Here is a 139,169-nt window from a genome sequence, read left to right as displayed (position 1 = left end):
GGGTGCTGACTGCCATTCATCAGCAATAGAGATGTCAGGGGTGAGCTTTCAAAACAGGTGTTCTGTCTGATATAGGATGTGCGTGCACATGTGCACACACACATTTCTTTCTCCCCCTAATCCCTTTTCCCAATGCACAATCGAATAGAGGTCCAATCTATACCAGTCATAAAAAAGTAAGGGAGGACTGGTGAGATGGCGCAGCAGGTAAGAGCACTGACTGTTCTCCAAAGGTCCTGAGTTCAAATCCTAGCAGCCATATGGTGGCTCACAACCACCCGTAATGAGATCTGATGCCCTCTTCTGGTGTGTCTGAAGACAGCTACAGTGTACTTATATATAATAATAAATAAAAGAAATTAAAAAAGAAGGAGGAGGAGGAGGAGGAAGAGGAGAAGAAGAAGAAGAAGAAGAAGAAGAAGAAGAAGAAGAAGAAGAAGAAGAAGAAGAAGAAGAAGAAGAAGAAGAAGAAGAAGAAGAAGAAGAAGAAGAAGAAGAAGAAGAAAGAAAGGGAGTCAGGTGTTTCAGTCCATCTAGCTGTCTCCAGATTCAACAGCAAGTCTCTTTTCCAGTATGAACCAATGGGTTCACTTTTGTAAAGGAACAATACTTTTGTATACACTATTATTTATCACATGACATAAAGGTGTCTGTGTTGAAAAAGCTAATGGGTTGCTTATCCATGGAGAAGATAGAGGGACCCTATGTGTAAAAATCTCTCCCTAGAAACTGGAGCATCATGGTTTGAATGGGGGATTCCTCGTGAACCTTGCTGGATGCTGTAACCATCTGCTTGGTGATATTTTGCGGTGTTATTTGTTATATACACTCATTCACAACCAAGAACACAGCTCTGGCAGGGACCCCGTGTACTGTATATACACTGTCTTGTGCTTTCTGTAAAGTTTACCTGGGAAAGCCTCGCAGTTTAACATTATGTCCCAAGTAGTATTAGTTTATTGTATTATCTTATGTATGAAGTTTCTATTCGTCTTTATTAAACTGGTGTCACACATCATTACCCTGAGACAAACAGCAGCCATGTTCATAGTAAGGTCAGCTGTTCCTGCCTACAACAGATGCCACTGCTGGGTTTGAGATATATATATATACACACACATATATGTATATGTGTATATATGTATATATATGTATATATGTGTATATATGAATATATGTGTATGTATGTATATATATATACATACATATACATATATATTGCCTTAGATGTGACTCTGTATAACATGCCATTTAGATAACTATATCTCACCAATTGCTCATTGAAAAAAAAATGTTGCCCATATAAAAGACTTCAGACTTGGCAGACTTGGTTCATTGTAACAACCCTGGACCCAGAAGCAAATCCACTATATTCTAACCTCAAGGTTAGATGGTTGCTAAATACTCTTCTTCTGTACCTAGAAGCTGTTGGGAAGGACATCATGCTGATTTCTAACTGATGTGATAGCTATCATAGGGCATGAAAGCAGGTTGGGGTGCACCACCCTGGGACCAACCCTAGAGTCCAAAGAAAAACAAGGAGCCCAATAGATGGGGGTCTTGGGGTCTTGTAAACCCACAAGGGCTCTGATGAACTCCACTGGGATTTTTTCCCCTTTAACTTTGTCTGGCAGGGTTCCTCTACGTATCCCTGGCATAGACCAGGCTAGCCTCAAATTCAACAGAGCTTCTGCCACTAAGTGCTGGGACTAAAGGCATACACTGCACGCCTGCCTGATTAGGGTGTTATAGAATTGTCTGTGCTTTAGTTTCGCCTGGTTCTCTGCCTAAGATCTGTGGTGCTAATAACTATTGTCTTTGTTTCTCTTCAGGTCCCTTTCCAGACACCAAACATCTCCTTTTCTGCCTACATCTGATAATTGGGGCCTTTTAGATAGGCCCCCCAAACTGACACACCTGATGCCCCAAATGCAGCTGGAAGAAAGCCAGACCATTCATTACTCCAATCCTTTAATGACCTTTAGGGTTACCTCATCAGGGGAAGGAGGGGTAATGAGAATAGGAGGTAGAAACTGGCCTGGAAGTTGAGAGTATAAAGACTGCAAAGAAAAGCAAGCCATTTCTTTCTCTGACTAAAAGCCAGGGAAGTCCTTGGGACTCTTGGCAGCTTCATCCTTGCTAGAGGCCAAAGATGCCAAAGTGTTTGGGGAGCTCTGCACTCTGGTCTAGTTCCTAAATGATTCTAGGGAACTAGAATGTTAAAGTTCCAGTTAACGCCTGTTAGGGAGAAACTGGCTAAGCACCTCTGCCTGGGTCATGAGAATAAAATCTCTGGCCTGGGTGCAGACTTAACATTCCAATGGAACCAGGCCAAGGAGCCACCCCCCAGGAAGGCAGGCTCAGCTTAACCCATGTTAACAAAATACCAAAATACAGGGAATAATTAATTTCTTGTACTAGGTGCCTACCATAAATGTAGACAAAACATTCATGCGTGCCTGCACACACACACACACACACACACACACACGAGAGAGAGAGAGAGAGAGAGAGAGAGAGAGAGAGAGAGAGAGAGAGAGAGAGAGAGAGAGGAGACACGGGTAAAGTCATGTATGCCTGTCATCCTAGCACAAGGCAGGCAAGGAAAGGACAGCCTACACCACATTGTGAGGCTCTGTCTTTAAAAACTAAGAATGACAGAGAGACAGACAGAGCTCACAGCATCAGAAATGGCAGGAGGGGGACTGTCAAGATGGCTCAATGGAAAAGAACACTGACTGCTCTTCCAAAGGTTCTGAGTTCAAATCCCAGCAACCACCCATAGTGAGATCTGAAACCCTCTCAGCCTTCTTCTGGTGTGTCTGAAGACAGGCAGCTACAGTGTACTTATGTATAATAATAAATAAATCTTAGGGAATGAGTGAGTGGGGTTGACCTCAGCAAGCAGAGGTCCTAAAACTCAATTCCCAACAACCATATGAAGGCTCACAACCATTTGTACAGATATAGTGTACTCATATACTTAAAATAAATAAATTAAAAAAGAAAGAAAGAAAGAAAGAAGGAAAGAAAGAAAGAAAGAAAGAAAGAAAGAAAGAAAGAAAGAAAGAAAGAAAGAAAGAAAGAAAGAAAGAAAGGTCAGGAGGATTAAGTAGGACGGTGTGGTTGGAGGCCTTAGTGACAGGTGAGGCCTCCACCAACCGCTGAGGGAGGAGGTGAGAAGGGATGTGGGTGTCTCAGGGAGAAGCGTTGCATGAAGGAACAACCCTGCAAGCGTCCTGGGGTAGAGGTGGGAGGTGCAGCCTTGAAGGCCACTGAAGCTCCAAGCTGTGGTTTCTCTGCTAACACTAAGAAGGTAAACATTGTCCCTCTTAAAGCCTGGACAGAATAGAACACCTCTGGTACTATTCTGGGTACTTTGTGACATTGTGACCACCGAAGATTAGAATTTAGCAAGACAGTCTCAAGAGTGCCACCTTTAATCCCGCCCCCCCCCCCCAGCCCCCAGGCAGAAGCTGGCAGAACTCTAAGTTCTCTTCGAGCTGGGTACTGTGGCTATGGTCTGCCTTGTGTGGATGCTGGGAACTGAACTGAGGTCTTCTGTAAGAGCAGTTTAACTACTGGGCCATTTCCCCAGCCTGCTGTGTTCAAGACAGTCATGCTGTGTAATCTTGGCTAGCCTGGAACTCCTTTTGTAGACCAGGCTGGCCTCCAAGAGAACCTGCACCACGTGTAAGCATACATGTAATTAAAAATGAAAATAAGCCAAGGAAGGGGCTCACACCTTTAGTCCCAGCACTCCAAGGGCAGAGATAGGTGGATCTCTGTGAATTTGAGGCTAGCCTAATCTACAGAGCGAGTACCAAAACAGCCAGGGCTACACAGAGAAACCTTGTCTCAACCCCTCCCCCAATATCTATCTATCTGTCTGTCTATCCCTGTATCTACATATTTATAGACATATAGGGAAATGTATTCTATAAGTTATGATCCTCTAGAGAGCCCGGACCAACACAGTGGGAGAGCTTAAGGCATAGCAAGAGCGAGAAGAATGAGCATAGAGGGTCATAAAAAGGTAGTTGGTAAGCCGGGCATGGTGGCGCACGCCTTTAATCCCAGCACTCGGGAGGCAGAGGCAGGTGGATTTCTGAGTTCGAGGCCAGCCTGGTCTACAGAGTGAGTTCCAGGACAGCCAGGGATATAGAGAAACCCTGTCTCGAAAAACCAAAAAAAAAAAAGGTAGATGGGCTGTAGGTAGGGGAGAAGGTGCAAAGGGCAGGGTGTGATACTGAAGGAGCCTGGGGGTCAGTATGTGCTTTGATATGCTGACAGGTACCACAGGTAAGGAAAGGGACAGATGAGAATCAATAGATGAAAACTGGTTTTACAGGTTCCAGAGGAATGCTGGCTTTTATCTAACCACCAGAAATCCTCCTACATCCAGGTAGATCTCGTTCCCAGATATTTGGACTGCCTGAGAGACTTAACTGTTATCTCCTCCCTGTGACAAATCCTGTGTGCATGTGCTTTCTATCAAGGTACTTACCCCACCCCCTACCCGCCACTCCTACTCACCCCACCCCACCCCCCACCTCTCCCACCCCTGTGACTCAGATTCTCCCGAGTCTGCTGCTTCTCCTTTTCACTGATAAAGTCCCGCTCCAACCAATAGGATGAGCCACCACACATGGGGAGTAAAAGACAGTCTTGACTAAGTGTTCTTGTGGGCCTGCCCTGGATTTTGTTGAGCACTTTTTTTCCAAATCAGGGTTAGGGTTAGGGTTAGGGTTAGGGTTAGGGTTAGGGTTAGGGTTAGGGTTAGGGTTAGGGTTAGGGTTAGGGTTAGGGTTTGGGTTAGGGTTAGGGTTAGGGTTAGGGTTAGGGTTTGGGTTAGGGTTAGGGTTAGGGTTAGGGTTAGGGTTAGAGTTAGGGTTAGGGTTAGGGTTTGGGTTAGGGTTAGGGTTAGGGTTAGGGTTAGGGTTTGGGTTTGGGTTTGGGTTTGGGTTTGGGTTTGAGTTTAGGGTTTAGGGTTTAGGGTTGGGGTTGGAGTTGGGGTTGAGGTTGGGGTCGTGGTCGGAGTTGGGGTCAGGGTTAGGTGTGCCTTGCCAAGCTATTTTGGCTTTGTTTGCGTGTCCCTTTGTGGACACCAAGATTATTCTTTATTTCTAGTATTCCTTAATAATTATCCAAAGGGACCTGGGTTCAATTCCCAGCACCCACAGGGCAGTTTACAAATAGCTAACTCTAATTCCAGGGGATGGTGCCCTCTTCTGGCTACTGTAAGTACTGCATGCACATGTTACACAGTCATACACAGGCAAAACACCCAGACACATACAATAATTTAAAAATAAATAAAGAAAAAGAAAAAGACTGAATGAAAAGGTGGGGAAAGCACTGTGGGTCTTCCAAGCCTGGCGCCCACTTCTGGCCTCAAAGGGCACCCGCACATACATGCACAGGCACAAACATAAAATATTAAAATCTTTAAAAAGAGTTGATTCAGTTGGGTCTGTCAGTGACCTCAGGAAGGGGAATTCATGCAAGCCAAGTTAAGAGATTGGAGAAATAGTTATCCCCTTAATCAGATAAAGCTCTTTTCCTTCCCAGAATCCCCTGCTCGAAGCTGTCCGTTCCAGAGCTACTCCCATGGAGTTCTGCTAAATGTGTCCACTTCTTTCTCTCTCATACACGCACAACATAACTTTTCCTTTTCCTTTTTTCTGTCTCTTTTTCCAAAATCCAGACACGCTTTTCCTGACCCTCCAGGCTTCCCACCTTATGCCTCGAGGCTGTTTGATGACTGTGTTGGACCCTCACTCAGAAAGTACAACCTCACCTCCTCCAGGCAGCTGCCGAGATTTGCAACTCTCCTGCTCTGTGGTTTTTCTCATAAATTCTAATTAAATTGTCCCCAGGCTTCCTTCTGAGTCCATTTCTAAGTCCTATTAATGAGACTAATAAACCAGTAAGTGTTCTTAGCTTCCCTGGTAACATAGGGAGTGTGTAAGAGCCTGGAGAGAGGGGTGCAGCCTAGGGACTGAGGCCACACAGAGGGTTTGGGATTTTGCTTGAGGAAGGTGGGAATCACAGAGGGTTTTGAGCTCCAAGGTATCACATGACCAAGGTGGGGAGAGTCTGGATTTTTTTTTTCCATTTTTGAGACATGGTCTCACTATGCCTCTCTCAGACTGGCTTGGAACTCACAGAGACCACCTAGTGCTGGGATTAAAGTTGTGTAATACCCTTCCCAGTTTATTACATTTTTATTAGTATGTGTGTGTGTGTTGCTTTGGGAAGTTGGTTCTCTCCCTCCACTGTATGACCTGGGGATTGAACTCAGGTAGTTAACCTTTATCTGTTGAGCCATCTTTCTGGCTCAGAGCATCTGGGTTCTTGAATTTACCTAAAAGTCACACTCCTACCTCAGGGTAAAAGAAAATGTCATTGACCCCTGCACTGTCCCCGTCTATGACCCTGAGCAATTTCTACTCCAGCCTCAATTTCCCCAGCTGTAAAAGTGACACACAGCCCCTTCCTGCTTGGACTTCTGAAGCCAGAAGCTGCTCAACTTGGAGGGGCTAGGCGTGTGTCTTTCCTGCACCTATGCCCACCCCTGTGCAGGCTGTCAGCAGCCTCCCTCATAGCTGAGAGTCTTTTTTTTTAAAGATTTATTTATTATTATATGTAAGTACACTGTAGCTGTCTTCAGACACACCAGAAGAGTGAGTCAGATTTTCTTACGGATGGTTGTGAGCCACCATGTGGTTGCTGGGATTTGATCTCTGGACCTTCGGAAGAGCAGTCGGGTGCTCTTACCCACTGAGCCATCTCACCAGCCCAGCTGAGAGTCTTGTTACTCTGTTTCCTTTGTTTGTTGCAGCACCAGGGATCCCTATTCCTGACTGGGGCTTTCTAAGCAAGGGCTCTTTACTGGGTGACGCACTGGGTGACGCCTGGCCGCAGCACAGGATATACATCTCTCATGGACCCCTTGCTCTCCCGCATGTTCCCTGGTTCTAATCTAGGAAACTTCTTGCTCCAGGCACGCTGCAGCCTCAAAGCCTCTGCATGAGCCTCTCTCCAAGCCTGGCACATTCTTCCTAAGCTATCCTCCGGCTCTGTCCTCACCCATCTCTCTTCTCTTCTCTTTCTCTCCTCTCCTCTCCTCTCCTCTCCTCTCCTCCCTCCTCTCCCCTCCCCTCCCCTACCGTCCTCTCCCCTCTCCTTTCCTTTCCTCTCCTCTCTTTTCTTTTTTTTTATTAGATATTTCCTTCATTTACATTTCAAATACTATCCCCTTATTGCTTTTATGTGAAAGGATTTTTGTGTGCATGATTCTGTGCACAGGGAGGCCAGAAGAGTGTGTTACATCCCTGGAACAGACAGTTGTGAGCCCCCTTGTGGTTGCTGGGAATTGAACTCGGGACCTCTGGAAGAGCAGCTGGTGTTCTTAACCGCTGAGCCATCTCTCCAGCTCCCACTGACACTTTTTTCTTTTTCTTTTTTTTCAAATATTATCCTTCCCTTCACCTTTATTTTATTTGCACTCCCTGGTCTCCCTGTTTCTCTATTCCAACATTCACTTATTTTAGCATCTTTTTATCCGCATGACCTTGCTTTCTGCCTGTCTGCAATGTCTGCCCTACAGGCCAGGGTTTTGGTGGGGTGGGCTCACACGTACTCGCTTCCTAGAACGTGGGTGATGTGTGCATCGGTCACTGGCCCACTGACTGCTCAATGGACAAACGTGTAAGAAGAAAATGAATACCTTGTGTTAGGACTGTGTAGCCTAGGATGACCTTAACTCGTGATTCTCCTGCCTCTGGAAGTGGGCCTGACATGGACCTTTCTGAAAGCCCCCCGACAACCTGCAGGCTCAAGCTTTGAAAGTGGACAGCATACAGCAGACAGCTGTCAGGACAGCAGTACAGGATGCCAAAGAAACAAAAACTCGACTGAGTGCCTAACATGGTGGCACACACCTTTAGTCCCAGCACTCCGGAGGCAGCGGCAGGCCAATCTCTGAGTTTGAATCTGGAGTGGTCTACAGAGTGAGTTCCAGGACCACCAGGGCTACACAGAGAAAGGATCTTGAAAAACCAAAAGCAAGCAAACAAACAAAATTCATCTGAGAGACAAAGCAAAATCATGGGGCTGGGTGAGGGAGGGAGGGGAACTATTATTTTCAACAAGTATCTACAGAGGCAGACTGCTTTTTTTCTTTCTTCTTTTTTGTTTGTTTGTTTGTTTTTGTTTTTTGTTTTTTGGTACAGGGTTTCTCTGTTTAGCTCTGGCTGTCCTGGAACTCACTCTGTAGACCAGGCTGGCCTTGAACTCAGAAATCCACCTGCCTCTGCTGAGATTAAAGGTGGGCGCCACCACTACCCGGGCCAGAGGCAGACTCCTATAGACTTGGCTATATACTTTTAAAAATAGATTTTATTTATGCTTTAAAATTATCTGTGTATGTGTACATCTGTGTGTAGGTAGGTGCCCGTGGAGGCCAGAAGTGGACATCCTATCCCCTGGTGGTTATGAGCCTGGCAGTGCTGCTAACTAAACCAGAGTCCTCTGCACTGCAGCAAGCTTTCTTGAGAGCTTGTTTGGAGGGTCTAGCAGGGAAGCGAGCACAACTACTCCCTTGCTCGAAGACCGGCCGATCCTCCTCTATTGGGGAAGGTGGTCCTCTTCCACTGAGTGTGCAGCCTCTGGCTAGATGCACATGGAGCAGTGAGGGAGGAAGGGGACAGCCACCTAGCCAGCCAGAGCAGCCCAATCAACCCTGGTGATGAGTGGGGTGACAGCTGTTGAAGTCAGATCGACTTCACATCCCAGCAGCAAGCACTTTTCTCTGAGCCATCTCTCCATGTCAGACCAGGAACTTTTGGTGGGCTCAGGGTTCTTGGCCTTCCCACCAGGCCTGAGCAGTCTTTCTTACTTTTTCGGCCCTATTTGTACACCCACATTGATCCAGTCCTTCACCCTGGCTCCAGCTCACAGGATGCTGTAGAACTCTCCAGAGGAGGAAGGGAAGCCTGTCTTTAAACTTGCTGAGAAGGCACTGGCTGCAGGTGGAGCTGTGCCTGACTGAGACGTCTCAAGCTCAGCTTCGGGACCCAGTGGGACTTATTCCGTAGCCTCAGAGACACCATGCTTCATCTAAGGGTGGGAACTCCTCTGAATTTACCATCCTGTAGATGTGGAGACCCACACCCTAGAGACCTGTTGCTCAGGGAGCCTTAGAGGGCTCTCAGGCTCCAGGACTTCAAATCGTCTTCTTTCAAAACCAGCATGGCAGTCGGTTCTGAGTGGGTTTAATCCCTTTTTCAAGTTGTTAATCCAGAACTGACAATAAAGTACCCCTTGTTTGCACTCTGCCCATCTGCCCACTCCATTCTGGGAGAAAAGGTGGAACAAGAGCCCAGTTGGGGACAGGAGATGGTCCCCACTGACCCCTTCACCCCCACATATTGAGTGCTGGGATTATCGACATGCTGCAGGAGGCCTGGCTCTTTATTCCTTCTAATGACTGAATAATATTCAGCTACAGAATGGCCCATTGTGTTTATCCATTAAAATCTGATGATTGACACTTAAATTGTTTTGGCTGTGGGCTACTGTGAACTGTGCACCTGTGAGTAAACAGATTTGGGGGTCCCTGCTGTCAATTATTTTATTTGGAATTTTTTTTTCCAAAATTTGTCTTGTTTCCACTTGTTTATTGCATGTTTGTGACTGCATGGGCCTTAGTGTCCATGTCCAAGGAGGTCCAAAGGTAGCTTCAGGAAGTTGGGTCTCTCCTTCCAGCATGTGGCCTCTAGGGACTGGGGATCTGAGGACCTCAGACTTGGAAGCAACTCACAGAGTCATCTCGCCAGCCTAATTATTTTGAGATTCCGTTTTCATCTCCATCCTCGACTGGAGTACTCTAGGAAACTACTCAATGCTGAGCCACGCCTCTACCCCTTTCTTCTTTCGTTTGTGTTGCGCATGTGCCGCATGAAATGGCAATCGGTTTGTGTGTATGAGGGTTTATAATGGCAGGGTCTTACTATCAAAGTTATGGTCCTCCTGCCTTGGCCTTTGATTGCTGGGTCTGCTGGTGTGTTTGCCGGCTGGCATCTTCCTTTTTAGGATTTGACACACGGTCCCCAAGGCTGTATGCACACACCCCAACTTTCTTTCTGGGTTGGTTGTGACTATCCATACCTTCCCCATTCCTGGTGCTCTCAAACCCACACAGAGGTGTCTCAGAGGGGGGAAGCTGAAACTCTGGGAGAGATTGACCCTGGAGCTCTCTGTAAACCCCTTCCTCCCTAGCATCTTGCAGGCAGGTGTAAGGGCCAGGACACCCCCAAAGAGGCCTGACCTTCACCCTGACTTTGCCACGGGCTCCCAGAAAGCTCCTGTAGAACGAGGAGGAGGCAGGGATCTGCAAGTCACAGAGACACCAAGTGTCCCTGGTATCCAGCAGGGCTGCAAGAGCTTCCAGTTGCCTGTGCGCAGACCCACTCCCATCCTTGTCCACTGTCCCTCCTGCAGCCATCTGGCCCAGCCCCTCCCTCCCTCTAGTTCTTCTCTTAACAGCTTTATTGGCTCCTCCTCTTTCTTTTGTTTTATTTCAAAACAGGATTTCACTTAGTAACAGCCCCGCCCCACCCCCACCACCCCTCCCACCTCCCCCATCATTGTGTAGCTCAGGCTAGCCTTAAACTCACAGTGGTCCTCCTGTATCCTACGCAGCCTTTTCCGAGTGCTGTGATCGGGATATTACCCCCCCCCCTCAGCGCTCCATCCTTCTTAAAAAAGCAGAGAAAAGAACGAAAAATTGAGGCAAGTAAGATGGATCATGGGTAAAGGCGCTGGCTGCCAAGCCTAGTGACCAAAACTAAAGGCTTAAATTGGAGCCCACGTTTTGAAAAGAGAAAACAAATCCCACACAGGTAGAGTAAGTTGTCCTCTAACTTCCATACATGGGCCAAGATGTGTGCACCCCTCCCACACACACCACATACCCACAGAAAAGAATTGTTTTCTCACGACTGACTTGGTCTTGAAAGTAAGGTTAGCCTTGACCTCAGAGGTCGGCCTGCCTCTGTCTCCCAGCACTGGGAGTAAAGGCGTCTGTCACTACACCTGATGCAAAACAAAATCTTAATGTAAGTAAAGTAAGATGAGTCAAAAAAAAAAATTGTGCCAGGCACAAATTTTAGTCTTAGCACTTGGGAGGCAGAGAAAAGTAGAGCTCTGAGTTCAAGGCCAGCCTGGTCTACATAGAGAGTTCCAGGACAGCCAGGAATAATAACTATCTCAAGAAAAAGAAGTGTGTATATATATATATATATATATATATATATATATATATATTCACCTGTATGCACAAATGTATGTGTGCCAGAGTCCTGTGTCTTCTCCATATTCACGAGTGTGCATGAATGTATGTAAGCGTGAAGAAGCCCGAGGACTATGTCTTCATCAATCTTTCTCCTCTCCTACTATTCTTTTGTTGGAGCTGAGGACCAACCCCCAAACTCTGTAACCTGAGTTTTTGAGACAGTCACTCTCTGAGAACCTAGAGCTTGTCTCTTAGGCCAGACCAGCCAGGTATTGAGTCCCCTGCCTCCCCAGTGCTGAGATTACAGGCATGTGTAATCCCAGCACTGGGGAGGCAGGAGGCTCGCTACCTGGGGGCTATGCCTGGATTTCTACATGAGTTTGGGGGATTGAATTTGGGTCCTCAGGATTGTGTGACAAGCACTTTATTGACAGAGCCACGTTCCCACCCCAACCTTTGCTTCTGCTTCTCCCTAAAGCTTCCTTCCTTTATTTATTTATTTATTTATTTATTTATTTATTTATTTATTTATTTATTTATTTATTTATTTATAGGTTTTGTTTCTGGTTTTCACCATGTAACCCAAGCTGACCTCAAGTTTGTTTTTTTTTTTAAGGTTCTATATTTTATTACTGGACAAACACCCTGATTTAAGACCTGAGCAAGTCTCCAGGTTAAAAATGTTGAACTCCATCTGGTAGGACTGGTTGATGACCACTACTCGGTATAAGCCCTCAGTCTTGCTGTTGTGTGAAGCCTTACAGACCCAGCTTCGTTCTCCTCCAGGGTCTTCTCTTAGAGTTGAACCTGACTTTGTTACCAGTTTTCATCCGGATCCACCAAGGAACAGGATGCTTTGGCTTTTGTTCTTTGGCCAGGAATCGCTTGATTCTGAAAGTCTTGTGAGAAGACGTGGCGAGAAGCCAAATCAGGCGTAATGCGTGCACATGATGGCGGAGGAAAAGAGAAGAGAAAAATGACCTCAAGTTTTTAATCCTGCCTTAAGCTCCCCTAGAAAGGGGATTTTAGGTGCACTTCACTCCTCCTGGTTCTTGTTCCCTGTCTGCGGTGATGTAGATACAACCCACAGCCTCTGGAATTAGCCCCTCAGCTTTTAAAGTACATAAAAGGAATACATCATGGAGACCCAGCCATCTTGCCGTCTTCCCTTTTCCACAACTATATAACATTCCAAAGTACTTTACACAGTACTGCTGAGGCAGGGTTAAAGTCACAATCACAACTGTGCTCACAGTGATCAACAGTCACTCACAGAGCCAAGGCTGCTACCTACACTTAGCCACTCAGCCCAAGTGAGGCTCCGGGTTCCATGTGAGCCCAGAACAGAAGGAAGAGGGGAAGGAAGCCCTCAGCCTTGAATTCTCCCACCCTGCCCCAAATCTTGGTGATCAATGGTCTCTGGATGGGGTGCAGCTGGCTGTGAAGAGCCTTCTCTGCAGGGCTTCCTGTGGAACTGTGTGGCAGCAGCTGCTTATATTTGGTCTATTTATAACCCCAACCCCCACTCCTGCCCGGGTCCCCAGCTGTTGCCACCAGTGAGCTAAGAGGCCCATGAGAAAGGGGAAGTGTGTTGCTAGGTGCTAGGCTTGTTTGGGGTTCGGGGATGCCCCTGCAGCTTCATTTCTTAGAAGAAGAGAACATTTAAGTCATGTCCCTTTTCCCATGTTGGTGGAAGGAGGTGGGTATGAGACCCAGAGTCCTAAAGGGGGCACTCCCCCAAAACTAGATTGTCTCTCCCAGCGTTATCACCCCAAGTGCCTTTCCATATATGTGGAAGTGACTTTGACTGCAGCTTACCCCTTTCCTGCCCCTCCTATGCCCTCCCCTTCATTCCTCCCTCCTCTGCCCCCCTTCCCCCCTCCCCCATAGACTCTCCTTACATAGCCTGGCTATCCTTGAACTCAGGATCTTCCTACCTGAGCCTCCCAAGTTCTGAGTGGGAAACAGGCCTCCCCCACCACCCCGGCTTTTTACTCTGCTGCTACACACATCCCTCGCCAACCTCTCCTACTTCCCCAGGGATGAGTCCCCAGGGCTCCAGCCCCAGGGGACTGTCAGGCCGGGTGACCTTAGGGACAATGATAACTCAGGTGGCAGGTGTGTTTCCCTTCACTCTACTAAAGGCCCGGGGCTCCAAATAGCCTAACTTCTATATTTAGGCATTGTCGCAGCACTGTCAATGACTATAAATACAGTTGCTGCGTTGACTGCCGACACACGCAGGCAGACTGGGATTCATTAGACAGGGTGAGGAGGAGACTGCTGCGGCTAGGAGGAGTCTGCAGCTGTGAGGCGCCAGACTTGGGGGAACCCCGGGTGCTGGGGACTGTAGGAGGAAGAGCATGCTTCCCGCCCTCTTCCCTCTCCTGTGGGGCTTCCTGGCTCTGTGACAGCTGTCCATGCTCACAATTGCGCGGCCGCCCTGCTGGAGCCCAGGGCTCGCTCATCCGCGCGGAGCTGCCCGGCCCCTTCCTCTGCCATTGTCTCCAGTCGGTGGCATCCTGTTATGGTCCCTCCGCCCGGGATCCTATCGACCCCTGCCCTGCCCAGGCTTGTACATGTGCTGTTTTGTTGGACCTGCTCTGGTGAGGTATCAAGGTCCCAGCCTGCTCGCCATACCTCAAAGGCAGCTGCTGGTCTTTGCGGTCACAGCGATGCCGGTGCAACAGGGTCACTCCCTCACGTTCCCAATGAGCTCCACTCACAGATGGCGACATTAAGGCCCAAAGAAATATCACTTCCCCCAAAAGGGCAGAACTTTGCCTAGTCCCTCATATCGGGTAGATCGGAGTGCTTTGTGCCACCAAACTAGTCATTAAACTCTTGCGTGCCTCAGTTCCCCTATCTGTCAAGTGGAAAGAATACCGCCTGCCTCCTGGAGCTACTGGGAGGATGAATATGTTCCAGAGTTGAATCGCTATGAAAGCCTACAAAGAAATAGCAATGTCTGTCGGTCTAGTCAGAAAACAACAACAACAACAACAAAACAAAACAAAAAAACCTGGATTTTGGGTTCCGTCTCCAACAGTTCAGGAAAAAGTGAGATGTACAGTAGCTATCAGGAACTATAACAGTTGTAATAATTATAATATGAAAAGGAGACTGTATGGCTCAGCACTGGCTGCTGGAGCTTACGACTTTAATTCCAACACGCAGGAGGCAGAGGTGGCAGATCTCTGAATTGAGGCCAGTATGGTTTACAGAATAAGTTCTAGGACAGCCAATCTTTTTTTGTTTTTGTTTTTGTTTTCCTCGAGACAGGGTTTCTCTGTATAGCCCTGGCTGTCCTGGAACTCACTTTGTAGATCAGGCTGGCCTCGAACTCAGAAATCTGCCTGCCTCTGCCTCCCGAGTGCTGGGACTAAAGGCGTGCGCCACCACGCCCAGCTTTAGGACAGCCATTCTTACACAGAACCCTGTTTCCAAAAATAAAACAAGCAAACTATAGTTCTCTTGGTTGCTCTTGCAGAGGACATGAGTTCAAACCCCAGCATTCACCAGGGACCCAGCACTCTCTTCTGGTCCCCTTGGGCACCTGCATAGACATGCATATGCTCACACAGGGACACACACAAGTAAACACAAAAGAAATTAATTAAAATAAGATTTTATTAGGAGTTAAGAAAAAGATAGGAGCTGGCGAGATGGCTCGGCTACTCTTCTGGCTTCCATTCCCAGCACCTTTGTGGGGGTGGCTCACAATCTTCTGTAACTCCAGTTCCAAGTGGCCTCTGTGGCCATCAGACACACAGTGGTGCATATACATATATGCAAACACCCATACACATAACACTTAAAAAAATGTATGAGGTCCCGAGTTCAATTCCCAGCAACCACTTGGGGACTCATAACCATCCATACTGGGATTTGATGCCCTCTTCTGGCATGCAGGTGCACACGTAGATAGAGCACTCATATACATAAAATAAAATAAATACATTTTTAAAAAAGAATGTGCCAAATATGGTAGAATATCTGTAATCCTGCACTCTAGAGGCTGACACAAATTATCACGGGTTCAAGACCAGCTTGGGCTACAAGGCCAGATTCCAACTTTAAAGAAAGAGATGACAAAAATCCTGCCTGAGGACTGACAGCTGAGAGGGGTCAGACATAAGAACAACATAACCCGATAGACTTTATGGTGGACAGATGATAGTACTGTGGAGAAAAGAGAAGATGCCCGGTTCTGGGAGAGAAGCAGAGTTCGGCAGATCTCAGGGCTTGATGTCTAACCCAGTGGGTGAGTTTCAGAACCAGGGAGAGACCCTGTCTCAGAAAATAATATAAAAAGTGTTTGAGGCAGCCACAAGGCATCCACACCAGCATGAACAGGCAGGCTCGCACACATGCACAAGTGTGAGCGCACGCATACATGCATGCTGCATAGGAAAAAGAAAATGAAAAAAGCAAGTAGCCAGGGAGAACTGCTGGTTCAAGCCAGGGAGACCTGGGTAGACAGTCCTAACTAAGGCGTGGAAGCTTCATTGATATTCAAGCCTAAACCAAAGAGCAGAGGGCCTTTGGAGTTATTCACCTGTGTAACACCCTGAGAGCAGACCCTCCCAGGGGCTAGGGACCGGGGTCAGTGGTGAGCATTTGCAGGCATGCTTCAGAGCCTGAAAGTCTTCCCTAGTGCCGAGAAAACGCACACCACCAACAGAACACAAGCCAGGTACCCAGTAAGTGCCAGATAACCTCTGTAAGACCTGTGACAACATCAGTAATGTGATTAAAGACTCACCAAGCAGGGTGACGCACAACTTTAATTTCAGCAGGCAGGAGAAAGACAAATCTCAGTGAGTTTAAGGCCAGCCCGATCTACGCAGTGAGTTCCAGGCCAGTCAGGTCGTGTGGTGCCTCAGGTGTGCATAGTCAGCTGCTGTGGACAGTCAGAAGCAGCCCTGCATCTCACCCCTGGGATTAAAACAAAAGTATACTCTTACAATATTCCTGTGTTTTTAAAGAAACCAAATTCCAGAATTCTCACTACAGAAATCAGATTTTTTTTCCTGTTTTGTTTTTAAAGTTTTATCTTTATTTTATGTATATGTGTGTTGGCCTGTGTATATGTCTGTGCACCACATGCCTGCCTGGTGCCTAGGGAGGTCAGAAGAAGGTATTGGGTCCCCTGGAACAGGAGTCACAGATATTTGTGAGCCACCATGTGGGTGCTGGGAAGCAAACCCAGGTCTTCTGGAAGAGCAGCAAGTGCTCTTAACCGCGGTGCCATCTCTCCAGCCTATTTATTTTGTATGAAACCCACTCCGTCTATAACCCTGGTTGGCCTGGAATTCCCAGCAATCCTCTTGCCTTTGCTCCTGAGTGCCGGGATGACTCTGGTGGGCCACCACACTTGGCTTTTGTTTGTTTGTTTGTTTTGTTTTTGAGACAGTATCTCATGTAGCTCTGGCTAACCTTGAATTTGATGTGTGCAATAGTCAGAGTTCTCTAGAATAACAAAGGTGATAGCATGAGTATTTCATGGGCTTTATTAGAGTGGCTTACAGGTGGTGGTTCAGGTAAGCCAACAATGGCTGTGTGCTGACAGTCCAAGAATCTAATAGTTGCTCAGTCTATGAAGCCGGATGCCTCTGCTGGTCTTCAGTATGTCTCAGAATCCCAAAGGCTCTAATGTCAGTGAAGGAACAAACTTCCCAGTGACAATGAGGACAGGCAGACCTAGGAGAAGAGCTTCCTTCTTCCATGCCCTTTATATAGGCTGCTGTCGGAAGGTGTGGCCAGATTTAAGATGGGTCTTCCGAGTTCAGACGATCTAATCAGCTAAAAATATCTCTCACAGGTGTGCTGTTGTCTTGGGCTTTTCATTTATTTCAGAGGTAGTCAAGGTGACAACAAGGACAGCCATCACACCTTGTGAACTAGTCTCTTGTCTTGAACTCATAATGCCCCTGGCTCTACCTTCCTAGTGCTGGGATAACAGACATGAGCTGCCATGCTTGGTTTAATCTTCATTCAACAGACAGGACGAATCAAGTCCCAGGGAGGCTCTGCCTGCCAGGGCGTCTGTGGGGACATTGAGCCCTGAGGTTATACCATTTTTTGGAGGAAAAAAAAAAGGTCCAAATTCCACTTAAGACTAGGAATGGCCATTCCCCTCCCAACCTCCTCTCTGCTGGCTCTTGCGCAAACCCCAAGGGATTAAACCTTGAACTAAGTAAGGCACAGTCATCTATCAGCAACTCATTCCTAATGTGGCCGCTGGTCACTTTTCACCTATGAATTACTATGTATCACACATTTTCTTTCTTTCTTTTTTTAATCCACACACCAAGGTTTAAAGAGAAACTTAGGTCATGCTTAGAATTCTTGGCCCTGGTCTTCATCCCACAAACCTGAAGCTTCCTGGCCTTTTCATTGACTTGAAAATGGGAAGAAGGGGGCTGGTGAGATGGCTCAGTGGGTAAGAGCACCTGACTGCTCTTCCGAAGGTCCAGAGTTCAAATCCCAGCAACCATATGGTGGCTCACAACCATCTGTAATGAGATCTGACTCCCTCTTCTGGTGTGTCTGAAGACAGCTACAGTGTACTTACATATAATAAATAAATAAATCTTAAAAAAAAAAAAAAGAAAATGGGAAGAAATGGTTTAGTGTAAGGCCAGGAAGGGAGATACACCAGGATGCAATTGTCAATATTTTTTAACCCTTCTAAATAGAGAAAGAAAGATACATACATGTGACAGTCAATGAATTGAATTATAATACCATTATAATTAACACGGTAAAAATAAAGATTTAAAGTTATTTAAAATTTAAAAGCTATGTAAGAAACTGACTTTTTTCCAAATAAAATATTTATTTTATTTTTACAAAATGTTTCTTCTTAGTAGGGCAGTGGTGGTGCACGTCTTTAATCCCAGCACTTGGGAGGCAGAGACAGGCGGATTTCTGAGTTCGAAGCCAGCCTGGTCTACAGAGTGAGTTCCAGGACAGCCAGGGCTACACAGAGAAACCCTGTCTCGGAAAAAAAAAAAAAAAGTTGTTTTTTCTATGTGTTCATTTGACAGGAATACTGTGTCTTTATTTTTGTTATTAATTTTCAGTTTGTCCTTTATCAGTTTTGCCTGCTTGTTTTATCTGTGTACCAAGTGTATGCGGTGCCTGGGGAGACCAGAAGATAGCATCGGCTCCCCTGGGACTGGAGTTACAGAATTCTGGGAATCTAACCCTGTTTCCGAAGAGCAGCCAGTGTTCTCATCTACCAGTGATCCATCTCTCCAGCCCCAGTAGCACACATGGTCTGCAACTTCCTTTTATCTTTTCTCTCACACTGTGGATCAGGAGAGCCACAGACTCCCAGCAACCCTCTTGCCTCAACCTCGTGAGCTCTGCCATTACAGGTTGTGCGCCATCATAGTTCGCTACAGTCATCTCTCAGAACTTGGAGTTTATTTTTATTTTTATTCTTTGTTGTTTTGTTTTTGAGACAGAGTTTCTCAGTGTAACAGCCCTGGCTGCCCTGATTCACTCTGTAGACCAGGCTAGCCTCCAAATCACAGAGATCCACCTGCCTCTGCCTCTCAAGTGCTGGGACGAAAGGTGTGCGCCACCATGGCCCAACTTGAACCCAGAATTTACTAAGGTAAAAGGAAGGCCTGACACCCCTGGTAGTTTATGCCTGTGATCCCAGCAGGCTTAGGCTTTGGAGACAGGAAGTCAGGAGTTCAGTGCCATCCTAGGCTACATAGAGTTGAAAGACAGCCTGGGCTGTTTGAGACCAGACCGTGTTTCAGAGAAAAAAAGAAAAAGAAAATCAATATTTTGAAAAATCACTAGATGTGTCTGAGAATGTAGTTCCCTTGGTAGAGTGCTTGTCCAGCATACACAAAGCCTTGGGTTTGGCATTCTTCCCGCCCCCAACACACACACATGAAAAGAAACCATAGTTACACAAGTAACTCAAACAGGAAGCCAGTGTACATCACATGACTCTCTATAGACTGTGGCAAGGTCAGTGCGTGTAACCAAAAAGCCCTGCCGTGGTAAGCCATGTCCCGTGGTCAAAGCTCTCTCTTCCTCTATTTTAAGTCCTTATTACGTTTTTTGTTTGTTTATTTGTTTTGGCTTTTTGAGACAGGGTTTCTCTGTGCAGTCCTGGCTGTCCTGGAACTCACTCTCTAGACCAGGCTGGCCTCGAACTCAGTAATCCGCCTGCCTCTGCCTCTCAAGTGCTGGGATTACAGGCATGCGCCACCACTGCCCGGCCCCTTATTACGTTTTATTTATTGACTTGTTTATTTAGTGTTTGGGTTTGTGTGTGGCACCGTGTGCCCGTGAAGGTCAGAGGACAACTTCCAGGAGTTGGCTCTCTCCTTCCATCATGGAGGTCCTGGGTATCAGAAATCAGGTCGTTAGGTTTTGGGGCAAGTGCCTTTACCCGCTGAACCATCTTGGTAGCACTTCCCTCCCCCACTTTATTATTTTTTATTTTTGCGATAGACTCATGCTTCGTAGGCCTGGCTGGCCTGCAACTCTTAAGTGGCCAAAAACGGCCTCCGGTTTAGCCTCTGCTTTCCAGAGAACGGTATTAGTATAGGCCAACGCAGCCATGCCATGACCCCTTGTCTTTTTGGGCAAGGTCTTTTGTAGCGCGGGCAGGCTTCAAAAGCGACAAAACGGAGGATGAGTTGAACTCCTGATTAGTGCTGGGATTACAGGCTAGCGGTCCTCTGCCGGCTTATGTGGCTTTGAGGCTAGACAGGGCCTCGGGCAGGTTAAGCAAGCACTGCGCACACTGAGCCGCATCTCCAAACCTTGATGTCTCTCGTTCCTGGACAGTCAGCCCGGCAGGACCCTCAGTCCTCTTCTGGTTCTTATTTGGCCCCTGGCTTCTCTGAACTTCAGTTTCTCTCTTGGAAAAGAAGCCGACAAGTCCTGCTGATGGGAAAGGCGAGGGTCGCCCAGGACATCGTTCGGGTGGGAGCTCCACCCAGCTCTGTCCGATGTGCCTGGTCCCCGTCCCAGGACGCCTGAACCACACCACCCAGCTCCCCGCGGGGGCGGGTGTCGGAGCCGCGCGCGGGGGGGGGGGGGGAGGAATGTTGCGTTTGTTCCAGACGCGGGCGCGCGGCGCGCCCTGGGTCTGTTTCCCCGGCACTTTCCTGTTACTTTCCAGCGGGGAGGACAGTTCCGGGGAGGGCCCTGCTCACGCCCGCTGCATAAAAGCCCAGCCCAGCCGGCCGCCACAGCCCTCTATCAACCCCAGACGCTGTCCGTTCCGTGCCGCGCCACCATGAGGGGCGTCAGATGCCCCGGCCTGCTTGGTGAGACCTCGGGGTTGCGCGGAGCCGGGAGGGAACTCGCGGGACGTGGCCAGGAGGGGCAGGGACAGTCGAAGCCGGCGCACCTGTGCGCCCCAGAGGGCTCTCCAGGGGGTGTCAGATCCTAATGGGCTTGAGTGTTGCCAGTTTGGAGACTAAGAGGGAGAAACTGAGGCACGGGGGCAGTTAAAGAGGGTAACAAAGCAGGCATGGTGTCACAGGGCATTAGGGAGGCTGAGGCAGCAGGGTCACCAATTTCAGGTCAGCTTGTGCTACACAGCAAGACCCTGTCTCAAAAGAACAAAAGAAAAAGAAATGCAGGCTAGAGGCTGGGGTGGTGCCGAGGTCAAGAGCATTAAGAGAGGACCTGGCTGGGTCCCAGCACCTATATGGTGGCTCACAAGTGTCTGTAACTCCAGTTCCTGGGGATTCACACTGTCTTCTGCATCCACGGGCAACAGACATGCAGTGCACAGACATACATGCAGTGTACAATAATACATGCAGTGCACAAACATACATGCAGGCAAAACACATACAGTTTAAAAAAAAAAAAAGCTAAAAAGAACTGTAGGTTAAAGTACACTTTGCAAACTGTTGCCCAAACAGACGCTCTCAATGTGAAGAGAAACCCACGTGAGGGTGCCCATTTCTTCGAGGGTGGGAACTCCCCCTGCCCCAGTCTGTCCCCTGCTGTCTCCGTGCCAGGAACAGGCAGAGAATCTCCTTGGGACTTGTCTGGGACGGAGCTGCTGGCTGAAAGGAACTTACCAGGCTGTGGTTTGAACTTGGCTTTCATCATGACTTTCCCGCCCCACCCTGGGTGCCTCAACCGTTGTTTGATGGCTAAGTCACCTAAGTAACTTGACAACAAACAGTGAAAAAATGGAACGGGGCACCAGCTGGAGTTACCCCAAGATATGGAACTTGGGGCACAAACTGGGGTCACCCTAACCACAATGACTGGCCTGAGTGCTAGTGACAGGTGGCAGGCAGCTCAGTAGCCATGGACCTAGAACCAGGAAATAGAGTCCCAGGGTGTCACAGTTGGTGGCAAACAGCTGCAGGGGCCTGCCTGGCTGTCACTAAGCTGGGTCACAGTGACTTTGGGCTGCACTTTCCTCCTCTGTAAAATGGAACAAGACCAGCTGTATTTTACCATATTGTTTCAAGGGCCAAGAGTTTGTGTACAAACTTTCTGGTTTACAGTTTGAATTAACTGAACATGTGGGTGTGGTGTCTGTGTCTGCTATCAGAGTACCTAGCGAGTAGAGGCAGGAGGGTCAAAAGTTCAAGGTCATTCTCTGCTGTATACTGAGTTTGAGACCACATGATACCTTGTCTTCAAAACCAACCAAGCAGCCTCGCTAGTTGGATTCTCAGGTTTTGAATCCCAGTATTAGAGAGGCGGAGGCAGGAGGCTTCCATGATCCTGGGAGTTGGAGGCCAACCTGGTCTACATAGTAAGTTCCAGGCCAGCCGGAACTACACAATGAAATACTGCAGGAAGCACAAAGGCTGCCCTACCCCCACTTCTGGATTCTCTAAGCAGGAGTCCCTTGGCTCCAGTCTGAGCTTGGGAAGTTGAACCAGATGTGTCTGGGAGCAGAAGGGAACGGCTCTGCTCCCGTTTGATTAATTTCCAAGTCTCCAGATGTAGGCGGTCTGGCTGATGCCTTTAGCATGGTGGGGTAGAGCCCAGCCCAGCCCAGGGGACAAGGAACCCCCCTGACTTGGGTAACTATTACTTGAGTCTACTGTCCTTTCTCTGGCCTGGTTTGATCACTCATCTTTTTTCCAAGCTCCAAGCCCTAGCTTCTCTTTGTGTAGATTGGACATAGCCCCGCCCCTACCTCCTGATCTTCCTGATGGCTGATGTTACTCTGAGTCTGTTTGTTTGGTTTTTTGTTTTTTGCTTTGTTTTTGTAAACAAGCTTTCAAAGTGGCTAAAATGACCTTAAACTTCTGGTCCTCCTGCCTCTACCTCTGAGTGCTGAGATTACAGATTTGCGCAAAAGGGTCTGGCTTCATTTTGAGTCTGCTTTGGTTTTAGTTTTGAGACAGGCTTTGGCGCTCGCTGTAGCAGCTCTGTAGCCGTAACTGGTTTTGAATGTGTACTAATCCCCCTACTTCTGTCTTGTTAAAATAGGGTCTTCCTACATAGCCTTGGCTCCCTAGGTAGACCAGGCTGGCTTCCAGCGGAGTTCTCCCACAGTGCTTTACCAGTGCTGGCTCTGAAAGTGTGCATCAACATGCACGGCTGTGGTTCCAAGTCTTAAAGAAATTACCTAAGGGGCTGGAGAGATGGCTCAGTGGTTAAGAGCACTTGCTGTTCTTTCAGAGGACAGAAATCGATTCTCAGGAACCACACAGTGGCTCACAACCATCTGTGACTCCAGTTCCAGGACATTCAGTGTCCTCTTCTTACCTATCTATGCCCCGGGCAATATGCATGCAGGCAGAACATCCATACACCTAAAAATAAATCAATATTATTTTTTCAAAAGTGACTTGAGGGCTGGAGGGAGGCCTCTGTCGGTTAATGATTTGTGTGAAGGAAGCTGGATGCGGTGACACACACTTGCGATCATAGTGTCTGTCCCTGGGGCTTGCTGGCTAGCTAGCCAAGCCTGCTTGATGAGCCGAGGTTCAAGGTAGAAGGCACCTCTGCTGTTCACATACAGACACACATACTGGTACTGGATGTTAGGAACTGTGCATTGCCCCAGGGCTCAGGGTGAAGGGAAGGTCATTTTGTGGTCTGTCCCACAAAGAGGAACTGAGTTCTGATGGGTGTGGGAGAATTCCAGCTCAGTGGCCCAAGAGGAGGAAGAAAGAATTCTGACTTGAGGGGACAACTGCCTGGCTGGGGTGCCCCACCTCAGAACACTCCAGTGTTGAGGGAGTGTTTCATCCAAAGCCTCTCCATTGGCTTGAGGGAAATCCAGTCAGACAAAGGTTGAGCTTTCAGGGGACCCTCTGAGCCCACTGTCCCTGCCCCAGCAACCCTGCTCACTGTGGCTGATCCCAGGAGTCCCCTGGGAACCTGGCATGCAGCCAGCCCAGAGATGGCTGAATCATTAAGGAAGTGACTCACCCACCCCCCACCAGCCCTTCTCCTGAGGGCTCCCTCTGGGATTCCTTTCTTGGGATTAGTTTCTTGCTGCTGTAGTCCCCATATTGGGATCAGCTAACCACTCCCCAGGCCTCCTGCTCCTGGGACAACCCCCACACACACCCACACACTCCGCCAAAACACACACACTCTTTTCTTCTGTACCGAGAGGGAAAACAGGGATTCACAGCTGCCAGGCCAGCACCTTCACACATACAACACACCAGTTTTTTTCTTGGTTTTTATTCTGAGACAAGCATCTATGCTCTGTAGCCCAGGTTGGGAACTTCCAGTGTCCTCCTGTGTTAGCACCCCAAGTAGTTGGCATTGCATGGCAGCCCCACTGCCTGGTTTTCTGTTCTCTCTCCCTCTCCCCCAGCCTCTTTTTAGATATATTTAGTTTGTGTTTATGAGTGCTTTGATTGCATGTATGTATATGCACCACATGCATGCCTGTGCCCTCAGTGACCAGAAGAGGGCGCCTAAGTCCCTGGAACTGGAGTTACAGGCTGTTATGAACTACTGTGTAGGTGCTGGGAATCAAACCCTGGGTCTACCGGAAGAGCAGCGAGGGGCTCTTAACTGCCGAGCCACCTATCTCTCCAGCTGCCAGTTTGGTTTTGGTTTTGTTTGTTTGTTGTTTTAGTCTGTGTATATGCGAGTGGTGTGTGTATGTGTGTGTGTGTGTGTGTGTGTGTGCACATGCCGTGCTCACATGCCGTGACACTGATGTAGACACTGGTGCTCTTCTTCCATCTTGTGGGCTCCCTTTGCCCCCTTTCATGTTTAGGTCCTAGGGATGGAACCCAGGGCCTTGTTTCAGTCAGGTTCCCGCTAAGCTACCAAGGTGGCCCTTGAGCTTTGTGTAGCTTTTAAGTGAAGAGCCTCCTGCCCCAGCAGCCTCCTGCCTCAACCTCAAGCTACAGGGTTACCCCACTTGCCTTCACACCCTGCTTCTCATCTCCCTCCCTGTCATCCACCTCTGCTTTCTTGGATGCCTGTCTCCAGTGGCTGCTCTGTTGCCCACCCTTGCCTTGGGTGGGATGCCTGCCAACAACATGAGGCATGGGCTGTGTTCAGCATTCACCCACCCTCCACCGCAGCCACTTCCTGTGTGTGAGGAGCCCTCTCTGACATGTGGGCACTGGGTCATGAGGTTGACAGTGGGTACGCATGTGATGTTGGGAGTGTCAGAGCTCGGATGGGACCTGGGGGACGTAGCCCAAGCTTTCATTCTTCCCTAAAAAATGACACAGGTCAGGCCTGGTAGCATAGGCCTGTACCAGCTCCTCAGAACACTGAAGCAGGAAGATTTCAAGTGAAAACCCAGTCTGAACTTAGGAATAAAGTGAAAAGAAGTGTTGAGGATGAGGCTCAACGGCAGAGCACTGGACTAACATGGAAGTGCTGGGTTCTGGCCCAGCATTTTGACACAAAATGATAGAAAACAAACTAAAACAGAGAGGAGGTGTAAAAAGACAGTATCACACTGGGCTGTGGTGGTGCATACCTCTAATCCCAGCACTTCGGAGGCAGGGGCATCTGGATCTCTGGGAGTCCCAGGTCAGCCAGAGCCGATGTTAATTGTGGGGGATTGGCCTGGTGCTACTGTATGTTCAAATGCTGTGTACTGGCCCCAAGGCCGGGTTGCCCCGTGAGGAGATTCTCAGGTACACCAGTTTTGTTGTGTAAACCTTGACACACACACCCTTCCCGAGTTATCCCTGATTGGTTAATAAAGATGCCTACAGCCTGGGCTGGACAGAAGAGACAGGGGAGAGGTTCTCAGGCTTGGGGTCTCAGGCAGGAACCATGAGGAGAATGGGGAAGAAAAAGGAAATCACCATGCCCTAGTGTGGAGCGTGAACACATGGCCTTGAGGGCCGGCCTGATGGAGTAGGAGCGGCCCAGGCAGAGCATGGCCAATGATATCTTGGGGTTACTGACAGGGAAGCAGACAAAATGGCAGAGAGGGCTTGTCTCTGCTCAGCTCTCGTGCCTTTAAGCTTTATTACAAATCTAAAGGTTTTGTGCCTTTGACTTGGGAACCATCTGATCTAAGTGGGGTAGAAACCCCTAATAAAGTCAAAAGGAGATGTAGCAAACCCCCATAATAATAACTACAACAGATTGGCACCTCACATTGGGCGACAAATGTAAAATAATATGTATTAAACTTAACCTGATCTAGCTTCAAATGAATAAGACTCAAACTACGATATTTATTTATTAGGCTCTGAGCAATTACTGGAGGATTACGCCTAATCTAAATCTCTAACTGTAGTCTGGCTACGACTCCAACTGTGCTCTGCAAATACTTGTTTGAAACTCATTTCTGCTCTAGCAGTCTGGAGTCCTGGGGAGGCGTTTCACTCTGGCACGTGCTGCTGGTCCATCATGTCTTATGGAGACCACCTGTTCTCTGCTGTCTTCTTCTCTGAGACCCTTCTCTTTCTCTTCTCTCTCCTTCTCTGTGCTCTCTGCCTGTGACCCCCAGGCCTGAAACTCAAACTTCACCTCCCCAGTAGTTGGGGAGCAAGATTTACATAACAAATGCTGGTAGATGTGAGGACCTTGGAGCAACCAGATCTTGGGGCACAGAATTTGGCACTGAGTACAAGCAGCATCCCCTATAGTTAATTGCTTAGCCATGTAGGGTTTGTCCCCACAAAGCCAAGCCATCATCTTCTCCTTCCCCACAGAGAGGGAGACTGAGTGAGGAACATCCAACTGTGACCCCATAGGCCTGGAGAGCCAAGCCTAGCTTCCTGTGTCTAGACCTCTCTGGTCTCCAGGTCCTGGGCTGGCCTACAGGCTACCATGGGTACTGGTCCTCTGGCTGTGGGAGTTCTGAGCCATAGGAGAAAACACCTGAGTTGTATATTTTTTCCCTCTGTTTTATTTTTAAGGCAGAACTGTGTAACTTAGGCTAGTCTCAAACTCACATCTGGCTTTCCTCTTGACCGCTGAGCCATCTCTCCAGCCCCCTATTTATCTATTTATTTATAGATAGAATTCATGTAGCCTAGCTTGGACTTAACCTCCATGTGTAGCCAAGGATGATTTCAAACTTCTGATCTTCCTGCAACCCCCCCCCCCCATACATTGGAGTGTCAGGCATAAACCCCATTCTTAACTGTGCAGTTTGTTGTCCTTGCTATTATTACTATCTGCTTATTTAGGTGTTTTAAAGATCTATTTATTTATGTATATGGGTGTTTTGTCTGCATGTATGTCTGCTCACCAGGAGAGGGGAATCCCATTACGGATGGTTGTGAGCTGCCATGCTGGTGCTGGGAATTGAACTCAGGACTTCTGGAAGAGCAGCCAGTGCTCTTAACTACTGAACTCTCTCCAGACCTGGCTGGTCATTTGTTTATTTGTTTGTTTTGTTTTTGCTTTTGAGACAGGGTCTCAGTATGTGGCCCAGGGTCGGCTTTGAGCTCCTAATCCCCCTGCCTCAGCATCCTGAGTGATTGAATTATAAGCAAGTGTCATTAGGCCACCCCCTGGGTCTGTCTCTTTGTATGAGTTACAGAACCTCAGCCTGGGCAGGGTCGTCACTGGATGCCCGATGTCCACAGGCACACAGCTTGGGCCTCCTGTTCCTGCTCTGGCTGACCGTCTTTTACTTCCTTGCAGTGGTGTGCATTTTACTGAGTCTCTCAGGAGCTGGAACCCAGAAGGCAGAGAGTAAGAGTAAGAGACACGAGGGCTGCCCAGTCGGAGCTGGGGAGGGAATCCCGCTGCCAACCACAGAACCTTGGGAGGGCATGAGCACTGCTGGGGAACTTTAGGACCTGCTCACACCTTCCTAAGATTCTGTTCTTGGTGGCACTTCCCCTCTACTGAGTATCTGTCCCCCACAGACTGTGCCAAGTGGTGCCCTATCAACTCAAAATGTGTCAGTAACAGAAGCTGTGTCTGCAAGCCCGGCTTCAGCTCGGAGAAGGAATTGATCACTAACCCTGCAGAGAGCTGTGAAGGTACGAAGCCTCAGGGATGGGCATGAAAAGAGATGACAAGGTTTGGACTCAGGGCAGGGGTCTTTAGCTTTCATCAAAGACAGAGAAAGAAAGCAAGGTAGGGAGGCAAGAAGTGAAAGGGGGCTTCCTGAGAGGAGTTCCAGGGGTCTGTGCCTGAACTTGGCTTTAGGAACCAGAAGGAGAAGGCTGACCTTCCATTCCACTCCCACACTGGTATTGTTCAAGTCCCGGGTCCCATCCAGAGGACTGAGAGGAGCAGAGCAGACCAGTCAGCTCCAGGAATAGCTTGTTAGACCTGCAGCTCAGCCTTATGAGTAGAGCTCATCATTTTTCTCAGAAGGCTAACTCATCAGCAGATCCCAGACTGGTAGTCAGGTAGGCGTGGGAGTCTCCTCCTTGGGAGAACTTACAGGTCTGGGAGGTGACCCCTGTTTTGTTGTAGACATCAACGAGTGTTTACTACCTGGATTTTCCTGTGGAGACTTTGCCATGTGTAAGAACTCAGAGGGGAGTTACACCTGCGTCTGTAACCTGGGATATAAGCTCCTTTCTGGTGCAGAATCTTTTGTTAACGAGAGTGAGAATACATGTCAAGGTAAGAGCCCCCCCTGCCTCAAGGTCACCAATGTCAGCTTCAAGGTCACCAGCATCTGTATTCTGTCTGTCTGTAACAAAGAGATTTGTTCTGTATTTATTAAACAGCACAGAAACACACAGCATGCAAAGGAATGAGGGCTTCTCGACAGAAGTCTTTAACAGCATTTTATAAGGGAAAAATAACTTACTCAGAACAGCAAACGATGGCAGGCAGACATCATTCTATATCCACGTGCTATTTCTAGCATCTGGGGGAGATTTGTTGTGTAACATTGTTCTCAGCCTATTGGTTGTTCTCAGGAAATGATTGCCACAGCACATCCTCACACACACAAAGGCATGCATGTACATTATTCTGGGTCAGGAGCACGGAAGGGTCCATAACTTACGATTGAAGCTATGCATTCCGCTTAGATTGTAAACCTTGATTAAATCTAAAGAACAGTAAGGCTGGTAACATTGTTCTCTTAAGGCAGGCTAAACTTTACCAAGCTGAGCACACAGTAGATTAAGTACGTAGTCTTTTTTTTTGGGGGGTGGGGGTTCGAGACAGGGTTTCTCTGTATATCCCTGGGGGTTTCTCTGTGTATCCCTGGCTGTCCTGGAACTCACTTTGTAGACCAGGCTGGCCTCGAACTCAGAAATCCGCCTGCCTCTGCCTCCTGAGTGCTGGGATTAAAGACGTGCGCCACTACGCCCAGCAAGTACGTAGTCTTAAGTGATCTCAAGGCAGATTTTTAACTTGTTGGCAAGATCTAAGAAAAAAATTTGTTGAATGCAAGAGACATTTTCAAAGCCAGGTGTGAGGCACAAGTCCTTTAAACTCAACACAGTAAGACCGGCAGATCTTGTGAGTTTGAAGCCATCCTGGTCTCCATAGTAAGTTCCAGGACAGCAGAGCTACATAATGAGACCATGTCCTAAAGAGAGAGACAGAGAGAAAGAGAATGGTTTTCAGAAAAATGTTATCCGTACATGAGGTGACATCTCCATGGATCCCAAGGAAGGTGACAGAAACCATCCAGCTTAGAGCAGAGCTCATCCAGTGCCTGAGGTGCTGACCCATCACGGAGCACTCCCGACTCCATCCTGCGTCGCTTGGAAGACATGCTCCCGGGAATCGCACTCAAAAGATGTCAGGATTCCTTGGGCCATATCTTCTTCTTCTCTACTTCTTTGTTCTGGAAGTTCAGAACTTCTTATGTCCATCTGCATCTCATTTGCATAAGCCACTATCCTTCTGTCATCTCATTTGCATAAGCCACCATCCCTCTGCCCATCTGCATCTCATTTGCATAAACCAAAGGCAAGGCATTCAGAATGCTCTGCATCTACCACAAGCACGGCCCACTGCAGTGTCTGTCCTCTTCCCAGCATCAGTGAACACTGGGATGACACCTGTGCCCTCCAGGATCCACACAGTTACTACTGCGCCTGGAAATCTCCCCGAGCAGACAACTACAGTGCACCAGACACAGATGGGAGACTCAGAAGAGAGGACACCCAAGGGTAGGCCACATTCCCTGTCATTACTTCTGCTGGAAGACAACGCCTGATGCCCGGATTCCCTTTTTTGGTCAGAGCCTTGTCCATTGCTCTACCCAGTCACCGGTTCTGACTATCCCCAGCAATTCTGGTTCCTTGAATACAGCATAGAATGGCATGGCCGGATTGGGCAGGGTGACGTCTACCCCCACCCCTCCACCACACACCCAAGAGAGTTGAAGGCTAGCACAATGCAAGAGAAGGTGTCATGGAGGATCGTTGCTTCATAACCCTTACCTGATGATGTCAATCACCCACAGCTGCCAGGCCAGACAATTCAGTGTAAGAAAGCTGGGCTACACTCAGCACATTGCCGGGTCTGTGGCCATGACAGAAAAAGAGAGAACAGAAATATCTCACTCCTGCCCCAGCAGCACGGCTCCCTCTCTGGGCACTGCGATCTTGAAGGGCTGGCTTCAGTGGAATAGATGTTCTTACCCTCTGTAACTTGAGCCAGGTGATGCCTGGCAGCCCATCACAGCTAGCTCCCACTGTGAGGCATCATGGCTATCTAGTGTTATCCCTCTTGCCCTGCCTCTCCTGTTGAGTTTCTTCCTAGAGGGAGCGTGGCTTGTGGGCAACACTCAGTTCTCCACTGACAGAGCAGAGATCTGGGGACCTAGTGTGACTGAGGTTAGCATAGTCCTGAAGGTTCCTGGAAGTCTATGTAGAACTCTGCAAGGGAGCAGTACCTTGTAGGAGTGGGGACAGAGGCTATCACGGGGAATACAGAGTTTCCCACCTTCTTGCACTGGCTCCTAAGGGTCATATGTAGTTTTCACCCCAAATCTTCAGGCTGGGATATTGATAGCTGCCGCTGTTCTATTGCTGGCAGTTAGGGAACCCTTGACTGCTTCCCCTATATCTAGACAATAGAGTTAGAGCTACCATGGACCCTATTTGATGCCTTTATATGAATTAGAAGTTGGTCTTCCTACAAGGAGGAGATTAAAATGTTGCAGATGCTTCTGTGTCACGTGGCCAACCTTGAGCCTGAGGCTTCAACTTCAAGCACATAATCCCCTCTGCTTCTTCTCATGAGCAGATGAGGGTCTGAACCCTAGAGTTTGTAGGGACACAGCATTTGCACCAACCCAGGGCAGCTCCTCATACACAGCTGTGCACCCTGAAGGTGTACACAGGTGGAAGTCCACCAGAAGACACCGTAAGACTGGACAGGACCTGGGAGGAGGCACAGTCTGTTAGCCTGAAGAGGGAGATCTGCAGGGTCCCAGAAGCTCCAAGAATTATGAAGACTCCCCTGAGGACTCAGCTCCCAGCAACATGTTACTACAGGGTAGGGAGGCCCCAGGAACTCCATGGAGCTCCCAGACCTCAGGTCCTCCACAGTTCTGAGAGCAGCGTCACATCCTGTCCTGAGAAAGATTAAAAAATAACAAGAGGCCTCGGTCAAGAAGTGCAGTGCGGTGGCCCAGTCTCCGTCCTGGTTTTACCTCTATTAATTGGGACCCCTGATCCTTGCTGGGCCTGACCTGCAGAAACCACCATGAGGTGGTCACTACATTTGTGGCAGTGAGAAGACGGGCAAGTGACACAGTGTATGGAGGAGTGAGTGGGGACAGGGATGACCCTTTCGTTTTGTTCCCAGATGTGAATGAGTGCATCTCCGGGCAAAACCATTGCCACCAATCCACCCACTGCATCAACAAATTGGGTGGCTATTCTTGCATCTGTCGTCAAGGCTGGAAACCTGTTCCTGGATCCCCCAATGGCCCTGTCAGCACAGTGTGCGAAGGTCTGCATGCAACCTTTCTAAGGACTCACAATCACAATAGCTAATCTCACCTTCAAGATTTGTTTATTTTAGCCAAGTGTGCTGATCCCACCACTTGGAGGGCAGCAGAGGCAGGCAGATAGATCTCTGTGAGTTTCAGGGCCATTTCATATGTATGTATGGGTGTGGATCTGTACACCATGTGGGTGCAGGTGCCCAAGGAAGCCAGAGAAGGCTGTCAGATCCTCTGGAACTGAATCCACAGGTTGAGCCATCTCTTCAGCTCCTGTGTTTTATCAAAGGAATGAAAGGGGGCTCTGTTAGGCCAGGACTTATTCTCCTGAGGCTAAATCTGAAAAGCTGTGGGGTTCAGGAAAGGATCCAGGTTACAAAGGCGAGGCCCCGGGGGACCCCAGATGCCTTCAATTACTAAAAGTCCACAGTTTCTCACATACATCTATATGCCTTAGCCTCTGCACATTCCCTACCATCCTGTACCACTGAATGAGGCCACCAGGGGTCAGTACCTCAGGCCAGAGACTGTAGCAGTACTAAAGAGACTGGGGCCAGACAGGAAAGGCTCTAACCCCTTCCTTATGTCTGCAGATGTGGATGAGTGCAGCTCTGGGCAGCATCAATGTCACAATTCCACCGTCTGCAAAAACACCGTAGGCTCCTACAAGTGCCACTGCCGTCCAGGTTGGAAGCCAACTTCTGGGTCCCTCCGTGGTCCAGACACCATATGCCAAGGTACCTGACCCAGCCACCCAGATTCCATGCCCCACAAGTGCTCTCTGAGATTACTGAACTATAGTCCTGTCTCCACAGAGCCACCGTTCCCTACTTGGACACTGCTGCCCACAGCCCACAGTCAGGTGAGTAGCCAGTGAATACCAGGAGGTTGGACTTTTTCATACAGCCTGTCCATGCCCGTCAGCTGTGCAGCTGCCCACCCATGACTCACCACCCACCCATGACCATCCTTCTCCCTTCCCAGACTCTCTTGAGATTCTCTGTTGAAGTCCAGAATCTGCTCCGTGACTTCAATCCAGCCACGGTCAACTACACCATCCAGGTGAGGGAGACACTTGGGACCCTGGTGCATCGTGGAACATGTCACAGGCTTCAGGGCAGACTGACAGCATTCTATCCGTCCGAGCAGTATTTCTGGTTTGGGGCACATGGATCTGACATGTGCAGCCATGTGTGTGGCTACTACACAAGGGTTATAATGGCAGTGACTGGGGCAGTTAAGATTGGAATTAAGCAGAGCATGATGGCCCACTCTGCTTGGGGCCTTAAGAAGGATCTCAAGTTCCTGAGTTAGACATCGATGACATGCCTGTGACTCCAGCAGGTAGAGGCAGGAAGAGCAGAAGCCCAAGGTCATAATGGAAGAGCACCAGTCTAGAATCCCCAGTGAGGGCTGGGGGGGGGCATGGCTCAGCAGAGCCTTGGCAGTCCCTGTGCCTACTGTTGTTTACGTGCTGTTGTGACATGCAGATGCACAGGGTCATAAACTTCACCTCCTTGTTTTCTGGCTACTGTGTAAGTCTTACTGCATCCCGCCAGCTGACTCCCCAGGGAGCCCGCGTGGCTCTCCAGTGTCTGCTGGTAGGCAGAGTGGTCAGGGTCCTTCATTTAGTTTCTGTGGTTCAAAACCTTAGCAACTCTGTCACTCATTACCCCAGAAACTCATCGAGGCTGTGGACAAGCTGCTGGAAGACCCCATGGAGACTGAAACCCAACAAGTAGCTGCCCAGTTGCTCTCGAACCTGGAACAAAGCCTTCGGACCTTGGCTCAGTTTTTACCCAAAGGCCCCTTCACCTACACGTCCCCTTCAAATACTGGTAAGCCTTCTTCCTGCCCCACCCCAGGAACCATCCTTGGTTCCCCCAATCATGTCCCTGTCTCTTCAGAACTGTCCCTGATGGTGAAGGAGCAAGACAACAAAGATGTTACCACAGTGCACCACGGCCAAACTTGGATGGAGCTGGACTGGGCTGTGACAGCTGGAGCCAAAATCTCAGAAAATGGTAGGGGTCCAGAGAGGGCGCCTGCCAGGGAAACCAGGGTGAGGTCTGGAGAGGACAGGGAGACACCAGCCCACTGGGAGGAGTACAGAGAGGGGACAGGAGTTGAGCCTTCATGTCTGCCCCCAGGCTCCTCGGTGGCAGGCATCCTGTCCAGCCCAAACATGGAAAAGCTGCTGGGCAACACCCCGCTGAACTTGGAGCAGAGAAGGGCCTCCTTGGAGGACTTCTATGGAAGCCCGATTCCGAGTGTCTCACTTAAGCTTCTCTCAAACATCAATTCTGTCTTCCTGACCAACACGAACACTGAAAAGCTCGCCTCGAATGTCACGTTCAAGTTCGACTTTACTTCTGTGAGTCCTCCAACTGGAGAGAGGGGAGGGGTGGGGATGCTCTGTGGCTCACCCCCTAACCAAAGTCAAAAGTCAGGGCAGCGCCTCTTGACCTACATGGTACGAGAGAACTAACTCCCAAAGTTATTCTGACTCCTTCCTCCAACACACACACAAAATAAATGTAATAAAAAACACTAAAAATACATAAAAAATTTAAAATCACAGCTGTGGGGTGTGTGTGGTGACACATGCTTTTAATTCTAGTACTTGGGAGGCTCTCTGAGTTTGAGGCCAGCATGGTCTACAGAAATTCAGGATAAAGCTCATAAAGACTCTGTCCCAAAAAATAAAACAGCAAAAAACAAAACTAAATAGATAAAAAAAGAAATAAAATCTGAGCTGGGTGTTGTGGCACAGACATTTTCCTCTCAATTGCTGGGAGGCAGGAAATTCAAGGTTCAAAGCCTGCCTGGAGTGAAGTTAAGGCCCACCTGAGCAACTTGGCAAGACCTTGTTTTCAAACTCAGTGCTACAGTTGGTTGGCATTCAGAAAGTCCCTGGGTTCAGCCCCTAGTACTGCTGAATTGAATGAATGAATGAGCAAACAGATAAGTAACTGTGAGGCAAGGCCAGTAGTTGACTCAATGGTGGAATGCTTACCTGGCATGGTAAGGTTTGGTCTTCAGTATCATAAAATGTTTTAAAAGGGGTGGGGAGATGGCTCAGTGGTTAAGAGCACTGATTGCTCTTCCAGAGGTCGTGAGTTCAATTCCCAGCTCCCACGGTTTCACCAAACCTTAATTTAATTCCCAGCCTGAGTTGGGACCTACATGGTAGTAGAAACCAGTTTTTTTTTCCATATTTTTTATTGGGTATTTATTTCAATTACATTTCCAATGCTATCCCAAAAGTCCCCCACACACTCCCCCACCCATTCCCCTACCCACCCACTCCCACTTCTTGGCCCTGGTGTTCCCCTGTACTGAGGCATATAAAGTTTTCACGACCAATGGGCCTCTCTTTCCACTGATAGCCGACTAGGCCATCTTCTGATTCATATGCAGCTAGAGACACGAGCTCCAGGGGTTATTGGATAGTTCATATTGTTGTTCCTCCTATAGGATTGCAGATCCCTTCAGCAGCTTGAGTACTTTCCCTAGCTCCTTCATTGGGGGCCCGTGATCCATCCAATAGCTGACTATGAGCATCCACTTCTGTGTTTGCCAGGCCCTGGCATAGTCTCACAAGAGACAGCCATATCTGGGTCCTTCTAACAAAATCTTGCTAGTGTATGCAATGGTGTCAGCGTGTGGAAGCTGATTATGGGATGGATCCCTGGATATGGCAGTTTCTAGATGGTCCATCTTTTCGTCTCAGCTCCAAACTTTGTCTCTGTAACTCTTTGCTGTTTGAGGCAGCCTGGAGTGTATGAGATAGTATACATAGACTGAGGACATCCAATAAACCTAGTTTTTGTTTTTAAATTACAATCTGTAGGCAACCATTCCCGCTGGCTCTTTTAATTTCCTTGGCATTTATTACCTGCTACTGCTTGTGATGTTTCAGCTCAGGGCAAGGGCTGGTGTCCTGTTGTTCAGTTGCTGGCTCCTCATGCTCTCTGAGCACAAAGTAGATACTTATGTAGCCAAAAGCAAGGTTCTCAGCTCCCCCAGACTGGCCCTAAGTGTGCTCAAAGTGTGCTTCCGACACCCTCACCACCTATCTGCCCACAGGTGGAGTCAATTGAGCCACGTCATGAGCTGATATGTGCCTTCTGGAAAGCCCACAACGGGAATGGGTACTGGGACACCGACGGCTGCTCAATGAATGGCACTGGCTTCTGCCACTGCAACCACCTGACCAGCTTTGCCATCCTAATGGCTCAGTACCATGTGCAGGTAAGCGGTAAGCTCTAGACCCACAGGTAGCCAGGTGTGCTAGGCAGGAGCATGGTCTCCACTCAAGGGTGTTGTTCAAGCAGGCTCCTTTGGATGGCCCCATGCCTTGCTTTTTAGCTCCTCCCCTGGAATCCTCTTTATGACCCAGTAGCTGATGGATGCAGGCCTCTTGTCTGAGTCACTGCACAACTGTCAAGAACTGCTAAAAGCACACCAGTCTGGGCAGATGAGATGGGTCAGTGAGTAAAGGTGCCTGCAGGTAGCCAACCTAATAACCCGAGTTCCATCTCCAGAAAGCACAGTGACAACAGATACTTCACCCGGCAACCCTCCTCCCCTGCAAATAAAAGGCCCTGTGTAGATTGTTCCAGGTAGTGTAGCTTCCTGAACATGGCTATTACCTGGGCCACATGGTCAGCTTGAATTAGCCAGTTGGCCCTGTAGTCCAAGACAGGATGCAGGATCATAGGTAGGAGGGGTGTGAGGGCACACCACTCATCCTGGTTGCCTGCTCCTAGGACCCAAGGCTGGAATTGATCACCAAGGTGGGGCTGTTGTTGTCCCTGATCTGCCTGCTGCTGTGCATCCTGACCTTCCTGCTGGTGAAGCCCATCCAGAGCTCTCGAACCATGGTGCACCTGCACCTGTGCATCTGCCTCTTCCTGGGCTCAATCATATTCCTGGTCGGCGTGGAGAATGAAGGGGGTGAGGTAAGTTCCAGAGCATGGAGTTAAGTCCTAGGAGTAAGGCCCAGCTGGGGCTCAGTGTGGAGCCAGAACCTGATGGAGCCCCGCTGCTGGGGCATGAGGCTTTGAAGCCCAGTGGTCCTACCGGGCACTGATTCTTCCTAACTCTCCATCCCACAGGTGGGCCTGCGCTGCCGCCTGGTGGCCGTGATGCTGCATTTCTGCTTCCTGGCCGCCTTCTGCTGGATGGCACTGGAGGGCGTGGAGCTCTACTTCCTGGTGGTGCGTGTGTTCCAGGGCCAAGGCCTGAGTACATGGCAACGCTGCCTGATTGGCTACGGGGTGCCCCTCCTCATCGTGGCCATCTCAATGGCAGTTGTCAAAATGGATGGCTATGGGCATGCAACATAGTGAGTGTACTGAAGTGAGGCCCAGGCTGGGCGGGGCCAGGGCTGGGGCACTGACTGATGGGGCACCTTCTCCTCCCCAAGCTGCTGGCTGGACTTTAGGAAGCAGGGCTTTCTCTGGAGCTTTTCGGGACCCGTGGCCTTCATCATTTTCGTAAGTACTCTCTGGGCACTGGAGGCCTGAGCAGCCAGACTGCTAACTCCTTGCAGCCCTATAACCCGAGACCATGATCCCCACTCAGTGCAATGCTGCCATTTTCGTGATCACTGTCTGGAAGCTCACAAAGAAGTTTTCTGAAATCAACCCAAACATGAAGAAGTTAAGGAAGGCGAGGTGAGAGGGGCAGGGAAGGAGGCTTTGGGGCAAGGGCTGGAGACCGGGCTGTTTGCTACAGTTGTCCACCCCCACAGGGTGCTGACCATCACCTCCATCGCCCAGCTCCTTGTGCTGGGCTGCACCTGGGGCTTCGGCCTGTTCCTCTTCAACCCCCATAGCACATGGCTATCCTACATCTTTACCCTGCTCAACTGCCTGCAGGGCCTATTCCTCTATGTGATGCTCTGCCTGCTCAACAAAAAGGTAGGCTGACCAGAGCTGGCTATGGAAGAGCCCAGGGTGGGAGGAGGCAGGGCCAGGCCTGAGTCCCTAGCCCAGCTCCTTTTTTCCCCATAACCTGGTGCCTTGTGTTCACAGGTGAGGGAAGAGTACTGGAAATGGGCCTGCATGGTCACTGGGAGCAAGTACACAGAGTTCAACTCTTCCACAACAGGCACTGGCACCAGCCAAACACGGGTAAGGGGCTGGCCTGCAGTGGGGCTGGGAGGGCAGGCCTAGGTGAGCTCAGCCTCAAAGGCCTCCTTCTCTGCAGGCTCTCAGGTCCTCAGAATCAGGGATGTGAAGGCGAGTTCCATGAAGGACAGCAGCACATACTCACGGCTGTCATTCTGCCTTCTGTTCCTGCCACCTTTCGGCCTTTGACCCCACTTCATATAAAGAAGGGATGCAAACCCAGCAATGAGCCCTGCCACGGGGCAAGGGGTCGCTGGTCCTGCTTCTGGTTGTCTCTGCCTCACCACAGCTACTGCCTACCAGAGAAACAGAATGCAGCCAGCCCAGACCTGCAGCCCACTGCCTGGTACACGAGGCAGGCAGTCCTAGGACAAAGGGAAGAGCCCTTGAGACCTGGGCTCTTTGCCAGGGTGCTGGGTTCAGTTTCCTTAAGCTAAGACTGTGGATGCCACGTCAGCCACTGAAGCCCGCCTGCTGCTGAGGCTCACGGTACAGAGGCCTCGCTGCTCCACATCCAGGGCAGAAGGTCTCACAGCTAAAGACTAGGTTTTGTAATTTTTTTAACCTGTAAACCTTTCAATGTTGACACACAAAATTAAATATCATATTGATAAAAAAGATGGCACGTTTGCTGGTGAGAAGTTTGCTGGCTTGACCCAACCCCATGAGATGTTGACCGAAAGGGATGGGGCTGGAGCCATGCATTCACAATAAAAGTTTATTCTTACATCACTAAAGCTTTGGAACAATAAAAAGAGACATCGATTTGTCACCTAGAAAGAGGTTCTGAAGCAGCAGGTGGGAAAGAGAGTGGCCATGTTGCCCTGGCTACACATACGGTTACCGGCTCTGCTCAACTGTAAAGACAAGAAAGACACAGTGAGTGAGGATAGAGGGCCTTTGCTCCTGAAGCCCCGCTCCTGCCCTGAGTGGCTCCAGGTACTCACTGTATGTGGAGATATCTATTTCCTCTGGAAGCTCAGCTACATTCACTTCAAACCGGTCCTGAACATCATTAAGGATTTTGGCATCATTTTCATCCGATACAAAAGTGACTGCCAGGCCCTTGGTACCAAAGCGACCAGCACGAGCCACCTGCAGAGAGATGGTCAGGAGACAGTCACTCCTGAGGATCTGAGAAGGGTGGGGGAGGTCCTGAGCCCGCCCACACTGGGAGGAGGCGCTCACTCGGTGAAGGTAGGTGTCTGAGTCCTCTGGCATGTCATAGTTGAAGACAATGTTGACTCGCTCAATGTCCATACCTCTGCCAAACAGATTAGTAGCCACCAGGATTCGTCGCTGGAAGTCCTTGAACTGCTGGTATCGGGACAGGCTAGAGCGGGAGACAAGCAGAGGCATTAAACCCGAGTCCCAGGTGTGAGCAGCCTTGGCCCTGGTGGACATCACTCACTCATGCACTCACCGCTCCTCCTGGGCCATGCCTCGGTGAATAGCGATAGCTGGGAAATTCTGCTCCACTAGGAGCTGGGCCAGGGCCATGCAGCGTTGCACAGACTTGACAAAGATCACCACCTGAAGAAGAAGGGTGTTTAGGCGCATAGATAATCACCCCACAGGCCCATATCTTGGTGTGGAAGGAAGGAAGGAAGGAAGCATCACCTGGTTAAACTCTAGCACGTCGAGGAGGTCGAAGAGCTTACGGTTCTTCTCACTGTCCTTGAGCTTGACGTAATACTGCTGCAGCCCATGCAGTGTGAGCTTGGTCTCGTCGTCCACAAACACCTCCATAGGCTGTGTGGGGAGGGAAGCAGGAAGGGGCGAGTAGGGCTCACTTCTGGGCGTCTCATGTGCCCGGAACCTTCCAGAGAGCAGCTCCTCTGTATTGATGATTCCCAGAGGGCCTGTTGCACCCAACCTCAGTAAACAATTCTCTCCCAAAAGCCGGATGTAAGCTCTGCCTCTGGCTCAGGTGTGGACCACTCAGCTCCCAGTTTGACAAACCAGGGGAAGGAAGGAGGCCGGCGAAGCCTCCTAGCATCCTCCAGGCCATGAGAGCAGTGTGCTTGTCGCAGAGTGGCCCAGCCCATCAGAGAGGGCCAAAGCTGCTGCGCTGAGGTGTTGGCCACGGTGGGCAGGCAGCCAGCCAGCTGGGGCGTCACCCTACTCACATCCTGCATGAACTTCCTGCAGACTGGCCGGATCTCCTTGCTCAGGGTGGCGCTGAACATCATACACTGCTTCTCGTGGGGTGTCAGACGAAAGATCTCCTGTACATCCCGGCGCATGTCTGGATGGGATGCCAACAAATCGCAAGCCTGAGTGTCTTGTCTGACTGAGCAGACCCACAGCAGAGAGGAACCAGCCCTTCCCAACCTGGACCGGACAACACTGGCACCATAGCCGTGGTGGAGTGGGCCCAGGGGTGTCCCCGCTGCCTGAGGGGCTGGGCTCGGATGGGCGGGAGCGCAAGCATGGGAGGAGCTGCGGTCCACTTACTCGCTGCCAGCATGGAGCGGCTGCCAGTGCGCCTTGAGCCACGCTTCAGGAAAGGGAGCCTGAGGCAGAGACAGCCACTGGCGTGAGAGCTGCAGCTGCTTCCCAGGACACATGCCCATCTCTCCCAGCCCCTGATGGTGGCTGAGGCCACTCTACTCCTCTAGATTCCCTAAAGGGCTGGCAGCTCATGGGGCCTAGGGTCCAGAAGCAGCACATACTCTGTAACCTCAGAATTCCCCTTAGGCTTCTCCTAGAAACCCTGAGTTCTGGCCACCCATGTGACCCACTATAAGAGCCACCTCTGCCTGCCCTATCAGGCCCCCTAGAAAACGGCTGTGACTCTATGAGTGGGAAACCAGCTGGACAGGACAGTAGGATGCTCACCCAGCTGTTCCAGCATCTTGTCACATTCATCTAGCACAAAGTGCTTCACATTCCTCAGGTTGAGGCTCCTGCTCCGCACAAGTGCCAGGATCCGGCCTGGTGTCCCCACCACAACATGAGGACAGTTCTTCTTCAACACATCTTCATCCTTCTTAATGGAGAGGCCTCCAAAGAACACAGAAACCTATGGGGACAGAAAGAAAGCTGTTTCCACCATCTGGGGGCAGTGATCCTTACAGCATAGGTCCCACCCATCCTGAGGGGACCTGACACTCCAGCCCCACTCCCTCAGAACCCAGGCGGGGCCGAAAAAACAGGGCAAGGCTGAGGTATGTGGGACCAGCACAAGCCTTGTGGGTTGGGCATAATTCATCAGGCTCATAAGGAACATAAGTTAGCATAAACCTCAAGATTGAGAAATGCTGCTTGAGCTGACACTGAGGCCAGCAGGGCTCCAGAAGGCCCCGTGGTACCCAGCACAGCACCTGAGGAGGCTTACCTTAACACTGGGCATGTACTTAGAGAAGCGCTCATACTCCTTGCTGATCTGGAAGGCCAGCTCCCTCGTGTGGCACATGACCAGGACTGATACCTAGAGAGCAACAAACAGGCCTTCTTTCCCAGAATCTACACCATCCTACCCCAAACCTACTGCTGTAGCCCAGTAGTTTGAAGCCCAAACATCTCCACTTCTCCTCACCCTGACCTATCCTCCTCATGGCTACAGTAGGCAAGGAACAGAATGGAGCACTGACCCTAAATAAAAGGGTTACCTCAGGCTGCCATGTCTTTTTGACCACCCACAGGATAGCCCTTCCCTAAATCCTCACACTCTTGTCAGACCCTGAAAAGACAAGCAGACACCCACCCAAGAAAGAACAAGCCAAAGCCTCACCAGGCCACCCAAGAGCTCGACCTTAGAGCCACACTCCAGACCACCACAACAGGATTCCTCCCAACCCCCACCCCAGCTCCCCATTCTGGACTCCAGTGTAAATCTTAAGATCCTACAATGTATCTATAGTGGTAGTGTTAAGAACACCTGCAAAACAAGTCAGCAGTCACTGTGGTGACTGCAGTCAGTAAAATTTCACTTCCCAGATACATTCAAAAGCCCACAGAGAAAATGGAAGTAGTTTTATGAGGCCCAAGACTGTACTGTCATGTGGTAACTCTAGCCCAGAAAAGAGCCCACACCTACCTGGCCATTGACAGGCTCAATCTGCTGCAGGGTGGCCAGCACAAACACAGCTGTCTTGCCCATCCCAGACTTGGCCTGGCACAGGACATCCATACCCAGAATGGCCTGGGGAATACACTCATGCTGGACTAAGAAAGAAAAAAGCGTGTGAGTTAAGACACTGGCTGCTGCCTCTCTGCACACTCTTCTGCCAGACCCCAACCATCTGCTTGCATAGAGGCTGCTGATATAACTGACTCACGGGGAGGACATATCCCCTATCCAAGGCACAGGAGAAGCTCAGGATGGGTAGGATTTACTCTGGGAAGAGGGCATAACAGGGTGGCACCAGTGTAGCATACCCTCTGAAGGATGCTCAAAGCCACAGTCAACTATAGCTCTCAGGAGCTCTGGCTTCAGTAGAAAGTCCCGGAAGCCAGAACTGTGGATGGAGACATAAGATCCTTTGACATCTTTCTTCGGGGGAGCTGGAGTGCTCTCCTGGGGTGCCTGGGGCTCTTCATCTTCATCATAATCCAAAAGTTCATTTTCCACATCCTGTTCTGCCATGGCACTGAGAACAGAAAAGAGGGTAAGGTAGAAACACATCTGAGAACCACGTAGGAAAACCCACTTGGCAGAGAAGGAGGATAAGGAAAGGGTGGCAGGGGCAAGCCCTGGACAGGCAGAGCTCAGTGGTGTACAGGACTTCCCACTTCAGCCTACTGTCCTGTCACCATCCTCTCAGCAACCTCCCATCTGCTACACACCACTCTCCCATCCAATGCCACCCAGCCCAAGCATTCTAAGGTCTACCATACTACAAATGGGGACCTGGCCCAGTGATCTACCAGGTTCTATCCCCAACACCACAAATCAAATAAGTGATAGTTATCACACAGATTCGTCACTATAGCCCTCATGGCCGTTTTCAAGTCTGTATATACAAGATTTTTTTTAGACAGCCCTAATAGTCCTGGCTGTTCCAGAACGGACAGTTACAGGTTGACATCATTTCACCTGGCTAATGTGTCCTCACTGACATTCAAGTTTTGGCACTAATAAGGTTTCTCAGACCACCCTCCCAAGGAGCTCCTGGAACCCACAGCTTGGACCTGAAGTTGTACCTGCCTTGGTGTTGAGAAAGGAGTTGTTGTGGTCAAGAAGCAAGCAGCATTTCCCCTACCAGCCCAGCCCAGCCCAGCCCAGCCTAGCCTAGCCTCCCCTACCTTTTGTGGTCTACACAGGGGAATCATTAAGAGCTTTTATGAAGAGGATTCCCATTGGGCCAGGCCAGCAAGCCAGCCAGTTAAGATGCTAAATGGAATTCTCAGGAGACGAGCTCACCCCCCCCCCCACACACACTTTATTAATCCCTTATACACCAAGTACAAGGCACACACCAGCCAGGCCTGTCTCTCATCTTCCCTAGCCTGCAAAAATAGTTCCATCTTCCTGAGGTAGGATGCTAACATACTAGGACCCACTTCTAGCCCTCTTGTTCATTCTCCATGACTTTATCCAATGATATTCAGCCATTTCTATGTTGACTCTCCCCAACTTTGTCTACAGCCATATACCTTTTCCACTCCACAGCCGTTACCAGCTGCTTTCCCATATCCTTACAAGTTTAATTCAGGCGGTCTACAGCAAAGCTTTGTGATTCACCCCAAGGGCTACCTACATTCCCCCATCTCAAAAATATTTATGCCATTCTCAGGGGCAGTCTTGACTGACCAAGAAATCTTATCCAGTAAATTCCACTTACCAAATCCAGTTAGGCCCACCTAGCCACTTCTCACAAAGGTTGGTCCCAAGGTGAAGTGACCTTTTGTTTGTTTCTTTAAAATTGGAACAGCTTTACTGAAACAATCATATGATATACAATTCACCAACCAAAGCACACAATTCAGGAGCCACAAACATGCTCACACAATCAGCTCTAACACCAGGCAGTGGTAGTGCACTCCTTTAAATCCCAGGACTTGGGAGGCAGAGGCTGGCAGATTTCTAGGTTCGAGGCCAGCCTGGTCTACAGAGAGAAACCCTGTCTTGAAAAACCAAAACCAAAACCAAAAAAAAAAAAAAAAAAAAAAAAACCAAAAACCAAAAACCAAAAAAACCCAACCTTCTGGATGAACTAGAGAAATGGCTAATTGATTAAAAGTACATGATCACATGATCTTTCTTTCAGAGCACAGGTTCAATTCCCAACATCCACATGAAGGTCGACAACTGTCTATAACCCCGGTTCCAAAGAGACCCAATGTCCTCTTCTGACCTTCCGACCAAACATGCACTCTGAATATAAATGCATTCAGACAAAACACTTCTATAAAACAAAATCAGTAAATTTAAAAAACCCCTGGGCCTGGGGTGTGGCTCACCAATAAATGCCTAGCATGTGAGAAAACCCTGAACTCCATCCCCCAAACCACAAAGTAGCCTGCTGCCCACAACCATCGCCTGCCTAACTCCCAGACAGTTACTCTGCCAAGAAGCGTCTGCAGACTAGCCTTTTCTGGGCATTTTCTATAAATAGGTTCAGACAGCATCACCTGGCCTTTTACTTTGATTCCTTCACTCTACCATTCTCAACACCCACCCAGAATGGGAATAAATGCTGAATTCCTTTTTATAGCCAAATATAAGATCATGTGAATTGAACCCCAGTGCTCTGAAAGAATGAAAGAACATGTGCTCTTAATCAATCAGCCATCTCTCTAACCCATCCAGAGGTTTTCTTTTTGAAAGGTGGTGAAGCATATTCAAGTTGATTGTGCTGATGCCACAGCATGTAAGAATATCACGGGTGTCATTTTTGGGTTACATTGTTTTGTCTGGATCACACCAACAGCCTCCTCAGTGTCCACTGATCCCTATGCTACACAACTCCCACAGCAGGCAGAGGGAGCCTACTCCAGCTACATCACACCTGGCTGTCACTGTGCTGTACGAGTCCCCCACATCCACACACCCCTACACATACACAAGTGAAAATGCTTAGGTATCAGTCCTTAAAGCACTAGACCCCAGCAAAGGTTTAAAGCAGAGACAGCTAGGAGAGGAGAGCTGAGCAGGCCCAGGGCCTGTGTTGTGTACTTCAGTTGCTAACTAGGCTTGGAGTTGAGTGATTCAGTAAGAATTTGCTCAAGATGGAGTGGAAGATAAGAGCAACAGCAGGGAGAAACTAATTCACTGAAAGGGAATTAGCTGGGTGGGGTACTGAAGTCGAGAAGATGAGTCACCAAAGAGCTCAAAGCCAGTCCTGGGGAGAAAAGAATCACACATCTCTGGGTTCAAACACCTGAATGACCAAGATGTACCTATTTCTATTTGAAACTGAGTCTCATGCAGGCCCTCAAACTTGTGTGTAGCCCAGACTAGCCTCGAATTCCAGATCCTCCTGCCTCCACTTCCCAAATGCTAGAATATATTAAAAATGAATTCTAAAAAATGCCTGAGACAGGGACAGACAGATCTCTAGTTCCAGGCTAGCCTGGGCTACACAGTGAGATCTTGTTTCAACAACAACCAAAAAACTTTTAAGTTCTAAGACTGGCTAGGCAAGGTGGCCAATGTGGCTTAAGAATTAATGATGCTTTCACACGACCTGAGTTAGGTTTCTCAGTTTACATCCTTCTAACTCCAGGGTCAGTACTTCCGGCCTCCTAGAGCACCTGCACACAGGTAGTCATTCAAATATTTACACCTAAATAAAAAACTTCAAGAACAACCTCGATTTCAGGAGAACCTATCTTCTGGCCTCTCATATGTGTACTCTGTCTTTAGGCAGTACTGCTTTAAAAACATTTATTGTGCTGGTGAAAGGATAAATGTGAAGCCGGGCTTAGTGGGACACGCCTTTAATACCAGACCTCCGGGGACTGAGCCAAGTGGACCTCAGTGAGTTCGAGCCCGACCTGGTCTTCAGAGAGAGAGTTCAAGGACGACCAGGATTATGTAAAGAGATCCTGTCTCAAGAATCTAGGCACACAAAAGGTTCCGGGAACTAGTTGAGGCGCAACTCGGAGCGTATGGCCCCCCACCCCCAATACGTCAGGCCTTGCTTCAACCAGGAAAATGAAACAAGTGAACCCAGACTGTCACAGACCTAAAGTTTCAACTATAGGTCCAGGCAGACCAGAGGCAACGGGCTGAACCGGCCTCACACCGGGAAAGCGACGCCGAGTGAATGGCCACGTTCCTAAGAGGCGCGACACTGGCCTTCCGCATCAGAGTCTGGAGAAGAATCTCCTGGGCGAGCGGCGGAACAAGACGGGAAGCCGGTGACTGCAGACTCGGGACGTCTGCCCAGATAGCCTGAGTCCTCTCGCCGTGACCGAAAACGCAGTGTGGATCCGCCCGGTCCCTCAATCCCACCACGGTACACATGGGGCCTCCGAGAGCCGCCATTCCCATCACCGTCCCCGGAAGCCGACCTACTAACGGCTGGCCCGCCCCTGGCGCATGCTCAATGGAGCCCAACGGCCGCCGGCTCGAGGTGCCTAACCGTCCCGCTGCTGTGCGCCCACTCCTCCCGCTGCACCGCGCCCCGCAGCTTCCCTTTCGGCGAACCCACAGCCCCGCACCGCGGCCCCGGCCTCGGGACCCGCCACTTACCTGCCGCCCGGTTCGCCTCCGCGAGCTGCAAAGAGAGCCACCCGTCCGGTTCTACGCCGCGACCCTGGACGCGCGCTACAGTGCTTCCTGCCTGGAGCCCAACTCGAGTCTCGCTCACTGGATAGCTGGCTTATCACTCAACAGAGGAAAGGATGATGGTTGGTTTATAAGGACGCTGTCGACCGGCTATTGGGCGTACCTAGACTCAGGTTCATTGGGCAGTCGTAAAGTAGGCGTGTCCAAAGGGGGAGTGGGCTAAGCGGCGGTTCCCGCCCAGTCACGTGAGATGAGTTAAGGGCCACAGTGGATACTGCCACTTTTAGCTGGCATCCGCACGTTAATTGCGCGTGTATGTGCCCCAGCTTTTTAAAGTGTCCTTGCCTGCCTAGCTTAGAAGCCCTGACTCTTTTGTTTGGTTGTATCATTTCGAGACAGGGTTTCTCTGGGTAGCCCTGCTGTCATGGAACAACTCCATCTGTGACCAGGCTGTCCTCAAGAGATCTGCCTGCCTCTTCCTCCATGTGATTGAAGGTGTGAGTGCTGTGATTAAAAGCGTCCACCACCACGCCCAGCCCCCCTTTTTAAAAAGATTTATTTATTTTTGGTTTTCGAGACAGGGTTTCTCTGTGAAGCCCTAGCTGTCCTGGAACTCACTCTGTAGACCAGGCTGGCCTCGAACTCAGAAATCCGTCTGCCTCTGCCTCCCAAGTGCTGGGATTAAAGGCGTACACCACCAGGCCTGGCAAGATTTATTTATTATTACATCTTAGTACACTGTAGCTGTTCAGACAGCACCAGAAGAGGGCGTCAGATCTCATTACAGATGGTTGAGTCATGATGTGGTTGCTGGGATTTGAACTCAGGACCTGTGAAAGAACAGTCAGCGTTCTTAACCGCTGAGCCATCTCTCCAGCCCTTGTTTTTCTTACCCCTACATTGTACCACCACCAAAACAAAAATCCCAGGCCGTAAACTGAGCTCATAGTTCCAGAAAGCCAGCTCTTTGGGGATTGCAGAAGAAAAGCAGCTGCCTGACCCCAGATATCTGGTGATAGAAAAAGACCTTGTCTAAGGAAAACAGCTAACCCCCATTCTGCCCCTATGAAACCTTCTTCTCCCTTCCCCATCCTTAGCTATAAAATCCCCAGCCTGAAACACAATCTACATTGTCTAGATCATGGTACTGAGAGGCTACCTGCCAGATAAATAAACTCTAGATGTTAATGCTGTCTACACTCATCCTTTCTTTCCACAAACATAATTCTTTCTCTCTCTCTCTCTCTCTCTCTCTCTCTCTCTCTCTCTCTCTCTCTCAAAACAAAACAAAACAAAACAAACAAACAAACAAACAAACAAACAAAAACCAGTCAGAGTGGCACAGAACTTTAGTCCCAGTTCTCTAGAAGCAGAGAACTCTGCTTTCAACTAGCCTGGTCTACATAGGATAGTTAGAGGCAGGCAGAATTCTTTGAGTCCAAGGCCAGCCTTGTCTATACAGTAAAGTCCAGGATAGCCAGGGCTACAAAGAGAGACTCTGTTTCAAAACACAAACACAAAATGAACAAACAAACTGCCCACACATCTAGATTCCATCCCTGCAGAGCTGAAACCACTCTTAGTTATGACCATGGCAACTCATAAAAGAAAGCATCTAGTTGGGGGCTTGCTCACATTTCCAGAGACTCAGTCCCTTATCATCATGTGGGGAGCATGGTGGGACGAGTGGGAATGTCTTACTTTGTACACTGCTCTGTTGGCGTGTTTGTATCTGTGCAATGGAGATCAGCGAGCCCTGAAGAGCACACGCATGTCATTAAGGCTGGGCAGCAGCACCATCTCACTAGCCCTTTATTTTTATCTTTTGTTTATTGAGACAAGGTCTCACCACATAGCTCTGTCTGGCTTGGAAATCATGTAGATCAGGCTGACCTTAAACTCATATATACACCTGCCCCTGCCTTCCAAGTGCTGAAGTTAAAGGTATGTGCTACCTTACCCAACATACTTTATTTTATATCACTCAATTGCCAAGGCTACGCTGAAGTCACCATCTTCCTACCTCAGTCCTTCAGGTGCTGGGATGACAAGTGTCCCTTGCCCAGCTAGCTAGCTTTGTAATTAGCAGGGTCTCAGTGTTTCTAGTTTCCTTATTTGGTGTACTGAGGGTGGACTCAGGGCTGCCTGTGTGCCAGGCAAGCCCTCTGCCACTATCTACAGCTCCAGGCTTTGTTTTGGTATCATTTGTTTTAGGAGTTTGCTTTTTAGCCTTTTAAAAATATTATATATACGATCCTTTTGCCTGCAAGTATGCACGTGTACCACGTGTGTGCCTAGTAGCCCCAGAGGTCAGAAGATGCCATTGGATCCCCTGGAACTGGGGTTACAGACAATTGTGAGTTGTCATATGGGTACTGTAGTGGCTATTCCTGGTTGTCAACTTGACTATATTTGGAATGAACTACAATCCAGAATTGGAAGGCTCACCAGTGACCCTTATCTGGAGGCTTGGAGATAGAAGTTTCTGATCTGGATCTTGGTATGGAGATCTTGAGGCATAGTAGCTATGGACTCCAGAAGATTCAATCTCCGAGTTCAAGGTCATCTGGGATTAAAGGTGTGGTGGAACACACCTTTAATCTGGGCTACACCTTCTGCTGGAGACAATATAAGGACATTGGAAGAAAGGAGTCTTGCTCCTTTGCCTGCTTGCTGTGTGAGACTGAGTAACTGCTAGATCCTTGAACTTCCATTCACAGCTACTACTGAACCATTGTTGGGAATTGGGCTGCAGACTGTAAGTCATCAATAAATTCCTTTACTATATAGAGACTATCCATAAGTTCTGTGACTCTAGAGAACCCTGACTAATACAGGTACCAAACACAACAAAGCCTATAACCATTGAGCCAACTCCCCAGCCCTGGTTTTGCTTTCCTCCATCCCATCCCACCCCCAATCCCCACCCCCCAAGACAAGGTTTCTCTGTGTAGCCCTAGCTGTACGGGAACTCAGAAATCTGCTTAACTGCCTCTGCTTACCCAGCGAGATGGGATTAAAGGCATGAGCCACCACCACTGGCTATGGTTTTGGTTTTTTGAGATAGGGTTTCGTGTATCCCAGTCTGGTCTGAAACCTGTAATTCTCTGAAAAACTACATAAATGTAGGTATGGGTCCCATGACTGCTCCTCCACGGGGCTCGGCCGCTCTGGGAGGCAGGACACAGGAAGTGACTGTGCTTACCACACGATGTCACTGGGCAGGTGTTGGGCCATAGGGAAGCCCTGGAACACTGATATGGAGATGGGAAAACACAGTATGAGGTGCGGGACAGTTGGAGGTGGCTTGGGGGTCCCCAGGCCTGCAAGGGTGCCTGGGCCGTCTAGTTCTCAGGTTGTGGAAGAGCTGAGAATGGAGTACCCCACCCCCACCCCCAAGGCTGGATCTAGCCTGGGGCTGGGATGTGTGTGGGAGTGAGGGAATGGGAACTCTGGCTGGAGCTTGTCTTTGGCATGATAGTGGAGGCAGCCTTGAGCTTGGCTTGGTCGTGGTTGGGAGCACAGAGAGGCCTTTTACAGGAGAATAGAAAGCCCTATAGGTGAAGGCCTTCTCCATGACTCCCCACGGTGGATCCTGATGAAAAGAGGTAGTCCATGGTTTTAAAGTGTTTATTGTCATGGCAGAAAATGGATGAGTAAAACCGTACCCCACTTCTCCGGGTGGGCCTGAGGTTAGTACCTTTTGCAGGGAGGAGTGCCTGAGAAGGAGAGTTTATTGACTAAGCCTCCAGGCCTTTAGTACCTCATTAAAATGGAGACCTGTCTTGAGCTTACAGGACTACAGGTCACTTCCTCTACACTGTGGAGGGGCTTGGGGCATTGACCTTATTAGACTAATAGTCACAAATCTATGAGGGGCGAGGAGCTGCAGCTAGTGCCACAGGCCTGGTGCCAGGGAACAGGTGAAGTGCCTACCATCCCTTCAGGGTCTCCGGGGCTTCTAGCTTTAGCTCCACCTGGAACCAGGCTACCTTTCATGAGAATGGAGCCCTGGTAGTCATCTTCTGACTTCTACAGGTATGCTGTAGAATAGGTATGTCTGTGTTCATATATACACATAAATATACATATGCACATGCACATACATGCACAGATACACAGACACGCACACACATATTTATTGAGAGTTTTGATTTCTTTAAAAACCAAGTTATGGGGCTGGTGTGATGGCTCAGTGGGTAAGAGTACCTGACTGCTCTTCCAAAGGTCCAGTGTTCAAGTCCCAGCAACCACATGGTGGCTCACAACCATCCGTAACGAGATCTGACGCCCTCTTCTGGTGTGTCTGAAGACAGCTACAGTGTACTTACATATAATAAATAAATAAATCTTTAAAAAAAAAAACCAAGTTATGATATGTGAATATGTTTTTGTTTTAGTCCCGGTGTGGAAGGGACTGGAGTGCTCTGAGGCCACTGCTGTACACACAGTCCCTTCCTGCTGTTGTGTTTGCTGAGTTGCCAGTTTGTTAGATATTTTGAAGATAATGAATTGACTTGCCCCTAGGACCTGATGCCCCTAATCTGCAGGAAGTAGTCTAAAAGAGTTCTACATCTGCTCTCCCCTCTAACCTTTCTCTCCTACCTAGTGTTATGAGATTAGAAGGATAATAGATATGAGAACCCAATAAAAGGGGCCGGAGAGATGGCTTAGTGGTTAAGAGCACTGACTATTCTTACAGAGGACCTGGGTTCAATTCTCAGCATCCACATGGCAGCTCATACCTGTCTGTAAGTTTAGTTTCAGAGCTTCTGACACCCACATGCTGATAAAAGACCAATCACCATAAAAATAAAAATAATAAAAAACAATAAAATAGCTTTAAAAATACTCCAGCATGCACAGACGCCCCCAAACAGGGAATGAAACATTTCAGTCTCGAGGCCACATGCACTCAAGCTATCGGTGTTGAAACGCAGGCCTATGAGAGGCAGCTCTTGGCAAGCTGAGGCAAGAGAAGTTTAAATTCCAGATTAACCTGGGCTATACAGTGAGATCTTGTCTCCAAAAGTGCATTTGGTTTGATTGAATTAATAATTAACTCAGTCAGCAATAATGCATCGGTGTCGCATTAAGGAAAGAAATCAAAGCACTTCCTCTTGTGTCATTAAGTCAAGAGCAAGCCCTGATGTAAATTCCCTACCCTGCTCTCCTTGTCCTCTGCCATCCCTGTCTGTCTGTTGATTGAGCTGAATCTGCCTGCATGAAGGCTGTCCTATGAGCTGCCCCTGTTGTGTGTCCATAACAAAGAGCTTGACTCTCTCATTGAGCAGCTCAGAGAGCATCACAAGGGGAAGGAAGGAGGAATACCTCACAGAAATATTAACAGTTTTACACTATTAAGTCAGTAAATCCAACTGACACAGGTTAATGAAAAGTATTACAGGGGCTGGCAATATGGCTCAGCAGATAAGAACATTGACTGCTCTTCTGAAGGTCTTGAGTTCAAATCCCAACAACCACATGATGGCTCACAACCACCTGTAATAAGATCTGACTCCCTCTTCTGGCATATCTGAAGACAGCTACAATGTACTTCTAAATCTTTGGGCCTGAGTGAGGGGGGTTGACCAGAGCGAGCAGAGGTCCAAATTCAATTCCCAACAACCACATGAAGGCTCACAACCATGTGTACAGTGTATTCATATACATAAAATAAATAAATCTTTTTTAAAAAGTATTGCAAATATCATTGTTTATCAGGTAATATCTGTACATTGATTTCAACATTTTTGGTGCATATTCTTATATTGTTTCCAGCAAATGATTATTATAAGCAATGTATAAACACACATGTATTATTCTTGGGTCAGGGGCATAGAGCAGTACATAATTTAAGATTACAGCTATTCATTAACTTAGGTTCTAAAAATTTATATGGAAATGGGAGCCAAATTTTTCTTTTAAAAGCAGTTTAAACAAGCCAGGCAGTAGTGGTGCACACCTTTAATCCTAGCCCTTGGGAGTCAGGGACAGAGGCAGAGGGACAGAAAGAGAGAGAGAGAGAGAGGCAGAGGTAGAGAGAGAGGGGCAGAGGCAGAGAGAGGGGCAGGGGCAGAGGCAAAGGCAGATGGATCTCTGTGAGTTTGAGACCAGCCTAGTCTACAAAGTTAGTTCCTAGGCCAGCCAGGGCTGTTACACAGAAAAACTTGTCTCAAAAAAACTAAAACCAAAATAAACCATGTTGAGTGGAATAAGACAGTTCTGAAGGGTTGTGTGTTGATTGTTGGTTTATGCACTCGAAAGCTTGAGCATGGGATCGTTTATAGTGATGGAGTCTTTGTGGCCTGTGAAGGGTACAGCAGGATTTAAGGTAGAATAGGCCATGTAAAGACAAGAGGGCTACAAAACAAATGCGAAAGCCAGCTCCAGAGCTAGCGAGGTATCCTGGTGGGTGACGGTGACGGCTTCCAAACCAGGCAACCCGAGTTCAGTTCCAGGAATCGAACAAAGAAGGGGAAAAGCAACTCCTCTGACTTCAAACCATGTGTGGTAGCCGGGCGTGGTGGCGCACGTCTTTAATCCCTGCACTCGGGAGGCAGAGGCAGGTGGATTTCTGAGTTCAAGGCCAGCCTGGTCTAGAGAGTGAGTTCCAGGACAGCCAGGGCTATATATACAGAGAAACTCTGTCTCGAAAAACCAAACCAAAAAACAAAACAAAACCAAAAAAACCAAAAAAAACCAAAAAACCCAAAAAACATATGTGGTGTCATGCTTAAGTCCACACATACACACGATTGAATAAATGCAATAAAAAATAAATACTGGGGCTGGAGAGATGGCTCAGTGGTTAAGAGCACTGACTGCTCTTCCAGAGGTCCTGAGTTCAATTCCCAGCAACCACATGGTGGTTTACAACCATCTGTAATGAGATCTGATGCTCTCTTCTGGTGTGTCTGAAGACAGTTACAGTATACTGTACTGTGCACCAAAGATAAATAAATCTTTTAAATAAATAAACAAATAAATACTGAACTAGTGAATTCTAGTTAAAGTCTCCTGGGTTGGGATAACTATCCCCTGCCACAGACCCCGCTAAGCCCTGGCAATAGACCTGCTCTGCTAGGGTGCCGAATGTTGTGTTAGCACCAGGGCTAGCGTCTAGACAGACCACACCAGGCCAATACATTTCCCCGTGGGAAATTTACTGTGGGGGAAGAGGGCAAAGGTGGCGACAAAGACGAAGGGGAGAAAGAGGGCAGAGACCAGGAGGGTATGCTTTTTTTTTTTTTTTAAGATTTACTTATTTATTATATGTGAGTACACTGTAGCTGTCTTCAGACATTCCGGAAGAGGGCATCAGATCTCATTACGGATGGTTGTGAGCATGTGGTTGCTGGGATTTGAACTCAGGCCCTCTGAAAGAACAGTCAGTGCTCTTAAACGCTGAGACATCTCTCCAGCCCGAGGGTTTGCCTTTTATTTGGGTTGTGACATAACCACTCGAAGGTAAAGGTGGGAGGTGAGGCAAATGGATTCTGGGAATGTATGGCGGTTGCCACAGCAACAGATGTGTGGGTTCTGTTGCCTGTGGTTGACGTCACTGGTTTCGGAGGCGATCTGCCAAGCTGGTTTCTGGTACCAACACTGGAGGCAGCTTCACTAAGCCCACCAGGAACCTGAGACCCAGAGCTGCTGTTATCAGACGTTTGGGTCTTTTGTGTGTTTGTTCAGTTTGGCTTGATCTGGTTTCAAGATGGTTTCTATGTGTAGCCCTGGTTATCCTGGAACTTGCTTTGTAGACCAGACAAACATCAAGGCTAGAAGAGATCCACCTGCCTCTGCTGGGTTTAAAGGTGTGAGCCATCATTCTCACACCTTTTGGATTGGTTTGTTTCCTTTGTGTCTGTGACAGTTTCTGCATGTAACAGGTGGGAATGCTGGAATTAGGTGTGAATACTGCAGGACGGTGGCAGGTGTCAACCCCACACACAGTTCTCACTTCATAGGAAGTGATAGTTTAATATTCTAGAGCCAAACGTCATGGTCATGGTCATGGTTCAGGTGAGCAGGTTTCTGTTACTCCAAAGTCCAGTCGTCCAGCATGGAAGCAGCTGCATGGAGTTCCTATAGTAACAGGACCAAGAAAATGATAAACCAAGGCACTTTTACTTATTATTTTGTTTCTTGAGTTTTGTTTTGCTTTCGAGACAAAGTCTGGCTGTCCTGGAACTCATTATGTAGACCAAGCTAGCCTGAAACTCACAGAGAGATCTAAGCCTGTGGCCTCCCAGTGGAGGGATAAGGACACCAACCCACCCATGAAACTTCTGACTCCGAATTTGTCCTGTCTAAAATAAATGCAGGAACAAAGACAGAACAGAGACTGAAGGAATGGCCAACCAATAACCAGCCCAACTGGAGACCCATCGCATGGGCAGGTACCAATCCCTGACACGGTTATACTCTGTTATGCTTGCAGACAGGAGCCTAGTATAGCTGTCTTCTGAGAGCCTCCACCCAGCAGCTGACTGGTACAGATGCATGTGTATAACCAAGCCAAGTGGCTGGAGGTCAGGACTCTTATGGAAGAGTTGGGGGAAGGATTGAAGGCCTGAACGCCAGGGGGCTTTCTGAGACTGAGCCACCAACCAAAGAGCATCCTCAGGCTGGATGGGGGTCCTCAGCACGCATGTAGCAGGTACACAGCTTACTCTTCATGCGGGTCCCCCACCGACCAGAGAGGGTGCTGTCCCTGACTCTGTTGCCTGCCTGTGGATCTTGTTCCCCTAACTGGGCTGCGTTGTCTGGCCTTAGTGGAAGAGGAAGTGCCTGGTCCTGCAGTGCCAAGATGGGCTGGTATAGGGGGGGTGTGCAGGGGGTCAGGGAGGATGGGAGAGGGGCCATGCAGGTCAGAGGTGACTGGGAGGAGAGGGATGGCTATGAATGAGATGTAAAGTGAATAAATAAATTAATGGAGAGGGAAAGGGAAAAGCCTGTGCTATGACACCTAGATAAATGATGACATTTTAAAAAACACGTCTGTAGAAACAGCAGAGAGGCCTCGGTTGCTGTCTGTCAGCATTCTTAGCCTTCTAGTGAGGGAAGAGGGTTTTCTAAGTTAACACATTCCATTGTTTTGTTTTTATCAGTTTATCGGGATGTTAAGCCTGACATGATAGACTGGGCTGGCTCTTTAAGGTCTCAGGAAGATAGCCTTCGAGAAGTTGCAGTTAGGTTCTGGGCCTCCTGCATTCCAAACTCCGCGCAGGCATTGATGTTTCATCAGCCAGCCTTTAGCAGACACGGCTTCTTTTCAGGAATCCTGTCACACACGGTTCACTCCCAGGCTTTCAGTCTGAACTCAGATGAGCCACTCCTTGCGTGTAGTTGAGACAGTCAGTGTCCCTCAGCCTAAGCTGGCCTTCAGCCCCTGCTTCAGCCTCCCGAGGCATGCGACATCACAGTGCGTTCTGTACCTGGTTTCCTTCGCTATCACACATTATTTCATTTTGTTTTGGAAGGGGTGGTGATGGAGCCCAGAGCCTCAGAAAAGCTAGGCAAGGGCTCTGCCGCTGAGTCCACCCAGCCCTGCTAAATTTGTTCTTGTTGAGGTAAAGTAGTTAAGAGCGCTAAGCAGCGCAGGCAGACCTGGAGGTCTTAGACTGTCTTGCCTGAGCCTCTGGAGCGACACATTTAGTATTGATGTTAGGTAAACCTGTCCTATGGGTATATATGCTCCCTCCCTCTTTCTGTGTATGTGAAAGCCAAACAAGACATCAGATGTCTTCCATTGCCTTCCATCTATTTCTTTTTTAAAAAAAGATTTATTTTATGTATATGAGTACACTTAGCTGTACAGATGGTTGTAAGCCTTCAAGTGGTTGTTGGGAATTGAATTTTAGGACTTCTGCTCGCTCCGGTCGGCCCCATTCACTCAGTCCCTGCTTGCTTCAGCCCAAAGATTTATTTATTATTGTAAGTATATTGTTGCTGTCTTCAGATGCACCAGAAGAGGGTGTCCAATCTCATTACGGGTGGTTGTGAGCCATCATGTGAATGTCGGGATTTGAACTTAGGACCTTCGGAAGAGTAGTCAGTGCTCCTAACCTACGAGGCATCTCTCCAGTCCCTGGCATTCTGGAGGTTTTGGTTTGTTTTAGTTTTGTTTTGATTTTTGACACAAGGCTTCTCTGCATAGACCAAGCTGGCTTTGAACTCACATCAGTTCTCTAGCCTCAGCTTCTGGACTGGTGGCTGGGTGACCCCTCACACCACTGTGCTCAGTTTTATATTTGGTTGGCAAAGAACTTTTACCTCTAGAGAAACTCAACCTCATTCAGCTCCACCTTGATAAGGACTTGGCTCTGGATTCCTGGTGGGAGTGAGGCTGTGGGTTCCTTCCAGCTCCTGAAGCTAAAACGCTGTAACACGTGGAGTGGAGCTGCCATCCCTGGGGCCACAGCCTCTTCCCCAGGATCTTCTCTACAGGGTCATCTTTCCAGGCCAGCTTGTACCCCCTAGCCACAGCTGTCTGTCAAACACTCAGACCAGATTCCAGCTATGTCCAGTTTATTTCTCTTTCCAGACACTTGGAATAGCTGTTGTTGTTTGTTAGTTACCTTTTGGTGGATCGGGACATGGATCCCACGGCTTCCTACATGGCAGGCAAGTGTTTCACCATTGAGACAAGTCCCTAGCTCCTAACTGGAGGATTCTAGGTCCGGGCCCTCTGCCCCTGGCAGTTGTTGACAAAGTTTCTAGTACATTCTAGACTTCATTGTAGAAGCTTGGAACTCAGTTATGAACAGGATAAATTCCTAGTCTCAGAGAGAAAGGAACAGCAGAGAAAATGTATTTACCTGTGGTGGGACCTATTCGCACAGGCCTCCCTAGTTACTCCAGATGCTAAGTCAGGAGGGCAAGGAGTTTTGAAAGCTGCCTTGTCTACAGGGTGAGTTCAAGGCTGGCCTAGGCTATGTAACAAGACTCTGTCTCAAAGTAAAAGTTGGGGCTGGAGAAATGTCTCAGCAGCCAGGAGTTCTAATCTTGAAGAGGCCATGAGTTTGGTTCATAGCTCGCATGTCAAAAGCACGTGTAACTCTAGCTCTAGGAGAGTCAATGCCCCTGTCTGGATTTGGTGGATACCTGCAGGTGTTGTATAATATACATGCATACATATATAAATTCAAAAAATTAATTTTTCTAAGTCCTTATTATCTTTATCTGAATGCTGGGAGAATAAAGAGTGGCTCTGTTTCCTTTATTCTTCCTCCTTTCATTCCATTCTTTCTTTTTCTTTTTTGTTTTCGTCTTTCTCTCTCTCTCTCTCTTTTCTTTCTTTCTTTCTTTCTTTCTTTCTTTCTTTCTTTCTTTCTTTCTTTCTTTCTTTCTTTCTTTCTTTCTTTCTTTTTTTTTTTTTGAGACAGGGTTTCTCTGTGTAACCCTGATTGTGCTAGAACTCACTCTGTAGACCAGGGTGGCCTCGTCCGCAACCCGTCTGCCTCTGCCTTCTGTGTGCCTGGATTAAAGACGTGCACCACCACTGCCTAGCTCATCAATTTCTATAATTAAAAAACCAAGGAGTCCAAGTCTAGACTTCTGAGAGTCGTCTTGTTCCAAGACCTAAAAATCTTGTTTTTAAAATGAAAAGTTATTTCTGAAAGGGGTGGGGGCTGGGAATACAGCTCCTTGGTAGAGCACATACATAGCATGTAGGTGTTCAACCTACAGCACCAAAAGAGATTACAGTTTCAGGGAAGGGAGCTGGCTCAGTGGGTGAGAGCATTGGCTGCTTTTCCAAAAGACCTTGGTTCTTTTCCTAGCACCCACACTGTGGCTGACAGTCATCTGTGACTGCGATTCCAGGGGATCTGACGCTGGCCTCTGGCTTCTGAGGGCACCAGGCACACACATATTACACAGATGCACATGCAGGCAAAATACCTACACATGCAAACTAAGTGAAAAAATATTATTTTCAGGAAAGCAGACTATGGAGCTGGGCAGTAGAACCCCTGTCCAGATGCACAAGACCCTAAATTCAATCCCAAGTCCCAAGCAAAATCGTTGTTTGTAGGTGCTGGCAAGATGGCTCAGTGGTTGAGAGCATTTGTTGCTTTTTCAGAGGACCCACATTTGGCTCCCAGCTCTGGCTCGGTGGCTTACAACCACCTGTAACTCCAGCTTCAGGGATCTGAGGATCTCTCTTGACTTCTGCAGGGCCAGGGATGCATATGGTACACAGACATACATACAGGCAAGACACTCATACACAGAAAAATTATATGTACACGTACACATACATATATGTATGTATACAGATACACATACATATATAGTGAATGTGCCTTGTTTTAGGTGAAAGTGCCAGAAAAAATCCGGCTTAGGAGGTGGCATTTGAACAAAAGTGGGAACGAAGGGAGAGAGAGAGAGAGAGAGAGAGAGAGAGAGTGAAGATGAAAAGTAACAACATTACAGATGGAAGGAATTGCCAGTTCAAAGGTCCTGAGGTTAGGATAGGCTTGTTTTGTCTGAGGACTAGTGAGAAGGTCCTATGACCACAGTGGATTGATGAAGGCAAGAGAAGAAGATGGGGGTCAGAGACACCAGTAGTACCCCAGAGCTTTCCTTAAGAATCTCTGGACATCTTCCCCTGCCCTTCCTTCCTTCCTTCCTTCCTTCCTTCCTTCCTTCCTTCCTTCCTTCCTTCCTTCCTTCCTTCCTTCCTTCCTTCCTTCCTTCCTTTTTTCCTTCCTTCCTTCCTTCCTTCCTTCCTTTATTTTATTTTTGAGACAAGCTCTTACCATGTGGCCTCAAATTCACAGAGATCTCTCTGCTTCTACCTCCTGGTCTCTGGAATTTTCTAACTACTGGGCATGTTTCTACTCATTCTTTAACACTCAGCACCAGGGCCAACTCCTCGGGGAACCCTGGCCTGCTTGCCACCCTGGTGCAGGTGTCATCAGGGATAGTGTTCCAGTGCCACCATTCACTGTGTCCACCGCTCCATTCTACAGATAGAGACAGCAAGGCCTGTATCTAAGTCACTGTTCTATTGCTGTGAACAGACATCATAACAAAGGCAACTTATAGAAGAAATTATTTAAGTGAGGTGTTGTGTACAGTTTCAGAGGATTGGTCCATGGTCATAACCATGGTGGTGAATGGTGGCAGGCGGGCAGGCATGGTGCTGGAGCAGCTGAGAGCTTCCATCCTGATACACAGGAACGGCTCAGAGAGAGCAAGTCTAGGCTAGCATGGGCTTTTGAAACCTCAAAGCCCACTGCCAGCAACACATCTCCTCCAACAAGGCCACACCTCCTAGTCCTTCCCAGACAGTTCACCAATGAGAACCAAACATTCAAATGTCTGACCCTATGGGAGCCAACCTCATTCAAATGACCACAGCTGGAGCTGAGTACCTTTGATGTTAAGTCAAACCTTGCCACGGTCTGGAGACACACAGTTGAACCATAGGGGAGGACCGCGAGAGTCTCAGAATGGTGACATTTCCACAGATGATTAAAAAACAAATAAAAATTATTTAAAACCTGGCCAGTGAGATTCCTCCGAAGGTAAACGCAGCCACCATCATGCCTGGCAATCTGAGCTCGAGCCCAGGACCCACATGATGAAAGGTGAGAGTGAGTCCTGAAGTTATCCTCTGCCTCCATATATGCCATTGATAACACACGTGTTCTCTCATTCACACACACACACACACATGGGGGGAGAGTAAATATATTTTGACATGTAATAAAAATTTGGGCTGGAGGGATGGCAACAGCTAAGAGCTCTTTTGCTCTTGTAGGGGACCCAGGTTTGGTTCCCAGCACCCCATGGTGGCTCACAACCATCTGTAACTCTAGCTCCAGGGGATCTGATGCCCTTTTCTGGCACATGGACATTTGGCTGGCCTCATGGGCACATATCTATACACACATACATATATACATAAAATACATTTAAATAAGATTTTAAATGTAATTAATTTAAAAAAAAATAAATGAGCAAAGGGGACCAGCCTTGGGGAAATGTGACAGAAAGACATTTTATTCCAGATCGCAGCCTGTACAAAGACCCTATGGCTGGCAGCAATATGAAAAGACCAGAGTGGCTGGACAGACTACCTTGAAGGCCAAATGAGGCTGAGAAACCTCTTCTACGGCTGCTTCAAAGGCAAGCCCAGACTCTCCAGCACGGAGAAGCAGAACACAGTGATAGGTAACATATCTGGGGCCCAGAGTAGGCTGGAGATCGGCCAGGGATGCCTCAGGGATCTGGTGGGACTTTTATCATTGCTATGTGGAGATTTTACAATACATTCTTTGTCTGTCCCTTTTAAAGCCTAGAGTACAGCTCTGTTCCCAGTCCACCCAAATCCCTAGCAGATTGTGATAAAGACTCACTGAGTAAATGAATGCCGGAAGGTTAAGGAGACTCTGGCTGGATTCCCAAGCCTCATCCCCAGAGGCTGCTCAGAACCTGGCAAGCAGGGCTCTGGGCAAAGCTTTCTCCCTGCCAACTCCCTCCGTGCCCTCCTCATCTGTAAGATGGGTGGGTTCCTTGCCTGATATGCAAGGGACCATGAACATCCTGGCTTTATTATGAAAGCAAGGGGCGTCTCTCTTTTATCAATCTGTAAAAAGGAAGTTAGATGACTAGTGTGGCAAGCTATTTAACTCACTCCACCAACATTTGAGCTATAATGAGGGTGTCAACTTGCTGAAGCAGCGAGTGGCAAGTGACCAAGGGCGGCAGGTGACACAGGACCTGGTGGGCTCCTCCTGGAAATGTCTAGACTTTAGGCTCCGTTGGTATGCGGTTTGGGGAAGAGACTGTAAGGAGGAGGCGGCTGGGGGACAAGGAAGGAAGCCTCTACTGTAGTCTTGAGAGTTCAGTGATGGAGTATTGGGCCTGTTCAGGGCTTAGGAAGATGAGTTTGGGTGCCCCCCCCAAATGATAGGGTGCAGAAGAAAAGCCATCCTGTAAGTCACTCACTGGCCACCACACATTTGGCTTGGCATGTGTGGTACATGCACGTGAACACACTCAATAAATGGTATAAAGATTAAAATAGGAGTTGAAGAGATAGAAGCAATACTACTCTTGTAGAAAACTCAAGTCTGGACCCAGCACCCAGGTGGTGCAGTCCACAAACAGTTTATAACTTCCTTTTAGGGCATCCCATGTCTTCTTCTGACCTCCAGAGGCACCCACACACATGTGCATAACTCACACAAAGAAACACATATATACACATGCAAGAAATTAAATATGAGTCTTTTCTAGCAAATAGTATAAGATTAGTCTTTTGGACAGTAATTAAAATCATTATCTCTCCTACCTTATAGGACTTTTAAGGAGATGTTTTAATCCTCCTCACCCAGTAAAACTTTTGTTTATACAAAGCGCCCCCCCCCCCCCCGCTCCATTCTAGGAAATTGATCGCTTGGAGCAGTGACCCCTTTCCCCTTCAATTTCCTCTGCGCCAATTTTCTCAGACTAGCCAATTGAATAAGACTGCGAGGTCACCTGAGTTAGAATAGAAACCATATGCACTTCCTGTCTTCTCTTTGCTTTTCCGCAGCGCACTGTCTTGATGAAGAGTAAAGTTTGCCTTGTTCGGACATTTCATTTTGAAGGATGGTCTCTTTCTTTGCCACCCCGAAACTTATTCCTAACACACATGAATCAAAATAAAGTCTTTAAAAAAATGAGCTAAAAGTGACAACTGCTGGCATTTATTGTGCACTTGGGATCTATACACTTGCCCTACTCTTCCTCAAGTTTTACAGACATCCTAGTCCTGAGGGGTATTGTGTTCCCCCAAGGCCCAGGACACTGGGATTTGAAGTCAGGCTCTCCCTGTGTTTGCCTCCCGGGAAACGGGAGGGAGGATGCCTCTGTGCAGCTGGGCCGTGTGTGTCGAGGGTGGTGGTGGACGGTGACCATTGCATTCAAAGGGGTTGGAGGCGGGGGACAAGGCCTCTGAGGCTCGCGGTCGCTTAGGCCCGCTCAGAGTCCCCTACGCTACAAGGAGCGCTTGCCGCACCCCACAGCCAACAGGGACCCTATTTCCCCGCTGCAAGCCCCGGGGGCCGCCGGGAGCCCCGCCCCCGCCCCGCCTCCTCCCCAGGCGCGGACCTCGGCGCTCACGTGACCCACCCTGCAGCCGCTGGGGCCGGAGGGCGCAGCTCGGCGGAGGCCTGGCCAGGCCGGGCCGAGCGCAGCAGGCCGGAGCGCGCCGCGCGCCTGGGAGGGTCTGGGCGCCGCGCCTCCCGCCGCACCCGCCCGCGCGCTCGCAAGCCCTTCCTTGGCGCTGGGACCCCTGGCGGGCGGCCGGAGGACATGGCCGGCGACGCCGTACAGGTAGGCGACTTGTCCGCACCCGCGGGGCGGCCAGAAGGCGCGGAGGACCCCAGGCACGGGTAGAGTCCCGGACGAGGTCCCCATCGGGAGCCCGCGCGGGCCCTTGTAGCAGGTGGAGGCGCCGACCGGGTCGGAGGAAGGGGTGCTGTTCGGGATTCTACCCCAGCATCCCCTCCTTTGGCCCTCCCCGAGAGTCAGCGTGTGTAGCGGGGTCCCCACTTCGGTGTCCGAGGCTAGCTGCGGATCCCGGTGCCTGTCGTCCCCACATCCTACTCTGGGTCCTGCAGCGTTCGGTTTCTGTCAGGTGCCGCTTCACCTGGAGCAGGTGCCTGGCACCCTGCCCCGGACCGGAGGAGTGCCCGGCCCGATCCCCTCCCCCGCACAACAAAGCCCGGGCCACCCCCGCCTGCAGACGTCTTTACGATGGTCTTGACGCCACCCAGATGGGCACCTGTTGGAGGAAGTGTCTAAGTCACTTCACTAGGCCTGAGGCCGGGTTCCTCCTTCCGCCTTGTTCCCCATAACCACCCTTCAGGCTGACAGATGGAGCTGTAACCCAGGTGGGGCGTGTCCTGTCACACAGACAGGAAGGATTTTATGTCTGGAAGGTGACAGGGCTGGGTCTCTACTCCCTCGCAACAGACACCTGTGACTGGCATCTGCCAGCCACATGGCCTTCCCTGTGTGACCTGTTGGGCGTTACTGAAGCAGGGTCAGGGTCGGGGTGACTGACTCCCCACTCTAATTCAGTGGCCCAAAATCTGAGATCTTTGTATCTTTGTGGCTCCATTAATTCGTCACCATGCAGTCCATTGTCCTGTGTAACTGGTTCTCATCTCCTTCTACACCTGCCCCCATGTCTCCCCTGTACCCTTCTGTACCCGTCTTCCCCAGTCCTGCTGATGGCCTGCCGGCCTTGCCGAGGAGCTGGGCGTATCTGGTGCTGCCGATCTCACAAGGTCAGACCTCCAGGCTGATGCACCGGTGCCGGCTCCCCTTCAAGCCCACTGAGGGCTGTGCAGGGCTGTCCCAGTACATGCATGTGCTTGGTGTGTCCCGAGTAGGACGCACATGGAGGCTGTGATTCCCAGAATGAGGCTGGACCTACATCTTGGTCCCCGTCCCGTCTTCTCCCTTATGTTCATTCCCGCTTGGACTTGCTGCCTGGTTCCACCGTCTCCGTGCCTGTCTGTTCTGTGTCTGGCAAACGGATGTCCTGTCTAGATTCTGGAAACGCCCCAGGCATTGAAATCTCAGGAAGTGGGGTTTTGGGTTCCTAGCCACTTTGCCAAGAGGGTTTCCCCAAGGTGACAGTTCTTGGTCTGCTGTCTGCAGATCTGTAATGGCAGGTGGAGAAGCTGACCTTCTAATTCCTCAAGACCAGGCCAGGCGTTTGCCCTGCTGCCCTCAAGTGACTCCTTGTCCCTGGGCAGAAGTGAGTCACCGAGGAGGAGGACCCAGGAGGCCCTGCCTCCCTGCCTGCATGCTTTTCACATTCCCAGGCCTTCTCTGCTGGAGGTGGGGCCAAGGACCTTCACCTCTCCTCTTTGCTTGAGCTGGCCCTGCTCCTGGCTGTGTACCTGCTTTGCCTGCTGGGTTGGGGGCGCTGGTGGGCGACAGTGGGTGGGGCCTGGTCATGACAGAGTATTGTTCAGTGAGGCCAGGTTTAAATACCAATGCTGCCTTCCCTAATGAGTTCTTGGGTCAAACACTTTTACCTTACAGAGTCTTGTTTCTGTTTTGGAGGAGGCAATGGGGTTAGGAATGGTATGAGGGTCTGGTGGTGGTAGTGCACACCTTTGATTCCAGGACTTGGGAGGCAGAGGCAGGGGGATCTCTGAGTTTGAGGTCAGACTGGTCTATAGAGTTCTAGGACAGCCAGGGCAACTCAGAAAAACCCTGGGTGGGGGTGGGGAGGTGGGGGGAGTGAGGGTGAGATGATGGCTATGCAGAGAGAGGTGGAGCCTCAGCCAGTTCTGTGCTTCTCTGACACCTTTACTTTGAACATAGAGCTTGACAGTCTAGGCTGGGAACCCACACCCCTTCCCAAGGCCCCAGCAATGGCCTTGTGTGGGGGTCATTGTGTAGTGGGGCTGTCCTGTGTACCTCGGAATGTTGACATGGATAGGTGTCCCCTGTATACTTTGGTTGTAATGACAACAAGAATGACCCCAGACATTGACATGCGTTTCTCAAGGCGATGAGAAGACGACCCTACCTTCACTGAGAGCACAGCTATGGCCTCTTTGAGCATCGGTTTCCCCCTATGGTGACTACTGCTCAGATACACAGTGAGGAGATGACAGGGTCACAGGATCTGTGCTCTTGGCCTGCAGCCTCATCCGAAGGGCTTAAGAGCCTAGGAGAACATTGCTCATTGTGATGGTGATGGCTCACTACTTCTAGGTGTGCTGGACGTGGGATTCTTCCCAGCTAATGTGAATCTTGGCTCTGTCTCTTGCTGCCTGTGGGACCTGGAGCAGGGGGCCTCAGCTAGTTTGTCCATCCGTCTGTCCTTCCTTCCTTCCTCTCTCTCTCTCTCTCTCTCTCTCTCTCTCTCCCTCTCTCCCTCTCTCTCTTTCTCTCTTATCTGTCTTATCATCTCTAGCATCTACATCTTGCTGTGCTAGGTGCAAAGGTGCCTGTTACAATCCTATCTCTGGCAAGTAGGAAGCAGGAGGATCAGGAGTTCAAGGCCAGCCTTCACTATGTATTAAATTCAGAGCCATATGGGTTATATGAGACAGAGCCACAAAATGAAACATAGTACCTGACACATGGAGGACGTTCTCTGAGACCTGGGTGAGGCTGGAGCAGGCGCTGTTTTGTTGCTCTTGAGGTACAGAGCTTGTGTGTGCTACCAAGCTTCACCCTCTGATATCACCACCACTACCATTACTTTTATTTATTTGTTATTTTTAATTATATATGGTGGGGGGGTATGTACACATGCCCACAGAAGCCAGAGAGGTCTGATCCACCCAGAACTGAAGTTACAGGCATCTGTGAGCCATTTGTCAGGGGTACCTCGAACTCAGAAATCCGCCTGCCTCTGCCTCCCAAGTGCTGGGATTAAAGGCGAGCGCCACCATGCCCGGTGATATATTTTTTTTTTAGAGCAGTTTTAGGATCATGGCAAAATCCAGGGGGAAATAGAATCTCATATGTATCTTGATCCTGATATAAACAGCCTTGTAACTGCTATCTCTGACAGTTGAGATTTAGTAAATAGTTGCGGGCTGCTGTTTGGGGCCACTCAGGGTTGTTTCTTCCTGGTGTTGGCATCAGGGAGCGACTACTAAGCCAGGTGGGCTCCCTAGGCCTCTGCTGTGAGCAGTCAGGGTGGACATCTGGGTAGGAGGAAGCAGGAAGTTGATGCTGCCTGTGTACCGGAAGCATGCATGCAGCGTTTGTGTGTGTGTGTGTGTGTGTGTGTGTGTGTGTGTGTGTGTGTGTGTGTGTGTGCGTGCGCGTGCGTGCGCGCACACACACGTTTTCTCTCTCTCTCTCTCTCCCCTACAGAACTTGCTGTTCTGATACTTAAGGGGAAGTTGGGGACAAGGGACAAGTGGGAGGGTCTCTCAGTAGTGACATGAACACGCATTAGCAGGGCTGAGGGCCTGAAGAACCTGAGGGCCTGAGGTGGTGCATCTAAAAAGAAGTGTCAGCATGTACAAGCCCTTTACCACACACACAACACACACACACACACACACACACACACACACACACACACTCTCACACACATACAGTTGCACGTAGGCATGCACATGTGTATGAGCTTGTGGGCTATGGCCACTTGGCAGGTGGAGGGTTTGTGAGTAGCTTCCAAGGGACGAAAACTAGCACCCAAAGCTGTTTGTTTATCAGGGTGTGTGCAGGCAGGTGTGGGAGTGTGCATGTTTATGAAGCTGTGTCCTACCTCCATGCTGATACCGATGGGAGCAGTATGTGTGAGACTGCTCTGCATTCCTGAGCCTGGGTCCCAGACATACACCTGCAGGCGGCCGTGTGTGAATTAGCATTCTGTGCACACACTGAGCCAGGCACAGACCTGCAGAGCTAGACGCGCACACCTTTGGGAACTTATGTTCTACCTACACATTCGTGCAGGTGGGGACTGGTCTAGTCTGCTTTCCGTCACTGTGATAAAAGACTGACCAAAAGCAACTTGGGGAGGAAAGGGTTGGTTTGGTTTTATAAATTATAGTCCATCATGGAATGAAGTCAGGGCTGGAGCTCAAGACAGAAGCTTAAAGCAAAACCACAGAGGAGCACTGCTCACTGGCTCACTTCCTCTGGCTTGCTCAGCTTCTTTTCTTATCCCAGGTCCACCTGCCCAGGATGGCACTGCCCACAGGGAGCTGGGCTCTCCCACATCAGTTAGCAATGAAGAAAATATCCCATAGACACGCCCACAGGCCAATCCGACAGAGGCAATTCCTCAATTGAGGTGTGCAAATCTCACACTCGCAGAGCTGGAACTCTGACCACACCTATAAGACTGTGGTCCACACACATGCTGTGTACCACACAATATCCTGCCTGCTACATAATATACTGTGGATGTGTGTATCCAATGTGTCAGGCATTGAGGACTGTTTCTCCCTGGCTTGTCTCCAGAGAAGCAGGCATGGCCATTTAGGGGTTGATGTGGGAAGAACCTCTTCCATGGCACACACCCTTAATCCCAGTACCTGGGATATAGAAGCAGATATATGAGCTCTAAGCCACCCTGGTCTGCATAGTGAATTCCAGGTCAGCCAGAACTACATAGAGAGACCCTGACTCAAAAACAAAACAGAACAACTCCCAACCCCAAACAAAAACAACCAAAAAACTTGCCCTAGAGCTGGCCTGGCGCAGAGGATGCTGGGAACTGGAAGGGAAGAGGAAGTGGCAGTCCAGAGGCCCTGGCAGGGCTGAGGTTCAGGAAGAGGGCGAGGCTCTTAGACCAGACCTACGACCCAGATGGCAGCTGATCCCCCTTTGGATTCGGAGCTGGAGGTAGGGCTGGGATCTCCTCAGCATGGACGAAGGAGACGTGGGGTCACATGGGGTGGCAGAAATTGAGGTTCTGTTCTGGGTGCCTCTCGATTGGCGACTAAGCATAGGAAGGAGGAAGGGAACTGGTGATATCTCTCCAGGTTGGGGGGTGGTGAAACTTGGGTGCTGTGTCAGCGCTCAGCTTTGGGAGATGTGGGAGGAGATGAGCTCTGCTCTTTGGAGTACCAGATATAGAAGATAACAAAGCAAGACCATATAGTTTGGGAATGTAGATGAGAGACGTCTGGATATGTTTCTAAGGACAGCAAAAGAAACAGTAGCCTGCTCTGGGACTTCCTGGTTAGGAATGCAGGACACCAGGAGAGAAAGGGGGTCATCTGACCCTTCTGGAAGAACCCCATTGCATAGGTAACAAATTAAGGGAGACAGGCCATACCTGTGGGGACCCTGGTGTGCACACAGGGAAGGAAGGAGACTTGTGCTTGGCCTGGTCTTCACCTTCCTGTTTTCTTATTGATATTATTTTCTTGTTATGTGTATGTGTCTGTGGTGTTATGTCCATATGCACACCAGTGCCTGCTGAGGCTAGAGGCATTGCGTCCCCCTGGATTTGGAATTAGAGGCTGGAAACTGAATTCAGCTGCTCTGCCAGAGCACTATGTGTTTTTAGCTGCTGAGCCATTTCTCCAACCCCTGACTTATTTATTCATTTACTCATTCATCCATTGATTCATGCATCTATGTGTGTGTGGGAGGGGTGTCAGAGGACAACCTTTAGGAATTGATCATCTCCTTCCACTATGTAGATTCCTAGGAGATGAACTTAGGCAGGCTTGGCAGCAAGAGCCTTTACCCCTAAACCATCTCTCTGGCCAAGACATCCCATTTATGAGCGTCAGGCCTCTGTCCTTGGGATTTTGGGGTGGAGTAGGATAGGGTGGTGGTGGGTCAGGTGATCTGTGTTCTGGTGAGGCCACCTGCCCTCTAGCTTCTGACCTTGTGTGTGTGGTCCCTCCCCTACAGAGTGAGCCTCGAAGCTGGTCGCTGCTGGAACAGCTGGGTCTGGCTGGGGCTGACCTGGCAGCCCCCGGGGTGCAGCAACAGCTGGAGTTAGAGCGAGAGCGACTGAAGCGGGAGATACGGAAGGAGCTGAAGCTGAAGGAGGGCGCTGAGAACCTGAGGCGAGCCACCACTGACCTGGGCCGTAGCCTGGCCCCTGTGGAGCTGCTGCTGCGGGGCTCCGCTCGACGCCTAGACTTACTGCACCAGCAGCTGCAGGAGCTGCATGCACATGTGGTGCTGCCTGACCCTGCAGCTGGAAGCGGTGAGCAGAAAGCCTGGGAGCTGTGTTCTGTCAGGATACTGTCCTGGGTTCACAGAAGCCACAGGAGAGGCCAGGCTTACAGGGCCACTAGCACCTGGATGAATACAGTCACACCTGTTTCCCAGACCCCACTCAAAGCTGTCTTTGGCATTAGGAGTACCTAGATATAGACTCACCAGCATCCAGGTAACACCAGAGACCCACACTGTCACCAGATACCTAAGGACACCATTACAACTATTTTCAGACAACGACTGAGAAACATGCTATCACATGAGAATCCAGAAGCCCACAGTCACACTAACAGACACCCAAATACTGCACATCTGTCACCCTCATGGCTCCCTAAATCATTCCAATATGTAAAGAAGGAAGGAAAGAAGGAAGGAAGGAAAGTGGAGAACAAGTGAGTAACTTACCTGATGTCCCTCTGGCTTCTGTGTATACACATGTGCATGCACACATGTGTACTTGTACATAAAGAAAACCCACAACACAATTTATCATTGCCAGAGTTCAGTCACTTTATGTGTGTACATGCAGTAACAAAGCAATGGTTCCTTCATCTTGTACCTAAGATGGTCATGGTCACAGGGACACCAGAAGACACCCAGAGTTTATACTGTCACACACATGTTCAGAGAAGTACAGTCAATTATGCCACCTGGGCAACACAGCAAACCCGATTACGTGATTCCAGAGACAGGAGCACAATCTCGTCCAAACAGCGTCCAAGGTTTGCGTCCTGTCACTTATACCTAGAGAGACACACTAACTAACCCACAATGACACTAGAGCTCTCCCACTAGGTCACACCAACCTTGAGAGGTATCCCACCACTGTCCCATCCACAGCAGACTCTACCTACAGCCTACAGGCTCAGCCCCTCTACATATGGCTGTGTCAGCTTTTGGGGTCCAATACTGCTGGAGTTCAGCCAAGAGTCTCATAAGCCCTTTCTGCAGTTCCCCACCACTGCATCTCTCTTGTGTTACAGACCTCACCTCTGACAACGACAACAGCCAAGTCTCAAAACAATCCTAGAAACCCCTAGAGATCAGAACTGAGCTGTACCAACAAGAAGCAGTGTCATTGTAAGCTCACACATATACACTGTTACACCCACATCTAGGGTTCTACCACCAGTGGCCTACAGACATAATCACACACACACCAGTGGGCTTATACACCCTAAGGCAGATGGGGGCATTTTTTCCAGCTAACCCTGAAGACCTGCATACCTGGTCACTAACTCACTCTCCCTCATGCTGAAGCCCAGTCTGTCACTGAGAGCCAGATGTCTCCTGCCCGTGTACTGGCCCCTAGGCTCCTTTTCTGGATGAAGGTTTCCTATTGGCTGGGACAAAATCTCCCAGGTCTCCTGGGTACACTGAAGTGACCACTGTGTGATTCTCTTCTTTTCTTGTTTCCTCAGATGCTACCCAATCCCTTGCAGAGGGCAGCCCTATCTGCTCATCCACCAACCTGAGCAGAGTGGCTGGGCTGGAGAAGCAGCTGGCCATTGAGCTCAAGGTCAAACAGGGGGCAGAGAACATGATCCAGACCTATAGCAATGGCAGCAGCAAGGTGAGACCACAGTGCTCCAGAACCTTTCGTCACTGTGACGGACCGGAGGCTGTGTCTCTCCCGTGTGCTCCCTGCCTCTGACTTATCTACTCTGGGCATCATATTATTGCAGTACATGGCCATTTGTCTGTGGCTCTGCAGACACTTGCACAGAGATGTTCAGAGAGGTGAGGAGGATGTAGTTCCAGCTGGTACAAACTGGGCTATGAGTCCTCAGTCCAGTGGAGGTCCAGACTTTGTAGTTGAGAGCACTGAGGCTCAGAGAAGTGAAAGAGCAAGGCTGAGGTCAAAAGCTGAACTGGAGTGGCAACTTTGGAATTTTTGTTTCTTTACAAACTCAGAAAAAAGAATGTATTTTCATTTTAATCCAAGGTGTGGGATATGGGACTGCTTCTGACTGTCCACAGCAGCTGACTATGATTTGCCTCGTGCTCTAGCAGGGGCATGGTTTTGCCAGCTCCATATTGTTTCTGCAGTTGTGTAACACTTGAAATTCTGGGAACTTCTCAGAGGATATATAAATGCTACAGTCCTGATAGGTGGGTGTAGCTGGTGGTCATTCAGGGGGGATGGTTGCAGTTTGTTAGTAGTTGTACTCAAAGAAGAAAGGAGAAGAAAGAAATAAGACTCCAGGATTCCCCCTCCCTCCCTCTCCCCTCTATCCTTTCTCTCCTATCTAGTGATAGGGGTGAAACCAGGGGGATAATGGTTGGGGAAAAGAAGAACCCATAAAATAGCACAAGACAGGCAATAAGTGGTGCCCAAACATGGAAAGTGAAGGATAAAAATGGGAAATTAGAGAAAACAAACAGGGAATGGAGGAATGGATTTTGTTTTTTCAAGACACCAGCAAAAAATGTATTGTAGCTGTTGCCACTGGGATGTTTCCTGCTTTGCTCCCAAAGGGTTTTTTTTTTTTTTCTTCTTTTTCTTTTTTGTATATTTTGCTTTGAAAAAGGTTGAAGGACTGGCTGGGCAGCTGGAAAAGTTGCTAGTGGAAATGGAAGGGCCTGAGAAACAAACAAACATGACTGAAATGGAGAAAAGAAGGGGGCCACTCTGCTCTCTCTTCTGAAGGGTTGGAGTTGACCGTGCATGGGAGAGGTTGCGGATAGAGGTGGTGAGCACCAGGAAAGAGAGAAGAAAAGGCTCAGTCCTGAGAGCAGGAGTTTCCCTCAGGAGGAAAGACGGAAAGAAACTGTGCCCGAAGGCAGTCAGGTCAGAAACCGGCTGAGGAAGTGAGAGGACAAGCTGATGAACTGGTTAGAGAGAGAGAAGGGGTTAACCTCGAACCAGCTACAGCTCCAGAGATGGAGGAGGGGCAGCTTGGCCTTAGGAGATCACCACTAGTTAGTTGTACAGCATGGGCCTGCTGACGGTGTGGAAAAGGGTCATGGGGACATAGGATGGCATCCTCGAGGCATGATAGAGCTACAGTCTTTTAAAGGACTGTGACTTCTTAGGAATGCACTAGCTTTATATGAAACAAATTCTAAATAACTGTGCTACTCAAAATAGAATTATTCTCCAAGACTAGAAGGGATTGGTGACAGCTTAGACACCAGTCTGCAGTTGCCATGGTTAACATGGTGGGGGGAAGAAGCTGCAAATATTGGATCACGAAGTAGAACGAGGGGATGAATACAGTAAAAGACGAGGTGTTGGGTGAAGGGCGGTACTCTGATATACAAGAACAGATTCAATTTGATGATGTTACTATAGAACGTTGTCACTTAGTGGCTTTAAGAGCTTGGGACAGGGCTGGTGAGATGGCTCAGTGGGTAAGAGCACCCGACTGCTCTTACGAAGGTCAGAAGTTCAAATCCCAGCAACCACATGGTGGCTCACAACCATCCGTAATGAGATCTGACTCCTTCTTCTAGAGTGTCTGACACTCCCTTTTCTGGAGTGTCTGAGGACAGCTACAGTGTACTTACATATAATAAATAAATAAATAAATCTTAAAAAAAAAAAGAGCTTGGGACAAAGCTGAGGAGCCCAGGAGAAAGTCCACCTCATTTACAAAGATTATATACAAGGTTCTGAAGAGGCCTTCACTGATTTTTTTATTTTTTATTATTTTTATTATTATTTTTTTTTCTTTTTGGTTTTTTGAGACAGGGTTTCTCTGTGTAGCCCTGGCTGTCCTGGAACTCACTCTGTAGACCAGGCTGGCCTCGAACTCAGAAATCCACCTGCCTCTGCCTCCCGAGTGCTGGGATTAAAGGTGTGCACCACCACGCCCGGCTTATTTTTTATTTTTATTTTTTTTACAAAAATTAGTCTCAGCTGTGAACAAAGCCATATTAGACTATCAAGCAAGACAGGTGTTGATAGAGGACTTGGTTATGAAAATTTGAATACCAAATGTAAAAAAGTTATTAGACCATTAAAGGTTCAAGCAGTGCCTATAGATGATTGGATAAGGGATATGACCAATGTTGGATCTAACATGTGCCATGCTAATATAGTAGGTCAGGTTTAGCTATAGGTGTCCAATATCAAAATGCCTGGTACTTCAATTACAGGAAATTCAGTCATTTGCAAAGAGACTGTGACTAAGCCGCTAAAAGTCTTACATCTCAAAATGCCTGGTGCTAAATTGTGGGAAATATTGTCATTTGAAAAAAAATTGAATGAGGCATCTGTATAAGGAAATGTGTTTTCTAAATATAAACCAGAAGGAAGGTCCAGTCTCCAGGAGTGTGCAGGTGATGTGGCAAGAATTGCTGTTGGACTGATGAGTGTGTCGGACCAAGAGAGTTATCCAGGGCAGTTTCTAACTATCCAGAATTGGCCCTGCGGCCTATCTTGAGGCCACACAGAAAAAAAGTAGGAACAGTTTGCTTCTTGTCAGCCGGGAAATAACAAGCAGGCAGAAAAACCTCAATACTCAGCAAGAGAGAGTCACCAGGTTATAGGAAAAACCATGGAATTAAATCAACCGATATACTATAAGAACATCAGAGCGGAAGCCAGTGAGAGCTTTGCCTGGAGGATGCAGATGTGTTTATATTTCCACAGGGAAGCAAAAGCTGTGGGTCCCATCAGAACTGATCAAGATAGGAACCCAGCAGGAGAGGGCTCCTGAAAGTCTTGGCCACGGACCCGAAAAGCACTTATTTCATTGAAAATGTCTGTTTATAATCTCCCGCTACACACAGTTCATGGCTTAAAACAGAAGGGAGAAACGTAGTGACAGCTTTAGAGTTTTGGTTTCTTTAAAAACACAGAAATATTATAATCCCAGGAGTGGAATATGGGCTGCTCCAGACTGTCCACAGCAGCTGACTATGATTTGCCTCATGCTCTAGCAGGGGCACAGTTTTGCCAGCTGCAGATAGTTATTGCAATTGGTGACATTTGGAGTTCTGGGGACTTTTCAGAGGGTACATAAATCAGCACGGCCCCAGTCGGCAGGGTTGGCGGTTGTTGGTCATACAGGGGGTTGATTGCAGTTTGTTAGTAGTCGTGCTCAAAGGAGAAAGGAGAGAGAAATTAGACCCAAGGATCCCGATCCCTCTCTCTGTCCCTGTCCCTCCCCCTCTCTCTCCTCCTCCCCTTCCCTCTCCCTCTCTCCCTACTGTTTCTCTCCCTCCCCTCTCTCCCTCTTTCTCTCCTATCTAGTGATGGGGGTGAAACTGAGGGGATAAAGGGTGGAAAAAGAAGAACACATGAAGTAGCAAAGACCAGCTACACTGAGTTGTTGGGTAGCAGAGCTGGGACTGAAGCCCATGGACTGCCTGCCTCTGCACTGGCCCAGGAGGCTGGGACTATGTGTCCTTGCTCTTACCTGTTATGATGTGGACAGCAGCTCAGACTTGAGTTCCCACTCTGCCTGCCACCTTCCATGTCTGTCCCCAGGACCGGAAGCTGTTGTTGACAGCCCAGCAGATGCTGCAGGACAGTAAGACCAAGATTGACATCATCCGCATGCAGCTTCGAAGAGCGCTCCAGGCACTACAGGCTGGAGAGCTGGAGAGTCAGGCAGCTCCTGATGAAGCCCAAGGTAAGACCCTTCTTGGACATTGGCTGCCTGCATTCAGCCTTCCAGGGGTCCACCTGCAACCCACAATGCCTATTCCTGTCTATTTCTGGTTGTTTCATTCAAGGTTTGGGCTAGGATAGTTGTTGCCAAACGCCACCCTCAGGCCAAATCCACCTGATTTTTTTCCCTCCCTCCCTCCCTCCCTCCCTCCCTCCCTCCCTCCCTCCCTCCCTCCCTCCCTCCCTCCCTTTTGTCCTTCCTTCCTTTTGTTGTGGTTAGGGTGGAATCCAGGGACTCCTATAAACTAGGCCTGTGTTTTTATCGAACCGTGACCCTAACCCTTCAATGATAAAATCTATGTGGCACTGTAGTACTTGGCAAACCCTATCCCTTGTTTTTAGGGTTGTTTTAAGATTTATCTGTGCCTGTGTGCATGCATGTGTGCATGTGTGTGTGCAGGTGCCTCAGGAGCCAGAAGGAGGCATCAGATCTCTGGAACTAGAGTCTCGGGTGGTTGTGAGTCATATGCCGTGGGTCTGGGTAAGCAGACTCCTCTGGAAGAGCAGAAAGCTTTTCTATAATCAAGCCATCTCTCTAGCCCCACCCCTGGTTGCTTTCAGTTTAGTTTTGAGACAGGATCTTTCTATAATAGCCCTGCCTGTCCTGGATCTTAGTATGTAAACCAGGCTGGCCTGTGACTCACAGAGGCAGAGTTCTTCCTGCCTCTGCCTCCTGAGTGCTGGAATTAAGCGTTTGTGTTACCATATCGAGCCTGTGATTGCGTTTTGAGATAGGGTGTCATTATGTAGCTCTGGCTAGCCTTGATCTATGTAGACCAGGCTGCCTCTAACAGATCGCCTGTCTCTGCCTCCATCCCCCACTCTATCCCTTTCTTTTTCTTTTTCTTTTTTTCTTTTGAGAAAAGATTTCACCCTGTGGCCTAAGCCAGACTTGAACTCTCAGTCCTCCTGCCGTCACCTGTGAGTGTTTGGAACCACAGGCTTGCACTGCCAGGCCCACATGCCTTTGTAAAGAAAGTTTTACTGGCATGTTTTCATGTTTGGTTTTTACCACATGCACAGAGCTGAGAAGTGGTTACTGAGCCTTGGTGAGCCAGGCGTAGTGACACAGGCCTCTCATCCCACATGCCTTTAATCACAGCACGCAGGGGGCAGAAACAGGCACATCTTTGGGAGTTCCTGGCCAACCGGGGCTACATGGTGAGGCAAAATAGAATAGAATAGAAACAACCATCACAGATGCCAAGGGCTGTCCTACTCACACTGGCCCTGGACTTGTGGTAATTCTCCTGCCTCAGTCTCCCAGATGCTATGGTTGATTACAGGCATGTGCTAATATGACCAACATTTTTTCTCTTGTTTCATTTTCCCTGTTATTTGTTTTTGTGTATGTGTTGGCACAAGTGAATGAGTCACCTTTTGGGAGTCAGTTCTCTCTCTCCCTCTCTCCCTCTCCCTTTCCTTCTCTTCCCCTCCCTCCCTCCCTCTCTCTCCCTCCCCCTCCCCCTCTCCTTCTCTGCTGGCCTAGAACTCACTCTCTGATCCCAGCTTCTGTGTCCCAGGTATGCTCCCCTCCGTCCCACTCTTGCTTGTTTTTTGGGTTTCTTGTTTTATTTGTTGATGCTGCTTTTTAGTGCTGGGGATGGAATCAGGCCCTCCTACACTGCAGTCAGGTGATGTACCAGTGAGTTACATGGCTGGCTCTGTTACTGCTCTGAGGGGCCATGCTCCCTCATGCCCTCACCTAACCCAATACCATCTCACTGTGGATGAGCTCCATATGCACACTGGTCCAGGGCACACACATTCAGTTTCTTACTGTGTCCCTATTGGTGGAAGTTCAGTAGGATGCAGAGGGTACCAGTGTCACATGAAAGTCTGAGTTTTGTATTTGAATATATGAGTGATGGCTGCTGGGCATAGATAATATCTGCCCTTGTAGATTACAGTGTTCCCTTTGTCCTAAGCTAGCCCCTGGGAATGACAAGGACTGTTACAATATATCTGTCTCTAAGCCTAGGTCATCAGTGTGCCTGTGTGTCATTGCTGTGAAGGTACTTGGGTAACCATGTCCCTAGACATTATGGTGTTTGAGTAAGAGTGACTGGATTTGGGTGGAAGGTGACAGTCCCTTCCAGTACAAGAATCATGATATGCTTTGGTGGCCATGTATGGTGAGCCTGTGCCTGAACATGGTGGCATGTCTGGGATCAGGCTAGTCTGAAGGTTGTCTCATGGTCCCATGGCCCATGTCCATAGGAGATCCAGAACTGGGAGCCGTAGAGCTACGCATTGAGGAGCTACGACACCATTTTCGAGTGGAGCATGCAGTGGCAGAAGGTGCCAAGAATGTCCTGCGCCTGCTCAGTGGGGCAAAGGCCCCAGACCGCAAGGCAGTCAGCGAGGTGACATTGAGGGTTCTGCTAGGGGCGTGGTATTTAAGGGACATAGGAGAGATAGGGGGTTCACAGCAACAGGTCCTGGTGAGGGTGGAGCTGTAACTCAGATGGACTGCCGCTAGGTGTGAGCCTTAGTAGGACAGGGGAGAGACAGTCCGTGTCTAAGCTAGGAGCAGTGGAGAGTCCCAGGGAGACCTGAGGCCTAGCCCAGAGCCTGGCAGAGGTGGGGCCCATCAAGAAACTTTAATGAGGGTGGGGCCTCAGAGGGCCCTGGCTCCAGCAGGGGGCAAAGCCTAGTTTCCAGGCTCTACCTTATGGGTCTAAGTAGGTTTGAGGTTTAGGCCTGAGGAAGAAGTTGCTGGAGGTGGGTGGGTTCTTGGGGAAGGGTCTATGCCTGTCCTCAGCTCTCTGCCTTCCTGCCTCAGGCTCAGGAGAAATTGACTGAGTCCAACCAGAAGCTGGGCTTGCTGCGGGAATCACTGGAGAGGCGCCTTGGGGAGTTGCCTGCCGATCACCCCAAGGGGCGGCTGCTTCGGGAGGAGCTCACTGCAGCCTCGTCCTCAGCCTTCAGCGCCATACTGCCTGGGCCCTTCCCTGCCACTCACTACAGCACCTTGAGCAAGCCTGCACCGCTCACAGGTGGGCTCCGGACTGACCACGCTCTTGGGACCACGCCCTGAGACCACTTGCCTGGATCTCCAGGCTCCCCAGCCCTGACTAAGCTTACCCTGTCGCCTCCTTGCCCTCTTATCCTGGTCCCCGTTTCCATCTCTACCAGCCAAGCAACCCCATCTTCCTGCTCTGTTCTGATTCTAGACTGTTGTCCTCACCCTCCTCCTTGTCCAGCAGCCGCTCCTGCAGCCCATCAGACCTTAGCCCCAGTCCTGCTGTCTCAGTCTTTTCCCTTGGCTGCTCTGAATGTCACCTCCTTAGACCCCTGCCTCTCTGACACCCTGTCAGAGCCCCACTGGCCGCCCTTCCTCAGCTGCCACTCTCCCTGTTGAGCTCTCTCCTCTGCCTCCCTCCCATGAGCCTGCCCCTCCTACAGGGACCCTGGAAGTACGAGTGGTGGGCTGCAAAAACCTTCCCGAGACCATCCCCTGGAGCCCTCCCCCCTCAGTGGGGGCATCTGGGACCCCCGAAAGCCGCACTCCGTTCCTGAGTCGCCCCGCTCGGGGCCTTTACAGCCGGAGTGGAAGCCTTAGTGGACGGAGCAGCCTCAGAGGGGAGGCAGAGAATGCCAGTGAGTGGTCATGGGGAGGCTGGGTGGTGGGTGGGTGGGGTGGTCGATTTGTAGCATTTTCTTTATTGATTTGACTATTTGCTTATTTATTTAAAGCCAGGGTTCACTCTGTTGCTTAGGCTGCCCTCAAACTCTGAGCTCAAGTGATTCATGGTTAGACAACTGAGTCAGCTGGTCCCATAGCTGCCATGGCTTCTATTCTATCTACACAGTGTCCGGGCCCTAGCGAGAGGACTCAGAGGTTAGGAGTGTGCACTGAGCTTGCAGAGGACCCCAGCCCTCATCAGGGGCCTTTAACTGCTGTCACCACAGTCAGTGGCTCCCATGCTCTTCTGACTTCCCTGCTCCCTACACCATGTGCACAACCTTCCGCACGCACACACGCACTCACACACACACACACACTTCAAAAATAAAAATTTGGGGCCAGAGAGATGGCTCAGCAGTTGAGAGCACTTGCTACTCTTGAAGAGCACCTGAGGTTCAGTCCCCAGCACCCACACAGCTGCTCACAACCACCCATAACTCCAGTTCTAGGGAGTCTGACACCCTCTTGTGACCTCTTCAGGTACCAGGTACACAAGTAGTGCAAATACATGCATGTAGAACACACATACACATAAAAGTAAAAGCAAATAGAAATAAAACAGTAACAAGAGAAACAGAACAAAACAAAATAACCCATAAATGTAAGAGAAGATGTAGAGAAATTGGAGCCTGTGTTGGCAGTGGGCAAAGTCAAACAGTCATCATGAGGAATAGAGCAGAGGCTTGGGGCACAGATCAGCAGTAGAGCTGCCTAGAACCCCCCAGTGAGAGCTGGAGTATGGCTGTGGTAGGCCTCCTGCATAGAACCCCCCCAACCCCCCAGTGGGATGGACGGGACTCAGTGAGAGAGCACCTGCCTAGAACCCCCAGTGAGGGCTGGAGTCACTGATTAGGGATAGACTACTTGCCTACTATATTTGAGGTCCTTCCATCCTAAGCCCAGCAAAAATAAAGGTGAAATTAGCGATAATCACGTGATCTAGCAGTTCAGCTTCTATATGTCCATCAGAGAACTGAGCAGGGGTTTGAGTTGGTAGATGCCCAATTTGTGGCATTATTCACAATGGCAGCAAGGGAGAAGCCGTGCCATGAGTGGACAGGTGCACGGTGTTCTGAACAGAGTGGGCTAGGATTCAGTCTTGGAAGTGAGGAGAGCATGAACCGTCCCTACGTACACAGACAGACACTGAAGGTGGTGCAGGAAGCAAAAGAAGCCAAGGACAGCCTGGTTCCACTCAGCATTTGCTAGAGCCACAGACCCACGGAGACAGGAAATAGGAGGAGCAGCAGGTGCTAGAGGCTAGGGAAGGGTGTCCTCATCTTCTGGAACTAAGGCTCAGAAGCCATCTGAAGGGCAGGAGATGACTGGTAGTGACGGGCACAGTGGTGCATGTGCTGAGCTCCAAGGATCTGTACTTACACAAGCCCGGTGGGCTGGGGACAGAGGTGAGGGGAAGCTAGTCTAGCACGAGTATGCCCCTTAGTTTGATTCCCAGCACCAGATAAACCAAGTACAGGAGCACACACCTGTAATCCCAGCAGGCTTGGAAGTAGAGACAGGACAGTCAGAAGTTCATTATCATCCTAAAAACATAGAGTATCCAGGGCCAGCCTGAGTTACACAAGACTGTCTCAAAAACAAACAAGCCAAACGCATATCTGATGTAGTCCTACAAGCCTTCCAGAATTTAGGAGGTAGAAGCAGGCAGATCAAAAATTATGGGCCAGCCTAGGATACATGAAACATTGTCTCAAACAGAAGAAAAATGAGGGCTGACATGTGTATGCCTGGAACCCTAGTACTCAGGAGGCTAAGGCAGGAGGATTCAAAGCCAATCTGGGTTATGCAGTAAGTTCTAGGCTAGCTTGGTCTTTAGAGTAAGATTGTATCTCAAAACCAAAAGAAAAACACAAAAATGAGCAACCCCTTCCCCCCAAACCCCAGTCTGAATTAAAGGCTTTATTGTGAAAGGCAAGCTGGCTGAGGGAGTTGAGGGGCTCTGACAGGATATGGAGCAAGCCCTCCCCTCCCCCTTTCCTGCCGCCCTCTCCTGGTTTCAGCTGAGGTCAGCACCGTGCTCAAGCTGGACAACACAGTGGTGGGGCAAACAGCCTGGAAGCCATGCGGCCCCAATGCCTGGGACCAGAGCTTTACCCTGGAGCTGGAGAGGGTGAGCCGTGCTCGGGGAATGGGAATTAGAAGGGGAGTTTAGGCGTCAGACACAGGAAGTGATGGCCCTGTTTCTTCTTAAGGCTCGGGAGCTGGAGCTGGCTGTGTTCTGGCGAGACCAGAGGGGTCTGTGTGCTCTCAAATTTCTGAAGTTGGAGGACTTCTTGGACAACGAGAGGCATGAGGTGCAGCTGGACATGGAACCCCAGGGCTGCCTGGTGGCTGAGGTACAGCCTGGTTTCTGACTTCTGACCCCAAGATGTTTCCTGCCTCCTTGCCTCCAATTGCTTAGCATGGGGAGGTTAATTTCAGAGGTTTCTGAATCTTCATGGGAAGTAAGCCTCACGAAGGCTGGGATTGGTGCCAGGCGAATCAGCAGCAACAGACCACATACGTGATCGTGTTCCCAGAAGGCTGGGCCTCGTCAATTGCATGTTGGTCTGGCAATAGGCAGGACTCAATGGGTAGAATGCTTGCCTAGCATGCACAAAGCCATGGGCCCCATTTCTAGTTCAGATAAAACTAGGTGTAGGTACTGGAGAGATGGCTCAGCAGTTAAGAGCTCTGGCTGCTCTCCAGAGGACCCAGATTTGATTCCCAACACCTACATGGCCACTTACAGCTGTCTGTAACTCCAGTTCCAGGGGAACTGACACCCTCTTTTGGCCTCAGTCACTAGGTTCTCATGTGTTGCACAGACATACATGCAGGCAAGACACTCATATACATTAAGCAAACAAACAAGCAAACATTAACACTAGATATAATACAACATCGAGCTACATGATGAGCAAGAGGACAGGAATATAAAGACTTTAACAAAAACACAGCCAAAGCCGAGTGAGTGGTGGTGCTCGCCTTTAACCCCAGCCCTCTGGAAGCAGAGGCAAGCAGACCTCTGAGTTTGTGGTTAGCCTGATCTACGTAGTGTGTCCCAGGCCAGTCAGGTCTATAGAGAGACCCTGTCTGAAAAACAGAAAACATTTCTTCCACTGCAGCTTAGTGGAAGCACTGGGTGCGCCTCGTGTGTGCTGGGCTTGCACTGGAAGCTCTCGCTTCACCCCAAGCATCGCAGCAACAGACGCAGGTGGAGGCGGGTGTGGCTGCAGCTGACAGAATCTTCCTGAGAGCGGTTGTCACTGAGCCTACCGTGTTGAGTTCTGCCATGGGGAGAATGTTCTGTCTGAACTGTGGCTGGTCTAACTGGAAACCACTTTTTCCCACCGACGCTTTGAGTAATTTAAATGTGATTTCTACACATGGCATCTGCACAGGGACACTCCGGGTCTAGAGATCAGTGCCTGTATGTGCTGGAGTTGCAATCCTAGGCTGTCATCGTGGTTCACACAGGGATGGCCCACATCACTGCGGCTTCTGAAGCAAGGGGCCAGGCTCCATCCCTCCTGGCTCTGATTCAGTCTAAGAGAGGGGTCTGAGAATATATATTTCTGCCCACGGCCCCTTAGCCCTGTGAATCTGGGCTTGTTGCTCAGCATCTCACTATGCCAGCAGCATAAGTGGAGGAGGCGTGTGCACCCAATGGAATACAGAAGCAAAGAGACACAGGAGGGGGCTAGGCTCCCAATATCCTGTGTGTGGGCATACACCAGTGACCCCACTTCCTCACTCGAGGACCTCCTAAATAGAGCTACAGGCTTGTGACAAAATCTTCAGTACACAGGGCCATTTTGGGATTGCTGAGCGATGATGCTCGTGTGGCTAACCTGCAACTATACTTGGGAATCAAGTCATAGGTGGTGGGAGACTTGTTTCCCAGACTTCCATGTCAGGCTGTTTTTTTGTTTTTGTTTTTGTTTTTTAAGATTTATGTATTTATTATGTATACAGTGTTCTGCCTGCATATATGCCTACAGGCCAGAAGAGGGCATCAGATCCCATTACAGATGGTTGTGAGCTACCATGTGGTTGCTGGGAATTGAACTCAGGACCTCTGGAAGAGCAGTCAGTGCTTCCCACCGCTGAGCCCCCTCCACGTCAGTCTTGTGGGTGCAGACCCCTTCCTCCCTCAGAGAAGGGTCTGACTGCCTGCACCCTCCCTTTTCAAGATGGAAGCCTGGTGTGATTTGAATATGAATGTTCCTGTCTTAGGTATTTTTCCTGTGACTGTAGTAAAGAACCCTAGCAAAAGCATTTTAAGGGGAAGAGGGTTTCTTTTGCTCAGAGTCCACCATGGTGGGGGAGTCAAGCAGGAGCTAGTCACTCTCATAGGAAGTAAGGCTGGGAAGCAGAGTGGTGAGTGCCGTGCTCCGCTTGCTTCTCCTCTCCATGCTGTCCAGGACCCCCACCTAGGCAATGATGCCTCTCACAGCTTTGTCAGGTCTTCCCTAGTAGACACAGGGAATCCCTCACAAGTGCCTGGAGCCTGGGTAGTCAGCTTGACAGCTAACTTTAACTCTTTCAGTCCCCATGAGGGCTCACACTTGCTCCCCAGCTGGCGGCTCTTTGGAGAGGTAATAGAACCCTCAGTCCTGCTGCTTTCTGTTCCCTGGTCCTCGGAGATGTACCTGGGCTTCAGGCTTCTACCACAGTGGGCCCCACTGCCTGAGGCGCCATGTTATCCTCCCATGGTGGGCTGTACTCCCTCAGCTATGGCAGAGTAGAGCTCCCCGAGAGTGTCCTGTCAGGTACTCTGCCACAGTGAGGAGAACGCAGCATGCACTTATGAGGGCAGACAGTGAGTGCACTGACCACTGCTTCCATGCTCATCAGCTTTCTCTTGCTTGACAGAACACTCGGGAGAAATAAACTTACAGGAAGCAGGATGGTTTCAGGGTTGCAGCACTCACCTCATTGCTTCTGGGCTTGCAATGAAGCAGGCCGTGGAGTAGAGCTGTTCACATGCAGGCAAGGAGACAGAAGGAGGAGAAGGGAGTAGGTCTGGTAGCTAGAGACCTGCTCTTGCAGTCACACCCTTCCCTGTGAAGCCCCCTGCTTCCTTCCCAGCAGTCTGATGCTCTGAAGCCATCGCTCGATGAACCCATGAGTGGATTCATTGACCCTCCTGTACGTAGTCACTGCCAACAGCTCAGCTTTGCACTCGGCTGCTAGAGCCAAGCCACATGTCCTCAGGGACACTTGGTGTCATGGTGCCCCATACATAGGTTGTGTGTGTATCTATTCCTGCGACCACTGCAGCGGAGTGTGTCCCCACAGGTCACTTTCCGAAACCCCATCATCGAGCGGATCCCTAGGCTCCAAAGGCAGAAAAAAATCTTCTCCAAGCAGCAAGGTAAGGAGGGTCTGAGCGATCTGGGTTGTACAGCCAAGGACCCCAGGATGTCATGGGTGGTGACCCTACCCTTGCAACTTCAGGGAAGGCATTTCAGCGAGCCAGACAGATGAACATAGATGTGGCGACTTGGGTGCGGCTGCTCCGTAGACTCATCCCTAGTGCTGTGGCCACTGGCACCTTCAGTCCCAATGCATCTCCAGGTGCTGAGATCCGGCACACTGGGTAAGGAAGGAGCGTGTGGCCTGTTTCTCTGTTGCTTCTGTTTCCCAGCGTCCTAGGTTCCCAACTCACCCTCCTCCCTCTCCTGCAGAGACATATCCATGGAGAAATTGAATCTCGGTGCTGACTCAGACAGCTCGTCCCAAAAGAGCCCACCAGGGCTGCCCTCCACCTCATGCAGCCTGGTGAGTGTGCACCACTCCCCTCTGGGCAGGGGAGCCTGGGGGACCTGCTGTTTTTGTTTTGTTTTGTTTTGTTTTGTTTCCAGAAACCTCCAGATGCTAACCCAGGATCATCCAGGAGAACAAGGCTGGTTGTTTGGTTGTTTTTGTTGAGTATAGTTTCAGGCTTTGAACTCTTGAACCCCTCAGGCCCCTGTGTGCTGAGATTGCCATGCCCAATTTATAGGGTAATGGTGATGAAATCCAGGGCTTTCTGCATGCTAGGCAAGTGCTCTGACAACTACATCTCCAGCACTTCCCCTGTTTTCTATACCCATTTAAAATATCAACGTGGAAGCTGGGCAAGGTGACACCAGCCTATCTTCCCAGCAGTGGCATGGCAGAGGCAGGGTTGTCACCACAAGTTTGAGTCCAGCCTAGACTACATAGTAAGTTCTAGGCCAGTTTAGGCTACATATCAAGACCCTGTCTCAGAAACCAGAGCTGGGGGTGTGTGCTTGGAGACTAAAGTTTGCTGAGTAGTATAACTCTTGGGCAGTGTGCTTGCAGCTCTGGGTTCCATCCCAGGCTGATCAAAAGAAAAGAACAAAAGGAACAAAGTGTGAGCTGGTGGAAGAGGGCAGAAAGGTGCCTGTGTGCCGGCTGCACTGGGAGGCAGAGGCGGGGGGTGGGGGTGGGGCGTCTGGAGCGAAGTCACCTCAGCTGTGGAGTTGGATTTTGAGATTGTACTATAGCTTTTCTCTCTCCAAATCGTCCTGTAAACCCCTTCTTCCTCTCTGTCAAATTCATGGCCTCTTTGTTCATTAATTGCTATTGCATGCATCTATGTGTGTATAAATATATATTCTGATATACATCCTGCTCAATGTATATAATGTCACTTTTCTGTATGTTTTCTTTTCTTTTTTTTGTTTTTCTAGACAAGGTTTTTCTGTATAGCCCTGGCTGTCCTAGAACTTACTTTGTAGACCAGGCTGGCCTCAAACTCAGAAATCTGCCTGCCTCTGCCTCCAGAGTGCTGGGATTAAATGTGTGTGCCACCACCACCCGGCGGCTCTGTATGTTTTCAAGTCTGGCCATTTAATTCTAGATAATCAATTAGTGTGGTTTTCCTTTGGGAAGACCCTCTGTCACTGAAAACTTACTTTAATTGGCTGTAGTACTTTCAGAAGGGTTGGGCCTCGTGGGCTTTGCCCCATCCACTGTGGTATATCTGTAGTTATTGTCTTTGTCCAGCTCATTCGGACGGTCATGCTGTTGAGATGGACACAGCCTTATAGCGAACTCCCCAATCCTCTGGCCCTACCAGTCTTTCTCTCTCAGTGTTCTCTGAGCCTTAGGTATGGAAGTGTTTTGTAGATGTATCCACTGGAACTGGGCTCTACACTTCTGCATTTTGACTGAGTGTGGCTTTCTGTGGTAGTCTCCATCTGTTGCAGAGAGAAGTCTCCTTGGTGAGGGATGAGGAACACTTTCATCTGTGGGTACCAGGCAGAGATTTTCAACCTTCCCAATGCTGACCCTTTAATACAGTTTCACATGATGTGAAAAATAAGATTATTTTCATTGCTACTTCACAACTGTAATTTTGCTATTGTTATGAATCATAATGTAAATATCTGTGATAGTCTTATGTGACCCCTGTTAAAAGGTCTCTTGACCAGCACCCAGGAAGGTCTGACCTACAGACTGAGAACCACTGAGAACCATAAATATTTAGAGTGTAGTTAGGGGTTGTGCTGGTTTAGTAAAGCGGTGGCTGTCGGTCCTCCTCCAAGGTCTGTGACCTCACTAACCCTGCGTAGTCGGCTACGTTTCCAGCACCTGGCATTACTTAAGGAGTGAGTCTTTTCTTTTTTTTTTTGGCTTTTTCGAGACAGGGTTTCTCTGTATAGCCCTGGCTATCCTGGAACTCACTCTATGGACCAGGCTGGCCTCAAACTCAGAAATCTGCCTGCCTCTGCCTCCCAAGTGCTGGGATTAAAGGCGTGCGCCACCACCGCCCGGCTAGGAGTGAGTGTTAAGTCCAGTTAGGGAGCTGTTGATCCAAAACACAAAGGAAAAAAGCCACAATTTATATCAAGGGCAAACTGTGTTGCTCTATGATAGGGGTTACCCAAAGAAGTGGAGGTGTAGCTGTCATGAACTTCCTCTAGTTCTGTGGTCATAGATGTTTTTTGTAAAGAAACAAGGAATTGACTTCGTTCTGTGAGTCCGATGAGAACTGCGTGGTTGAGTGATGGCAGCCACGGAGGCCATGCCATAGACAGAACTTGTGTGGGTTACTAGGTACCATACTTCTTTCCTTTTCTTCCCTCCAACCATTTCTAGCTCTGGCAGGCTGCCTAACCATAGGCTGGTCCATCGGCGATCAGCATCTGCACGGTGGCTGTCCTGTTGTCAGCCTTGTCAAATACAGTGTTCCTTTGACTTTCCTTTTATTCTTTCTTTCTTTCTTTCTTTCTTTCTTTCTTTCTTTCTTTCTTTCTTTCTGTCTGTCTGTCTGTCTGTCTGTCTTAGACAGGGCCTCTCTATGTAGCTTTGGCTATCCTAGAACTTCCTATAGAGACCAGACAGGCCCTGAAATCACAGAGCTTGCCTTCTCTCCTAAATGCTAGGATCAAAGGCTTGTGCCACTATGCCTGGCTTCTTTATAAAATTTATATTACCATTCAGTTTATTTTGTGTGAGTGTGTGGGTGCTCATGTAGTGGTCAGAGAAAATTTGCAGGAGTCAGTTCTCCTTCCACTCTGTGAGTCCCAGGGCTCAAACTCCAGTTGTCAGTGTCGGCAGCAGGCGCCTTCACCCACACACTCTGCTGCTGCCCCAGTTTTCTTTCCTTTTTGATCATTCCGCCCCAGCCTCTCGAGTGCTGAGAGTGTGCCTGGCTTGCTGTCTACTTGGTACCTTTTCTCCATTTTGAAAAGGGAGGAAGATGGAAGCCAGGGTCTCACAGGAGAGGCCAGCATTACACCACAAAGCCGCACTCTCAGATCCTGAGTCTTTTTTGTTTGTTTCAATATATGTGTTTGAATGTTGTTTTCTGGGGGTCTGCACATGTGCTACACCTTCAGGTGTGGAGATCAGAGGACAACTTGCAGAAGTTGATTCTCTCCTTCCACCTGTGGAGTCCAGAGCTCTACCTCAGGCCAACAGGCTTGGCTTAAGTAAGCACCTCCCTTTTCTTGAGCCAAGGCTGCCCCAGACCCTGACTCTTTTCAGGCATATGCTCATGTGGTGTGGCTGGGCTGGAGTGAAGCTCTGTAGTAGGGTGTTCACCTAGTAGGTATGCGGTCCTGGGTTTCATGCCCAGCATTATAATCAACCAGTCCATAATCTGTGCGGGCTAAACCAGTAAATTAAATAAGCACACAAAAGATATTTAATATGCAGTATTCTGGGAGGAAAATGAGATGAGATAGGGTGTGCTGAGGGTTTCCGCTCTTTAGCACAGGAGTCAGCTGATCCTCACATAAATGATATCTCAGAAAGGGTTACAGAGGGAGGGCTGGCCCAGTGTAAGCCCGGGGTCCAAGTTGTCCAGCAGGCGGAGGCAGAAGGAGCACAAGTCAGTGTGGCTTGCGCAGTTTGGTGAAAGTCTGCTCAAAGGAAACAAAGCGCTGTGCTGGGGAAGCGTGCACAGTGCTCAGGTCTATACTGTGCTACCCACGTGAAGGCAAAGTCAGCTATGAAGAGGTGGTCCTGGGGAGGAGGGTGTGGGGCAGACATAAGGCAAGGATGAGTGTGGCTCAGGGCCCTTTTGGCTCTGGGGCTCATGAGCTCTGACTTATGGCTACTGTGACCTCTGCACCACAGAGTTCTCCAACCCATGAATCCACCACATCTCCAGAGCTGCCTTCAGAGACCCAGGAGACTCCAGGCCCTGGCCTGTGCAGGTGATACCCCTTCCTAGTCCCTATCTGTACCCCTGCATATGCTCCAAGTCCCCACGAGATCTCTTTCTCCACAGCCCCTTGAGAAAGTCGCCCCTGACACTTGAGGACTTCAAGTTCCTGGCCGTGCTTGGCCGGGGTCACTTTGGAAAGGTGACTTGGGGGAGGACTTAGGGGCTCGGAGTTTTACCCCAAGGGCCTAGACTGTCCACTAAAGCCCCTGTGCCTACTGTGTTCCAGGTGCTGCTGTCTGAATTCCGCTCCAGTGGGGAGCTCTTTGCCATCAAAGCCTTGAAGAAAGGTGACATTGTAGCCCGAGATGAGGTTGAGAGGTGAGGCTCTGCCCTGACCCTTGGGAATTGTTGGAAAACAGACCAAGAGTGTCCCCTGCTGAGCATTGCAATGAGAGGGATTCATGGACGAGAGCTCCCCTCTTCCTGTGCGTACTGACATAGGATGCAGTTCCTGTGACTCATCTGTGACTCCTCCCCTTTCCAGAGTGAACTCTGACATGTCTTCCTCTCTGCTCATGGTGTAACAGTCCACTAGAGCTCACACAGTCACAGGCAGGAGGTTCGGACTCAAGTGTCCAGTCTTGGAACTGCCTCGGGTTTGGGGTCAGGGTCCTAGGTTAAAATCATCCTCTAACAGATGTGCTTCCAGATGCTGGGAAAGGCAGGCCTTCCTTAGAACTTAGCCTCCTGATCTGTCAGATGCCCTTGGATCTCGTCCTCTTACGACTGTCTAGCACATTAAAGAGGAGGTCGAGTCAGAGAATTATTCACAGTTCTTGATCCCTGTGGAGGCTTCAGGCTGTCCCTAGACTTCCCAGCCACCTTTTTAATGACCAAGAACTTTAATAACCAGGAACAAAAGCTCAAATAAGGAAGAGTTTATTTATTAATCTGGGTTGCAGAGCCCAGTGTGTCTGCCTTAAGGCGCCTCTGTCCTGATGCCACTGCGGTGTCACTGCGGTTGGTCGTCGGTCTGCTTGTCTGCGGGCTGGGCTTGCCGTCCTCTCACTGACAGGGAGGGAAGCCTCTCACCACTGATCAGACCCCATGCTTCAGTCGTTACACCGAGCCTGATGAGCGGGCCAGTGCTTCCCAAGCCCGTCCCCAGCATGGACTCAGACTGTCTGTCTGCTTGAGCCTTGCACCCTTACCCATTTCCCAAAATGAGAAAAGAATCCAATCGCTCAAAATTGCACAGCGGTGCAACTCAACAGATACCTGAGTGAACCTGGAGGGCATGGGTATTGGAGGGGCAGCTGGGCTCTCTGACTTCTGCCTCCTGTCCAGCCTGATGTGTGAGAAGCGGATTTTGGCGGCCGTGACCAGGGCAGGACATCCCTTCCTGGTGAACCTTTTCGGCTGTTTCCAGACCCCAGAGCACGTGTGCTTTGTGATGGAGTACTCGGCGGGTGGAGACCTGATGCTGCACATTCATAGCGACGTGTTCTCAGAGCCTCGGGCTGTGTGAGTCTATCCCAGCACCATGCCCCTCCTGCACACCACCCGAGGCCCCGCCTTTCTGCCCCACCTCCTAGCCCTCCACCCTCAGGCCTTCCTCCTGCACAGCTTTGGGACCCCCCACCACCCCCCGGGGTCAGGGACTTTGGTGCCTGAGGAACCAGGCTTGTGCGATCTTATGCATCTCCGCAGCTTCTATTCGGCCTGTGTGGTGCTGGGACTGCAGTTCCTCCATGAACACAAGATTGTCTACAGGTGTGTACGTGAGAATGTTCTGCCCACAGACTGGACATGGTCAAGCTCTGCACAGAGCCCCGATCCCTACCCAGTCACCCCTCTTTACATCCCCTGACACCCCCATTCCCCAGGGACCTGAAGTTGGACAATTTGCTCCTGGATACTGAGGGCTACGTCAAGATCGCAGACTTTGGCCTCTGCAAGGAGGGTGAGGGGCTGCAATCCTGGGATGAGAGGAATAGGGGGTGGGCTACCCTCTGGTGCAGCTGTACCTAGGTGGTCAGGTGACATTTTCTTCTCTATGGGCTTTGCTGCCAGTCACCTGCTCACCCTAGCAGCTTCAGAATAGTTCACCAGCTCTAGCCCCATCTGGGTCACCCCATACTGACTTGGGGTAGGGCTGGATGGATATTTGGAGCATCTCATGCTCCTACCCCCCTAGCAACTATAGGCTCACGTGGCCTTGCTCTCCATCCCACCCAGGGATGGGCTATGGGGACCGGACCAGCACGTTCTGCGGAACTCCGGAGTTCCTGGCGCCGGAAGTGCTCACAGACACATCCTACACGCGAGCAGTGGACTGGTGGGGACTGGGCGTGCTGCTCTATGAGATGTTGGTTGGAGAGGTGAGGCCCAGGCTGCCTTTTTTTTTTTCTGTAGAGAACATGCATGTGCCTCAGAGTGAGATGGGAATCTGCTCCTACCACGTGAAGTATGATCTGGAGCCGGCAGCCTTACCTCTCTAATCTTTCTGTAGTTGTAAAGTGGGATACTTACCCCTGTAAGCCAGCAGCGGTGCAAGAGTGCTCCCGGAGGGGTGAGGCCATTTGGTAGTGCTGGGTGTGTGGATTGGCTAAAAGTGGGATTTTACAAACCCGCATCCTCTGCCCCCCAGTCTCCGTTCCCTGGGGATGATGAGGAGGAGGTATTTGACAGCATTGTCAACGACGAAGTTCGCTATCCCCGCTTCCTGTCTGCAGAGGCCATCGGCATCATGAGAAGGGTAGGCACACCTCCCGCCTCCCGACCACCTCCGGCAAGGTAGGCTGGGAAGGGGTCTCGGGACTGGACTCAGATATAGATCAACTCCTGTGCATGCTCACAGCTACTGCGGAGGAACCCGGAGCGGAGGCTGGGGTCCACTGAGCGCGATGCAGAAGATGTGAAAAAACAGCCTTTCTTCCGGGTGAGCGGACCCCTCCCCATCCTCTCAGTCACCCCAAGGACCTGAGTATTCTTCTCAGTTCCAGTTCATTCCCACCCCAAATCTAGTAGCTGTATCTTAAAGAGCTTTGTAGCCCCACACCTCACAGCCACCATGATTCTTCACAAATGTTACCTCCGTTTGTCTGCAACCTTCATTTCCCTTAATTGTCATCCCCACTGCTTCTCCAGGCCCAAATCATCATCACAGGGCTTACCCTGGACTACCTCAGGCTCCCTAGATTTATCTGAGTTCCCAGTCCCTCCCCATCTTATCTGCTTCCTGCTGATCTCTAGACTTCCCTTCAGACCCTCAAAGTCCATCATGACTCACTCTGTCCCCCTCTCCACAGTCTCTGGGCTGGGATGTCCTGCTGGCCCGCCGCTTGCCTCCACCCTTCGTGCCTACACTTTCAGGGCGCACAGATGTCAGCAACTTCGATGAGGAGTTCACTGGGGAGGCCCCCACACTGAGTCCTCCCCGGGATGCACGGCCCCTCACAGCTGCGGAGCAGGCAGCCTTCCGGGATTTCGACTTTGTGGCCGGAGGCTACTAGCCCCAAGCCCCTGCCTTACCCAAGAGTTCTTGATTTTTTAAAAAACAAGCCTTTGGGGTTTACTCCATACATGCATTTTCAGCCTCTGTGTGCATCTGGACTGGAGTGTGCTTGGAGCAGGTGACAGAGGCAAGGCAGACTCTTGGGGGCAGGACTGATGGGGCACATTTGAAAGGTCAAGATGGGAACATGCAGTAGTGGGCTTAGGGGTATGTTGGAGAGCATTGGGGTTTTAAGGCCGTGTGGGTAGAAGGTGTTGAGATTCTTGGGATAGTTTGGGATAGACGCTTGCAAGAGTCTATTGGGGTGGTGACAGAGATGGGAAGTGAATCCAAAACTTTGCTCTATTTATGGAGAGCCCGAATCTTAGAACTAAGGTTGCGGCGCTGTGCGCATGCTCTTCAAGCTGTTGGCCTGGGGAGTCCCACCTCTGGTGTTTCGAGCATCCCATGTATCTGGGCCATCGCGTGACCATCGTTAGAACTGTACTCGTCCCCAGTGGAGCCTCTTTCACCCCTGTGCGGTGACAGTGTTGTGGACCCACAGGACGCAGCGCCCTAGGCACACTGAGTTTGAGACTCTATACCCTTGAGCCCAGCCCAGAATGGTTTGACTTAGCTTCTGGGCACATTCAGAGGTGACTGAAACCACTGTGCCGGGAACTACGCAGTGAACTGGCTTCCCAGGCACTCTTGGTTAGGCCCAGCTCCGTTGGACCACCCTTGGCACTGACCCTCAGGGGTAGGAGGCGAAGCAGTTGGCGCAGCATGGCCTGGCGCAGCAGGATGTACACCCATGGGTCCAGGATCTGGTTCCACGATGCGAGGCGTACAGCCAGAAAGAGTGGCCGCTGCAGGGAGTTAGAGTTCCAGCCCCCGATGGCCAACACCACCAACACCTGCGAGAGAAGCAGGTGTGAGCAGTGGAGCCCGCCGGAGAGAAGGGGTGGGGTGGAGGGTCAGGATGCCGGGGCGAGCCATGCAGGACAAATAGGATCTGTGCAGGAAGGAGAGTGACTAAGCAAAGGTCATCAGAGATTGCGGAGAGTCCGGCTAGAGAAGACCCAGTATTACAACACACATACGACTCTAAGGTCAACAAGCTGGGAAGGAAAAAGGCTATGAATGGATGGAGCGGAGGGATGTAGAAAGTGAAAGGCTTGAGTGTGTGAGACTATTTACAGAGATCCTAAAGAGAGTGAAGAAAAGGGTCCCGGATAGCAGAGGGGCAGGCTTTGTCTGCAGGCAGGGTCTTCAGGAGGCAGAGCCCAGGAGGGGGCAGAAAAGAGTTTGGCTTGAGGAGCGACTGCGCCCCTCACCAGCAGGGGGCTCCAGCAGATGCACGACACCACCATGATGCCCACGAGCTGGCCCACCATTTCCACATCGTGTGCGTGAACCCTGCGCGCGGAGCCGCCGCCCCGAGAGCTGCGGAGGGTGGCTGTGGCTGAAGTGATGGATGAGGCAGACGAGGCGGAGGCCAAGCGGGGTCCACGAGATCCCCAGCGCCGGCGATCATCGGGACCTGCGGTCTTTCGGAATCGTCGAGAGCGACGCCGTCTCCAGCGGGCACGGAGGAGCGCCAGGCCGCTGAGCGTATTGCACACTAATGCCGCAAGGAGCGCGGCCAGGCCAAGGCCGGCGAAGAGGCCGGCAAGCAACGCCTGGCGCCAACCTCCACGAGGCCCAAGGCTAATAAAACACCAGGTGCCAGGGTACTGTAACTCGTAGCGACCCACGTGTACCAGTGGCAGCAGCGCCACTGCCAAAGCCATGGCAGCCAGCACGGCTAGTGCCAGGCGTGCGCGGGCCACAGATACGCGCGCCGCGTGGATCAGTGGCTGCGTGACACCCACACAGCGCTCTACGGCCATGCCACAGCCAAGCAAAAGTGGGCACAGGCCGAAGAAGACCATGCAGCCACCCAGGAAATGACACGCCCCTCCAGCAGGCGCACGCCCCGCAGTATACAGGCGAAGCACCAGGGCGCCCGGGATCACATGGCCTGCTAGGTCGATGGCAAGCAGGCTGGCGACGAACAACAGGAAGGTGGCAGCCGAGCGGCGCCGCCGCATTCGGCCTGCAACCTGGGCCAGCAGCGCCAGCGCCAGCACGTTGGACACAGCACCCAGCGTCATGGAGAAGATAGGCAGCGCTGGTGATGTGCCATTATCGCCTGTTGGCAGCACCACAGATGTATTGGGGAGCCTGGGTGTTGCGCACGTTGCTGCCTCATCCGCTAGGCTCAGGTTAAGCCCGCAGGGGCTCATATCAGTGGCCAAGAGGGCTGCGTAGATAAGAAGAGGGCACAGTGAGGTAGGGTCCCAACCTTCTGTGCCCAGGGCACCGCCACATGACCCTAGCTGCTCCATTTCAGATCCTATTCACCTGTCACTGGCCCCATCTCGTGTCTGGCTTCATTCTGCCCTCGTATCTGCTGGGGGTCTTGACTGACCTGGCACGGGTCCCGGGTATCTAGTCTCATCTCCACCCCACCCCCACCTCCACGTTTCCACCCCATCAGTTTCCTGGTCCATGATCCCATGGGATAGACCCTTGCCCATTTCTGATCCCAATTTCCACTTTCGTGTCTGCCTGCCCATCTCTCCGTTTTCAGAAGTCTCCTTGGCTTGCCCTGGAACTGGCCAGGCTAACCTTAAATTCAAAAGATCCACCTGCCTATGCCTCCTGTGTCTTGGGATTAAAGGCTCACACCACAACTAGCTTTGGTCACCTTTTAACTCTGTCCTTGATGTCCCTGTTCCAACAACGCCACCACTTATAGTTCATCTCTTCCAATGGCCGTGTGCCTGTCTCCAGAGACTGATCCAATCTGCAGTTAGATCTCTTCCCCAAACAACCCATCTCTACACCTATAGACCCGTTCTTGTGCCCCAAGGCCTCTATGCCACATCTCTGGTCTCCGTGGTCCTCTCTGTCCCCACAGACCCCTGCTACCCCGAACCCATCTCTGAACTCTATGGTGCTCTCAGATCCCATGGGCCCAGCTCTTTTCCAGAATCCCATCTCTGTTGCCCTCTCTTGTCTCCATGGCAATCTCTCACCAGTCTGGCATTGCCTCATTCAGATGCCCATCCCATACCCCTATTTGAACCGCCCCCGGCTTGCCCATTCTCTAGTTGAGAGGAGATGGACAGCCTAGGACTGAGAGCCATTAAACAGCAAGAGAGCAGGAGGGCTATAGCTAGCCTTCTTTGGCTTGCTATCCTCAATGTCCCAGCTTCTTACCCAGTGCTGCTCAGGATGCAGGGTCCCCATGGCCTGGAACTTGGCTCCTGCTGCCTGCTCCAGCTACTCCCTGGCTCCCGGCAGGCCGCTCCCTCTTCCTGGGGCGGCTCCTCGGCTCCGTGCCGCCTCCACCCGCACTTCACTGGCCTCCAGGGGCTGCTCCACCCCATGCATGTCTGCTCTCTGGGGCTGGGAGCCTTGAGTGGGCAAAACTGCTGGCAACAGTCAGGGCAACTGGGCCCAGCTCCTTCCCGCCAAGGACTGAGGTTCTCTGAATTGGTTTGGTCTCTGTGACCCCCCTCCTCTCAGCGGGGCAGGAGCAAACCCCCACACCCTCACCCGGGCCTCTTGCCCGCCTCATTAATAAAGTGGATAAAATCTAAACACTGGAAAATGTGAGCATCGCCTGGGGCAGGCTGGAAGGGCTATGAGTTCCCGTGGGGGGCGGGGGGGGGCAGGAGAGTGAGTGTGTGTGTGGAGGAGTGTTGTCCTCATTGGACTTGAGGGGTTGGGAGTTGCCTGGGTGTGATGGGAGCTAGCAATGCCTCCTACCCTTGCCTTTATGGTTGTCACAGTTGGGCAGAGGTGGGCAGCCTAGACCAGGGCAACAGGGAGTCATCCTAGGTGAAGAGAGGTGGCTAAATGACTCAGGGGAGCCAGGCTATCATCTGTATCCTGCCTTATGGGGAGGTAGGCAATTCATAGGGCACCCTGCATCCATAGCTATGTCTCACCTTCTGTCTTGAAAAGGGGCACACATGCAGCCACTGTCAGCTTAGTCATAATGGGGAGTAAACACTGGATAGCACTCACCATTGCTGACTGTAACATCTATCCCCCCTCCCCCATATGAAACTGATGCTTACCTCAGCACTGGGTGTAAATCTCACTGTCACTGTAAGTCTGTTCCCAGCCCCAGAGCACACCTCCTGATGTAGTCTCCCTTAAACCAATGCCCATGGACCCCGAGAACTTGTCCTGAGACACATAATCACATCTCTAAGGCCTGTTTATCCTGAATCCCCCCCCCCAAAAAAAAGAAAGAATACACCAGAGACCCATGCACACACTGAACACAGCTCCCTGAAACTCACTGCACCCAAGGCTTACCCACAATAATCACAGCTCTGGTTCAACCTGGCTACCAACCACCCACTACACATGGTCCCAGCTGCTCCCAGCAGACATGCGAGACCCCAGTATAGGACCTGGGCTACAATTCAGTGACAGAGCACATCCTTAGCATGTATGAAGCCCTGGGTTCTACTATCAGTACTGAAAATGGGCTTGTGATCAGGGATAGCAAGTAGCCATCTGCAGGGCTTCTGTCCTATATCCAGGATACCCATCTCCTGCCTGGTACCAGGGAACCAGTACCACTCAGCCTTCCTGCAGCATCTCTGCTGGGCTTACCCCAAACATTCCTATGGTTGCTGGAGAGAGACCTCTGGCCTGGTTCCCCTTGTTCCAATTGCCTCCCCTCTCCCCAAGTCTGGCCAGGGTCCCACCCCACCCTTTCCTTGATCTCCTTAAATCCTAGGATGAAATGGACTGTCAAAACAAGCTTGGCAGGTTTACATCTCTGTGAAGCACTGTGCCATGGATGCCTGTCCCCTGAGTACAACTAGGGTAACAGGGCAACAGGCCTTGCTGCCACACACGGGGGCTCTCACACAAGAGGAGCATATGTGAGGCCTGGGTGAGTGGGGAACCAGGTCTGAACCCCAAGCCAGCCAGAAACTCCAGCACTGCCTGGAAGCTTGACGGCCTCCAGCCAGGGGGAGGGGGCAGCAGGGCAGCCAATTCCTAATTCAATTTGGAATCCAGGAGATAGATTTCAGCTGCTGCATTCTTTCCCTGGCCACCCCTCCTTCCCCAGAGCCAAACAGCTCCCAGAGTAAAATCTCTATATCCAAGAGAGGGTGTGTGGACACAAAAGCCCACTGCCTCCCTCCCCCTCCCTCCTCATTGTCTAAAGACAAGGAACCGGGGTTCACAGCAGTGTCCACTCAAATGGGAGGTAACAGACCCCAACTGAGAGGGCTCCCCTCAGGTGGGAGATGCCCAAGGGAAGGCATTATTGCCATTCTGCATTTCTGGTGTCAAGAAAGCAGGGAGAGCAGGGAGTGGTGACGCACACCTTTAATCCCAGCACTGTGAATGCAGATGCAGGTGGATCTCTGTGAGTTCAAGGCCAGCCTGGTCTACAGAATGAGTTCCAGGACAGCCAGAGCTACATAGTGACTTTGTCTTGAAAATAAACAAAGCAAAAAAAGTAAAGTAGGGAGGTCATGACCCCAAAGAGAACTGAGGCCCAGGGGGACAGAAGGGGCAGTTGCCAGCTGATGGTGGGAAATGTTGGGGACAGAGGTGACTGCCCAGTGTGTTGGTCCCTCCCATGCGAGTACTCTATTGAGGTAGGTGGGGAACCCGGCAGGGGTTGGCCGGGGACCCCAACCAGGCTGGGCACCGTGGTGGTACTGATTGGAGTGGGGCCAGGACCACAGGGCATTTGCACCCCATGCCTTTCCCAGGCTGCTGATTTACGAGCCTCGGCTGTGTGCCCAGGTCCCGGCTGTGGCACCCCTCCTGGAAACCCCAGCCAGGCCAAGCCAGGTTATCTCAAGGTCCAGGTTCAGTTCCAGTCTTAGTAGCGGCCAACCTTGGCATCCCCGATAGCTCCCCAGACATCAAAGACAAATTCATCTGGGAATGCGAAGTCACCGAGCCGCTCATCCAGGGCTTCTGCCAGCTCGTCCGGGTTCCTTTTGTCCTTTCCCAGCTCCACCATGGTGGCAGCTGGAAAAGATGGAGGCACAGATGTCATGATGGGCAGAGGTGTAGGCTCAACTCAGCCTGGGTGAGACCTGGAAGCCCACTCCCACCTTGCAGGCATGGGTGGGTGCCCCACTCACCCAGCTCCGTGTCTCTGATCCCCATGTAGCTCTCTAGCAAGTCATCCACCTTCTCAATGGCCTTCTCCTCAAAGGCCGACGGCTGTGGAGGGCGGGGACAAGACAGCACAATAACGTCAACAGTACTGTGATAGGCACTGGATGCCCTAAGTGCTGGGGACGGCTCCCAGGGACTCAGCAACAGCTCTACCAGTGAGCTGCATCCCCAGCTCCTGGTTTTGTCGTTACTTATTTTATGTAGAGGACTGCTTTGGTTGCACATGTGTATGTGTACAAGTGTCTGCCTGGTGCCTGTGGAGGTCAGAACACTGGACCTCTGGAATTGGAGTTAACAGATGACTGTGAGCCACCCATTATGGGTACTTGGAACTGAACCTGGGTGATCTGCAAGAGTCACACGTGCTCTAAACTGCTAAGCCATCTCTTTAGTCCCCAACACCCAGAAATGATCATTCTCATATTGAGGCATATTCTAAGTTGCCCAAACTTTGAACATTAAATCTTAGTTTCCCAGGTAGCTAGGATTACATACGTACGTATCCACCCTGGGCTGGCTTTCATATATTTTCATCTAAGACCTTGGTGACAAGGTCTTACGGTTTGAGCTGCCCTTGAATGTGAATCTTCCTGCTTGAAACCCCATGTCTGGCAGTGCTTTTTGTTTGCATCATTAATGTCTGCTCTGACAAGAAGTTACCGACTCTTACTCTACAGGGAGGAGTCCCAAGGCTCGATGGGCCACGGTAGGTCTCAAAGTTGGGAAGAGTAGGTTTAAGCAGAGGTGTCCAGGGTCTTTCACATAATCAGAATGCTGTCACTGGCCAGGGGTGGCTCACTCACCAGATCCTCCACGGTGGCAGGGCCCCGGGATCGGAGACGGAGGGTCCCTCGGCCAGTGCCCAGTTGTGGGCCTGAACCAGGGTGGCCACCGGCTGAACGCTGGCTGATCATATCTGTGGGAGGTAAAGGTAGTGGGGAATTTCAGCATACAGCGAGTACAGTACTCAGGTACCTAGGCTTCACACAGCCACCTCTCGCCATCGCCAGGTTCTGTAGGCTCCTTGGGAGAGGGGCTGGGTTCCAGGAAGGCAGGACTTTGCATGGAGCGTGAGGGGCAGCTGGGGGTCATGCAGAAAGGCAGCTGGAGAGAGAATGGAGGGGAGCTTCTCTTTGAAGGATTGAGGGCTGAGAAGCGTGAGTATAGCTGCTGAATTCCAGATAAGCCCTTTCTACCCACACCAGGGGTGCCTCAGGCCCATTCCAGAGAGTTAGTGAAGCCAGGTAGAGACAGGGGCAGGGCACAGGAGCTGTACAAAGCAGCCAAGCCTCACCTCTCCAGGCTGAGGGGGCTGGCCAGGGTTGGGGGCACTTGGCTGGGCTAATGGCTCCTGGAAGTCGGGTGTGGGGACAACTTCCTTCAGGCTGGGCTGTCAGCCAGCACTTAGTTCTTGGGTAGGGTGGGGCTGTCCCCATTTTGCATTGCAGGCTCGGGCGCCACCTGCTGGTGGTTCCCAGGACTGCCACCTGTATTTCTTAAGAGCTCAAGGTCATCCCAGTGGGTGGTCCAGGGTGCAAGGATGGCTCACCAAAGGCCTTTCGAGGTTCTGTGAGTTTGAGGGTGAAGGTGCGGCCTCGGGGCAGCTCCTTGAGGAGCCTGGCAACCTCGTAATGCCGACAGCCCAGCAGGCTCTGCCCGTTGATGGCTTCAATCATGTCCCCCACGCTGATGAGCTGAATGTGGTCAATCACACTGCCTTCCTTGATGCGCTGTGGAGGGGCAGGCATCAACCCTGGAAGCTCCACTCTAGGTCCCATTACAGACCCTGGCCACTGACTAAGGGTGTGCCACCCACCCGGGCACCTTAATGAAGGCGTAGCCGGCCCCGTTGTCGGTGATGGTGAGCCCCAGAGCCTCCTCCGACTTGAACACTTCCACCTCTTTGCGCTGCCCCTTCACATGGGCAAAGATGAAGTCTTCCAGGCCGATCTGGCCCCCCAGGAGTTTGTCCATGTCCACTTTGTGGGTGTTGAGGGTGCAGAACATCACCTGCAGAGGTAGGGCAGGATGCTCATGCCTTCCTCCCTGGGTCTTCTTTCCCAACACATCCCTACCCTAGGGACTGGTGACACCCAGGGCCAAGGAGAGGTCCACATACTACGAGCAGGATTTCTGTCGTGGTAAAACTCAGAGCTAGCTTGATATACAGAGAGCACTTGATACCTACTGAGGAGTGAATGGACCCTAGACTCCCACCCAGCCTTCCTACCCGCCTCTACTTGAATCTCTGCCCCACTGTCGCCCTCCCACCCTGCGGCTTCTCAGCTTCGAGCTTGGAGTCATGCCTCCAGGGCATCATGGAGAAATAGAAGCTGCTCCTGACCTCCAGCTCCCAGTGTTTGGGGGCACAAGCCTCCTAATACCTTATGGAAACCCAGCTACCACGTGTCTGTCAGTCCTCCACAACCTACCAGGACACAGGCTACTTCAGACCTAATGGGCAATACAACCTCCGAGCCTCATAAGGCCTGTTGGGAACACACATCCCCAACCCCCACCTACTAGAGTACAAGCCTCTCAAGGCCTGGTAAGAACTCAGTATCCTCCGGTAGCCACGCCTCTCAGATTCAGCGGCTGCTGGCCTGCGAGGAACATGAGCCCTAGCTCATAGGAATACGTGGCCAGGCCTGTGGCTTGCTCTTAAGGGACCTTGGTCCTGATACCTCAGCAGCTGGTAGTCGGAAGGCCTCAGCGATCTTGCCGTACAGCTCCTTGACATTAGTGAAGCCCTCGATGCGGCCTGTGGGGCTGCCGTGGGCCAGCTGGGTATGGAACACGAGGCGAGGCCGGAGGGCAGCAGGAGGTGGGGGCAAGCCCATCTGGGATTCTCCTGCTGCGCTCCCACCCAGGGGCCCAGGCTCCCCAACACCCAGCCCACTCCGGCTTGGCTCCGCCTCCTCATTTTCCACCAGAGGCGGTGCTTTCTTCCTTCGCCCCAGTCCCAGTGGCATGAGCAGCCAGAAGTGGGGACTCTGGCTGGGAGACCTGCAGAAAGGGAACCGGGCTTCATTCTCTGAGTGCCACCCATCACCACCACATGGTATCAACATCAACTAACATGGTTGTGCTTTGCAGAGCAGGGTTCCTTAACCCGGGGGTCTGGTGCAGGCTGGTCAGGTGCTCTATCACTGAGCATCATGTAGCTGTTGAGAATCCCGCTCCCGAGCACGGGTGCCAGGATACCTCCAGAACACTGCCGCCTGAATCAAGCTGTGCTGAACTTGCATTCTGCTGAGGCTTGCACCGCCCCTGATTGGCTGGCACTGTCCACGGAGCTGCAGCTTCTCCCATACACTGGAGTAAGCTCTACACTCTTAAAGCTATGAAAACTAGCTCCTCTGTGTTGTTTAAAGACTAACAACAAAAGATTCTGTCCATGTTCAGCATAGGCACAGGGCTCTCCCCGAATCAACCACTTCTCCCTCCCTCCCGGGTTTGGTTTTGGCTTTGTACATGTGGACCCACATACCTAGACTGCTTCTTACTTTTTTATTTTGAGTAGTTATCTCTTAGTTGCTCAGGCTACCCGTGAACTTGCAGTCCTCCTGCCTCAGACCTCAGAGTCGATGCGATTACAGGAATAGAGCAGCCCATCTGCCTTGCCCAAGTATTTTCTGTGTATAGTGGATTCCATCTGGGCACCCAGAGCTGATGTGAAGCTAGAGAGCTGACTCTAGAGACAGCCCAGATGCTGGGGCGCAGCTCATGGGTGGAGCACGTGCTAATGACGACCAGGTTTCATCCCAGCATCACACTGCACAGCTATAATCCCCACAGAGATACCTATTTACAAGCCCACACTACTGGCTGTGACCTCATTCAATCCTCATTCCCATGAGGTCCCTGAGGCGTCCAGCTCTGACCACACCTGCTGCGCACTCCCTGAAGGGAGGATAAGGCACTGGCACTGTCCTTTGCTTTCCATGTCTCTGAAAAAGGCTCTCAATTTGTAGTCCAGGCTGGCCCAGAACTCACAAACTCCTGCCTCGGCTTCTCAAATGCTGAGAAGACAGATGGAAACACCACACCCAGCTTCTTTTCATTTTTTCTATCGGCTTCCTTCATTAATGCTATGTGCAAAAAACCTGAGTTTGGATCTGGTTTATGTAAGAAAGCAGATGTGGCCGGGCGTGGTGGCGCACACCTTTAATCCCAGCACTCGGAAGGCAGAGGCAGGGGGATTTCTGAGTTCGAGGCCAGCCTGGTTTACAGAGTGAGTTCCAGGACAGCCAGGGCTACACAGAGAAACCCTGTCTCGAAAAAACAAACAAACAAACAAGGAAAACAGATGTGGTAAGATGCGCTTGTAATCCCAGAGCTGGAGAGAAAAAGAATCCCTAGGGTTCAATGCCAACCTAGCCTACTTAGTGAGTTCCAGGCCATTGAGAAACCCTGTCTCAAAAAACAAGGAGGGAGGCTAGCAAGATGGCTTGTGGGTAAAGGTAATTTACTATCACCCCTGCATGCCTGAGTTTGAGTACCTGGGCTCACGTGGAAGGGGAGAGCCTATAGTTGTCATCTGACCTTTACCTGTGCACTGGGCTATGTGTACCTACACACAAAGACATGTGCACACAAAACAAACACATGCAATAATACTACTACTACTAATAAAACCAAAGTGGACAGCTCCTGAGGAGGGACACCTGAAGTTGTCCTCCAGCCTCCATAGACATTTGCACCTGCACAGGTGTCACACACACACACAAAGAGAGAGAGAGAGAGAGAGAGAGAGAGAGAGAGAGAGAGAAACAAAACCCTTCTGAGTCTCTCCTTCAAAGCAGAGTGCATGGTCCCTGTCACGCCCCTTGGGACAGGGCTGGCAGATGACTGGTTCTGCCCCTGAGTTGTAGCAGAAAGAGGCATGTGACACATCCTCATAGAAACATTTAATTACTGGGGTAAGATCCTCCCTACACAGAGGGATCAGCGATGGCTGGCTGTGGTGATGTCCTCGGGCTCCTTAGTAACTGAAGCTGTGGTGGTCTACAAGAGAATGCCTCATAGACTCACAGATGTGAATGCCTGGTTCCTGCTTAATAGACTGTCTGGAGAAATGTGTCATTAGAGGGTGGGTTTTGAGGTGTCAAAAGCCCACCCCAGGCCTGCCAGTCAGTCAGTCAGTCAGTCTGTCTGTCTCTACTTGACGCCTCTGAATAAAATGTAAGCTCTCAGCTGCTGCTCCAGCACCCTGCTTGGCACTTCCAGGCCTGCCTGCCCTTATGGTTCCAAGCCAGCCAGAGCTACGAAGAGAAAGCCTGTCCCCGGCCTCCAGCACCCACCAAAAAAGCGCGTGTGTGCTCCTGTGACAGAGGCTAAAGGAAGCAGTGGTGTCCCCAGTTGCTCTCCCCCTTAGTCCTTTGAGGCAGGCAGGGCCTCTCAATGATCCCCCTGCCGCCCCCCCCCCCCCGCCTTGGGCTAGCCCCGGCAATGCTGGTCCTCACCAGAGCAGCAGCACTGGTCTCTGAGCTGCTCCTCTTTTTTTTCTCTCTCCCTCCATCTAGCAAGCAAACATTTTAGGGGGCAGTACTTACTATATTCATGCACTTATTTTATTTATAATTAATTTTTAATAATAATAATAATAGTAATAATTCCTGGCTGTCCTGGAACTCACTCTGTAGACCAGGCTGGCCTCACACTCAGAGATCTTCCTGCCTCTGCCTCCCTAGTGCTGGGATTAAAGGGGTGTTTATTTCCCCCTCCCCAGGTTCATTTTATATATTTTTTAGGCAAAGTCCTGCTATAGTATCTAGATTAGTCTTGAGTTTCTGGCGAATGATCCTCCTGCCTCAGCCTCCAAGTATCTGACTTTCAGCACATGCTGCCATGCCCAGCCCTGATTAGCAGCATCATACTGGATGTACAATCTGTTTACCACAAAGTAGATGTAGTAGGTATTAAGGTGGCAAATGGGGTGAACTTCAGCCCACAGCTGCCTGCTGAGCCATACCCCTACTTTGGCCCATCTCTGGGAAGAAAGCTATTTTTCTGATTTACTTACGAGAGCTACAATAAACCAGCTGGGGCTGACCATAGACTTCGTGTGGACCAGCAGCAGTAAAAGCCTGGTGTTAGAGAAGCCCTGGTCCCATCTCTAGGACCTCCCTCCCACACATCATCCCTCCAGGATAAGAATATTCTAGGTAGCTGGGAAGGCACAGAGCCCTGTAGTAAAGAACTTCACATTCAGCGCATCTCTGAAGGGTGTGGCTGGAGTGGACGGAAGGAGGGAGGGAGGGAGGGAGGAGAAAGGGGGGCAAGAGAAGGTGGCATTTTTCTTCTGGTAGTGCTGGGATGGGGCTAGGCCTCTTGAACACTAGGTAAATAATCATGGACCACACCCAGACCCTGATTTCATTTTCAAGTCACTTGTTGTCCAAAGCAAAAAAAAAAAAAGCCACAACACAAGCTCCCTCAAGGGTGCTTCATTTGCAATACCCCAGGGAGTTCCTTGGCCTGACACAGATCCTCAGGGACATTTCACCTTCTTGTCTTCCCCCTCCCCCACCAGGTAGCTCAGGCTGGCCTCAAACTTGCTATAGCCAAAGTTGACCTTGAACTTGTGATCCCCGCCTCATCCTCCAGAGTGCTAGGGACACAGGTGTACATTACCACACCTGGCTAAATTCATCTCTCTTATTTTGAGGCAGGGTCACACTAAGTAGCATAGGCTGGCCTTGAACTCCTGATCCTCCTCCTCCTCAGCTTCCGTACCAAACTCCACTTCCTGTGGACTAGGAACTGCCTGTGCTCTGCAGAGCCTCTCCTGAGGAAGGGCACCCAGCTGGCTGGTTCACATCCTCCTGAGAGGGTTCCCTGCTCAGCCATGCTCTCTTCTCACTTCCGGAACGCTATCCATCCCACTCATCCACACAACAAGCGGCCTCTGGGTCTTCAGGCTTCCGGTTACCCTCCAGTTTCCTGTCAAGACAGCAGCCAGAATGACCCTATAAACAGTCACTTCCTTCTCTGCTCTGATCCCCCAGGCACCCACTGTCATTTATGCCCACGTGGCCTGCTCTTCCTTAGCCGCTGGGGCCTCTTCCATGCTGCTGCTCAGATAGTTAGGCCAGAGCTAGCTGCCCGCACCCTCCCTTACCCTTCAGCTGGGATGGGTATTTTATGTCTTTGTCCACTGCTAAGGGAGAGCTCTGTCACTAATGTCTGCCCCTCAGTATGGGGAACACTGGCTGCACAGAGCAGCACAGGCCATCTCCCCAGATCACACGCCCTGCTCCTGACCCTTATCTTGCTGGCAGCACATTGCCTGGCAGGGGGCGCTGCGACTACTCTCTGTCCATTTGCTTTTGTACTCTGGGATAATCAATAGTGCCCGATGCCTTCTTATACATCTTTAATGTTCTTGATTGGCTTTTTTGTGAATTGCCTGTTAACTCTCTGTTACTTTGTTTTTGGTTTCGAGACAGGGTTTCTCTGTGTAGGCTGTTCTGGGACTCGAGCTTTATACACCAGGCTGGCCTCGAACTCAGAGATCTGCGGGGATTAAGGGCGTGCACCACCACCCGTTTTCTTTTTCATCAACTTAAGCATTTTGTTTACACTTATCTACCTGATGTGTATGTGTGCACGCCTCAGAGAACAACTTAGCTGACTTACTTCTTTCCCTCCACCATGTTGGTCCTGGAGGTCAAACTCAGGTCACCAAGTTTGGCGGCAACTGCCTTTACCCACCGAGCCATCTCACCTTCTGCCCACCATGGGTGCTGGGAACCAAATTCCGATTCCCGAGAAGAGCTTCAAGCACTCTCAATGGCCGAGCCATGTCTCCAGGCCCTATGTGCTCATTCATGGATGTGCAGGCACATTTGGAGGTTAGAGGCCGACCTTGGCTACTGTTCTCCAAGAGTCATTACTTTGCTTAAAAATTTTACTGAAGCTGGTTCAGCGGTCAAGAGCATTGCCTAGTCTCCCAAAGGACCTGGGTTCGAATCTCAGCATCTACATGGCAGCTCATAACTGTCTCTAACTCCAGCTTCAGGGAGAATCTGACGCCCTCTTGAGAGCACAGGCATGAGTGCTGGTGACCCATCCACACACATAAAAAATGATCACTCTGAGGCTAGGTTGGTTAACACAGCAAGAACACGGCAAGTTCTTGGACAACCAGAACTACGCAGTGAGACCCTGTCTCAAAACAAAAACAAAAACGAAAAAAACAAGAACAAAAAACCAAAAATCACACTTGTGTGCACGTGTGTTGCCACAATGTGAGTGCAGAAACTGTAGGAGTCAGTGCTTTCCTCTACCATGTGGGTCCCAAGGATCAAACTCAGGTCCCAGCTTGGCAGCAGGGGCCTTTACTTTGCTGAGCCATCTCGCCAGTGTGCCCACTCTATTTACACTGGGAAGTCAACTCAGAGTCTCCCATATGCTAGGCAAAGACTCTAGCACTAAGTTATAGCCCGTATCCCCAGCCCTACTTTGTCTGAGACAGGGTCTCTCCTGGGACTGAGTCCTCCACTTAGGTCAGCTGGCCAATGAGCCCCACACATCTTCCTGTTTATGTCCCCAGTGCTGGGGTAACAACAGCAAGCCACCATGCCTGGCACTTCCATGTGGGTCCTGACTGTCAAATTCTGCTGGCCCAGCAAGCACTCTACCACATGAGCTACCTCCTCTGTCTACATGGCTTCTGTATGGGTTTTGTTCTGAGGAAAATGAATGGCTCAAGAATTAGAACTGAAGACCCTGAGGTGTGGTGTGGTGGCCTGGATGCAAGCCCCACCCTTGCCACTTAACAGTGGCACAGACAAAGCCAAGCTGCTTAACTTCATGAGGCCCCAGTTTCCGCATCTGAAAATCTGGCAGAAGTCACATTTCTCGGGGTAACTTCTGGGATGTGGAAGTGCTCATCAGTTCAGGAAATGTTATTATTTGCAAGGGAAACTAGTACCTTTTATCTGCAAGGAGGGTGGGTACTCTACTGATGAGCCATGCCCCCTCCTCCACGCCTCACTGACTGATTTTAGGCAGGGGCTGTACCGCTGAGCCACGCCTCCAGAACCTTACATCCTCCCTTCCCTGGCCCAAGAGCACCCCAGTTCCTACGCCTGGCCCAAGAGCACCCCAGTTCCTACGCCTGGCAAGGCCTTTTCCAGAATTCTCCAGGCAGCTGGCTTGCCTCAGCCCACTGAAGAGTTTCCCATGGTCTACAGGACTTAGGCCTATGAACTTATATGCTACCCTGACAACATAGCTCATCTTCCAAGCTCTCGGCAGTTATTGATCTTTATGTCTCTAGTTTCTAAGTTTGTTTTTTTGTTTTTTTATGCGAATGAGACTGCATGTCTGTCTGTCTGAACCACTTGTGAGCCTGGACCACGTGGGTGCTGGGCATCAAACTCCCAGTATGTGTTCTCCAGCACCTGCGTCTCTATTTCAGAATGTAAACCAGATGGTAACATTCATATTATGTATTTGACCTGACAAAGGGATCCCACAGTATAGGGGAAAACAAGAAAGAAAGAAAGAAAGAAAGAAAGAAAGAAAGAAAGAAAGAAAGAAAGAAAGAAAGAAAGAAAGGAGGGAGGGAGGGAGGGAGGGAGGGAGGGAGGGAGGGAGGGAGGGAGGGAGGGAGGGAGGGAGGGAGGGAGGGAGGGAAGATAGATAGATAGATAGATATGTCCTGTGTACCAGGCATAGCAAACTCCCGTGAATCACATCTCTAGCTTTATTACTTGTGTCGCTATTGGACGCTTTGCTCTGCCCAGGTTTTGTGTGTGTGTGTGTGTGTGTGTTTTCCAGGACCCTGGTGCCCAGTGATGCTGAGACCACGCAGCACTTCTTACAAGGATCTACAATGGCTGCCTGTTACCTGGTTGTCTGTTCCCTACCAGACTGCAGGAAATTCTGTCCCGTGTTTGGAGTCCTCTAAGCAAAATATGCTGTCAGGCACAGTGGCTGCTCAGTATCTGTAGGTGATGGGTGTGTAGTTCAGGCGTAGGGCACCTGCCTAGCGTGTGAAACCTCGGTCGGGTTCCACAAGGGCTGAATTGTAGAATGAATGTCTTACATCCCCGACTGCCTGTGGTTCAAACCCCCACAACATGACTGCTAGAGAGCTAAGTGTGTGCGTCTCTCCAGTCTGTCTGCAAGGAGCTGAAGGGAAGTGGGTTGGATGGATTTCCGGAGTCCAGCACTCTCATCCCAAAAAGGGCCTGAAACTCTGCAACCCCCGCAGTCACAGAAAAGCCAAGTGGGGGGAGCAGGAAACGGGTTGTTCCAGGGGCTCAGATAACGCCTGGCTTAGGGGACACCACACCTGCCCCGGTCGTCCCTCCCTCCTAACCCCGGGCACAGCATTGCTTCGGGGAGGAAGGCAGGAGCTTCTGATTCATTCTTGAAAAACCGGATCCTGAAGGTTTCATCTCTCCAGTGTTTCCGGGGCGGGGGCTGAGGGGCGTGAATGCACAGCTTGACCGGTCTTGGCCGCCTGTAGCCCCCGCGCTCCCCAGACACCAAGTCTCTATACTTCCAGTCATCCCTTTAACAGTGGAGAGTGGACAGGGTAGGTGGAAAGGAAATGGGGTTAAACGACCCATGGTATTTGGGCCTTGCCTCTCCAGCTCAGAGAAGGGACACGAGGGCAACCTGGAAGCTGTCTAGTGACCCGTGGGCGAGGAGAGGAAAGCAAAACCCAGCAGGTGCGGCTCCGAAGTGAATATGGGGGTGGCGGTGGGCGTGAGTCTAGGGGCTGATCTCTGGGACTAGTTTCTGGACTCAAAGGATACGGGTCCCTAAGCCCCATGGGTCATTTACTAGCTGTGTGACCTTGAGTAAGTTACTCCACCTCTCTGGCACTAGTGCCTCACTTCTAAAACAAGTTAATAACCCCTCCCAGGAGGGTGTTTTGATTCAACTGAGCTGTGCAGCATAAGCGCCGGACGAGGAAACACCGATCCGGGCTTGCGAGGGGGAGTCATTAAACTAGTGCTGCGGTTGTTACTGTTATCCCGACCTGGGTCTCGGTGTTCCCCCCAGCCAGCTTTGGGAAGAGGCCTGGGAAGGGTCGGGAACACTGACCCACCACCAACAGGGAGCGTCCTGGGAGCAGAGAGCAGAGGCGGACGGGAGGCCCGGCCAGCGGGGAGGGGTCCGTGTTTGGGGTCCCGACGCGGCCAGCTCCACCCCACCGCCACGGCTCCACGCCCTGGAGGCCGCCCCCCGGGCGGGGGACACTCACCTGCGCCGCCGCCACCGCGCGCGCCCTGCTCGGTCCTCTCGAAACTCCGCCCGGCTTCTCCCTGGGCCTCCGGGACTTGGGCGGGGCCGGCGTCCCGGGCGGACTAATCAGCGACGGCCGTGTGCACTCGCGACCAATGGGCGCCTCCCGTCGGAACGCTCCAGAGGGATCCCTCCGCCGCGCCTCGGGCTCCCCCCATTGTGCGAGCAGTGGTCCAACCTTACTCGCTCTAAATAGGGAAGGGCTGAACCATTGTGAGGCTGCAAGGGTTGGGAGACGGCGGGGGAGCTGGCAGCGAGAGTCAGATGACCGGGTTTGGAGGACTGAGTTCTGTATCCAGGAAAGCGCGGTTTTTGAGAGGTCAGCGAGAGGCTGGAGGGCAGCCCCAAGCCCCTCTTCCCTCCCAGAAAGATGCTTTGATTCCAGAGGGTGGACCACAGTGAATAGGGAGGGTCCCGCGTGTCTCCGCTTCTTCCACTCTACACAATAGACAAAGGCGATCGCGCATTCATTCAGTCTTTCAATATTTAAGTGCCCCTGCCTGGTACCAGGCTCGGTCCTGTCTCTATAGACACAAGGATGGAGTATACACAATGTTAGATACAGGGTGTGCAAAGGCTCCGAAGCTGCACAGAGAGCTGCAGAGCACTTCGCAAGCAAAATTGTGTAAGACTCTATGGAACGTATCAGAACAGTAGAACACTCGACTTGTCAATTGAGCACCTACTGTACGGAATCGAAGCTAGTGACCAACCAGTCCAGGCTTCTACCCTCAGGGACAATGGACTCTTTCTCCCCCTTCTCCTTCGTTCTTCTAGGTGCTCTAAGGTTGAACGTAGGCCCAGTTCCTCCTCCTCTTGGAGGATCAGCTATTGGGTCAAGTGCTCAAGGTTGAGGCACTGTTACTGGTGGATGCTAGGCTGACAATCTACCTTCAAGTCACTTCTCCTGCTTCCCTTTTATGAGTTTATCTCCATCTAACTCTGAGTTTACTGTGCGTACACTTTGTCATCCACTTTCTTACCTTTTTTTTAAAAAAAGATTTATATTATATTTATTATTATATCTAAGCGCACTGTTGCTGTCTTCAGAAGAGGGCATCAGATGTCATTACAGACGGTTGTGAGCCACCATGTGGTTGCTGGGATTTGAACTCAGAACCTTCAGAAAAGCAGTCAGTGCTCTTAACTGCTGAGCCATCTCTCCAGCCCCCACTTTCTTACCTTTTAACCCCCCACACACACACATACACACGCAGAGAGTGAGGAAGAGAGAAGGGAGGGAGAAAGAGGGAGGAACAGAGAGAGAGGGAGGGAGGAGAGAGAGAGAGAGAGAGAGAGGAGAGACTGGAAATTACTTGAATCTTTGAAACCTCAAAGCCAGTGACATACTTTCTCCAACAAGGACACACCTCCTTAAGCCTTCCAAAACAGTTCCATCAACTGAAGACCTTTTTTTTTAAATACTGTTTCTTCTTTCCTTCCTTTTCTTCTTCCTCCTCCTCCTCCTCCTTTGTTGAGATAGGGTTTCTCTCTGTAACAGCTTTGGCTTTTCTAGAACTCACTCTATAGATCAGGCTGGCCTCCAACTCACAGAGATCCACCTACCTTTGCCTCCAGAGTACTAGGACTAAAGGTATGCATCATCACACCCAGCAGTGAGGAACCAAATATTAAAGTATATGAAACTATGGGGGTCATCATCATTCAGAGCACCACATCCCATTCTCTGCCCTCCTTAGGCTTGTAGCCATATCATAATGAAAATGCATCCAGTCCAATTCAAAAGTCCCCATAGTCTACCACAGTCTTGACACGGTGTAAAAGTCTAAAGTCTCTTTTGAGACTCAAGGCATTCTCTTAACTGTAACCCTCTGTAGAATCAAAGAACAACTTCTGTACTATTTCTAAAGGGAGGAAAGGGGCATTATGGGAAATACTAGACCTAAGCAAGACCCAAACCCAACAGAACAAGCTCCCAATCCTGTCGTTCCATGTCTGAAGTCAGAGGGCTTAAACGGTTCTGTCCTCCCAGTGTTGCTACAGGCAACAGTGCTTCTCTTTTAACTTTGATTCTTCTTTTATACATTACACCCCAACACAGTTTCCTCTGTCTCCACTCCTCCCAATTCCTCCCCACCACCTCCCCTCTCCCACAGATCCACTCCTCCTTTGTTTCCTTATTAAAAACAGGAGGTGTGGCGGGCCTCCCAGGGACATCCACTGAACATGGCCTAAGAAGATACAGCAAGAGTGGTATATACCCTTATATACGGCTGAACGTGGCAACCCAGTGGGAGGAAGAGTCCCAAGTGCAGGCGAAAGCGTCAGACACAGCCCCACTCCCACTGCTGGAAGTCCTACAAGAACACCAAGCTACACAGCCGCAGGCATATGCAGAAGACCTAGCTCAGACACATACAGGGTCCATGTTTGTCACTTCAGTTTCCATGAACCCTGCATAGTTGATTCTGTGGGCCGTGTTCTCATGGTATCCTTGACCTCTCTGGCTCCTACAATCCTCCTTTCCCCTTTTCTTTGGGGTCCCCCTGGGTCCACCAAGTACAACAGTGATTCTAAACCCAGTAAGCTGACACCACTATGCTGCCAATATGACACCAAACTACAGCACGTTAAGGAGTAACATTCCACCCGCGGCCCCCAGACCCCCTCATCTCACATTGTAAAACTCAATTTAGTCCATCGCTAAAAGACCCTTAGCCTTCAAAGTCCCAACTCTGGTCAAAAGTCCAAAGTGTCTTCTCTGACTGAAGGCAGTTTCCGGTGTGGGTTGGATGTGTTGTGAGAGTTTCCCTTCACGGCTTTGGCTCCCTGCTGATCGAGTACATACACCCACCCCAGAGCTATCTTTGGATCTGAGAAAGAAACACACACACACACACACACACACACACACACACACACACACACACACACACACACACACAAGCTTATTTTTACATGCCTTGGCTACTTCAAAGGCTGGGTACTCCTAAACCTCCCCCTTCTACTCCAGGCCCAATCAGGGAAGTGGTCAGTGGTCGCTTACCCGGTTGTTTGGCTTTATCTTCTGCCGCTCCTGCGTCCCATCCTTCTCGGAGTCATGGTGATACTGCACCATTCCTCTCTGCATCCTCAGTGTCCCGCCCTGTGCCCAGCCATTGGCCGTTGGCATCTTTATTAATCAATCAAAAACCAATTGGGGACAGGAACCTTCAGAGTCTGGACACTCAGATTCCTGATCGAATCAAAGCCATAGCACCAATCTCCAACAGAATGTGAACTGTTCTCCTTAGGCGTGTATGGTTGAATATTTGGTCCCAGCCTGGCAGTGCTGTGTGGGAAGGTTGTGGAAGCTTTAGGAGGTGTGGCCTTGCTGGAAGAAGCGTGTCACTGAGAGGAGGTTTGAGGATTTGTAGCCTGTTTCCACTTGTATGTAACTCTGTTTGTGCTATCAGACTGCTGTGCACCACTGGGCTGCTGGTTATACTCCCGCTGTTAAGTTTTCCTCACCACGACAGAGTGGAACCGTGAACCAAAAGAAACCGTTTCTCTCCTAATTTGTTTTTGTCGGGGTATTTTATCACAGAAACAGAAACCAAGACAGAGCTCCTGCAAAATCAAGCCAAAACTTACCACATACCATGGCACAGAGTAAACCTGGCCGCTGCAATAGCCGGGAACGGGAAGGAAACAAGGAAAAATTGGCTCAAAGCAAATCAAACCCAGCCAGGGAAAATACCAAATCCTGCCGCATCTGGGCTGGGCAACCCCACCTCTCCAGCTCCGCTGCTTCTATCACACACCCTTTTCCGTGGCCTAGCACTGCTCCACACCTACCGCTTTCCTTGGCTGATATCCTGAGCCCCGCCATCTCTGGTACTCAGGAGTCTCCTCTGCAAGCTTCACGTTCCAAGCGGCTCTACTCAGTGGCTTCCCAAGGTTTCCTTGCAGGGAACCTGATTCTGCCACACATTTCCTGTAACCTTGGTCAGGCCTCTGTGACCCACTTGATAGTTGTATTTTGCACAGGTGTTAAGCTAGTACCATGTAGATAATGCTTCCAGGTTCCAATGCCGGCTTTATATGTAGCCTGTCCCTACATTTTGGCTAAAACCGAACGCACACAGTTGCATTGGCCTTCATGTGCCTTCCAGGATGACCCTGAGGGACTCCCTTGTGTGGCCATTTGGGGGCAGGGAACTCATGTGTCTCAGTTACTGTCTTATAGCTGTGAAGAGATGTCATGACCAAGACAACTCTTACAAAAGAAACCATTTACTAGGGGCTGGCTTACAGTTTCAGAGGTTTAGTCCATTATCATCATGGCAGAGAACATAGCAGCATGCAGGCAGACATGGTGGAGAAGTACTTGAGAGCTACATCCTGATCTGTAGGCAGAGAGGGAGACATTGGGCCTGGCATGGGTTTTTGAAACCTCAGAGCCCACGCCCAGTGACAAACCTCTGCTAACAAGGCCACACCTCCTAATCCTTCTAATCCTTTCAAATAGTGCCACTCCCTGGTGACTAAGCATTCAAACCTATGGGCCTATGGGGCCATTCTTATTCAAACCACCTCACTCTGTGTAGTATGCTTGGTTTCGGCTCTCTCTTTTCAAAAGAAATGAGTTTCAGAAGTAGAAGACTTCGCTTGGTAATAAGGCCTTTTTCTGAAGGTACGTATGCTCCAGTATAGAGCAGGTAGTGTTGGCATCAGACCTCTGGATATCACATAGACAGGACCTACAGACCTGTTGCCAGGACAACGACCACTATATTCCCAGAATCCACTTGGCTCATCTCCCACCTTTACCTGTGTTATGTCATTATCCATACATATAAGGGGAATACCATTCCCCCTGTGTACCCCCTTTCTCTTTTTGCCGCCACCTTCCTTGCCCCCCTCTCTCCCAATAAACCTCTTACACATGGAGCTGTTTTGGCCTATTGTGCTGTGTTCAGCTGCTATTCAAACACATCTTTGGTGCTGAAACCAGGGAACTCAGCAGTACTGTCAAGAGCCACTGCGGAGCGCACGGGCTGTGGTACCGTGGTCATGTGGACTGTCGTAGAGTGGGCTGCTACCACTGACCGCAGCCTGCAACTGCGGCTGCTGTGAGGAGCAGGCCATAAACTCTCGCCGCCCTGCCCTGCCTGGCTCGCTGTGCACACCAGCTGGGAACAGAGGTACAAGTGGCACCCTGGCCCCTCAGCTGGTTGCTGCAGGAGCTACAGACTTCCATCACGTGAGCTGCTACTGCAGCAGGACATACGAACTTCTACCACGTGAGCTGTGCCGCCCTAGCCCATCTTGTAGGGCTGGCTTCTGCCGGGTCCACACCATCCATTCAGCTCCACGTTTCTGTTTACCAGCTAGCTAGAATTCTCACACAGACACCGGCATATTAATTGGTAGGGTTGGTTGTCTAGAGGGCCCCTAGTTTCCCAGATAGGGCCTGTCCAGCTTTTTCTGGGGGCTAAGGGGTTGGCATTTTATAGCCATACCTCCCAGCGGACACATGAATTAGGACATCAACCCTTGGGTGACCATTCCCTCGAAAGCGGCTCTCGAATCCCTCCCCTACAGAACTCTTGCAGCCATTTAAGAAACCCCTGGATCCAGGGTAGAGTCCTTTCTGCAGTAAGTCTGGGGCTTACTGTGTAGCCTCTAGGGAGCCCTCGTGATGACTTGGGCCTCTAGCCTGGGTGATTTCTTTTTGGTTGTTGAATTGTTCTCGGGATGCCAGTACAAACAATCCAATGGGTGCTGCGATGTATTGGAATGTACCTCCAGGCATCGCACTAGGATGTCTCCTGGAAAAATCTCAAATCTTTGCAGCTAACACCTGACTTGAAGGCATCAAAATTAATATATCTCTGCAATAAGGTCTGGATTCAGTACCAGCTAGATAATAGTTCCTAAAGGCCAGTTAATGGTGCCCTAGATCCAATCATGTTAAGGGATCTTCATACATACTGCCAGCGAACTGGTAAATGGAAAGAGGTCCCCTATGTCCAAGCATTCATCTCTCTTGCTCCCACCTCTGTATGTGCTTGACCCCATCCCAACTTCTCTTAGCCATGAAACCTACACAACCTCTGCCAGATGACGCTGCAACGCTAGATCCAGCTAACGAACCACCTCCTTTCCGCTGCAGACCTGTTTCCATGCTGCCGAAGACCCAAACTGCTGCCTCTGTTTCTCCTCACCAGGATACCCCAGGTTCTGCTATCTCGACCTCTCCAGGCTCCCCTGCCCCTTCTGTGCCAGCCACAGGTTGCTCCAAATGCCCAGCATTGGTGCCGACCTTTACCCCTCCTATCATGCGATCTAAGGCCACAGCCAAACCCCCAAGTCCTTCTCCCCCAGGGACACCTGACCCAGCATCGGTCTTTCCTCTAAGGGAAGTTTCTGGGGTAGATGGCCTTGTCAGAGTACATGTTCCTTTCTCACTGAGTGAACTTTCTCAAATAGAAAGCAGACTGTGTTCCTATACTTCTAACTCCTCCTCCTTCATTAAAGAGTTTCAATATATTACTCAATCTTATAGCTTAACTTTCCATGATGGACATATGAGACTTACTAACAACTTACTTCCTCAGGAATGCAGGCGTGTCTGGGAGCAAGCAAGACCACATGCAGACGAAATTCATTAACCAGATAGAGCATATCCAATCCGATCGGAGACAGTGCCTGACCAGGATCCTTGATGGAATTATAATTCTGCAGGTGGTATTTTAGCTAGAGGCAGGTTTTTTACATGCCTTTTGGTGGGCCTAAGAAAGGCAGCCTTAAAGCCAGTAATTTTTTAAAAACTCCAAGTGGTTGTCCAGGAAAAGCAGGAAAACCCATCTCAATTTTTAGAATGCCTCACAAAGGCTTTATTACAGCATACCAATCTGGACCCTGAAAACCCAGAAGGTAAGCAACTTCTGATGACCTACTTCTTTTCCCAGAGCTACCCTGACATAAGAGCTAAACTTAAAAGACTAGAGAGGAAACCCCAGACTCCACAAGCAGACGTTTTAGTGTTGGTCTTCAAAGTGTATCATGAGAGAGATGAAAAAGTCTGCAAACAAAAATACCATATGCTGGCAAAGGCTGTCCAACCAGCCCTAGCCACTGCTTCAGACTCATGGTCTTCTAAGACTCAGAGAACACCAGGTACCTGCTACAAATGTAGTCAACAAGGTCATTGGGCAAAAGCCTGCCCTAACTTCCGCAGGATTTAGGGGACCATGCCCCAGGTGCCATCAAGAGGGACATTAGGCTGTCGATTGCCCTCATGTTATGCAGAACAGAGGGACATCACACCTAGAGAACCCTCCAGCTGATCTCCTAGGCTTGGCTATGGCCGAATGAGAAGGCCCAAGCTCCCCTGACCTGACCACTGCCATCACTACAGGGAGCCCCAAGTAGATATCGTGGTATGTGGGTGGCCCATCTCCTTCCTCTTGGACACTGGAGCCACTTACTCTGTCTGAATGAGTTTTGGGGACCCACTTCTCCTTCTCGTTTTCCTATTGTCAGGGTAGGAGGACAACCTTACTTCCCTCACCAGACCCCACCACTTATTTGCATTTTTAGGGATGTAACTTTCACCCATTCCTTTTTGGTAGTGCCAACATGTCCTGTCCCCTTATTGGGAAGGAATCTTCTAGCTAGGCTGGGAGCTTCTATTTCCTTTGCTTCCCCCATTCACCCAAACCCAAGCTCACCAACAGTTCCTCTGTTCCTTCTTCTACTCAGCCAACCTACTAACAATACCATGCTATTTCCTTTATTAGCTTCTCAGGTAGATACCTGAGTCTGGAATATCCAGAACCCCTCTGTTGCTAAACACCATTCTCCTGATGTCATCCAATTACTGGACTCTACCAGGTACATAACCCAAGATCAATATCCTCTCTCTCCAGAGCCTCAGGGGACGTAAGCCTATCATTTCTGACCTCTTGAGGAAAAAAAAAAAAAAACTTCTTCTCCCCACCTCTTCCCCCTTTAACACCCCTATACTAGCAATTAAGAAATCTAATGGTACCTATCACCTGGTTCAAGACCTCAGGCGTATTAATTCTGCAGTGGTTCCCCTCCATCCTGTTGTGGCTAACCCCTACACACTTCTTTCCACTATCCCTTCGGGAACTGCACATTTCTCAGTCCTAGATCTCAAGGATGCATTTTTCTCTATTCCTCTAGATGCCCGGGCACAGAACATATTTGCCTTTACCTGGACAGATCCTGAAACCCACTTTTCTACTCAACTTACCTGGACTGTTCTACCTCAGGATTCTGAGACAGCCCACTGTTTGGTCAGGCCCTGGCTTCTGACTTATTATCTCAGTCTCTCCCTAAATCTAAGATCATACTTTACGTAGATGATGTCCTTCTCTGTAGCCCCTCTCTAGAGATTAGCCAAGCTGATACCTCTGCTCTTCTGAATTTCCTCTCCATTTGAGGCTACAGGGTCTCACCTTCTAAAGTGCAACTGTCCACCCCTCAGGTCACCTATTTGGGACTAACAATTACCCCAGCCCACAAGGCTATTACCTTAGGTAGAAAGAATCGGATTCAGTCTCAGTTCCTTCTACAAAGGAAGAGATTTTATCATTCCTAGGAATAGCCAGATTTTTACGTTCGTGGGTTCCTTCCTTTTCCCTTCTTTCTCGTCCTTTATATGAAGCAGCCTTAGGCACCACCCACGAACTTCTTCTCAAACCTATTACAAAACCCTTTCAAAGGCTCCAACAGGCTCTCCTCAAGGCCCCAACCTTACATCTCCCTGACCTGACTTGTCCTTGTTCCCTCTACTTAACTGAAAGAAGAGGGATTTGCACTTGGTGTCTTAGTCATCAACTTCTTTTGCACCTGGAGCATGCTTGTTGGAAACACTAGATCTAACCATTCAGGGATGGGCACCATGTAGTCACCTTAGCAGCTGCTGAACTCTTTATTCGAGAGTAAAAAAAAACCTAACCTTTGGGTCACCTATAACTGTCTTCTCTTCTCTTCTCTTCTCTTCTCTTCTCTTCTCTTCTCTTCTCTTCTCTTCTCTTCTCTTCTCTTCTCTTCTCTTCTCTTCTCATAAATTGTCACAGCTCCTAACTTACCAAGGCTTACAGACTCTACCTCCCTCCACGGTTCTTTCTCTTCAGGTACCTCTAATAGAAGAACCACACTCCCCTTCCAATCATGCCTGCCTCTTAATATTTTCAATCTTCTTTCTCAACCAGATACTGACCACTCCCTATCTCACTCCTGCACTGAAACTTTAGAGGAACTCTTGCCTCATCCTTCACACATACATGAGGGCACATTGCCTCAGGCCATCTATACTTGGTACAGAGATGGCAGCTCCTTTTTACATGAAGGAGTCAGAAGAGCTGGCTATGCCATAGTATCAGACACCGAGGTGGTGGAGGCACAGGCCCTTCCTGCTCACACCACCAATCAACAGGCTGGACTAGTAGCCCTTACACATGCCTTTCAACTGGCACAGGGAAACTCCCTGAAAATCTTCACAGACTCCAAATATGCTTTTCATATCCTCCTGTCCTACGCTGCTATCTGGAAGGAGTGTGGGTTACTTACCACAAAAGGAAGATTAATAACTAATGCAAACCAAATTATGGCCATGCTAAAGGCCTCCCATCTCCCCACAGCTATTGGGATTGTTCACTGCAGTTCCCACCAAATTGATCACCCTATTGTCTCCAAGGGAAACAACCAAGCTGACGAGGCAGCTAGACCTGTGGCCCTTAGGGGCCAAGACTTGTCTCACCCTCTCCAGGACATTCTTACACTACAACCTACATTTCCACCTTCACCCACCAAACTCTGTCCTATCTTCACCAACTCTTTCATCCTAACAGCCATGCATTGTCTTTTTTTGTCAAGACCCACCTACAGCCTCCTCTTGAGGACCTAAGCTTTTAAAAATCTATCACTGCTTCTGGCAAAATCTGTCAGATGTCTGACTCCAACTCAAGGTACCCCTTTTCCTACCCATCCGGCTAGAGGTTCCCTTTCTGGAGCTGATTGGAAACTTGACTTTACCCACATGCCTACCGTCAGACATGCCAAGTACTTCTTGGTCTTCTCAGGGTGGGTAGAGGCATTTTCCACAACTAACGAAAGGGCTCAGACAGTCTCTGATCTCCTCTGAGAGATCATCCCTTGATTTGGTGTCCCAGCCTCTCTCCAATCAGACAATGGTCCCGAATTTACTTCCCAGGTTCCTAAAATTCTATCTAAGGCCCTAGATGTCCCCTGGCATTTTCATATTCCCTACCACCCTTAATCTTCAGGTAATGTAGAAAGAACTAACCGCTCTTTAAAAACCACTCTTGTTAAGCTGTCACAAGAAGTTCACCTTGATTGGGTAAAACTCCTACCTCTGGCTCTTTTCAGGCTACAAGCTCTCTCCGTGACCTCTCTCCTCACCCTTTGAGCTCATGTATGGATGTCCAGTCCTAACTCCCAGTCTTTCACCTAAGTGCTCTCCCTTCCCAGACCATCTACTCACCCCATTACTTTGCCACCTCCATTCTCTCCTATGGAACTTTGCTGACTATCACCTACCACAGCCACACACTGTGTCCTGTTTACTGCCTGTCAAAATTGGAGACCAAGCCCTTCTATCCCCTCCAGATCATCAGCCCTCACCCCTCTCTCCCAAATGGCAGGGCCCTTTTAAGGAAATCCTTGTGACCCCTACAGCTGCTAAACTTGAGGGACTCTCTCATTGAGTCCATCTGTGTCACCTCAAATCTTTCATCCCTCCACCTAAAATTGACTTTTCTTCATACACATCGACCCTAACAGGACCATTCTCTGTTAAGTTCTGGAAGACATCGAGACCACCCATCTTGTCCCCAATCCCAGAAAATAAGCCTCCACTCCGGCAGCTGAGCTCAACCTCACTGGATTAGACATGGGTTTCTTGTCCTCGCTCTGCTGTTCATTTCCATCCAGAGTAGCCCTTATATCTGGAGATTCAAAGTCCAAGAAAGCCCCACAGATAACAGTCTTTCCAAATAGGGTCAGGAAACTGCTCCATAGCCGGATGCCAGGAACTGATCCAAATTGCTATCATCCCTGTATCTGTTACCCCATCTAAATATTATGATCTCTATACTTGCTTTCTCTTTGACCAGCCAAAAGATTATTGTAGAAAATGGCCAGACGAATAAGGGGGCTGTCCATATTGGTCTTGTCAGATACATATGCTAGGATTACGGACCAATCATTTCTTCTATCAACACCACAAAACACTCTTTTTCTACATACAAGACCCATGGGATTCCAGGTTGGAGGCAGGAGTTGTTGGTAAGCACTACCATAAAAATCAGCCTGGGTTCCCAGTGAGTAACATCCATATCTAGAGAAAATATGTCACAATTGCCCAACCCCTAGATATTGGAAAAGTAAGGGAGACAACCAAACACTCCTCTCAGGTCCTTACCTCTTTGACATCACCCCTCATAAATGGCACTAACTTGTCATTTCACCATTTGCTTCAGACCTTGACCTTGGCCCTACCAACTCCTTAATGTCACCAGGCCTGGATGCTTTAAAGATTTCTGGTTATGTGTATCCTTGGAACTAACTCACAATTGTCACTTACAGCGTCTCTGGTGATACTGCCCAGTGACCTTACCTTACCCTTTGTCAGCTGCCCTGACTCTGATGTTGCCTTGACTCCATACCTTACCTCTATCCCTCTCTTTGGCGTGGCAAACTGTTTTAAGACCCCCAGGACTCATTCTGTAGGAACGCTAAGCTCCCTAGACTGCAATAGAACCATAACTCTCAACATATCATCTCTGCCACAATGCCCTGCAGTCCAGCACACATCAATTCTCTGCATCACTCAGGTATATCATCACCTACCCACCATCTGGTCAGGAGTTTGCATGTTGGTACTCCTTTTCCCTGAACTAAGAGTAATCCAGGGAAATGAGCCCCTGCCAATCCCAGTTGTAGATATGATAGCTGCTCAACATAAGAGGGCAGTTCAGGTTGTGCCACTCTTGGTCGCTATGGGAATAGCCATAGGTGCTGGTACTGGAACTGCAGGGATGACGACTTCTATGACCCAATATTATACATTCACTTCCCAGTTTAAAAGCAATCTTCAAGAAATGACTGAAACTGTGCTTACTATCCAGAAACAGATTGATTCTATGGCAGCCGTGGTGCTTTTGAACCAACAGGGGCTTCATGTCCTGACAGCTAAAGAAGGTGGTCTTTGCCTGTTCCTCCAAGAAGAATGCTGTTTCTACGTCAACCAATCTGGGATAGTGAGAAATAAAATCCAGGAGCTACAGTCAGACATCAAGAACTTCAGAGACTGTGAGACCTCCAGCTCTGGGATTTTCGAAAATCCTATATGGAAGTGGATACTGCCTTTTGTAACACCTTTCCTAGTCATCTTCCTGGCATCATTTTTTTTCCGACCTGCACCAAGAGGAAAGCATGTCTGTGAGAAGAGTCGCTTTACTGTCAGGCATTTTATTTTTTATTTTTTTAAAGATTCATTATTTATTATATGTAAGTACACTGTAGCTGTCTTCAGACACTCCAGAAGAGGGCATCAGATTTCATTACAGATGATTGTGAGCCACCATGTGGTTGCTGGGATTTGAACTCGGGACCTTTGGAAGAGCAGTCGGTGCTCTTAATCACTGAGCCATCTCACCAGCCCCCTGGCATCATTATTTGCTCTCTGCCTTATTAATCTTGTTTCTACATTTCTTCAAGGAGAAATAAAAAAAAAATTCTAACCAAACTATTAATCAGCCCCTGTTACAGGATTACCAGCCGCTGCCCACAGAGGAACCTGATTCGAACGTTTACCAAGTGGATCCTGACGGTGAAAGCTGGCTACACCCCAAAATGGACAACGCCCTTAGTCAGCAGGAAGCAGCTTAAGAGACACAACACTCTTATTCCCTTTTCACCATTGGCTTCTCCCTCCCTCCCTCCCCCTTCTCTTTATAATAGCAAGAAGGGAGGTATGTTGGCATCAGGACCTCCAAAACCTGTGACATCACATCCTTCAGACCTGTTGCCAAGACAATGGCCACCATATTCCCAGAATCCACTTGGCTCACCTCCCACTTTTACCTGTGTTATGTCATTATCCATAAATATAAGGTGAATGCCCCTCCCTCCCTCTCTCTTCCCTCCTTCTCTTTCTGCCACCACCTTCCTTGCCCCTCTCTCTCCCAATAAACCTCTTACACTTGGAACTGTTTTGGCCTAGTGTGCTGTGTTCAGACACGAGCTGATATTCTAACACATCAGGCAGGGTCCTTTAATGGTGCTAGACTCTTTCTATAAACAGTCGTCACAGTGTTTTCTCTGTGCTTACCTTGTGTGCAACTTTAAAACCACTCAAGCTCTTTTCCCCATCACAACCGTTATTTCCTTATCTTTCTGCTCTCGTTCCTGGTCTCTCTCACTGAGATGCTGGGTAAGACTGGAGGCCAGTAGCCAGGCCACAGTGTGAGGGACCAGGGGCCACGCCACAGTGTGACTGCTAGCCACACCACAAATACTGTCCTGGCTTGACTTTTTTTCTTGCTAGATACATTAGATGATTACATTTTAATTCTGACTCACTCAAGTTTTTAGATATAATACAGTTGTATTCTTTGCCAGAATGTAACCAAACGCCTGTGGCCCAGTTCCCAGTAGATTTCTTTTTCCTCTCTGAAACTTCATGAGCACTGAAGTGGAAGTTTAAGGGTTCATTGGAGAGTCAGTTGTGTCAGACGGTGTTTTGCTGGGACAGATACTTGAAAGAGTGTTGTCCTGAAGTGGACACGAGTGACAGGATGCTTCACTAAGGCAGAATCCTGAAAGAATGTTTCACTGAAGCAGACACAGGTGAAAGAATTGTAAGGGTCCATAATTCGCCAAAGAATGATACCCGGTAAATGCAAAGAGTGTTTTATTCTGCACAAGCCCAGCGTGCTGGGATCTCCCATTACCAAGATAGAGAGACAACCAAGTGAGCTTGCAGGCCTGATTATATATTAGGGGATTCTTGGGTACGTGACCTTTATCTTTCTCCATCTCTCGGGACATTCGATTACCAGGGGACAGGGGCTGGAAACTGTTGCTGAAGAACTTCTGGCAGTGTGATGGCAGCTTCCTGGCACTTCCTCAGACTCAGGCCGATTGGCAGAGTGATGTCAGCTGAGAGACATTCACATGGAGTTTTGCTATGACACACTCACATGCTGAGACAAGATAGGTTACCACCCATGGAGGCCAAGTGATGTTTGGAGGGAGTATAAATAGGACTCAACTGACTGTGAGGGGGACTTGTTTTGAAACATTTCTTGTTTTCTTCCTTTCTTCCTTTCCTTTCCTTCTTTCCTTTCCTTTCCTTTCCTTTCCTTTCCTTTCCTTTCCTTTCCTTTCCTTTCCTTTCCTTTCCTTTCCTTTCCTTTCCTTTCCTTTCCTTTCCTTTCCTTTCCTTTCCTTTCCTTTCTTCCTTTCCTTTCCTTCCTTCCTTCCTTCTTTCCTTTCCTTTCCTTTCCTTTCCTTTCCTTTCCTTTCCTTTCCTTTCCTTTCCTTTCCTTTCCTTTCCTTTCCTTTCCTTTCCTTTCCTTTCCTTTCCTTTCCTTTCCTTTCCTTTCTTCCTTTCCTTTCCTTCCTTCCTTCCTTCCTTCCTTCCTTCCTTCCTTCCTTCCTTCCTTTCCTTTCTCCCTCCCTCCCTCCCTCCCTCCCTCCCTCCCTCCCTCTTTCTTTCTTTCTTTCTTTCTTTCTTTCTTTCTTTCTTTCTTTCTTTCTTTCTTTCTTTCTTTCTTTCTTTCTTTTTTTGTTTTTTTGAGACAGGGTTTCTTTGTGTAGCCCTGGCTGTCTTGGAACTCACTCTGTAGACCAGGTTGGCCTCAAACTAAGAAATCAATTTGCCTCTGCCTCTCAAATGCTGGGATTAAAGGCGTGTGCCAGCAACATTTCTTGGTCTTTGCTGATCTTCGCTTCATTGAGAGAGGCACAACTGGGAACTTCTGGTGTCCCTAGCTGTCCAGTTTCCTCCTGCTGCCTGGTGTAGATTCAGCTGGGGCCAGGCTGTCTCTGCTAGGCTGTGCCACCACTGCTGCTTTTCCAACACTGCTGAACTGGGCTGCTGGTGCATCCGTGAAGTGTTTGCGAGTGGATTGAGTGCTACTGCTGACCTCTGAGCTGAACTGAAGATTTCTGCTGATAACGCAGATGGGATTGGCTCCAGAGAACCATTTCTAAACAGGCCCACTTCCCCTGTATCCTTTTTCCCCCCACTAACCTCTGATGGGTGGTGGGCTAGAAGGGAGATTAAAACCTTTAAGAACCATTATTTAAATTAGGGTGTAATAAATCTCAGCCTACAGAGCACAGTCTCTACTGTCCACATTTCTTTTTTATTTTAAGTTTTTTTATTGCAAATTCATACAATAAACATGGATCATGATTTCTCTTCCCACACTTCCTCCCAGTTCCTCCCTACCTCCCTACCCATCCAACCTCCACACTTTCTTTAGCGTTCTTTTTAGAAAACAGACAAATAAAACAAACAAAACAGATTTTTACAAAAAAATTGAAAAACACAAGAAACACATAGACACACATAAAAAAACAAACAAAACAAAACAACAACAAAAACCCAGAAAAACACACAACTCCCCCCCCGAAACCATAATATACAAGCAAAAAGTCGGAAAGAAAAATGCTCAAACAAAACAATATGAGACAAAAAAAAACTACAAAAATACCACTGAGTTTGTTTTATGTTGGCCATATACCGGTGAGAAGAGTATACAGCCTTCCCTTTAAGTCTGGCTAACATTTGCAATGAGATTTTCCCTTTGCAAGCAGTTGATTGCAGATAGCTTCCTGGTTAAGAATGGGACCCCATCTGACCAGAACCTCTCTGCGGGTCCTGTGTGTGCTGCCACAGCCTCTGTGAGCCCCATCCCATTTATAATTGAGTACTCTAAAGTCTCCTACTCTCTGCAAACTGTCCAGTTGTGAATATCTGTGTTAGTTCCCATCTACTGCAAGAAGCTTCTTTGATGATGTCTAAGCCAGGCACTAATCTACGTGAATAGCAGACTGTTATTAAGAATCCCTTTATTGCTGTTTTCCCCTATGCCCCTGGCTTGTCTAGTCTCGGGCTCTTGGCCACCAGAGCAGTGTCAGGCAAGGCTGCCATTTCTTGGAATGTCTTAACTCCAATCAGAGAGTGGTTGGTTACTGCCACAGCTTATGTGCCACTACTGCACTATCATGTAATGCAGACAGGACACCATTGTGGATCAAAAGGTTTGTAGCTGGGTTAGTGTCTACCTACAAGTCAGTAGGAATGGAAGCTCCAGTTGGTACCAGCTCAACTTCTCCATGCTCAATGAGATGTGTAGGCGCTGTCTTCAGCAGTGGGTCCTTACCATCAGTTTGTGGAGAGCAAACAACAGCTTGGTGATAGCCTGAATTGTTTGAGGGTATCCACAGGGCTCCTTTGGCCAACGACTCAATTAGACAGAACCCACTCCTGGCATTGGAGATTTCATTTGATGGTGAAAGATACCTGGTTGGGGCACTGCCTCCCCCATATGGTGACTCCATTTAGATTTTGCTTATCTATGAATATATTTTAATAAGCTTCTACAATAGTAGGTTTTCCCTTCAAGTGACCCTTAATGTTAGTTTTTTTTTTCTTCCTGTATTCTCTCCCTTAGCCTTCTCTTCCCTCTGCTCTCAATATAATCCTGTTCCAGTCTCTCTCCTATCTCTCTATTACTATATATTCTATTTCTCCTTCCTTGGGAGATCTGCCTCCTTCCCTAGTCATTTACTCTATATGTAATCTCTGTGAATACATGAATTGTAGCATACCTATAAAAGGCTTAACAGCTAACACACACATATTAGAGAATACATATAATATTTGTTTTTTGGAGTCTGGGTTACTTCACTTAAGATGATGTTTTCTTACTCTGTCTATCTACCTGCAAAATTTTGATTTTGTTCTTCTTTTTAACATCTGAATAATATACCATTGCATATGGTGGAGAGATGGCTCAGTGGTTAAGAGCACTGGATGTTGTTCCAGAGCCCCTGAGTTCAATCCCTAGCAACCACATAGTGACTCACAGACATCTATAATGGGATCTTATGTCCTTTTCTGCCTTGCACAATATATTCATGCAGAACACTCGTATTAAAATAAAACAAAATAATGTAAAATGAAACAAAATGCACACACACACACACACACACACCTATGTATACCATTGCATAATTTTACAACACTTTCTTTATCCATTAATCTGTTAATGAATATCTAGGTTGTTTCCAATTTCTGGCTACTGCAAATGGAACAGCAATGAAGATGAACGAGCAAATGTATTAGGGTGAAGTATCCTCTGGGTATATGCCCAAGGGAAGCATAGCTGGATCTTGAAGTAGATTCATTGCCAGCTTCCCGAGGAACCACTTTCGTATTTCCACAGTTGCTGTACATGTTTCCAGTCTCATCAGCAATGGATAAGGGCTTTCCCTTACTTCACATCCTCACCAGCATGAGCTGTGATTTGTTTTATTGATCTCGGCCATTCTGACTAATAGAGGATGAAATTTCAAAGTAGTTTTAAATCGCATTTCCCTGATGACTAAGGATGTTGAACACAAGAGTTTCTCAGCCATCTGTGCTCTGTCTTTGAGAACTACATTTAGATCTATACACCATTTTAAAACTGGTTATTTGTTTTCTTGCTGCCCAGTTTTGTTTTGGCTTTAGTTCTTCATATGTTTTAGAAATTAGCCCTCTATCAATTATGTAATTGGTAAAGCTCTTTTCCCATTCTTTAGGCAGCAACTTTGTCTGAATGATGGCGTCCTTTGCCATACAGAAGTTTTTGGTGTCGTGAGGTTCCATTTATTACTTATTATTCCCAGTGCCTGTGTTAACAGTGTCCTGTTCAGAAAGTCTTTTCCTATGTCTCTGATTTCAAGCCTATTTCCCACTTTCTCTTCTGTCACATTCAGGGTATCTGGCCTTATGTTAAGGTCCTTAATCACTCTGGACTGGGGTTTTTCTTGCAGGGCATAGATAAACAAGGACCCATTTGTTCTCTTGCACATGCTGTGACCCAGCTGTCTGCAGCAATGTGTGTGGAAGATACTGCCTTTTTTCCAGCCCATTTTGTCTTCAGTTTGATTCCATTGATCAATGTATCTGTTTTTTGGTTTTATTTATTTATTTATTTATTTATTTATTTATTTATTTATTTATTTATTTATTTATTTATTTATTTATTTATTTTTCCGAGACAGGAGTTCTCTGTATAGCCCTGGCTGTCCTGGAACTCACTTTGTAGACCAGTCTGGTCTCGAACTCAGAAATCTGCCTGCCTCTGCCTCCCGAGTGCTGGGAGTAAAGGCGTGAGCCACCACACCCGGCTAATGTATCTGTTTTTATGCCAATATGCTATTTTTATTACTATAGCTCTGAGGCGCAATTTGAAATCAGGGGTAGTGATACCTCTGAATAATAATTTTTTATCAATCAAGATTGTTTTCATTATCTTGTTTTTTTTTTTAATGTGTGGGCGTTTCCATATGAAGCTGAAAATTGTTGTTCAAATTCCATAAAAAATTGTGCTGGAGTTTTGAAGGGGATTTCATTGAATCTGGACATTGATTGGTTTTGGTAGGATGGCCATTTTCACTCTAACAATCTTTATATCTTCATCAATTTCTTTCTTCAACGTCTTAAAGTTTTCATTATGCAAATCCCTCTCTTGCTCGGTTAGAGCTGTCTCAAAACGTTCTTTGAGGCTAATATGAAAGGTATGGCTTCCCTGATTTCTTTTTCAGTTCGTTTGTCATTTGTGTATAGAAAAGTTGCTGAAGTCTGTGAGTTAATTTTGTATCTAGCTAACTTTGTTGAAAGTGTTTATCAGTGGTAGGAGTTTCCTGGTGGAGTTTTAGGATCTTTTATGTATATAATCATATCATCTGCAAATTAAGATGCTCTGACTTACTTCTTTCCAATTTGTATTCCTTTGATCTCACTCAGTTGTCTTATTGATCTAGCTAAGACTTTCAGTACTGTATTGAATAGATAAGGAGTGGAGTCCTTGTCTTGTTTCTGATTATTTATTTATTTATTTTTGGTTTTTTTTTTGTTGGTGGTGGTAGTGGTTTTTTGTTTTTTTGTTTTTTTGTTTTTTGTTTTTTTTTTTGAGACAGGGTTTCTCTGTGTAGCTATTGCTTTCTTGGAATTCCCTCTGCAGACCAGGCTGGCCTCAAACTCAGACATCTGCCTGCCTTTGCCTCCCAAGTGCTGGGATTAAAGGTGTGCGCCACCAATGCCTGGCTGGAGTGTAGATTTTTAAGTTATGTCCTTATGATGGATTTCCTTAATGTCTGTTGTGATGTCCCTCTTTCTCTTTTTTTTCTCTAATTTTATTAATTTAGATCTTCTCTCTCCATCTTTTCGTTCATTTAGCTAAAGGTTTATCAACCTTATTAATTCTCTCAAAGAACTGACTGTTCATTAATTCTTTGTATTGGTTTTGTTTATTTGGTTCTATTTTATTGATTTTAGCCCTGAGTTTGTGAAGTGGAAGTTTCTGCTTGGGTCAGACTCAATAGTGAGGGCAATGTGAGGCAGACTCGGGTGCTGAGTTTTGTTTGAATTTCTATATACAAGGAGGAATTTAAGGTTGTTTTGTTTTTATTGTATATTAATAGAAATTTAATGTTGTTTCATTTGAATTATTGTATACTGATAGGAGGATTTTAAGGTTGTTTTGTTAGTCTGTCTGTCTGTCTGTCTATCTATCTATCTATCTATCTATCTATCTATCTATCTATCTATCTATCTATCTATCTGGTTTTTTGGTTTTTCACAGGGTTTCTCTGTGTAGCCCTGGCTGTCCTGGAACTCACTCTGTAGACCAGGTTGGCCTCAAACTCAGAAATCCGCCTGCCTCTGCCTCCTGAGTGCTGGGATTAAAGGCATGTGCCACCAACGCCCGGCCTAGACTATATTTTACATAAGCTATTTATTTAAAATATGCAATGTTCTAGTTTCATGGTTCTTATCATTTTTATTGCATGTAGATTGTTACTATCAGAGAAAAAGACAATCTTTTAAATGAAAGGGAGTCTATGAGATGGAAGTTTCTGGTTGGGTCATGTGATGCAGACTCAGGTGGTGAGGCCAACTGGTGTTTTGCTGAGGCAAGATCCATGGGAGGACGTGTGATGTTTGGGAAATTATAAATAGGATTCAGTGGACGAGACAGCGAGCTTGCATAGCTAACTTTGCATACTTTATTGGTCTTGACACTTCATCTTTGTTGACCTTTGTTTCATTGGGAAAGGCACGGCAGAGAACTTCTCCTGACATCCCCGCTGGTCCTGGTTGTGAAGGCCTTGCTGTTTCTGGGAGATTGTGCCACTGCTAGGCTGCTGCTGTTTTGATAAACAGAGACTGATAGGGCTGGAGAGATGGCTCAGCAGTTACAAGCAATGACTGCTCTTTCAGAGGTCTTGAGTTCAATTCCCAGCAACCACATGGTGCCTCACAACCATCTGTAATGGGATCTGATGCCCTCTTTTGGTGTGTCTGGGGAGAGCAATCGTGTACTCCTATGCAGAAAATAAACAAACAAATAAATCTAAACAACAACAACAAAACCTCAAGAGACTGAAATTGCCCCAAGGAGCTACTTTTAACCAGGTCTATATCCCCTTGTCCTGTTTACCATCTTTTCTTCTCTACCTTTGGACAGTGGGCTAGAAATGGGGGTCAACGTGTTTGTGAATCTTTTTTTGTTGTTTTTTTTGTTTTGTTTTGTTTTTCCAGACAGGGTTTCTCAGTGTAGCCCTGGCTCTGTCTTGGAACTCACTGTGTAGACCAGACTGGCCTCGAACTCAGAAATCTGCCTGCCTTTGCCTCCCAAGTGCTGGGATCAAAGGCATGCGCCACCATATGTGAACCCTTGTAAACGCTTATTAAAAATAGGTTTTAAAAAATCTAAGCCTACAAGTTTGATTATTTCTTGCCATCTACTTTTATGGAGTGTTATTTCTTCTTTTTTCTTTTCCTAGAGTTTCAGTTGTTCCATTAGGTTACAAATACTCATATTACTGATTACTCTCCAACTATCTGTTGTAGATGCTCAGTGCTAGGAACTTGCCACCTAGAGCCACCCTCATTGTGTCCCGTAGCTGTGGGCACGCCATGCTTTTATTTTCACTCAGTTCTAGAAAGTTTTAAATTTCCTTCTTGATTTCTGTCTCAGCCCATTTTTCATTCAGTGGTGAGTTGCTCAGTTTCTGTGAGTTTGCATACTTTCTGTCGTTTCTGTATCCAGCTTTAATCTATGGTGGTCTAATAGGTGCAGGATGTTTCAATTTTCTTGTGTCTGATAAGACTTGCTTTGTGTCCAAGTATATGGTAGATTTTGAAGAAAGTTTCATAAGGTGATGAGAAGAAGGTATAGTCTTTTGTGTTTGGGTGAAATGTTCTGTAAATACCTGCTAGATCCATTTGGTTTATAGTGCTATTCAATTCCAGCATTTCTCTGTTTAGTTTTTATCTGGATTGCCTGTCTATTGGCCAGTGTGTGATATTAAAATCACCCATTAGCGCTGAGAAGCACCTGAAAAAATGTTCAACATCCTTAATCATCAGGGAAATGCAAATCAAAACAACCCTGATATTCCACCTCACACCAGTCATAATGGCTAAGATCAAAAATTCAGGTGACAGCAGATGCTGGTGAGGATGTGGAGAAAGAGGAATACTCCTCCATTGCTGGTGGGATTGCAAGCTTGTACAACTACTCTAGAAGTGAGTCTGGAGGTTCCTCAGAAAATTGGACATAATACTACCAGAAGATCCAACAATACTTCTCCTGGCCATATACCCAGAAGAAGTTCCAACTGGCAATAAGAACACATGCTCCACTATGTTCATAGCAGCCTTATTTATAATAGCCAGAAGCTGGAAAGAACCCAGACGTCCCCCAACAGAAGAATGGATACAGAAAATGTGGTACATTTACACAATGCATACTACTCAGCTGTTAAAAAACAATGAATTTATAAAATTCTTAGACAAATGGATGTATATGGAGGATATCATCCTTAGTGAGGTAACCCAATCGCAAAAGAAGTCATTAGATATGCACTCACTGATAAGTGGATATTAGCCCAGAAACTTAGAATACCCAAGATACAATTTGCAAAACACAAGAAAATCAAGAAGAGGTAAGACCAATGGGTGGATACTTCTTTCCTCCTTAGAACAGGGAACAAAATACCCATGAAAGGAGTTACAGAGACAAAGTTTGGAGCTAAGATGAAAGGATGGACTATCCAGAGACTACCCAACCTGGGGATCCATCCCATAACCAGCCACCAAACCCAGGAACTATTGCATATGCCAGCAAGATTTTGATGAAGGGACCCTGGTATAGCTGTCTCGTATGAGGCTATGCCAGTGCCTAGCAAATACAGAAGTGGATGCTCACAGTCATCTATAATACAGAACACATGGCCCCCAATGGAGAAGCTAGAGAAAGCACCCAAGGAGCTGAAGGAGTCTGCAACCCTATAGGTGGAACAACAATATGAACTAACTAGTACCCCCAGGGCTCGTGTCTCTAGCTGCATATGTAGCAGAAGATGGCCTAGTTGACCATCATTGGGAAGAGAGGCCTCTTGGTATTGCCTCAGTACAGGGGAACGCCAGGGCCAAGAAGCAGGAGTGGGTGGGTAGGGAGCAGGGTAGGGGAAGGGTATAGGGAACTTTCGGGATAGCATTTGAAATTTGAAATGTATATAAAGAAAATATCTAATAAAAATGTGAAAAAAATAAAATAAAATAAAATCACCCATTAGCACTGTGTGAGGGTCAATATGTAATTTTAGCTGTAGAAATGTTTCTTTTACAAACTTGGATGTCCTTGTGTTTGGTGCATAGATGTTAAGAATTGCAATGTCCTCTTGGTGGATTTTTTCTTTGATGAGTTAGGAGTGCCTGTCTTACTTAGGGTTTTACTGATGTAAACAGACACTATGACCAAAGCAACTATTATAAGGACAGCATTTAATTGGGGCTGACTTACAGGTTCAGAGGTTCAGTCCATGATCATCAAGGTGGGAACTTGGCAGTATCCAGGAAGGCAGTATCCAGGAGGAACTGAGAGTTCTACATCATCATCTGAAGGCTGCTAGCAGAATACTGGCTTCCAGGTAGCTAGGATGAGGGTCTTAAAGCCCAGGCCCACAGTGATATACCTACTCCAACAAGGCCACACCTACTCCAACAGGGCCACACCTACAACAGGGCCACATCTCCTAATAGTGTTAGTCCCTGGGCTGAGCACATACAAACCATCAGCATCCTTCTCTATCTCTTTGACTAGTTTTTGATTTGAAGTGATTTTGTCAGATATTAAAATGGCTGTTTTAAAAAAACCTGTTTGCTTCTTGTTTTTTCTCCTTCCTCTATTTCTATTATTTGCTTGAAATATTTTTAAAGATTTATTTATTTATTTATTTATTTAATGTATGTGGGTATACTGTGGCTGTCTTCAGACACACCAAAAGAGGTCTTCCAATCCCGTTACAGATGGATGTGATCCACCATGTGGTTACTGGGAATTGAACTCAGGATTCCTGGAAGAGCAGTCAGTGCTCTTAACCCTGAGCCATCTCTCCAGCCCCCCTGGAATATCTTTTCCATTCTTTTCTTGGTATGATATGTATCCTTGATGGTAAGATGTGTTTCTTGGATGTAGCAGAAAAGAAAAATGGATCCAACCCACTCTGTTAGTCTGTCTTTCCTTGGAGAATTGAAACCATTAATATTGAGTTATCTATGAGCAGTGTTTATTAAATTCTGTTTTTTAAAAGACTTATTTATCATACATAAATACACTGTAGCTGTCTTCAGACACAACAGAAGAGGGTGTCAGATCTCATTACGGGTGGTTGTGAGCCACCATGTGGTTGCTGGGATTTGAACTCAGGACCTTCAGAAGAGCAGTCAGTGCTCTTACCCACTGAGCCACCTTGCCAGCCCAAATTGTTGTTATGGTGTAGTCTTCCCCCTCTTTTGATTTTTCAGTCTGAGACTATGCTTTGTGGTTTTTTGGGGTGTGTATGTGTGGCTAACTTCTTCATATTGAGGTTTTCCTTCTAGCACTTTCTAGCAGTATCTGTAGACTGTGCTTAGATTTGGTTTTATTGTGGGATGTTTTACTTTCTTTGTCTATTGTGATTGATATAGTAGTCTGGCCTGGCATATGTGGTCTCTTAGAGTTTGCAGAACACCCATACAGGCCCTGCTGGCTTTCAGAGTCCCCACTGAGAAGTTGGGTGCTGTTCTAATCCGAATGGGTCTGCCTTTATGTGTTACTCAACCTTTTCTTTTCTTTTTTTAAAGATTTATTTTATTATTATATGTAAGTACACTGTAGCTGTCTTCAGACACACCAGAAGTGGGTGTCAGATCTCATTACGGGTGGTTGTGAGCCACCATGTGGTTGCTGGGAATTGAACTCAGGACCTTTGTAAGAGCAGTCAGTGGCTCTTACCCAATGAGCCATCTCTCCAGCCCTCAACCTTTCCCCTTGCAGCTTTAATATTATTTCTTATTTTGTAAGTTTAATGTTTTGATTACTATGTGTCATCGGGAATTTCTCTCCTGGTCCAGTGTATTTGGTGTTCTGAATGCTTCTTGTACCTTGATAGGCATCTCCTTATTTGGGTTAGGAAAGTTTTTTTCTATGAGTTTGTTAAAAATATTTTCTGAGCTGAGTATGGTGGCACATGCCTTTAGTCCCAGCACTTGGGAGGCAGAAGCAGTCAAATCTCTGTGAGTTCAAGGAGAGCCTGGTCTACTGCCTGGTAAGTTCCATGTCTGAAAAACCCAAATACACACACACACACACACACACAGTAGATAAGTAAGAAAATAGAAAGAAAGAAAGAGAGCTAGGTGAGGCCAAATGGGCACAGGTGGCTTGGGGAAATGGGACACTTAGGAATGACTGGGGACAGCTGTTCTGGGCACCAAATTATTAAGATCACTCCCCTAGAGAGGCAGCCACCAGGGACTTGTCCAAGGCTCTTAAGTACCAGGAACTGGGGGTTGCCTGGTTTCTATCCCCAGGCACAAGGAAGTAAGGTGAGGCTGAAGTGTCTCATGTAGCACCAGAAGTGGCCAGGAGAAAACTGTTCCAGTGTGGTATACACGGAACCTGTCTGTTCCAGTGTGGTGTACACAGAGCCCACTTATACTCCCAACACTCAGGAGAGAGAGGCAGCAGAACTGCAAGTTCAAGGCCAGCCAGGAATTAGAAAGACCCTGTTTCAAAATAATTAAAAAGAGAGGTGGGCCTATAGCCCAGTGATAGAGCATTTGCCTGTCATGCTCAATTCCAGTACTATATAAGAAAGAGAGAGAGAGAGGTGATCAGTAATTAGCAATTATTAATATTTAGTTATATTTGTTCTGCTGTGTTCTCTCTCTCTGTGTGTGATTGTATGTGTGTGATTGTGTGTATGTGTGTGCTTGGTGGTTTAAATAAGAATGTTTCTACAGGCTCAGATGTTGGAATGGTTGGTCTCCAGTTAGTTGTGCTGTTTGGGTAGACTTAGGAAGTGTGATCTTGCTGGAGAGAATGTGTCACTGGGCTCAGGGCTTGTGACTTCAAAGCCTTGTGCCTCCAGTTCACTCTATTTGTCTTGTGCTTGTGTCATAATGTGACACCTGTGCTCCCTGCTCCAGGTACTCTACCTGCAGCCTGCTGCCTCTGCTCTGCCATCAGAGCGTCTAATCCTCTGAAACCAAAGCCGAAATCAACATTCTCCTGTACATCCCCTCGGTCATGGTGCTTTATAGACACACCAGAAAGATAACTAAGACAATATCTGTGTTCTAATGTGTGTTCTATTCTATATTATTTGCAAAAACTCTACACAAATATAATTTTGGTGGGTTTTCTTTTTGTTTGTGACAGAGTCTCATGTAGCCTAGACTGGCCTCCAACTCTCTATGTAGCCCAGGCTGGACCTTGAATTGCTGATCTTCCTGCCATCACCTCCTGGGTTGGGATTACAGGTATCTATCACCACACCTGATCTGTATAGTTCTAGGGATGGATCCCAGAACCATGTGCACCATAGACAAGGACTCTACAAACTTATTTTTCCTATCCTGCCCTACAACGCCTTCTTTCTGACAGAGCCTCTTTGTCGCTCTAGAGCTCAGCTTTGATGTGTTTGAAGAGTCCAAGCCAGGAGATTGGCAAAGCATTGCCCCACTTGATTGTTTCCTGATGATTAGACTGGGCTTCAGCACTACAGGAAGCACCACCTACTTCAGGGGCTGCATCCTGCGGACCCTGGGATGAAGGATGATGGAACACTGAACTGACACATGCCTCCGGTCCCTGTGTTAGTCACTCTTGTTGCTACAATATTTCTGATCAAAACAACCTGTGGAAGGGTGAGCATGTTTCAGCCCATAGTCTGGCTGAATCCCTCATGGTGGCAGCGGTCACATGGTGTTCACAGTCAGGAACCACAGAGATGGTTGCCAGCACCCAGCTCACTTCTTTTTCATTCTGTCTCTGACCACAGCCTTTGGAACGGAGCCATCCACAGTCAACATGTCTTGCCACCTCAATTAACCTAATCTAAAAATTTCCTCACAGGCCTGCCTGAGGACTTGTCTACTAGGCCGTTCTAGATTCCATTGAGTTGAGGAAAGACTCTAATCACCGCAGTACCAACATCACCTTTGAGGCCTGGCTGGGGCGAGGCTGGTATCTCTGACACCCTGCATACAGTCTCTCCTGACTGATTGGGCACCACTCACAGTATCTCTGATAGCTGATCTTCATTTTCAACTCAACTGCCTTTAAAATCACATAGGAACAGAGAGTGGCCATACCCTCTTTAGCAGAGGTCTTGCCCAGCATGCACAAGGCACTGACTTTGATCCCCAGCACTGCACTAGCCAGGTGGAGTAGAGGCAGGGGAGTCAGAAGTTCAAGGTAATATTCAGTGGTATTGTGAGCTCAAGGATAACCTAAACTAGTGACCCTATATCAAAAATAAATCTAGGAGCAATACCTTTGGATCTGTGAGTGAGGGTGTTTTCAGGTAGGTTCAACTTGAATAGAAGAGTCACTCTAAATATGCAGAACCATTACCATTCCAAGGACTATCACCCATGCCTGGCAGCTCACAGTTACCTGTAACTCTAGCTCCAGGGGATCCAACACCTGTGGCTGCCAGGAGCACAGGCAAGCACACGAACACAACTGAAAAATAGACATCTTTGGTTTATTTTAAAGAACACAATTAAAAAACATTTACTTATTTAATGTATGTGTTTTTGCCTGCGTGTATGCACATGTACCACGTACACGCCTGGTACCTGAGGGGGCCAGAAGAGGGATCAGACTCCCTGGGAACTGGAGTTACAAATGGCTGTGAGCCGCTCTGTGGGTGCTGAGAACTGAATCTGGGTCCTCTGCAAGAGCAGCCAGTGCTGTAACTGCTGAGCCACCTCTCCAGTCCCCAAAGCAATGTTCTTTGTTTTCGGTTTTTGATTTGTTTGTTTGTTTGTTTTTTGGCAGGAGATAGGGTCTCACTGTAGCTCTGCCTGTCCTAGAAGTCACTATGTAGACCAGACTGTCCTTGAATTCAGAGATCTGCCTGCCTTTGCCAGCCACTCCCAATATCCACTAAGTGTGATCCACTCTGCTCACCTGGAATCCCAGCCCTCTAGTGGTGAACATCGATTCACTGTCACCCTCAGCTACATGGTTGAATTTGAGACCAGCCTAGACTACATCAGACCTTCTCAGAAACAAAGACAAAACAACTTCCCACTCCCTCAGCCCAATCGATCCCCCACATTTCCTCCTCTTTTTTTTTTTTTTTTTTTTTTGGTTTTTTCAAGATAGGGTTTCTCTGTGTAGCCCTGGCTGTCCTGGAACTCACTTTGTAAGACCAGGCTGGCCTTGAACTCAGAAATCTGCCTGCCTCTGCCTCCCGAGTGCTGGGATTAAAGGGGTGTGCCACCAGGCTCGGCTTATTTTATTTTGAGAGAGGGTTTCACTGTGTTGGCCTGGCTGGCCTAGAATCTGATATGTGGATCATGGTTGGCCTTGAATTTACAAAGCTCTGCCTGCCTCTGCTTCCAAGGTTAGGTAGGGGTTAAGATGTGCACCACCGTCATTGTCCACCTACTTTTTCCACGATTCATTTTTCTGTGTGTTCTTCCAATAGGAGTCTACCTCAGGAAGAGTGAAATCCAGTCTTCCCTTAGCCATAATCTACATCGTTCACTGACTGGATCCTGGGTGGGTTTCTGCCCTCCTGTGCTCCCCTCCTTATCTGCAGAGTGGGAATAATAAGAGCAGCCATGCTCCTAAAGTTGCTAAAATGTTGGGATTAAATGAACAGTTTCACGTCACATACCTCCAACGATGGCAGACTGTTAATAGATGTTTAATGCGTCCCAGCCACAAAGCTGGGCAAAGACTGTCTATCGTGCTAGAAACATGACAGACAGCATCCTGCAGAGGGCCTCAGCTGTGCGCCAGGCTCCATACTGGCTGCTCTTCGAGACTCTTTCCACAGAACAATCCCAGTCTTCTTCAGTTATGGCTGGCCTCTCTTGAATTCTACAGAGCGGGAGGCCGAGGCTCAGAGGGAACTAAACGCTGTTGGAAAGTTGCACAGTATCTCATGAGTACAGCCCTCACCTCAACCCCAGGCACAAAGGAACATTCTACAGTTTGGGGCCAGACCCAAACTAAGGTATCGGGACAGGGTGGCCCGAGAAGGAACAATGCCAAGGGACAATGCAGCACCAGGATGAGCCGCCCTGCTTCCACCCCGTGCTGACACCGGACAGAGGCATGCTCAGCACATTCTCTACCACTGAGCGCCAGTCCTGCCCTGAGTGACATTATCAGTTGCTGTCACAGGCAGTTAGCATCTGCTTGTGACTGCTGGTTTAGGAAGCCCTGGGAAAACCCCAGCAATGATGGAGATCCACGCTCTTCTGTAGAGCTGCTGGCAGGGCAGAGACAAATGTTAGCTGAGTGGCAGGCATGGCTCAGTTGCCTAAACTGACAAAACACACACACACACACACACACACACACACACACACACACACACACACACACACACACAGCCACACATATGCACATGCACTCGACAAACAAGCAAAACCAAACACACTCCACAAACAAAACATACATACAGTAGCCAAAAACAAAACAAATCTCATCTGCTCAGGAGGTTGAGGTAGGAGGTCAACTTGGATTAGAGTTCAAGGCCAGCTTCAGCAGTTTAGTAAGAGCCTGACTTAAAATAAAAAGTAGAGCTGGAGAGATGGTTCAGTGGTTACTAGCACTTTCAGCAGCTGCGTGGTGGTGGCAGCTGTGTTAGCCTTTGATCCCAGCGCTTGGGAGGCAGAGGCAGGCAGATCTCTGTGAGTTCAAGGCCAGCCTGGTCTACAGAGCAAGTTCCAGGACAGCCAGGACTGAAATCCCTGTCTTCAAAACAAAACAAAACAAAACACAAAAATGACTCCTCCACCACCACCTACAACCACAAAAACAAATGGAGAGATGGCTCAAAGCTTAAAGGCTGAGATCAGAACTAAATATATATATAATATATCTAGACAACGTCCACTCCTCACCCCCTCCTCCAACTCCTCCCAGGACTCCCCTACACACGTTCTCCTCTCAACTTCATCTTTCTTCCTCTTCCTCCTTCTCCTGCTTCTTTTCCTTCTGCTTCTTATCAACACACTGCGTACAATTAGTGCTTTCAATATGTGTACAGATATGGGGTCATGGAGAGTCTGCCATGGGTCACACCCTTTAAAGAACTGACTTTCCTTTCAGCGAGGTTGTGGGCCCAAGCTAGAAAGGTCTCAGCTCCTCACCAAAGTAAAGGAATGCCCACATCCCAGAGCCTGTGGATAAGGGCTGGAACTTAAACCTCGCCAAAATCTGTTGAGCTAGGAATGGGCCCTCGGAAGCCCCTCCTCTATTCATTCTCAATTATTCAACAAGACTTTTCACATTCTTTTTTACCAGCCTTCACATACCACCTCGCATACCATCGTCTTCCCGGCCTCA

The 139,169-nt window shown here is 49.1% G+C and overlaps 5 protein-coding genes, 1 long non-coding RNA gene and 1 other non-coding gene across 21 annotated transcripts; 3 read left to right on the top strand and 4 right to left on the bottom strand.

The window, feature by feature from the left end:
* Positions 1 to 16,068: 16,068 nt before the first annotated feature.
* On the bottom strand, positions 16,069 to 20,428 carry Gm46046 (predicted gene, 46046). Its single transcript, NR_168527.1, has 2 exons — positions 20,098 to 20,428; positions 16,069 to 16,237 (listed from the first exon to the last, which is right to left on the bottom strand). It is a non-coding gene; the product is annotated as a predicted gene, 46046 (long non-coding RNA).
* On the top strand, positions 20,403 to 38,469 carry Adgre5 (adhesion G protein-coupled receptor E5). Of its 7 annotated transcripts, none has more exons than NM_011925.2 (20): positions 20,403 to 20,607; positions 27,362 to 27,418; positions 27,589 to 27,705; positions 28,148 to 28,300; positions 29,677 to 29,811; positions 31,457 to 31,603; positions 32,189 to 32,332; positions 32,411 to 32,457; positions 32,580 to 32,657; positions 33,274 to 33,433; positions 33,503 to 33,619; positions 33,746 to 33,969; positions 35,685 to 35,849; positions 36,368 to 36,559; positions 36,716 to 36,945; positions 37,027 to 37,096; positions 37,185 to 37,276; positions 37,354 to 37,522; positions 37,637 to 37,735; positions 37,812 to 38,463. In NM_011925.2, the coding sequence occupies exons 1-20, from the start codon at positions 20,577 to 20,579 to the stop codon at positions 37,839 to 37,841; spliced, it is 2,457 nt and encodes an 818-aa protein (NP_036055.2). In that variant the 5' UTR covers positions 20,403 to 20,576; the 3' UTR covers positions 37,842 to 38,463. The 7 variants fall into 7 exon arrangements, with proteins under 7 accessions (NP_036055.2, NP_001156502.1, NP_001156503.1 ...); XM_006531033.4 differs by having other exon boundaries at positions 20,487 to 20,607; positions 27,362 to 27,412; positions 37,812 to 38,469; XM_006531035.4 differs by having other exon boundaries at positions 20,520 to 20,607; positions 27,304 to 27,418; positions 37,812 to 38,469.
* On the bottom strand, positions 34,810 to 46,537 carry Ddx39a (DEAD box helicase 39a). 5 transcript variants are annotated; one of them, NR_156447.1, is made up of 12 exons: positions 46,377 to 46,537; positions 42,116 to 42,327; positions 41,775 to 41,902; positions 41,073 to 41,165; positions 40,574 to 40,757; positions 39,862 to 39,980; positions 39,353 to 39,484; positions 39,156 to 39,265; positions 38,921 to 39,065; positions 38,680 to 38,827; positions 38,506 to 38,589; positions 34,810 to 37,236 (listed from the first exon to the last, which is right to left on the bottom strand). NR_156447.1 is itself a non-coding variant. In NM_001363117.1 (12 exons), the coding sequence occupies exons 6-12, from the start codon at positions 40,200 to 40,202 to the stop codon at positions 38,573 to 38,575; spliced, it is 684 nt and encodes a 227-aa protein (NP_001350046.1). In that variant the 5' UTR covers positions 40,203 to 40,248; positions 40,574 to 40,757; positions 41,073 to 41,165; positions 41,775 to 41,902; positions 42,116 to 42,327; positions 46,377 to 46,537; the 3' UTR covers positions 38,363 to 38,572. The 5 variants fall into 5 exon arrangements, 4 of the variants coding, with proteins under 4 accessions (NP_001350046.1, NP_932099.2, NP_001350045.1 ...); NM_001363117.1 differs by lacking the exon at positions 34,810 to 37,236 and adding an exon at positions 40,190 to 40,248 and having other exon boundaries at positions 38,363 to 38,589; XM_017312952.2 differs by lacking the exons at positions 34,810 to 37,236; positions 46,377 to 46,537 and adding exons at positions 40,190 to 40,248; positions 45,868 to 46,180 and having other exon boundaries at positions 38,433 to 38,589.
* Mir1668 (microRNA 1668) lies at positions 37,730 to 37,836 on the top strand. Its single transcript, NR_106188.1, has one exon. It is a non-coding gene; the product is annotated as a microRNA 1668 (primary transcript).
* A 15,995-nt stretch (positions 46,538 to 62,532) lies between the features above and the next one.
* Positions 62,533 to 95,181, top strand: Pkn1 (protein kinase N1). Of its 3 annotated transcripts, XM_030243621.1 has the most exons (23): positions 62,533 to 62,747; positions 67,598 to 67,754; positions 68,778 to 69,078; positions 70,514 to 70,665; positions 74,530 to 74,674; positions 76,933 to 77,078; positions 77,498 to 77,711; positions 78,121 to 78,315; positions 80,425 to 80,534; positions 80,617 to 80,760; positions 83,708 to 83,783; positions 83,867 to 84,008; positions 84,097 to 84,190; positions 88,004 to 88,083; positions 88,158 to 88,233; positions 88,321 to 88,412; positions 89,382 to 89,558; positions 89,745 to 89,807; positions 89,921 to 89,997; positions 90,273 to 90,415; positions 90,685 to 90,792; positions 90,895 to 90,975; positions 91,346 to 95,181. In XM_030243621.1, the coding sequence occupies exons 2-23, from the start codon at positions 67,719 to 67,721 to the stop codon at positions 91,547 to 91,549; spliced, it is 2,856 nt and encodes a 951-aa protein (XP_030099481.1). In that variant the 5' UTR covers positions 62,533 to 62,747; positions 67,598 to 67,718; the 3' UTR covers positions 91,550 to 95,181. The 3 variants fall into 3 exon arrangements, with proteins under 3 accessions (XP_030099481.1, NP_796236.2, NP_001186522.1); NM_177262.4 differs by lacking the exon at positions 67,598 to 67,754 and having other exon boundaries at positions 62,535 to 62,747; positions 91,346 to 91,952; NM_001199593.1 differs by lacking the exon at positions 62,533 to 62,747 and having other exon boundaries at positions 67,653 to 67,754; positions 91,346 to 91,952.
* Ptger1 (prostaglandin E receptor 1 (subtype EP1)) lies at positions 88,958 to 95,070 on the bottom strand. 2 transcript variants are annotated; one of them, NM_013641.3, is made up of 3 exons: positions 94,798 to 95,070; positions 92,868 to 93,835; positions 91,609 to 92,447 (listed from the first exon to the last, which is right to left on the bottom strand). In NM_013641.3, exons 2-3 carry the CDS (start codon positions 93,816 to 93,818, stop codon positions 92,181 to 92,183), a joined length of 1,218 nt encoding a protein of 405 aa, NP_038669.1. In that variant the 5' UTR covers positions 93,819 to 93,835; positions 94,798 to 95,070; the 3' UTR covers positions 91,609 to 92,180. The 2 variants fall into 2 exon arrangements, with proteins under 2 accessions (XP_006530834.1, NP_038669.1); XM_006530771.4 differs by lacking the exon at positions 94,798 to 95,070 and having other exon boundaries at positions 88,958 to 92,447; positions 92,868 to 94,486.
* A 1,743-nt stretch (positions 95,182 to 96,924) lies between the features above and the next one.
* Positions 96,925 to 112,306, bottom strand: Gipc1 (GIPC PDZ domain containing family, member 1). Of its 2 annotated transcripts, XM_030243739.1 has the most exons (8): positions 112,025 to 112,306; positions 108,977 to 109,541; positions 100,434 to 100,755; positions 99,574 to 99,759; positions 99,299 to 99,479; positions 98,553 to 98,665; positions 97,713 to 97,794; positions 97,032 to 97,596 (listed from the first exon to the last, which is right to left on the bottom strand). In XM_030243739.1, exons 3-8 carry the CDS (start codon positions 100,719 to 100,721, stop codon positions 97,445 to 97,447), a joined length of 1,002 nt encoding a protein of 333 aa, XP_030099599.1. In that variant the 5' UTR covers positions 100,722 to 100,755; positions 108,977 to 109,541; positions 112,025 to 112,306; the 3' UTR covers positions 97,032 to 97,444. The 2 variants fall into 2 exon arrangements, with proteins under 2 accessions (NP_061241.1, XP_030099599.1); NM_018771.3 differs by lacking the exon at positions 112,025 to 112,306 and having other exon boundaries at positions 96,925 to 97,596; positions 108,977 to 109,036.
* Between the last annotated feature and the right edge of the window lie 26,863 nt (positions 112,307 to 139,169).

The sequence above is a fragment of the Mus musculus genome, chromosome 8 (genome assembly GCF_000001635.26).
Source record: "Mus musculus strain C57BL/6J chromosome 8, GRCm38.p6 C57BL/6J".
In the NCBI taxonomy this organism is placed as follows: Eukaryota; Metazoa; Chordata; class Mammalia; order Rodentia; family Muridae; genus Mus; species Mus musculus.
Note: the sequence above shows the minus strand (reverse complement) of the source record. Positions and strands in the feature narration are given on the sequence as shown.

What these genes read in the sequence shown, in the direction of transcription:
- Adgre5 (NM_011925.2), top strand. Translation starts at nt 20,577, where the DNA reads ATGAGGGGCGTCAGATGCCCCGGCCTGCTTG. An exon ending in TCCAGACACCATATGCCAAG is followed by an intron (nt 32,333 to 32,410) that starts GTACCTGACCCA and finishes CTGTCTCCACAG; the next exon opens with AGCCACCGTTCCCTACTTGG. An exon ending in AGCCAAAATCTCAGAAAATG is followed by an intron (nt 33,620 to 33,745) that starts GTAGGGGTCCAG and finishes GTCTGCCCCCAG; the next exon opens with GCTCCTCGGTGGCAGGCATC.
- Ddx39a (NM_197982.3), bottom strand. Translation starts at nt 42,323, where the DNA reads ATGGCAGAACAGGATGTGGAAAATGAACTTTTGGATTATGATGAAGAT. An exon ending in CTTTGAGCATCCTTCAGAGG is followed by an intron (nt 41,903 to 42,115) that starts GTATGCTACACT and finishes TTTCTTTCTTAG; the next exon opens with TCCAGCATGAGTGTATTCCC. An exon ending in ACGTGCTAGAGTTTAACCAG is followed by an intron (nt 39,266 to 39,352) that starts GTGATGCTTCCT and finishes CTTCTTCTTCAG; the next exon opens with GTGGTGATCTTTGTCAAGTC.
- Pkn1 (XM_030243621.1), top strand. Translation starts at nt 67,719, where the DNA reads ATGGCAGCTGATCCCCCTTTGGATTCGGAGCTGGAG. An exon ending in GAACACAAGATTGTCTACAG is followed by an intron (nt 89,808 to 89,920) that starts GTGTGTACGTGA and finishes CCCATTCCCCAG; the next exon opens with GGACCTGAAGTTGGACAATT. An exon ending in AAAAACAGCCTTTCTTCCGG is followed by an intron (nt 90,976 to 91,345) that starts GTGAGCGGACCC and finishes CCCTCTCCACAG; the next exon opens with TCTCTGGGCTGGGATGTCCT.
- Ptger1 (XM_006530771.4), bottom strand. Translation starts at nt 93,920, where the DNA reads ATGGAGCAGCTAGGGTCATGTGGCGGTGCCCTGGGCACAGAAGGTTGG. An exon ending in TCTGCTGGAGCCCCCTGCTG is followed by an intron (nt 92,448 to 92,867) that starts GTGAGGGGCGCA and finishes CTTCTCTCGCAG; the next exon opens with GTGTTGGTGGTGTTGGCCAT.
- Gipc1 (XM_030243739.1), bottom strand. Translation starts at nt 100,721, where the DNA reads ATGCCACTGGGACTGGGGCGAAGGAAGAAAGCACCGCCTCTGGTGGAA. An exon ending in CCGGCTACGCCTTCATTAAG is followed by an intron (nt 99,480 to 99,573) that starts GTGCCCGGGTGG and finishes GCCCCTCCACAG; the next exon opens with CGCATCAAGGAAGGCAGTGT. An exon ending in AGAACCTCGAAAGGCCTTTG is followed by an intron (nt 98,666 to 99,298) that starts GTGAGCCATCCT and finishes TACCTCCCACAG; the next exon opens with ATATGATCAGCCAGCGTTCA.